The following is a 144,179-nucleotide window of genomic DNA, read 5'->3' as shown; positions in this document are numbered from 1 at the left end:
GGAGATTTACCAGATTGATTCCGGGGATAAAAGTGCTGATGTATGATGTTGATGTATTAAACAGTTTGGGCTTGTACTCACTGGACTTAAGAAGGATGAAAGGGGATCTGATCGAGGTACTAAAAGGGATTAATAAATAAACATAGGCCAAATGTTGGCCCTTGCCGAGCAATCAAGAACGAAAGGTCACGATACAGGATGAGAGGCGATAGATTTGGAACTGAGATGAGGGGGAATTACTTCTCGCAGAGGGTGGTGAATTTGTGGACCTCGCTGCCCCACAGTGCAGTGGAATCTTAGAACCATAGAATTTACAGTGCAGAAGGAGGCCATTCGGCCCATCGAGCCTGCACCGGCCCTTGGAAAGAGCACCCTATCCCCGCAACGCAGTAACCCCGCCTAACCTATTTGGACACAAAAGGCAATTTAACATGGCCAATCCACCTAACCTGCACATCTTTGGACTGTGGGAGGAAACCGGAGCACCCGGAGGAAACCCACGCAGACATGGGGAGAATATGCAGACTCCCAAGTCAGGAATCAAAATATTTACTAAAAATTCATGAAGATCTATTGCAGTGGAATCGATGCATTCTTGGCTGGAATCTGGTTGAGAGAGAGATTGAGAAGTTCCATTCATTTTACAAGTAACTTGGCAAGTATCCAAAATCTGAAAGTATTTTAGTGAAGAAATGCAGTGTAAACCTCTTGATAACATTTTTTTATGCGCTTTATCTGGTTTGTCCGTGTATTCTTCCTTTTCAGCTTCATCTTTTATGGTCTGCTCTTCTTTATCAAATGCTTGTGTTAACTGGAGCTGATTCCTAAGCCAGGAATCAAATCTGGGACCCTGGAGCTGTGAAGCCACTGTGCTAACCACTGTGCCACCGTGTCGCCCTGGATCATTAAATGGTTTCAAGTAGGAGATAGATATATTTCTGATAAAAAGTGGATGAAAGGGATATGGGCAAAAGCTGGTAGATGGATTTGAGACCAGGAAGAGATCAGCCATGATCTGATTGAATGGTGGAGCAGGCTTGAAGGGCTGTATTTCCCACTTCTACTCCTAATTCCTATGTTCCTATGTAAAGGAGACATTTAAAGGGATAATTTAAAGGCGCAGGCAAGTTTAAAGGTAGGTGGTACAAATAATTGTGGGGCGCGGGGTACGGAGACGGGGAGGGAGGTCAGGAAGAATCGGACGAGAGGGGGCCTGGTAACTCACCCAAGAGTTGAAATCCCTGGTTTATCCACCCACAGAATAACTGGACATCCCTAAGCCACTTGACGGTGGACATGAGAATATGAGCTAACTTGCTCCACAACTGGAACATAAGAAAAGCTCAAACTGTGACTGTGGCCATCCAAGAACACCCTCACCTGTACGCAGCACATCCAGCCCTGAGATATCCAGTCCTGTTGGCATCTCAACCATTCACGTTACAAGCGAAATTTAACCAAAATGTTTCCAAGTGTGGTACCAAGCGGCAACTGCCGCAAGCTTCCCGACGCTCGGCCCGACAAGGTCGTCACCATTGTAAACCATGAATTGGTCCATTTAATGGGGCCCCATGGGATTTAGGCGCAAATGATGGTCCCACAGGCTGATCCTCCAGGTCTGGGCTCGCCAGCCACCCATTAACAAGGATGGACAGCACTTAAACCGCTCCTGCACAGTCAACCCCACTCAGCACACAGCCAGCCGGCCGAGAAGACCCACGATTCGGGGATGCCGGCCTGGGCAGATTACTGGATGCAGTCGAGACCAGATGCCCTGTTCCCCCGCGTTTTGTGGCGGGTGAGCCACAGGGCAGTGCGTGCCGCCTGGGAAGAAGTGGCAGCGACCATCAGCTCGGGCAGTGTGTCCAGGCAGACCAGCACCCAGTGCTGTAGGAAGATCAACAACCTCCACCAGGACGCCTGGGTGAATTGGCACCAGACCCCCGACCCCCAAGCCCCCCCCCCCCACCACCCTCCCGCAAACAAGTATTCGCCTGGCACATACACCCAGTGCCGTTCTGTGCTCCAGCACCCCCATGTCCAGCAGTGTCACCCACGCTCTCCCCCATACTCCCCATTCCACCATCTCCCCAATCGCACCACCACCACCCCCACCAACACCTCCCCCCCAAGTGCCAACCCCCCCCCCCCCCCCCCCCCAGCCCCTATCCTCCGCGCAATGAACGCGTGTGCATCTAGTGATTCCCCTCTGCATCCCCTCAGCAGAAGTTGGCCCACAATTTATGAGAGAGGGCCCAGATGTGTGGCGGCATGACGGACATGACAACCCTCACCCTGGAGGCCGCAATGGTGGCTGATGTCAGATCTGTACCCAAAGTAGAGGTCAGCATACAGCACAGAAGTGAAGATCCACCGGCCCCCACCCAGATGACCTGTCACACGTGAGTTGTTAATGCCATCCAGGCCAACCCATCCCACTCACTGACCACATGTCCATTCTCCCACAGGATCTTCATCCGGCCGACCCGGCCCATCCGGGGTGGTTCCCCCCCACCTATCTCCCATGAGAACACCTCGGAGGAGAGCTCTGAGGATGCCACCATTGAAGAATCACAGCTGTCACCTCCACCCTCCACCACCGCAGAGACATACACAGCGGTGGCGAACGTCAGTAGCCGGGCTTCTGGGGCACATTCTGGTGAGCGTCGCACAGTTGCTGATGCACATCAGGTGGAGGCAGGAAAGCCCAGGGGAGACGGCAGTCAGAGGTTTGCTGGATCCCAGGACCAAGCAGGGTCCCAGTCAGATGTCGAGCCTCTGGATCAGGCCTACCCAGAGCTGACGCACATGCCAAGCTGCGGCCGTGAGATTCAGAGAGGGATGTCAGCAACCATCAACCAAGCAAGTCCATAGCCGATTGGAGGAGTCCCAGAGCCTACGGATGCAGGGGATGGCACCGGCAATATGTGGCACCGAGGCCAAACCAATGCAGTGAAGAGCCTCGTGCATGATGTCGATAGCATGAGTGGAGGTGTCCAAGGTGTGGCTCAGTCAGTGACGTTCATTTGTTGAGCGCCTCAACAGCATGTCCTAGTCATAGAATCTTAGAATCCCTACAGTGCAGAAGGAGGTCACTCAGCCCATTGAGTCTGCAGATTTTGGGCAACCACCAGGACAGGCAGAGCCAAATGATGCAGGGGCAGCCTGCCAGTGACATCGAACACCACGGGCTGCAGTTGCCTCCACCTCTGATGTGCATCCTGGGGACACACCGAGAAGCAGCGGTAGAGCACGGAAGGCCATGCAGATTGAGGATCACTGAGACGACACTCGGGAAGAGGGGAGTGGGTGGGGAGGGGGTAAAGACAGGTTGGATGAGTTGTATGGGAAGGAGGGGTGGGGGTGGGGGGGGGGGGTGGACTCCATTGGGGGATTGTGGGGGACATATATGTTACTGAATAGCTATTGTTGACCTCGACCAAAATGATGCCTCTGCCACTTTCTTCCACAATGTGGGCCGAGCATCAATTTTCTGCCCCACCGCCCTGAACACGGAGGTCCTGGACGACTCTTCCCAGACGCCGTCACCACCGTTTCCCCCCAACCCCACCTCCCGGCACACCACATGCAGGTGATGGGTGTGAACGAGCCCTGAGCAGCCAGGCAGGGGTCGTCACACTGTGGCTTGGAATGAGGTGCATTAGTGCTCAGCTGTTAATGGGTTATTATCACCCCCCCCCTGCCCTCGACGGTGACCCGCTGACAGTGCCACCAGAGTGCCATCACCCTGGAGTGATGTTACGCAGACTCTGGAAGCGTACGGAATGGTGAGGAGGAGGGGAAGGAGTGGGGATAGGTGAAGGAGGAGGGGGATTGGGGGGAGGGGGAAGGCTGAGGGATTGCAGGGGTTGGGGACATGGGGGAATGATGGACAAAGTCACGTCTTATGTGGAGCAGGTGAGTATCATGGCCTCCATGAGCCCTGCAGGCTTTCCGGACCCGAGCCGCTGCCACCTGTCCTCCAATCTGAATTGTGGGTCCTCCCCGGAGTCATCCTCCAGCCCCTCTTGGTCTGGTGCCTCCTCGTCCTGCTCCTTCAAGGTGGCCAAATGTTCCTCCTCCTTCACCTCCAGCACTGCCCCGTTGCTGTGCCAGGCCGTAGAGGACACAGCAGACCACCACAAAGCGGGTGACCCTCTGGGCAGTGTACTGCAGTGCAACACCAGAGCGGTCGAGGCATCGGCACCACATCTTGAGGTGTCCGATGCACTGCTCAATGACAGCCCGGGTAGCCACATGGGCCTCGTTGCAATGGATCTCCACATAAGTCACCAGCCTAAGTACTGGCGCCATTAGACAGGGCCTCAGCAAGTGCCTCTTATCCTCCAAGAGCCAACTGGCATCCTGGGGCAGTCCTCGAAGAGGCCAGGGATGACCGACTGCCCCAAGATGTAGCTGTCATGCAGACTCCCTGGGAAATAGGCAGAACAGTGGTTAGCACTGTTGCTTCACATCGCCAGGGACCCGGATTCAATTCCTGGCTTGGGTCACTGAGTGCGGAGTCTGCACGTTCTTTCTGTGTCTGGATGGGTTTTCTTCCGGTCCTCCGGTTTCCTCCCACAGGTCCCAAAAGACATGCTTGTCAGGTGAATTGGACATTCTGAATTCTCCCCCAGTGTACCCGGACAGGCGCTAGTGTGTGGCGACGAGGAGCTTTTCACAGTAATTTCATTGCAGTGTTAATGTAAGCCTACTTGTGACAATAAAGATTCTTATTATTAAATGATGCACACACGTGCATGATCTTCATGTAGAGGTAGCATAGGAGCTGGATGTTCAGGGAGTGGAACCCCTTCCGTTGTAAGGCACTCCCTGACAGCCCATTGAGCGCAAGGCGACATGCATGCCACCTATTAGCCCCTTGACTTGGGACATCCCGTCGATGGCGGAGAAACCAGCTATTGGGCATCCTGTTGGGCTTGGCCCTGACAAAGCTTATTTCATTCGCTGCCTGGGCAAACAGGACGTCCATGGCCTCACTTGTGGACTGTCGCTTGTGAGATGCCACACAAGTCCTCGATTGAGCCCTGGAATAATCCTGAGGCTTAGAGGTTCGGGACTGTGGTGACCTTGACAACCACCGCGAGCGGGTATCCTCATCCTCCACGTGATGCCAAGTCCGTAAGGACATAGCATAGGTGCTGCACTGTCCCTTGTTGAGGCGGAGCCTCCTGCAGCACGCACTGTCCGTCATCTGTTAGTAAGACCAGCGACGTTTGTGCACCTTGAGCCGTCATGGGACTCAACCTCTGGGTCCTTTCCTGGCCTGATGGGTGGCTGGGACCTCAGGGTGCGGGTCGGGGCCCTGCACATGGACCGCCACCTCAGCCTCTGTTGACGTTGCTGATGTTGCCTCCTCCGGCGTCTAGTTGCCTGGCCTGCCGGCAGCATCACTAGAGCAGGTTCCGCGGGGTCCAAGACATTGTCCACTCTGTGTTATATCTGTAAGCAATTGGTGGGGGTGTGAGACTGACAACCAGTGGTCCTCCATCCTGGGATCCTCCAGTCTCCCAATTGCCACACCCCTTCCCTCGATACGCTCTGCCCACCCACCCCCGGCTGCAGCAGGGCCCCTGACCATGTACGCCATACACCCGCACATGACCTGGATCACTGGTTCCCCTCCCTGGAGCACATGCCCACCCACGGAGATGTCCTCGCTGCTGCAGCCAAGCCCCTGGGTGTTCAGATATTGGCCACAGCATCCGTGGGTTTGCCTCCCGCAGTGACAGACACAGTGTTCAGGCCCCACGGTCCGATTGGGATGCTGGGAAATAACTCCCACATGCTATAGTGCATGCCTACCCACGGGGATGGCTAGGAATGACCCCGAAACAGGACCACATGATCCAGGGTTGACATAGGGTTGAGATACCCATCACTCCCACCCCCCCCCCCCCCTTCCAGACAAGTCCCGGCCATGGGTGGCCACCTCCTACCCCTGCCCCCCCCCCCCCCCCCCCCCCACCCCCTCCCCTCCCCTCCGCCAGTTCACCACAATCAAAGCTGGCCCCCGGGGATTCCTCCATCCCCCTCCGAGCACTGCGGCAGCAACCCTAGTGCTCCTAGTCTCGCTGTCTGGGAGTGAAGATGGCGACTCACCTCTTCAGGACCCCGCAGCAGCCATTCCACAAGCTTCACATTTTTAAAAAGGAGCACTAACCAGCGCCTGCGTGACCACCAATAAATCACAGGGGTCATTAGATAGGGGGTCGCTCCTGTTAATTGTATGGAGTTTGGGTTTAAGTGGTAATTATTGGTTTCTCGCCATGTTTAGGTGGGATCCTGATTTTGCCAATGGGTCTGGGGTGGTTAGCCTGGCGCGGTCCTCAAATTTGGCCTCTCCCATGATTTAATGGCTTAAGTGCAGCACGGCCATTAAATCGCCCCCTGCATCAGGTGAAGCTGCAGAACAGATTTTTAACCCCTGACATTAAATGAGAAATGCTTTCCACAGCCATTCAAATGAAAAATGGACAGAAAGCTCCGGTCTGCTGGAGAGATCAGTAAGCATCTGTGGGCTGATACCAGGGACTCGCCCACGTTGCAGCATGTGGAGCATTCTGCTTCCAAATTGCGAGCGGTTCTGGGACATTGCACTGACACTTTGCAGTTAGCAGTGGGGCATAGGGTCACCTCAGTGGGTGACGCATCATGACTCCTCTGACAATACACTGCAGGAGGTTGCAGTGTAACAAGCGGACAGTCAATGGTAGCATGGGCTTGGGAGAATCCTGTATTCCATGCAAAGCTTAGAGCCCTGTCTTGGTGTTTCCAGATTACCACAGGGAAATGGTAAAGTTGTTTGCTTTTGCACACGTTGCATCAACCATGTACTTGTGCAAGGGTCAACTGATGTTGTCCATTTCTTTAGTCATGTCAGTCTGGATGGAGCTGAATGTAAATAAATTGAAGACTGCAGTGTCTTTGCCCCTAGCATTTCAATGTCTGTAGGCAATGATACAAGGCAGTAGCAACCACCCTGGGAAGTGTAGCCACCTTATCTCTTGTTGCTCTGAGTTGCAGGCATGGAATGAGATGTATACAGTGGGAGAGTGAGATTTGTGAACTCTCCTCCTCCTTTGTCGTCCTCCTGCAGTGGCATTCTCATCCTATCCTTCCACAGTTGCTGTTGCTCCTTTGCCTTTTAGAATAGGCGAAAGGAATCCCATTTTCAGATTGCCTGCGTAATGCAAACTTCCTGAAAATTGTCAAAGACGAATAACAGAAAAGGCACACCTCCGCACCCAGAATAACTAATGAATACAAGCAAAAAGTGCTCCAAATGTTCACCGACACTTAAATGAGAGTAGGTGAATACCCTTTAAATGCTAATGAATTATTTCCCAAACCATATCAATAACCGGCAATAACAATGGTTCAATAATTAGCAATGCCATTGTAATGACACCTTGGGAAAGTGGACGGTCAATTCCAGCCCCAAGAACCCTGGAATCTTAACATAAGTGAATTAACCAATATTTGTGCATTTTCCTGAGATCTTTAATCTTTGACTGCTCCAATGTGTTAAGGTGCCAGATTTATAAGGAAAACATTTAAAAACTGTTTATTTGTAACACGAGTAAAAGATGAACATATAATGGATATAATGGAACAACAGTCTAATTATTCCCAAAACCTCGTCCCACCCTCCACCCTGACATACACAAGCAGACACACAGTGGTGGGGGTAGGAAAGGTTTAAAAAAATAACAGGGATTAAACGGAGATTTGAGGATGTTTTCTGATGAGGTCGAGATCTTTGGAGGTGGTGATTTCCTCAGAATGCGAGATGTTGAACCGTTGGTTGGTTTGGATCATCAAGGTGGGCCGCTCATGCTGGATTCTCAGGCTGTGGGATCCCCTCTGGGGACATGTTTCAACTGTGTTGGGCTGAGCCTTACCTTCGGAAGATGCACTTCAGGTTTGCTCAATCTCTGATATGTGGTCAGCTTCAGCAGACTCACCAACAGCTTGTCTCAGTTAAACAGAATATCAGAGCATTAGCTTTTGGGAGGCCTTCGAGTAATTTAGTAACTTTAATGGGAGTGGAATCCGGAAATATCGCCCTCCTCAGCTCCATCTTCAGGCTTTGAATACTCACTAATGGCCCTGTTTACCTGAAGGGAGTTCCAGCTCAGGTTTGAGAGATAATTCCCCTCTTCTGTGAGAGAGATTCAAAAGGATTCCTCTTAGCTCTGCAGTTCCAATCACAACTGAAGCAAAAAAACACACAGAGAATCACCCAGCGGGGCATTCCCAAAAAAGAAAAACACCAATCCGCATCGAGGATCTGCTTAGGCCAGCATTGAAATGGAGTTGATTGGTTGCTAGCCAAGTCCATCAAAATGGCATAACGGGCGATGCCACAGTGCATACTGAATCAAAGGGGTCTGCCAGATCAGTCCAACTAGCAGATTGCAGAGGGGGGCGGGGGGAGGGGGGGTTCCAAACCAAAACTTTGTAATGTTGCACGGTGAGAATTCTTCTTGAAAAAACACAGAACAGCAAAGATTTAACAAGATTCTTACACTGTGCTGACATGCACTAAATTGGTGATGGAAACCTAAAATGCCATAGGGCCCCTCATTTAAATACTTGCATCTAGCTCCTGGTTGTTTCTGCTGAGCACTGGCTGTCCAAATTGAAACCAGCTTCAAAATCCTGCAGTAAATCAGAGTTTTGATTTCTGATGCCATTTTTATCCCTCTCCCACCCTAGGGTGTTTGAGACGCAGAAATCAGATTTTGTTTGCCCTTTTGGTTCAATTTGATCCTAAAACACCGAATAAAATTTGAAACCATCTGCCTGTCTCACCTGGTTCTTTGACATCTTGGAAAATTAAATGCAGTAACTCACATTTGTGAGTCGGATTTCCAACAACTATGACAGAGAGAGACATAAGTAGAGAAAGGAGGTTTCGACTCTCATGACAAACTGAATTATTAAAATAAACCAGTTCTGTTTTGTTAGCAAGCAAAGGCTAAAGGGAAGAAATGGTAAGAGGGCGAGCAGCAAGAAAACGGGTCAAGTGAGCTGGGTCAAGGTAATGATGAAGACAGTGACAGCGCTACAGGGTGAAGCAGAGGATGTGAGGATGTGGACAGTGTGAAAGGAAGAGAGGGCTAGTGATGAGAGTGTGTCATGGGACTGTCCCTTTAAGAAATGTTTTTGTCTTATCACATGGCTTCAGTGATGTCATTGTGTGGGTGGAGCTGGGCTGTGGCGCTGGGAGTTGGTTTCACTTTCACGTTTGTTTGGGGCTCTGAGTTTTTTTTTTGCTTTCGTTTTTACATTTGGTAGCTGAACTCAGAAAGAGAAGTATCTTGGCTTGTCTCTCTCTCTCCAGTTTAAAAGCTGTTGCCAGATTACTTGACAACTTAAAAGAAAGAATTGCTTTCTGGAAGGAATTCAAACCGGCTGTTTTGGAAAGGAAACAAGAGCATCCATTCCAGGTCTTGAGTGCTGTGTGCTGGGTCACACCTTTGAAAAGGGGGTACTGGTTTATGGGATCTTGTTCTTAATTGGAACAGTTAAAGGGGGGGTACTTAGTCAGGGTTATACATAGATTACTGTAGCTGTGTGGGGTATTTATGTTTGTAGTTGATGAAAATGCTTACTGTGTGTGTTTATATAAATGTTAACTAAATTTGTAGAATAAAGGTTGTTTTTGATTAAAAGTGCTTGAGACCTCTGTTGCGTAATACCTGAAAGATAGGCCCTTGTGCTCATCGTAACGAAAATCAATAAACAATTGTAGGTCAGGTGTACACCATGATATACTTCGAGTTTTCTAAGCCCTGGCCCAGAACAAGTGACAGTGAGAAAATTAATGTGTCATGAAAGTGAGGAGGTAGGAGGAAGATTGAAAGGTTTTGGGAATCATTGGGAGAGGGAACTCGGTGGGGGGGCAAGTTTCTCACACCAGCATCATCCAAATGCAGCCATCAGCTGCTGTCGGCTGAATGGTCTGTCACAACACGTCTCCCAGCTTACCAGCTGCCAGCTGAAAGGACAGAAGGAAAGGTGAGAGTGAGAAAACAAGTTGTAAAGGAGTGGGAGGAGAGTGGAACTTGACTTCCGGAGATTGTGATCTGCTGAGAAGTCGCACATCAGGTGGCTCCCTTCCCGCGAACCTGAAAAATAGGCCCTTTTCACCCGAAAAAGTCCGCTAATACAAAGGAAAGACATCCCCACGTCTCTGCCAGCAACATTACGAGAGGAAAATGCCAAACAGCTGCCACTCCAGAGGCCACATGAAAACCAGATGCGGAAAAAGCCGAGAGAAACAAACGACCGAGCTGGCCGGCGCACGAGGCGGCGAAGCTCGGGCTTCGCCAGAGGGAGAAGGAACGGCCCACCGAGCAAGAAGCCCTCCCGTCACCAGGAAATGGGTGGAGGAAGTGTCTCTCAAGAGAATTGAGAGAACAGCGGGAAGAGACAAATACAGATATTCAAGCAGCGGTCAAGGTTGCGGAAGCTCTAGCGAGCATGCAGGTGACCCTAGACAAGGCAGAGGGGCGACTGGAAGCTCAAGAAAATACTGTTCAGGAGCAGGAAGGGGAGAAGTAAAGTGTGATACATATGTGGAAGAGGCAGGTACAGCGGCCGACCATATTCTCCATTAACATACGTACAATCTTGATGCAATGTTCACTAGTATATCACAATCATATTTCTTCATGCACTTCCTGTTAGCAAGACCTTACTCTCTGTTGTCACTGAGAAAAAAAAATGAAATTCGCTTATTGTCACGAGTAGGCTTCAATGAAGTTACTGTGAAAAGCCCCTAGTCGCCACATTCCGGCGCCTGTCCGGGGAGGCTGGTACGGGAATCGAACCGTGCTGCTGGCCTGCTTGGTCTGCTTTAAAAGCCAGCGATTTAGCTGAGTGAGCTAAACCAGCCCCAATTGTCACTGTTGTGTCACTTTCCACAAAGACCGAAGAACAAAGAAAAGTACAGCACAGGAACAGGCCCTTCAGCCCTCCAAGCCTGCGTCGCCCTTGCTGCCTGTCTAAACTAAAATCTTCTACACTTCCGAGGTCCGTATCCCTCTATTACCATCCTATTCATGTATTTGCCAAGATGTCTCTTAAACGTCACTATCGTCCCCGCTTCCACCACCTCCTCCGGCAGCGAGTTCCAGGCACCCACTACCCTCTGTGTAAAAAATTTACCTCGTACATCTCCTCTAAATCTTGCCCCTCACACCTTAAACCTATGCCCCCTAGTAATTAACCTCTCTACCCTGGGGAAAAGTCTCTGACTATCCACTCTGTCTATGCCCCTCATAATTTTGTAGACCTCGATCAGGTCGCCCCTCAACCTCCTTCGTTCCAGTGAGAACAAACCAAGTTTATTCAACCTCTCCTCATCGCTAATGCCCTCCAGGCAACACCCTGGTAAATCTCTTCTACACCCTCTCTAAAGCCTCCACATCCTTATGGTAGTGTAGCGACCAGAATTGAAAACTATACTCCAAGTGTGACCTAACTAAGGTTCTATACAGCTGCAACATGACTTGCTAATTTTTTATACTCAATGCCCCGAGCAATGAAGGCAATCATGCCTTATGCCTTCTTGACTACCTTCCACCTGTGTTGCCCCTTTCAGTGACCCGTGCAACTGTACACCAAGATCTCTCTGACTGTCAATACTCTTGAGGGTTCTGCCATTCACTGTATATTCCCTACCTGTATTAGACCTTCCAAAATGCTATACCTCACATTTGTCATGATTAAACTGCATCTGCCATCTTGCTGCCCAAGTCTCCAAACGATCTTAGTCCTGCCGTAGCCTCTGACAGTCCTCATCACTATCCGCAATTCCACCAACCTTTGTGTCGTCTGCAAACTTACTAATCAGACCAGTTACATTTTCCTCCAAATCATTTATGTCTACTATGAACAGCAAAGGTCCCAGCACGGTTCCCTTCAGAACACCACTAGTCACAGCCCTCCAATCAGAAAAGCACCCTTCAATTGCTACTCTCTGCCTTCTATGACTTAGCCAGTTCTGTATTCATCTTGCCAACTCACTTCTGATCCCATGTGAATTCACCTTTTGTACCACCTTTCTGGATCAACAGCATTGATAATGGCTCCAATACCATAGGTGGAAACGTCACATGTGACCAGTAAGGGTTTGGCGGGATCGTAATGGATCAGCAACCCGGAAGATGAAAACTGCTTCTTCACCTACCAAAAAGCTGCATCCTACCAAAAAGCTGCATCCTACGGCTGGCTCCAAGCCCGTACATGATTCTTCTTCAGAAGGAGAACAAAGGGGGGGCCAAAGTGGTTGCAAGGTTTGAGAAAAAAACTCTTGTAATAGTTAAAGGGCCCAAGAAAAGAGTGAAGGTCAAGGAGTCCGTTGGTGTGGGCCTGTTGGAAGGCACACACCTTCTCCACGATGAGGTGTAAACCTTTGCAGTCCACCTGGTAGACGAGATAGACCACCTTCCTCACATGAAAATGCACTTTGCTCGTTGTAAGTGGACAGCGGCATCAGAGAATCTCTTTAATACAGCCTCCAGGATGTCGAAATGTTCTTGCTCAGAGGCTGTTGTGACCAACACATCATCTAAATAAACCACCACACGTGGCAGCCATCCCAGGCTGTTCTCCATAATGTGGTGAAAAATTGCACAGGTGGAGGACACTCTGAAAGGCAGCCACGTATACCCGTAAAGGCCCATGTGCGTATTGATGGTAACTTACTAGCCGGGAGTGGGATCCAACCCGAGCTGTACATAGGCATGGGTCAATTGAGCTTCATGAATGAATGCCCGCCTGCCCACAAGCTTCATGTAGAGATCCATAATGTGGAGTACGATCCAACCGTGAATACGTCAATTTGTAATCCCTGCACAAATGAACCGTTTTGTCCAGCTTCACTGCTGGTACCACTGGGAATGCCCAATTGACATGATGATACTCAAGGACTCCAAATGACTGAGCTCCATTTATCCTTTTCCAGCAAGACAAAGGGAACCAGGCGTGGCCAGAAATAAATGGTGGGGCTTCTGGATCGACCTGTATGTGGGCTACGGCCCCCTTTTATCTTCCTCAGTCCGCGTTGAAACACTTTGGTTTTTTTTTCCCCAATGCCTCACCCAGTCACCGGACCCTAATTGATGGATGTGCTGCCAATACAGCTGCAGATGGCACAACCAACCACAGCCCAATGGGCTAAACCCATGGCCCTTTACAATGAGCGGAAGGTGCACAAACTGGTGCCCACCAACCATCGGGGTGATGGTAGCACGCGCAACATCCAACAGTTCTTCTCTGAAGGCCTGGGTGTCTGTCAAGTCGAGGGTCTGAATTCCCAGCTTAATCATTCTCTGTGGTATTTTGGCCTGGATAAAGCATCTCCTGAGCGCACTGATTCCAATGTCCAGTCCAGCATCAAGCATGTTCAAATGTCCGATTGGAGGCATGATAAAAGAAAATTTCCAACCTGAATCTGATAGTGATTGGGAGCAGGCTTAGGAGCATTGATAGGTACCCAGCTTTTATCTGCATTGTCTGTTTTGTAAGGGCCATGAAGAGTCCACACCAAGTGTGTTGAAACAAAACCTTACTTTATTTTAGAACTACCAGTAGTTCCCTATTAGGTCTTCTCTAGTTGGTGCCTTACAGGTCAACTCTATTTGTACAAAGCGAACATTGTTAAGGGTCCCCTGCTCCCTTGTCGGAGGACCTCATATTCTGCAAGATGCACAAGGTAGTGAATCATCCGTACCACGTAAGACCCCTGCCAGTTATAACAGGTTTATAGGCTGATAATCAACCTGTTTGGCCTCATTATGCGCACACCTTTCTTGGCCATCAAATCCTGAAGTGGGACTTAAACCCAGAGTTTCCGGTCCGGTGGCAAAGACACTACCTACTGCGCCATAAGACCTCCCCTATGATGGCTATATCAGGATAATCAAAATGCAGCACTGTTTGATGTTAGATAGGATGTAAATCGATTGCATTTGGTCAATTCAGTGAGCTGCTTCTTTAAGTTTACACACAAACAGCAAATATCATCTCAAAGATTGTACTGTCCGAATCGTGTGTGCTCTACCTCTTTTTCACTGACCAATTATGCAAGATACGTCAGGCAATGAACCCTTTACCCTTAAATGTGTCACTGACCTGACACACAAGGATATCAGCAATGTACTTTAAGGTCGTACGCACACTTTAATCTTTCATCTTTCTGCAAGATTTCAAACCATTGAGTTATGCTCAGCTGATTTCTAAACTGCTCACAGGGTGTGAATTTCAACCATACCTTTTAGAGGTCAATTCTTGTTTAATCATATTATTTAAATTCTTGGGAGAATACTGCGATCAGTGCACCAGCAACAGGGTAACAAGCTCTGAGAGGATTCTTGAAACCGGTTGACCTGCTCTTCTTGTCAATGATTGCCATGCTGGTCTCTGAGCAGCAGAGAATAGTGTCTTGGTTTGGCTTCCATCAATCAGTTCAGTTTATATTATTGTTCATCTTTGTTAATGTTCAGTTAAAATACAGGTGGGGTATCTGTGAAGTGCCTTGCAACAAGTTGATAATTACTAGGCAAGAAACGAAAGCACTGTCCGGGTGAAGCAGTGCTTTGGAAAGCAGTCTGCCAACGGGCCTGGTTTGAGCTGTTCAATTCCAATGCAAAGCCTTCCTGGCTTGTCAGTTACACTGAATAAACCTTTCCCACTTTGCCCTCGCCCTGTTGACCCTAAGTTACCCGAGATGAGAAATTCAGTTTTGAAGGTTAAAACTGGCTGCTTACCGATCTTAATTCCTTACCTGACTGACCCAAGAAGGGGTTCTCTGCTTGCCTTCAATCCCACTCTGCTGAAACCCAAAAGAGAGCGGGGTGATGGCTGGGTTGCAAACTGATCAGTTTCAGGGGATTTCATTCCCCACGCCCACAGAAACCCATATCCCATTGTCTGGGAAAATCTTATCCCCCCACCCTCTGGCACCATCCCAAACTATCACATTCTACGTGACTGATTTCCAAACTGGTTACAGGGGGCGAAATTCAGCGAAGACCTTCGTGACGCCCTTGACCGGCGGGCAAAAACGGCGCTGGTGACTCCGGCGTCGGGGCCCGCTTATAAGCCCTAAATCTCCCATCCCGAAAGGGCCAGCAGCGGAGTGAAGCTGTACGCGTCAGTTTCAAACGCTGCGGAAGTGGCGCGTCGGTTGACGTCGGGTGACATCATCAACGCCGCCCGGCGTTGGAGGGGGGTAGGGGTGGGGGGGAGGGGGGTGGGGAGGGAGGGAGGTAGGGGTGGGGGGGAGGGGGGTAGGGGTGGGGGGGCGGGGGTAGGGGTGGCAGAATTAATCCAATTCTGGGGTAAACACAGAACCTAAAACGCACTGTAAATCTGTGCCAGTGCACAGGGGGATCAAATAGCTCTGGAACAAAGGGAAGGATGAAGAGAATGTGTGAGAGAGAATGGAGAAAGAGGGAGGAGAAAAGGGGAAGGAGGAGAAAGAGGCCCAGGGGTGGGGAGGCAGAATTAATCCAAATTCCTGCTTATTTCCTCAGACTCTTCAAAAGGTTGTTTCTCCCCAGGATTAGAAAAGGTGCCTTTATAATTCACAGCGCAGAACCCTTTCTGCGCTGTGAATTATAAAGGCAGAACCCAGAAACTTTGCCAAAAGTTTTTCCCTCTCTCTCCGCGCGTTTTTCCTGTTGTTGTGAAACTGACCTGAAATCGCAGAGGCTGAAGCAGAAATAGACAAATCCAGACACATCTCCCACCCCGGGATCCCAGCATTTCCCTCTGCATTCTAACCAGGCAATATTCCTGGGTTTAGGCAGATTGCAATATACTCACCAAAGCCCTGCTCTCAGCCAGAGGATGGACGGGACTCCCTCTCTCTGTCTCTCTCTCTCTGTCTGTCCCCACAATCTCCCTCTCTCTCTCTCTGTCTCAAACAAAGACAAGGCAGCTGGGAGGAAGGGGAGCCTTGAGGAAGATCTGCTGATGCCCCCATCCAATGGGGCCAACGCACCGTCGCCTCCCCCTCTGCACGCCGCTGCCCCTACCCCCTATCTCTACCCCTACCCCTACCCCGACCCCCCTACCCCTACCCCCACCCCTACCCCCTACCCCTACCCCTACCCCTACACCCACACCCCTACCTCTACCCCCACCCCTACCCCCACCCCCCCACCCCTACCTGTACCCCTACCCCTACCCTCTACCCCTACCCCCCACCCCTACCCCCCCACCCCTACCCCCTACCCCCTACCCCCCCACCCCTACCCCCCTACCCCCCACCCCTACCCCCCTACCCCCCCACCCCCCCAACCCCCCCTACCCCACCCACCCCCCCACCCCACCCTCCCCCACCCACCCCACCCACCCCTCCCACCCCCCCTACCCCCCCACCACTCGATGTAGGTAACTGAACGGCGTCAACCATCATCAATGGTTGACGCCGTTATAAACCTACTTTGATTTTCGCCGACGTGACCCGTGGCCACGTCGGCAGGACTTCGGCCCATCCGGGCCGGTGAATAAAAAAGCTTAAAAAAACAATGGCATCCCGCCGGCGCCAGCCGTTATCCGAGGCGGGCGGCGGGATTTGAAGAACGCCGTTTTATGGCGGGTGGGTGAATCTTTAACATGGCGGGAGCGGCAATATCGGCGCCGCCGGCCGATTCTCCTACCCTGCGTGGGGTTGGAGAATTTCGCCCAGGGTGTGAGTTTCAAGTCCACTTTTAAGAAGTCAATCCCCAGGAATTGGAGGATGTTGCCCCCTCACTGACTGACCTTTGCTCCCCGGGATTAGGAGACTCTTGCTTCCTAACGTTGTCACTGTTGCTGCGTAGCCTCATCCACTGCCACAATCAATGGTGCTGAAGTGGGGAATTGGCAAAATCAGAATGGGAAATGCAACGATTAATTTAAGCCCCTACCTATTGCTTTTCTCAGCAATTGAGGGGAACTAAAATTCCTTACCATGAATTTCAGCCATTGTCTCAATTCATTCCATTCCTGCTTTAGAATTCCACAAATGTGAGTTTTTGAATTACACCACATGGTGATAATTGGACAAAATTGAGCTTTCAGGCCAAAGCTTGAAGTGTTGCGAGAGCCTAATGGGAATTTGGGCCGTTGCTCTCATAGGCAACTCCATGAGAAAGACTCACCCGAATTTTGGACATGTGTATCAGATTGACAAACCTCTGCACACAGTGAATTTCTGAACTTATCAAACGGCTCTTGTTAGAAACACAGTTTGTTCATTACAAACACAAAGTCAAGGGGGAATATTCTCATTTTTGCCACAGGGTATTGGCAGAGGCCGATTGCACAGCTGGCCTTTCTTGTCACATTGTGCCAGACTCTGTGCAAACAAAATGGAGATGTGGTCCACGCCATCATGCTGACAGAGCAAGCCGGCAACATCAGGAATCCTTAGATTATAACAAAATAAAAGGAATCGCCCGCCTCCCCCCATGCATACAAAGGCTGCATCTCCCACCACACACACACACACACACATATACCTCACACCTACAGCATCCCCCCTCCACGGCACAGAGAATGGATGAGGGGAAAACCCTTCATGGAGTTCCCCAGAGGTTCCCCCCTTGCCACCATCCCCTGGGGATAGGGGCAATGATGTGGCAGTGCCAGTGTTCCAAGCCCAATACTGGGGACGGTGCCAAGTGACAGTACCAGGGTGCGGTGCAGGGGGCAGTACCAGGCACTTCCCTCTCCCCCTGGGATGCTAGATTTTCCTGTGTGCTCCCGGCAGGTTCCCTTCACCTGGTTGCCATTTTTAATGAAACACTTGTAATCCTTCCAACGTGACGTCACCACGGTGAGGTGGTAATTTTCAATGTGGAGGGAAGCCCGCTAATTGAATTCAAATGAATTCAAATGACATTCCCAACCTTCCTGGGCGGGATTATCGGTACGCCACTGGGGGGGAACGGGAATATCGGAAAATGAGATCTCGCCCGTGAGATTCTTGTTTCCGTACTCTCGCGGGATTTTGTGCCCACATCGCCATTTGCACACGTGGTAAATATGGGTGCAAAATCCCCCCTGACTTTAAAATGATTAGGCCTGAAATTAGCAGGGATCAGTGCACACAAAGGCATTAAATAGAATGATATAGCAGAAGGTGGTCATTCGACTCATTGTAACTGTTGAATAACTCCCACACTCCTGCTCTTCCACATAGTCCCACAAATATTTAGCCTTTGCATACTTATCTGATACTGATAGTCCTTTGGGCAAATCTTCTACCAACACCCTTTTAGGCACTTAAGGGCCGGGATTCTCCCCTACCTAGCGGGGCAGGGGGTCCCGGCGTGTTGGAGAGGCGTGAACCACTCCAGCATCGGGCTTCCCCAAAGGTGCGGAAGTCTCCGCACCTTTAGGGGCCAAGCTCTCACATTGAGGGGCTAGGCCCACACCGGAGTGGTTCCTGCTCCACCAGTTGGCGTGAACGGCCTTTGGCGCCACGCCAGCCGGGGCCGAAAGGACTTCGCCGGCCAACTAAGTCTGCGCATGCGCCAGAGCGTCAGCGGCTGCTGACGGCATCCCGGCACATGCACAGGGGAGAGGAAAAAGAGTGCCCCCACGGCACAGGCCCGCCCGCCAATCGGTGGGCCCCGATCGCGGGCAAGGACACTGTGGCGGCACCCCCCCGGGGTCAGATCGGCCTGCGCCCCCCCCAGGACCCCAGCGCCCACACTGGCGGGAGAGGGTTGACATTGGCGAGACTTTGGCCCATCGCGGGCTGGAGAATCGCAGCGGGGGGCCCGCCGACCGGCACGGCGCGATTCCCGCCCCCGCCGAATCTCTGGTGGTGGAGAATTTGGGACACGGCAGGGGCAGGATTGACGCCGGACCCGGGCGATTCTCCGACCTGGCAGGGGGTCGGAGAATCCCGCCCCCGATCATAACAACTTTTGGCGTGTTTCTTTTCTTCCCCTTTCTTTGCCTCTTCCTCTTTTGCTAATTAGCTGAAAACTATGTGCCCTACGGTTAACGCCCCTTTTGCCACAGGAGACTGAGTAAATAATGAGAAACTATCAAAACCTTTCATTATATTATACAAGATCACATGGCACAGAAACAGGCCATTCAGCCCCATTAGTGAACGCTGATATTTATGCTCCATTACAAGCCTTCTCCACTCTTATCTATATCGATCACCGTAATCATTGATTCTCCTGTCCCTTTTGTGCAGTTTCTCCTTCAATGCAATAGGTCAGGATCAGTGTGAAACAGACTCGGACCACTGTGAAGCAGGTCATGATCATTGATCATCAGAGTTTGGATCTGAAGCAGTGAGAGAAGAGCAGAGATTTGAGATTTTCTGTGGGTCTGGAGTCACATGTAGGCCAGACTAAATAAGGACAGCAGATGTCCTGGCCCTGAAGGACATTAGTGATCCAGATGGGTTTGCACGACAATCGACAATGGCTTCATGGAATTTGAATTCAAATTTCACCATCTGCAGTGGCAGGATTTGAACCTGGGTCCTCAGAGCATTACCCTGGGTCTCTGGTTTACTAGTTCAGTGGCAATACCATGACACCACCGCCTACCCCAGGAAAAGATCAAAAAGTTATGTCAGTATGATCTCACAAATTAAGACGAGAGTGGAGTAACAGAAAGCAGCCATGGTGACAATGCCAATAGGCGTTTAAGTTAATCAACTATAAATTTAACCGAAGGCTTTTAGATGATATAAGTTAAATAAAAATATATCAGTTAACCACCCTATACAATAGTGATGTGAGCACAAGAGAGCTCATCGGTGAGTAGCTGTAAGTTGTAGTTTTATTATGAGTGGAATAACAGGACAGCTTAGACACATGGAATGCACATCCTGCCCCATGTGGGAACTCCAGGGCATTTTTTGCATTTTCGATAAAGACATGTACAGGAGACATCCATCAGAAGCCACAGTTAGAGTCCTGGGTCTCGGAGCTTGAACAGCAGCCTCACTGTCACACTGCGATGCCTGGTTTATAATGGTAGAGGCGGGTTGCCTCACATCCTTTAAAAAGTACCTGGGTGAGCACTTGGCTGTGACTTAATATTCGAGGCTATAGGCCTTTCATGTGGCCGAAGGGCCTTTTCTGCACTGTATTTGTCTGTGAATCTGTGAATGATATGGCAAACAGAAAGGTTCAATACAGTTTAGCATAACTAACCTACATTTTTAATTTTCTTGCTCTCGAAATAAAATCTAATGCTTGGTTTGCTTCTCTTTTGAGAACCTTGCTACCTGTGGCGCTCACGTTTAGCAAATTATGTAATTGTACTCTGAGATCCCTTCATTCCTCTACCCCAACTAAGCCTTCAACTTTCAAGCGGGAAGTAATTTTGTTATTCTTCCTGCAAAAAGATACTAAAATGTGCTTTATCCATGTTGGTCTGAATTGACCAATTATTAGCCCATTCTGTAAGTGCATTAGTGCCCTCCGATAATCTGTCGCAGTCCTCTTCAGGATTGATGTCACCCAACACTCATCTCCCAACTCTGTCCACAGCCCTTCCCCACTGGTCCCCTGAGGCCACATGGCGTGACCGTAATCGCTACTCTTATTATAGGGTATATTGTCACTGTCGGTGTGGAGTGGCCTCAGCCCCACAACTCAAAGATGTGCAGAGTAGGAAATTTGCCCCTTAGTTGGAAAAACATAATTGGTATTCTAAATTTACAATTAAAAAACATTACAGGGCATTTTATCAAAGGCCTTTGGAAAATCCAGATATATTGTATCTATTATCTATTACATTATGACTCTATACCCTCCTGGTTGACTTCTCAAAAAAATTCAAGTAGGATTTTCCACTTTGAAATTCATGCTGGCCATTCATTGTTATATTTCTAATTTCTGGATGTTCTTCTAGCCTCTCCTCTGGTAAGGATTCCAGTCAGTAAGTGGACATTGATGTTAACTGACTGGTCTATCATCCCCTATACATGTGCTGTCCCCATTCTTAAATATGATAATTGTCCTAAGGCGCTTCTCCTTTTCTATTGAAGTATTAGATATGGGTAGTGTTACAACACATTGGAATAGCGCACGGTCAATTACAGCCCCACATACCCCAAAGTCCAACACAAGTGAATTAACCAGTAATTCATCTAAAACTACCCAATAATCACAATCACCAGGTTTGTGAACTTAAAACACAATTACATTTTATTCAGAACAAGAACTATAATAAGATATGCAGTAAATGCAACTGGTTAACTGTCCTTTAACTCTTGACTCCATTTTAACTCCCCCCATCCTCTTACCCGCACACACAAGATAGACAAATGCAAAGGGGGGGAGGGGAGTCAAAAGATAAGTCTTTTTGTCAGATGGTAGTTTTATTTAGCTGCTTTGCTTCAATCCCGGCCTTCAATTCAAGGCGTGTCTGCTGGATTCATTCAGGTATCTCTGGTTTCAGCACTGCTGTACTCACACCTTCTTTCAGCTTTCTGGAGAGAGTTATATCGCTCACAGTATTTCCTGGTTCGGCACCTTATTTCACATCAAAACTTGCCTTGTCTGTCCAGGCCTCTGTAAGTCCAGGAGAGAGCACCCAGAGGCTTTCTAGGGAGTGAGTCAGCCCTCACAGTGAAGAGGGTTAGCTGGATCTTTCCGGAGAGAGACTTAGTTGGATCTCTTTAACCGGCTGCCAAAATCAAAACTGAAACCAAACAAGAACCATGGGACTCCGAAAAGCCTTCCGGTGGAATAATATCCAGTCACCACTTGTTACCTGGCAGAGCACAGCCCTCTGGGCTCATTCACAGGCCACCAGCCAAATCAATCAAACCGAGTCCCAACTAACTCTCTGTCACTGATGGCGGCCAGTCTGCAATCTCCAGTTCAGACCAGCACAGCACAGCACGGTAGCATGGTGATTAGCATAAATGCTTCACAGCTCCAGGGTCCCAGGTTCGGTTCCCGGCTGGGTCACTGTCTGTGTGGAGTCTGCACGTCCTCTCCGTGTGTGCGTGGGTTTCCTCCGGGTGCTCCGGTTTCCTCCCACAGTCCAAAGATGTGCGGGTTAGGTGGATTGGCCATGCTAAATTGCCCGTAGTGTGCTAAAAAGTAAGGTTGGGGTCGGGGGGGGGGGGGTTTGTTGGGTTACGGTTATAGGGTGGATACGTGGGTTTGAGTAGGGTGATCATTGCTCGGCACAACATCGAGGGCCGAAGGGCCTATTCTGTGCTGTACTGTTCTATGTTCTATGTTCTTCCGGATTCTTCCTGCTGGAATTAAAGTTACATGCTTCTTGTCTTAAAGTGGCAAGTCCATTAATCATCCATGGATCAAAAATGTAACAGCAAAAATAAAAGAAAGGGGAAACAAGGGAACAAACAGGGAACAAACAGGAAGGACTTTGTTACCTCCTCCTTAGATTCTTTTAAAATATGTGGATGCAATCCATTCAGACATTTATCCTCTTTGGATTTGTTTAGTTTATTCAATATAGCCTTTTTATCACATCACTCATCCCTTCATTCTGTATTCTGACTAACTGTTCTCGTTGGTAAATACCAAAATGAAATAATTATTTACTATTTCAGCCATCTCACCAACATTACCAGTGCTATTGTCCCGCCCATCGCTTAGTGGTCTTCTATCCACTGAGGTCTTTTTTTTTACTTATTGGCTAAATAATTGAATTTTAAATAATTGAATTTTTTGTTTTACGTTTCGTGAACATTTCTATCAAATGTCCTCTTAACCTTCTCTACTCTAAAGAGAAGAATCCCAGTTTCTCAAAAACCTTGTGCTATTTGAGTAAATGCACCCTGCACACTCTCAAAGGTCTTGGCAACCCCTTGAAAGTCTGATGCCCGGAATTAGGCACGATACTCCAACTGAGGGCGAAGCAGTGATTGATAAAGGTTCAGCGTAACCTCTTTGCTTTCCTAGTCTACATTTTGATGCTGTTTACCTTTTCTAAACATCTAAAGGTAGCCCGGCAAGACTTTGGCCGGAAATTTCCGGTATTTCGCAGGCGGTGGGATTCTTTGGTCCGGCCGGCGGCGTGGGTTGGCTTTGACAAGAATTCCCATTGACAGCGGCAGGAGCAGAGAATCCTGTCACCAGTGAATGGCACGTCACCTTCTGTTGCCGAGAAACACGCAGCTGGGAGACCATTATTATAGCACAGGGAGCACCAAATTCTATATCAATGAACTCTCCGACATGCATCTGAACATCACTGAGTGGAGTAAGGAGCAAGAACTTGGAAACAAATGCTAACAAGAACTGAAAGTGAACTCAGTCGTTATGACAAAGGAGTTCGGACAAAGTTAACAAGAGAATCTTCGTGCAAGACTGAAGAAAAGGAGAGCAGACTGCAAAGGCAGCACCCAAGCAGATTTAAGGTCACAATAAGAAATAGGGCAAAGGAATTCCAGATTGCCAGCAGAACATTCCTGGTCCTTCCCGTAGTGGGATCTTCTGGTCCGACCGATGGCACCCCCGGCGGCAGATGATGTGGGATGTGCAAGACTCCGTAGACATCGGTGGGACCAAATGATCCCGCTGCTGGGCAACGGTGGGCCGCCTCTACAGCTGGAAAATACATTGCGGAGGGTCGGGATAATCCCTGCCATCTGGGCCACAACTGGGTTGCTGGCTGTTCTGGAGAACTTGCACTGAACTTAGGATGAGAGTACGGCAGAACAGCAGCAGATTGTCAGTGTCATTGTTTCCAACGCAAAACAAATTTTTGTACATGTCCACAGGTCACTGGGAGGGGCAACACAGGTGGAGAAGGTAGTCAAGAAGGCATATGGCATGCTTGCCTTCATTGGCCGGGGCATTGAGTAGAAGAATTGGCAAGTCATGTTGCAGCTGTATAGAACCTTAGTTAGGCCACACTTGGAGTATAGTGTTCTATTCTGGTCGCCACACTACCAGAAGGATGTGGAGGCTTTAGAGAGGGTGCCGAAGAGATTTACCAGGATGTTGCCTGGCATGGGGGTTATTAGCCATGAGGAGCGGTTGAATAAACTCGGTTTGTTCTCACTGGAACGATGGAGGTTGAGGGGCGACCTGATAGAGGTCTACAATATTATGAGGGGCATAGACAGAGTGGATATTCAGAGGCTTTTCCCCAGGGTAGAGGGGTCAATTACTAGGGGGCATAGGTTTACGGTGCGAGGGGCAAGGTTTAGAGGAAATGTACGAGGCAAGTTTTTTACACAGAGGAGAGTGGGTGCCTGGTACTCGCTGCCGGAGGAGGTGGTGGAAACAGGGACGGTAGTGACATTTAAGGGGCATCTTGACAAATACATGAATAGGATGGGAATAGAGTGATATGGACCCAGGAAGTGTAGAGGATTTTTGTTTACACGGGCAGCATGGTCGGCACGGGCTTGGAGGGCCGAAGGACCTGTTCCTGTGCTGTATTTTTCTTTGTTCTTTGTTCTCTTTGCTCTTTCTTTTCAACTTTCACATCGCAGGAGTGGCCAGAAGTTGCACACAGTTGGGGGCTTCTTCAGAATCAGATCTTTTTCTGTATCTTTCCCCTCTGTGTTGTTTTAAGTATGGACCCCAATCAGGATCTGATTTGCAAGCAGCAGCGATTTTCTGTAAAAGGAAAAGTGAAAGGTTTAGTCATTGCTTCCTAGTTTATAACCCACTGTTAACTTCCAACTCAAACAAAACGCTGATCCTAAACAGATTACCCAGCAGCTCGATCTGACAAAAACAAAAGTTGGGGAGGGAAGTTCAGGTGATCCCATGGGAAAGTATTGATGCAGTATTTATTTTCATAAAAGGCCAGTGTTCTCCAGAACAATGTGGGGAGTATGGATTCCCTCCTATCGTTCAAGGTTTGCTGGAAGAAGATGCTGGGCCCGGTTCTCCCAAAATGGAACAAAGTAGCGAGCGCGTTTAGCCACATGTTCCCGGTGCTCGCAGTGCCGAGAAACACATGGCTATTCAACACGACTAATGTTGTAGAATCATAGAATTATCATAGAATTTACAGTGCAGAAGGAGGCCATTCAGCCCATCAAGTCTGCACCGCTCTTGGAAAGAGCACCCTACCCAAGGTTAACACCTCCACCCTATCCCTATAACCCAGCAACCCCACCCAACACTAAGGGCAATTTAGGACACTAAGGGCAATTTATCATGGCCAATCCATCTAACCCGCACATCTTTGGACTGTGGGAGGAAACCGGAGCACCCGGAGGAAACCCACGCACACACGGGGGGATGTGCAGACTCCGCACAGACAGTGACCCAAGCCGGAATCGAACCTGGGACCCTGGAGCTGTGAAGCCATTGTGCTATCCACAATGCTACCGTGCTGCGCCACGGAGGAGCCTGAATGGGGAATGCGCACCCAAGGCTTGTTCTGTACAGTGGAGAGCTCCACTCATTGGAACTCACCAGTGTAGCGGGAGATCTCCGAGGCCTCTTCAGCAATCGCCGACCTCCCCCCCCAGCCGAACACATTATGAGGGTGCCCCGCACCCCCCCATGTATCACCCCCCCCCCCCCCCCCCCCCGAATACCCATGCAGGGCACCTCCCACCTGATCGCATCACGCAAAAGATGCCATCTTGGAAGTGTCAGTGCCAGCTGGCAAAGCCACCTCGGTACCTTGGCAGTATCAGGCTGGCACCCAGATGTCAAGGCAGTGGCACCAGCAGGCATCTGGGGGCCTCCGATCCCCTGGTATACCCCCACGAGTGCCGTTCCATCTGGTCCCCGTTTGTGGGGACCAGTGCTGAACAGCGCTCACCGGAGGTCTCTGAGGCGGAGGGGATGAATCCCAAAGCCTCAGGTACCTTGGGAATCTGCACATTAGAGTCAAACTCTCTAATATACAGATGTGTCAAAAAGTGATCATCTCGCGCAGTCACATTGGATCGAGCGAGGCATTGAGAGTCAGGTAAGTCCGGGAGCAGGGTCTCCCGGCATTCATCGACCACGATCAGTCGCAGCAAATTGCTTTTCCGGCACAGCATGGCCATTAGATCATGCCCGTTTATTCTAGTTCAAGGTGGGAAGTACCTGGCTGGTTGAGAATTGTATTATAGAAGAATCATTGCAGTGTCTGAAAACCTTTCTTCATTTTGTTATTGGGTGCGCGAGGAATTTTGAAGATGTGTCTCAATTTGTTTTGGTGTGCAACTTTATGCACCTGTATACATGCCTGTCTCTTCAGGTGTCAAGGCAGTGGCACCAGCAGGGCCAGGCCGCCATCCTGCCCAAAGAGCAGGCATCTGGGGCCTGATACTGCCAAGGTACTGAGGTGTCTGTATGTCATAGTGTGGCACATATGTGTGAGAGAGCAGAAGGGAAGCTCATCCAAGATTGAATCTAAAACCATTGTTCAGAATGAAGTGTACAGAATGGGAGTGCTGGGCACAGATACTGGAATCCAGATATTCCAACTATTTAAATCATGCCTGGTATCGATTTAAAAAAAGAATAAAATGTGTTAAAAGGTTGATACAATCTCGAGAGATACAGCATAAATATCTATTATTTCTGCCATCTCTAGTTTTCCACTGAACCTCCAGTGAATATCTGCTCAAAACTGGGAGAGCTGTTCTCTTCACTTTTAAAGGTAACAAGGTATTTCTTTACCTGGAACAAAGTCAAACCTTCAGCTTGGACAACTCTCACAATAGCAATGATAGGGATCCACATTACACAGAAGGTCATCATACACCAGCCAAGTGCTGTTGCCCAGAATGGAAATTCAACAGATCCATATTTTGGTGGAGCGAATGTCACTAATGACCAGAAGAAAATGACCTGTTCAGAAGGATTTCAGAAATCAAGATCAGCTCAAGAATGAAAAACATCTGCTGCTTGTTCATTTTCAATTTAAGTCATTAAAAGATACATCTCCTTACTGCCAGCAAACACGGAGAGATAAAAACCCAACAGACTCTCCACCACAGCCAGAAGAGCCATGTCCTTTCCCCAATCATCATCTCAATGTCCTTGATGAATCGGTTTGCCCCTGTGAACAACAGGAAAGTGGAGAGACACAATCACTCGGTTTGTTTTACATTATAGGAGAATAAGCATACATAATGAGGCTTGACCGAGAGGCCACAAATCCATTAGAGTTCTGAAGCACCTGAGCCCCAGAGAAAACACTGCTCAATTGACAGCTCTGGTTCTCTTCTATCATGTTTATTTTCACAAGAATGAAAGATAAGAGGTTTCAATTGCCGATTGAAACTTTATTGGGCCCAGATGATCGACACTTTTATTGTCCTAGAGCAAAAATTAGTCTTTGTTTAATCAATTAATTGATTATTGTCATTACAGAGTTTGTTTCTTCTATAGAAAGCATAGAAGGTATAGAAGGCCTTCGCTTGGCATGGGTGCATGCGGGGTTCTTGGGCTTGACCTGGGGGATAAGGAACCATGTGAGGTGGGTAGGAGGGTATCTTGGCATGGGGGGGGAATGAAGAGAACAGTTTGAATTTATCTTTTAAAAAGTCGTACATGCAAACTATGGTTCACGATTCCTCCGAGGAGCCGTGAAACATGAATCTTTAAAACATGCCCCGAGTCCGTGATAAATGTGACAGACTAGGACATACCGAGCCCCAAGATGGAGCCAGCTAAACCAGGAGCGCAGAGTGCAGGATTTTAATCCAAAGCAACATTCACACTTCAAAGGCACTCCTGAAGATCAGACAACACAGGAATGTGGTCGGGGAGCCTGAAGTCAAACACATTCACCATTTCTAAAGGGTTCCCATCTCATCCGAGCATAGCGGGTCCAAACGTCGGCGCAAAATGTGCTTCCGCCCGTGATCGGCCCCAGAACGCAATTTCATGCTGACTGGCCAATTAATGGACAGCCAGTAGGAAATGTGCATTGGGAAAATAAGGTGCTGCTTGGGATAGGGGAAGGAGATGGGCACCGGGAAAAGGGTGCGCGCTGGGGTTTCCAACGTGCTTCTTCAGGGGACAGCCGCTGCAGTGTTGTCTGAGGGAAATGCAGACCTGTGTAAAATAAGCATCGATGGAAAAACTTTGCAAACAGTGGGTAGGATTCTTCGAAAACCGGCGGGGCGGGCAACTCCGGCATGAAGGAGTGGCGTGAACCACCCCAGCGTGTGCTGGCGTCATCCTAGCGCATGCGCAGGGGGGTACATCTCCACATAGGCCATCACGGACTATTACAGCGGCCGACGCACAGGAATAGAGTTCCCCCACGGCACAGGTCCACCCGCGGATCGGTGGACTCCGATCGCGGGCCAGGCCACCATGGGGCACCCCACTGGGCCAGATCCCCCCACGACCCCCCCCCTGAGGATCCCAGAGGCCGCCCGCCGAACCGGGTCCCGCTGGTAAGTACCTACCTTAATTTACGCCGACGGGACCGACATAAAACGGGTGCCGCTCGACACATCGCGGGCCCGAAATTTTGGGTGGCCCAGGGGCCCATTGCGTCTCGCCGGTCCTTGCCATTCTCCGAGGTGGGCAGCGTAATTCACGTCGGGGGGGGGGGGGGGGATTTTTTGGGGGCGCCGGAGAATTTGGCGGCCGGCATGGGAGGGGTTCACGCCGACCCCCGGCAATTCTCCGACCCGCCGGGGGGTCGAAGATGCCGCCCAGTGTCTCTGCAGCTCAATCAGACTCAAACCTACGTCGCCAGACACATTTGTTCATTTTATTCCAGCCCTGACCTTTCAGCCCACCCTGTGTCAAGGTTGCAGCTTAAATATGAAGGCTAATCAGCTCACCAGTCAACCAGAAAGGCAGAGGGGCCACGTAAACTTCTAGTCAATTGGCCCTTTAATAGGCTAAACTGACTGCTTGATTGGCTGCGGGCGTGCTTTTGACTCCCTCATGTGCCTATTGACCAAAATACTGAGTGGGTGGTGATGACGTCGGGATGTGCACCCACCGTCTTGTCTCGAAACTTCATCTCGTACTTCCGGGTCAGGTGCTTACATGCACTTTGGATGTAAATTCAGGCCCTGCTTATCTTATGGTGAAGAATAACATCATCCCTACGATTAGCAAGAAAATGGCTGTTTCAAAATTGGCCTCAACAACAACCAACTGTAACCCATCAAAAACAAGAGGGGTTTGCAGGTAAAGGATGCAGAAGGCACCGCCTGTCTCATATGGATCTTTGGAAACAAATGAATAAAAATTCCACGAACCGTAGATCCAGCTTAAGCTGATGAGTTCAAGAACAGCAGCTATAAGAATGCCCCATCCAGCACAGAAATGATCAATTAAACTGATCCAGTAAATTCCAGCCTGAAAATAAATGACATGTTTGAAAATGTGCTGCTTGAGGAAGCTATAAAATAAGCATTGCCTGAAACACTTAAATCATCCACTTTGGCTCAAAGTTAAATGAACAAGTTCTGCACTGTCACATTTCTATGTCAATAGACTACCATGAGTACAGCAGGAATAAAAACACTCGCTAATCAGATATTCCCGTGTAGTTCATGTTTGAGGTCTTTGCACAGCCAGTCATTCTGACATATCCCGTCCTTAAAACTGACCCAGATGAATTAAATTGTCTCATTATCATTGTCACGTGCGTAAACATGGCAGACAATTTAGAGGGCACAACATTGGAGAGAGTGCAGAAGAGGTTCACTCAAATGGTGCCAGGGATGAGAAACTTCAGTTATAAGGAGAGAACAAAGAACAAAGAAAAGTACAGCACAGGAACAGGCCCTTCAGCCCTCCAAGCCTCTGCCGACCATGCTGGCCATCTGAACTAAAATCTTCTGCACTTCCGGGGTCCGTATCCCACTATTCCTATCCTATTCATGTATTTGTCACGATGCCCCTTAAATGTCACTATTGTCCCTGCTTCCACCACCTCCTCCGACAGCGAGTTCCAGGTACCCACTACCCGCTGTGTAAAAAACTAGCCTCGTACATCTAGATAATTAGAGAGGTTGGGACTTGCAGAGGAATAGGCTAAGAGGAGATTTGATAGAGATGTTCAAAATCATGAGGGGGCTGGAGTAGATAGAGAGAAACTGTACCTGCTTGTAAAAGAGTCAAGAACCAGAGGGCACAGATTTTGAGTTATTTGCTAAAGAAGCAAATGTGATGTGAGAAAATACATTTTCATACAGCGAGTGGTTTGGGTCTGGAATGCACTGCCTAGGAATGTGGTGGAGGCAGGTTCAATGGAGGCATTCGATGATTATTTTAATAGAAATAACGTGCAGGGGTACTGGGGAAACGGCACTAAGTCATGATGCCTGTTTGGAGAGCTGGTACAGACACGATGGGCCAAATGGCCTCCTTATGTACCACGACAATTCTGTTATTTTGTGGACACAATTACAGATGAGGAAAGCCGTTAAGGGTTTGCTGACATCCCAACAAAACAAAATCCAATTGTTTCTCTATTGTTTTAAAGGTTTTTTAGTCCTCATATTTGATGTGGAATTTAATTCTGCATGTAGATTATGCTCTGTGTGGTGAGGTATTCCATCACATTTTTTGTCCAAAACCTGGATTTATAAGGTACAATTTTCTGAGCAAATGAGACTGTTATCGACTGAGTTAAACTGGTGCTGAGAAAAATTGGGCCAATTACCACCCCATCAGTCAGGTGATGGAAGGTGCCATCAACAGAGTAATAACCTACTCATCGGTGCTCAATGTCGGTTCTACTCAGATCTCATTATAGTCTTGTCCTGAGTAAGTGCCAAAAACGGAATTCCTTCATGAGATTAGAGTGAGTTCCCGCACTATGAAGGCAACATTTGACCAAATGTGATAATAAGGAGCCCAGGAACATGAATACCAATGGCAACAAAGTGGAAACTCTCCACGTGCTGGAATCATACCCAGCACAAAGACAGATGGCTGTGGGTAGTCAATCACCTGAACCCCGTGTTATTGCTACAGGAGCTCCTCAGATTGGTCAGTGTTTTAGGGTCAACCATTTTCAGCTACTTCATCAGTGACCTTCCCTACATCATAATGTCAGAAGCAGGGATGCTCGCTGAGCAGTTCACAATGTTCAGTACCATTCAAAGCTCCTCAGATAATGAAGTCGTCGATGGTTAAATGCAACAAGACATGGACAATATTCTGGCTTGGGCTGGTAAATGGCAAATAGCAATCGCCCACACAAGTACCAGCTAATCAACATCTCCAATATCCCTCCTTGATGTTACCATCGGCAAATTTCCCACCATTTACATCCTGAGGATGCCCCCATCAACCGGAAAGTTAACCGGATCAGCCACATAAAATACGGCGGCTGCAATACCAGATCAGAGGCTGTGTATTCTGCGATGAGTGACTCACCTCCTGACACCCCAAAGTCTTTTCACCATCAAAAGGCACCCATTAGGACTGTGGTGGAATAATCTCCACTTATCTGAAAGAATGCACCTCCACCAATGCCCAAACAGCTTAACACCATCCAGAACAAAGCAACTGATTTGATTAGCACCGCATCCACCACCTTAAACATTTACTCCCTTCACTATTGACCAGTGTTGATCACCTACAAGATGCACGACAACAATGTGTCAAGGTTTCTTCAACAGGACCTCCCAAACCAGCCATCTCGTCTACCAAGAAGGATGAGGGCAATAGGTGCACGGGGCACCACCAGCAGCAGGTTCCCCCTCCACCAATCAAGCCATTCGTTCGATTCTGGAAAGGTTCCAGCAGATTGTAAAAACTGCAAATGTGATGCCGTTATTCGAGAAAGGAGACAGACAGAAAGCAGGAAATGATAGACCAATTAACCTAACATCTGTCATTTGGTAAATCCTTTGAAAGAAATTCATAGCAGATTGTTCAGAAAACTGAAATACAATCAAACCAACAAAACAAACATGGCTTCATTAAAGGCAAATTATGGTGCAACTTTGGACCCGCTTCAGGAGGCTTGCAGGTACAGCAAGTACTTAGGGGGCAAATGGGATGTTGGCCTTTATTGCAAGGGGAATGGAATATAAAAGTAGGGAACATAGAACATACAGTGCAGAATGAGGCCATTCAGCCCATCGAGTCTGCACCGACCCATTAAGCCCTCACTTCCACCCTATCCCCGTAGCCCAACAACCCCTCCTAATCTTTTTTCTTTTGGTCACTAAGGGCAATTTACCATGGCCAATCCACCTAACCTGCACGTCTTTGGACTGTGGGAGGAAACCGGAACACCCGGAGGAAACCCACGTAGAGACGGGGAGAAGGTGCAGACTCCGCACAGGCAGTGACCCAGCGGGGAATTGAACCTGGGACCCTGGCGCTGTGAAGCCACAGTGCTATCCACTTGTGCTACCGTGCTGCCCTAAAGTCCTGCAAAACTGTACCAAACATTGGTGAGATCTGGCAGAGTGTACACTTCTGGTGACCAATTAGAGAGATACATTGAGGCAGTTAAGAGAAGATTCACTTGGTTAATTCCAAGGGATGAGGAAACATTGAGCAGGTTGGGTCCATACGCATTGGAGTTTTGGAAAATAAGAAGTGACCTGATTGAAACATATAAGATTCTGAGATGTTTTGGGGATAGATGCTGTGAGGATGCTTTCCATCGAACCATAGAATTCTTACAGTGCAGAAGGAGGTCATTTGAGTCTGCACCGATCCATTGAAGGAGTGCCCTAGGTCCACTCTCCCGCACTCTCCCTGTAACCCGATAACACCATCTAACCTGCACATCTTTGGATTCTAAATGGCAATTTTAGCATGGACAATTCACCTAAGCTGCACTTATTTGGACTGTGGGAGGAAACCCACATAGATGCGAGGAGAAAGTGCAGACTCCACACACAGTCACCCAATTGAACCCGGGTCCTTGACGCTGAGAGGCAGCAGTGCTAACCATTGTGCCACTGTGAGTTTCACCTCTCTAACCAGATTTTTACATCGCAATGTTAGTCAATCCGAAACATCACTATACAAAATTACACAGATGGGTCAAAAAAGGACCAACGCACAAGGTTCTGTTTTATTACTGTTACATTCATAACTTTATCGCAAGAACTATGTGGAAACATTGCAAAGTATTAGAAGACGACATACCTGTGTCACACATACAAGACTGAGGAAATAAAACAACAAGCAAACTCCACTTGTCAGGTAAAGGCGTTTTGATCGCAGCAATTTAGGGAACTGGTCCAGCAGTGTTGTTATAATTGCTTCTGATTAAATTAAAAGTCAAATGAGATCAGTAATTAATTGATCATTTACACAGTCCAGAGAAACCCACTGCCGAAAAGGCCACAAGCCTTGCAGACAGAGGAGCAGGTAGAACAGCTTCCCCTGTCTGAAACATTGCAGAGACATGAATTAGGCTATTAGCTCTTAACAAGGTTATCAAGCAGAATGTCCCACTTGTCTTAAGGTGTGTTTGCACCAGTGACAGGAATCTAATTATCTGTCCCTGATGGAGCACATTGGTAACTTTCTTGTGCTGTGTCTTGAAGGCATTTGCAGGGTGCTCCACAGAGGAGAGAAGACCATGAGTGACAGTATCCTAAGTACAGGACATTACAGCCTTCTCTACAGGACACCCAGTGTCAATGAGACCACTGGATAATTTGATTACCTTGACGGTTTTTACTGGGGGCTGGAATAAGGAGGATGAGGAGGGTAATGGGAGAGTCAAACTTACTTCCATCACCAGCGAAAGTTTCAAGGAAAGGCAATGTTCCAAGCATTGATGCACACTTTCCCACAGCAGTAACTGGGAGACTAAGCATGTCCCCCTTCTCTTTTGGACAGTTAGTAGGTTCATCCGTGACCTCTGTGCAGAGGAAGCTGAACGTGTGGCATCCATCTTGGAATGGGGTATTGAGATGGAATGAACAATATCATCCGGAGGAAATGGAGCAGAGCTCTCATGTTTACTATGTTTGCTGTCCTGGATCGAAGCATGAACATTTCGGACAATTTTAAATTCTTTACATTTGCTGAATAAAGTTTCAATCAAATGAGGACTCATCACTAAAACCACATTGAGCAAAATACTTTCAGACTTTCACCAAGGAGAGAAGATTGAGGAGACCTAATGGAAGTTTTCAAAATTATAACAGGCAAAACGTGGATGATTATTTCCAATGGTCATTAAAAGGTTAATGTGGGGATGTTGATGGGGAATTAGCAATAAAAGATGAATAAAAGTGGCCACCGGAAAGAGACTGGGGGTCAGTTCAAAGGAAATTGGATCAGTTTTTGAAAAGCATGAACGTGAAAGGATTCATGGAATATGTATGGAAATGGGATTAGATTAGTTAAGGACAAATTAAAGAGACACACTGCCATAGCTGTAATGGGCTAAACAGCCACCCTCTCTCTCTGTTAGAATTATTCCAACAAATAAAAGTTATGCTCCAATTGCCAAGTGTCAAGGTGCCTAAAGTCAACACTGAAAGAGTTGGATGGAAAATTGTGTCCTGACATGTTTCCAGGGAAAGATCAGCAAAAAATGTCAGGGAGAATTAAAAAAATATATAAATTTAGAGTACCCAATAATTCTTTTCCAATTAAGGGGCAATTTAGCGTGGCCAATCCATCTAGCCTGCAGATCTTTGGGATGTGGGGGAGAAACTCACACAAACACAACAAGAATGTGCAAACTCCACACGGACAGTGACCCAGAGCCGGGATCAAACCTGGGACCTCGGCGCCGTGAGGCAATACGGCTAACCCACTGAGCCACCGTGCTGTCCCCATCAGGGAGAAAAATTAATGAAACAAGGAGTGTTGTGGATGAGGTTTGCTTTGATTTGGTCAAAGTGGCCTTCACAAAGCTTCAGTGTCATCAAAAAGGGGTTTGCAGATTTACCATCTGGTTAAAAATCCCATCATTTTTAAAGGATTCGAAGGAATGGGACAGAAAGTCTCAATATTGCACTGAGCTGCACCAAGGTGCGTGTCTGAGGTGGGCAGCTACAGATCTATTGAAATCAGTTTTGGCCCTCAAAATGGCTCAGTCTCCTCCACTCCGAGCAAGGGTGGGCACAGGCACTCTCCACTGGTTGGCCATTTGAAAGGGATGATCTGATCTGATATGAGAGAACCTGTCAATGGATATCGTGGTGCTGGCAGATCAAGAATCAATACATGAGAATTGTCCAGCAATAGGTGAGTAGATTTCAATTGTGGTGCGCTGTAAGTGGGTGATAGCGGATCACTATCTGCCTTCCATATCATCCAAGTCAGGCAGGATGCATAACTAGTGGATGACCTGCTATTGGCCACTTCAGGCTCACATTAAAGATTAAGTTCATTTCAGAATCTTCATTGCTGAGATCTGGTTATGAGAAATGGTTGCGATTACATTAGTGGGTCTTGAACCTATAATCTTAAACCCCAATGGCAAGAGTACTCCCACAGAGTTTCAGCTGGCACAGCCATTTCCAGATGGTGCAATCACATACCATCAGGCGGTGGTGGTGCAATGGTATTGTCACAGAAAGGGCTAGGGACCCAGGGTAACGCTCTGGGGAAGCGGGTTCAAATCCCACCATGGCAGGTGGTGAATTTTGAATTGAATAACAATATGGAATTAAATCTGAAACCATTGTCAAGAAAACATATCTGGTTCACTAATGTCCTTCAGGGAAGGAGACCTGCCGTCCTCACCTGGTCTGACCTATAGGTAGCTCCAGACGCACAATAATGTGCTCTGATAGGGCCCAGCATGCCACACAGGTCAAAGGTGATTAGGGGCGGGCATTAAATGCTGGCCCAACCAGCAGCACTCACACCTCATGAACTAATTTTTAAAAATACACCCGGCTTTTAGATTAATGCAGTTCTTAACCCATTTTAAATAGATTGATGTTCCATTGAGACAGTGAAAGGGAAATCACCACACAGAAACATTACTCATTTATGTACTTATAATGACAAATAGCATTTCTCATCCGGGGCTTGGGCACAAAAATCATTTAAGTGCAGCAGTGAAGGAGTGCTGCACTGCCAGAGGTTCCATCCTTCAGATGAGATGTTAACAAGCGAGGCCACATATCTGCCTGCTCAGATGTATATATGTGATCCATTGAGACTATTTTGAAGAAAAGCAGGGGAGTTATCCCCAGTGCCTTGGCCAAAATGTATCCCTCAATCAACATGCAAAAAAAGCAGATGATCTGGGCATTGTCAAATCGCTGTGTGCTGGAGTTTTCTGCATACCATCATGTTTTCATACTTTGCAACAATGTTTAAAGTTCAAAAGCATTTAATTGGCTGTTACGTGCTTTGAGGCGCGCGATGGCCATGAAAAGTGCTATAGAAATGCAAGTCTTTTTTTCTTCGTCTTCGGCAATGACTGAGAAATCTGTTGACATTGCAGGCTTTTTACAGGCATGAAATGGATGCAGAAGAATCCAATATGGGGAGTGTTGTGAATTGGTGCATTTCAGGACAGAAGTAAACCACCCTATATCTTAGTAAGGGCCTGTGTCTGAATAGGCAAATCCCCTTTGTAAATGCAGGCAGAGTTGTTGAGCCGATTTCAGGACCCATTTACAGTGATAGTGGCAGCAAGGAAATGTGCCATTTTGCAGCAATCAGTATTCTTAGCTGGACCCATTGCCTAGGGCCCTGGACCGTTAAGATATGAGCAGCACTGGGCTCATCTGCAGACTCAGGGACAGCCCAAAGTCTGGGCTGCAATACCCCCCCCCCCCCCCCCCCCCCCCCACCTTTTAAAAATAAAAGTGGAAAGCGATTGATTAAAGTAATATCCTTACCTACAGCTACAAATTGACTGCCGAGTCCCAGAGTGATCAGCATAAAGAAAAACAAAATGGCCCATAAAGGTGACCACGGCAACTGTGCAATAGCCTCTGGATAGGCAATAAAGGCCAAACCGAAACCTGAATACAAGTCAGATAGTGCAATTAATTTTACTTAAAAGAGGAGTACTGTAAACACCTTTTAAAAAAATAAATTTAGAGTACCTAATTAATTTTTTCCAATTAAGGGGCAATTTAGCGTGGCCAATCCACCTAGCCTGCACATCTTTTGGGTTTTTTCATAGAATTTACAGTGCAGAAGGAGGCCATTCGGCCCATTGAGTCTGCACCGGCTCTTGGAAAGAGCACCCTACCCAAGGTCAACACCTCCACCCTATCCAACAACCCAGTAACCCCACCCAACACTAAGGGCAATTTTGGACACTAAGGGCAAATTATCATGGCCAATCCACCTGACCTGCACATCTTTGGACTGTGGGAGGAAACCGGAGCACCCGGAGGAAACCCACGCACACACGGGGAGGATGTGCAGACTCCGCACAGACAGTGACCCAAGCCGGAATCGAACCTGGGACCCTGGAGCTGTGAAGCCATTGTGCTATCCACAATGCCACCGTGCTGCCGTGTTGTGGGGACGAACCCCATGCAAACACAGGGAGAATGTGCAAACTCCAGACGGACAGTGACCCAGAGCCGGGATCGAACCTGGGACCTCGGCGCCATGAGGCAGCAGGGCTAACCCATTGTGCCACCGTGCTGCTCTACTGTAAACATCTTAACTTAATTTAGAATTTTGATCGCTGAAGTTTTACTTAGTACTTGTGCACTTGGCCTGAGATTTTGTGGCTTAATCAGAAACATTCAGCCCTTTGATATTGCAGTCCGTTTCATCATTCCCATGCTGAGAAACAAATTCAACCTGTTCCAGGTTTTGCTCCTTTTTTTCCATGTGTCTTCACTGACGTCTTTTCATCTACATCCTCTTCTTCTTATTCCTCTCTCTGCTCTTCCTCTCTGCTTCCCATGTTGTTCAACCTTCTACTCCTGATCTCAAATGCCTTCCTCATCATGTTCCTCGCATCTCCTCAGTCCCTTTCGTAATTGCTCATTTTAGGTCCACACATAGAATTTGCAGAAGGAGGCCATTTGGCCCATTGAGTCTTCACCGACCCTTGGAAAGACCACCACTTAAGCCCACATTTCCACCCTATCCCCTTAACCCAGTAACCCCTCCTAGCCTTTGTGGACACTAAGGGCAATTTAGCACGGCCAATGCACCGAACCTGTACATCATTGGACTGTGGGAGGAAACAGGAGCACCCGGAGGAAACCCACTCAGGCACGGGGACAACATGCAGACTCTGCACAGACAGTGACCCAAGTCGGTAATCGAACCTGGGACCCTGGACTGTGAAGCCACAGTGCTAATCACTGCGCTACCGTGCCGCCCACACCTTCTCCTTCTCTTCAAACGTTCCACATTTTTTTCTCTACCACCCCACCTCCCTTCCATCTTTGATTTCTTCATTCTTCCATCTCCTTTCCACCTGCCATCTCTCTCCGACTCCTCGCCTCCCTAATACAATTCAATGGATCCAGAATTTTCCAACAGAACTTCTTTGGTAATCACTCGCTGACGCATGTGATTGTCCACCTGTGTTACTGATCATGGGTCCTTGTATGGCTGATGATCCCGATCCTGGAGCTGCAAATTTGATGACGCACTTGGCAGGTGTTTTCAAGAGTTGGGATCGACCCTTGGACTCTAGATCACTGGTGTTCCTTTCTCAGGTTCCTTTTCCGGGTCTCCTCTTGCCGACGGGTGTCCTTGAAGAATTGTGTCCCTTCAATCAGGAGATATCTTCAAATAGGTCTCTTTTGAGCAAGTGTCCATGAGACCATAAGACCATAAGACATAGGAGCAGAATTAGGGCACTTGGCCCATCGAGTTTGCTCTGCCATTCAATCATGGCTGATATTTTTCTCATCCCCATTCTCCTGCCTTCTCCCCATAACCCCTGATCCCCTTATTAATCAAGAACCTATCTATCTCTGTCTCAAAGACACTCAGTGAATTGGCCTCCACAGCCTTCTGCGGCAAAGAATTCCACAGATTCACCACCCTCTGACTGAATAAATTCCTCGTCACCTCTGTTTTAGAGGATTGTCTTTTTAGTCTGAGATAGTGTCCTATGGTTCTAGTTTTTCCTACAAGTGGAAACATCCTCTCCTCATCCACTCTATCCAGGCCTCGCAGTATCTTATACGTTTCGATAAGATCCCCCCTCATCCTTCTAAACTCCAACGAGTACAGACCCAGAGTCCTCAAACGTTCCTCATACGACAAGTTCTTCATTCCAGGGATCATTCTTGTGAACCTCCTCTGCATCCTCTCCAAGGCCAGCACATCCTTCCTTAGATATGGGGCCCAAAACTGCTCACAATACTCGAAATGGAGTCTAACCAGAGCCTTATACAGCCTCAGAAGTACATCCCTGGTCTTGTATTTTAGCCCTCTTGACATAAATTCTAACATCGCATTTGCGTTCTGAACTGCCGACTGAACCTGCACATTAACCTTAAGAAAATTGTGAACAAGGACTCCCAAGTTCCTTTGTGCTTCTGCTTTCTGAAGCATTTCCCCATTTAGAAAATAATCTATGTCTAGATTCCTCCTTCCAAAGTGCATAACCTCACACTTTTCCACATTGTATTTAATTTGCCACTTCATTGCCCACTCTCCTGGCTTGTCCAAGTCCTTCTGCAGCCCCCTGCTTCCTCAATACTACCTGTCCCTCTACAGATCTTTGTATCATGTGCAAACTTAGCAACAGTGCCTTCAGTTCCTTCTTCCAGATCATTAATGTATATTGTAATAAGTTGTGGTCCCAGCACAGACCTGTGAGGCACACCGCGTCACCGGCTGCCATCCTGAAAAAGACCCCTTTATCCCCATTCTTTGCCTTCTGCCAGTCAGCCAATCATCTATCCATGCCACGATCTTACCCTTAACACCATGGACTTTTAACTTATTTAACAGTCTCCTATACTGCACCTTGTCAAAGGCCTGGAAATCTAAATAAATCACGTCCACTGGTTCTCCTTTGTCTAACTTGTTTGTTACCTCCTTAAAGATCTCTAACAGATTTGTCAGACACGACCTCCCTTTGACAAAGCCGTGCTGACTCTATCCTATTTTACCATGCACTTCCAAGTGCTTCGCGATCTCATCTTTAATAACAGACTCTAAAATCTTACCAATGAACGAAGTCAGGCTAACCAGCCTATAACCTCCCTTCTTAAACAGTGGTGTTACATTAGCCACCTTCCAGTCCTCTGGGACTCTTCCTGCCTCCAGTGATTCCTGAAAGATAATCATTAATGCCTCCACAATTTCGTCAGCTATCTCTTTCAGGACCCTGGGGTGTAGTTGATCCAGTCCAGGTGACTCATCCAACTTCAGACCTTTCAGTTTCCCTAGACCCTTCTCCTTAGTAATGGTCACTGCACTCACCTCTGCCTCCTGGTTCTCCTGGAGCTCTGGCATCCTACCGTGAAGACTAACACAAAGTAACTATTCAGTTCATCTGCCATTTCTTTGTTTCCTATTATTACTTCTCCAGCCACATTTTCTAGTGGTCCAATGTCTATTTTTGCCTCTCCCTTCCCTTTTATATATTGAAAAAATCTCTTCATATCTTCCTTTATATTACTAGCTAGCTTGCACTCATGCTCCATCTTCTCACCACTTATTGCTTTCTTAGTTGTCCTTTGCTCGCTTTTAAAGGCTTCCCAATCCTCCGGCTTCGCACTAATCCATGCCACTTTGTATGCTTTTTCCTTAGCCTTTATGCTGTCCTTGACATCCCTCGTCAGCCATGGATGCCTTGTCCTCCCCTTAGCATGTTTCATCCTCCTTGGGATGAATTTCTGTTGTGCCTCCCGAATAACCCCCAAAAACTCCTGCCATTGCTGTTTCACTGTCTTCCCTGCTAGGCTCCTTCTCCAATCAACTCTGGCCAGCTTCTCCCTCATGTCTTCTTAGTTACCCTTATTTAATTGTAATACTGTCACATCTGATTGCAGCTTCTCCCTCTCAAACTGCAGGGTAAATTCTATCATATTGTGGTCACTGCTCCCTCAGGGTTCCTTCACCTAAGTTCCCTGATCAAGTCTGCCTCACCAAATCCAGAATTGCCTGTTCCCTAGTAGGCTCTGTCACAAGCTTCTCCAAAAAACCATCTCTTAGACATTCCACAAATTCCATTTCTTGGGATCCACTACCAACCTGATTTTCCCAGTCCACCAGCATATTGAAGTCCCCCATTGATTATCGTAATATTGCCTTTTTTACATGCCTTTTCTATCTCCTGATTTATTTTCTGCCCCACACTCTGACTACTGCTAGGGGGACCTGTACATAACTCCCATCAGGGTCTTTTTACCTTTGCAATTCCTCAACTCTACCCACAGAGATTCTATGCCTTCTGATCCTATATCGCTCCTTGCTACCAATTTAACTTCATTCCTTACTTACAATGCAACCCCGCCCCCTTTTCCCATCTGCCTGTCCTTTCGATAGGACATATATCCTTGGATATTTAGATCCCAGCCCTGATCCCCTTGCAGCCACGTCTCTGTGATGCCCACAACACCATACTGGCCAATTTCAATGTGCACAAAAAGCTCATTTACCTTGTTCCATATACTTCGCACAACACCCTCAATCCTGTATTGGCCACCTCCCTTTTCACACTCTCCTCAGTCACTGTACCCTGTACTGTGGCACTTTATGATTTTTGACTATGGCTTCTCTGCCTTACACTTTCCCCCTTATTGCTTTTTGTTTCTGGCCCCGTTTTACTTCCCTCCGACCTCCTGCATTGGATCCTATCCCCTGCCACATTAAACCCTCCCCAACAGCTCTAGCAAACACCCTTCCCCCCCAGAACATTGGTTCCAGTCCGAGGTGCAGAACGTCCAATTTGTACTGATCCCACCTCCCCCAGAACCGGTTCCAATGCCCCAGGGATTTGAATCCATCCCTCTTGCACCATCTCTCGAGCCACGCATTCATCCTATCTATCCTATCCTGACTCTGACCAGCTCGTGGCACTGGTAGCAATCCTGAGATTACTACCATTGAGGTCCTACTTTTTAGTTTCACTCCTAACTCCCTCAATTTAGCTTGTAGGACCTTATCCCACTTTTCACCTATATTGTTGGTGCCTAGTGCACCACGACAGCTGGCTGTTCACCCTCCCTCCGGCCCCCCCAGAAGGTCCTGCAGCCGCTCCGAGACATCCTTGACCCTTGCATCAGGGAGGCAACACACCATCCTGGAGTCTCAATTGTGTCCGCAGAACCGCATGTCTATTCCCCTTATAATTGAGCGCCATATGACTATAGACCTGTCATTCTTCTTCCTGCCCTGCTGCACAGCAGAGCCAGCCATGGTGCCATGAACCTGGTTGCTGTTGCCTTCCCCTCGTGAGCCATCCCCCTCAGCAGTATCCAAAGCGGTATATCTGTTTTGCAGGGAGATGACCACAGGGGGCACCCGCACTGCCTTCCTACTCTTGCTCTGTCTTTGGGTCACCCATTTTCAATCTCCCTCAGTAACTTTCACCTGCGTGGTGACCAACTCGCTGAACGTGCTATCCACGACGTCCTCAGCATCACGGATGCTCCAAAGTGAGTCCATCCACAGCTCCAGAGCCGTCAAGCGGTCTAACAGGAGCTGCAACTGGACACATTTCTTGCACGTGAAGGAACCAGGGACAGTAGATGTATCCCTGAGCTCCCACATCACACACGAGGAGCATGCCACGGGTCTGGGATCTCCTGTCATGTCTTAATCCTCAGGTTAACTTATGCAACTACAATTCCAAACAAACGAAAGAATAAATAATAACTATACAAATGAAAAGACAGGGATACCAGGGATAAAAAGCACCTCCTCCCCATCCAACTTCGAAATCCCACCTCGCTTCAAATTCCCAAACTCACTGTTCGCTGTGCCTCACTCTGGCTGTGTCTTCTCTGGCTCACTGGGAGAATTCCCAGGCATTGTCATCTATGTTGTATTTGGACGTTTTTTCATAGAATCCATAAAATCCATACTGTGCAGAAAGAGGCCATTTGGCCCATCACGTCTGCACCAACCTTTTGAAAAAGCACCCTCCCCATGCCCAATCCCCCACTCTATCCCTGTAACACCACCTAGAGGCAATTTAGCATGGCCAGTCCACCTAACTTGCACATCTTTGGACTGTGGGAGGAAACCGGAGCACCCCGGGGGAAACCCACGCTGACACGGGGAGAACGTATAAACTCCATAAAGTCCTGAGGCTGGAATTGAACCTGGTTCTCTTGCAGTGTGATGCAGCAGTGCTACTCACTGTGCCATCGTGCCACCCCTTATGAAGTGCTTCCTTTGTCCCCCTCTGTTTCAGGGTGAAGACAATTTGCTCCCTAAACGCGAGGCTGGCCCAGAGGAGTTGGTTTTGGATGATTATGGCTTCAATGCTGAATAGATCATCTGAGATTGTAGAACCCAGACACTTCTGCCAAAAATTTGGGATTATTTTTACAGAAGGCAGTAAATTTAACTCTGCATTTACCTGACTGTGCAACCTCTGAAACGGGCTTGTCTTGTATGTGAGCCATGTGTCCCAGGATAGAGAAGATGACAAATCCGGCAAACACACTCGTAGCACAGTTAACAACACAGACGACGATGGCATCTATGTAACAGTTGTTGTGGAATTTGTTGTAGGATGACAGTGTGATTAAACTGCCCCAACCCACTGCAAGAGAATAGAAAATTTGCGTTGCAGCATCTTTCCAGACCTGGGGAATAGAATGGAGAATTCATCAGCATCGGGAGATTTCACTTGAACCCATTCAACAGATAAAACTACATTAACCATGAGGAACATGGAGTGGGTTAGTCCAACACATGAATAGCTAGCTGACTGAATGAAGTTCCCTCTGGTTAACAACATCTCCATTGAACAGTATTTTTTTCATGAATTTAGAGTACCCAATTTACTTCTTCCAATTAAGGGGCAATTTAGCATGGCCAATCCACCTAGCCTGCACATCTTTGGGTTGTGGGAGCGAAACCCACGCAAACACATCCTCCCCATGTGTGCGTGGGTTTCCTCCGGGTGCTCCAGTTTCCTCCCACAGTCCAAAGATGTGCAGGTTAGGTGGATTGGCCATGATAAATTGCCCTTAGTGTCCAAAATTGCCCTTAGTGTTGGGTGGGGTTACTGGGCTATGGGGATAAGGTGGAGGTGTTGATCTTGGGTAGGGTGCTCTTTCCAAGAGCCGGTGCAGACTCGATGGGCCGAATGGCCTCCTTCTGCACTGTAAATTCTATCATAAACACGGGGAGAATGTGCAAACCCTACACGGACCCAGAGTCGGGATCGAACCTGGGACCTCGGCGCCGTGAGGCAGCAGGGCTAGCCACTGCGCCACCGTGCTGCCCTACTAAACAGTATTCTAGCTCCCTGTCTACTCTTTTCCCACCAAATTCCTTCCAGGAGCTTTGATGCTTCCCACTGCCAGCCATATGTTTTCTAGTGAGTCATTTGATTTGCTATCTGCTGCATGTAAACTGAAACCCGGTAAACTCCCTGTTCTTTTTTAAATTGGCAACAGCAACAAAGGAAAGATTTGAATATTAGGCAAAGACCAACAAATCACACTCATGGATTTTTATCAACCACTCTGAATTAAGCAGTTCAAGAGGAGAAGGTGAAAGAGAAAGAGGTTTTAAGGTGCATACTAACTCCTTTCCATCTAATATTTAACAAGACCAGTGGAGTAAAGTATAACAAAAAAGTCTGGAGTGGAGTCCAAAGGTGAACTGATATCTAAACATTTTTGGAATTCCTGCAGACAAGTCAGTGCCAAACATAATACACCGATGCTTCGGCAGCCAAGGGCCTTGATGGGACACAGGTGATGGTGGGAGGGACCATTGTATCCCATTGGTTGTTCACCGCTCACCCCAAGCCCTGCAGCCCCAGACTAATAAAGTGCTGAGCCATCCAGGTCCATCTGCTTCAATGGGTGCTTGGAGTTTAGAGTCGCTGCTCAAAGAGACGATAGAATCATCGCATCAGGCAAAGAAGCGAAGCAAATAAAAGGAAGAAGATGAAGACTTGAGCAGAAACGAAGAGCTGAGAAGAGGGATAGGAGAAAACAGAGGATAACAAATCCTGAGGCTTTCTCACCCCACTGTTTCCCCCTGCGGAAAATATGACAGAGATGGCCATGCCAGAGTGGGGCTCCTCAGCCACATCAGGTGATCATTAAAACAGCGTTGACCATCCAGGCATAACTTACTATTTTACAAGATGAAAGGCAGCCACGACTAATAACATATCTAGCAAAGGAAGAAGCAGTATCAGATCTAGCCATGATAAATGAATCGGCAAATATAGGAAAAGTGAATGTGTAAGAAAGTATAAGGAGTCATGGTCACATCATGGGGGCGATTTTGAGCCTGTGTTAGCCTGTTAGTGAGAGCAGAACCGTGGGCACAAAGTCCAGAGATCATCGGAAAACACAATTCCCAACACGGTAACACAGTGGTTAGCATTGTGGCTTCACAGCGCCAGGGTCACAGGTTTGATTCCCGGCAGGGCCACTGTCTGTGCGGACTCTGCAGGTTTGCCCCGTGTGTGCGTGGGTTTCCTCCGGATGCTCCAGTTTCCTCCCACAGTCCAAAGACATGCAGGTTAGATGGTTTGGACATACTAAATTGCCCTTAGTGTCCAAAAAGGGGTTATTAGGTTACGAGGGTAGGGTGGAAGTGAGGGCTTAAAGCGGGTCGGTGCAGACTCGATGGGCCAAATGGTCTCCTTTTGCAGTGTATGTTCTATGCGGTGTGGCGACTAGGGGCTTTTCATAGTAATTTCATTGCAATGTAAGCCTACTTGTGACAATAAAGATTATTATTATTGAATTTATTATTATATTATATTATTATTATTAAGATCGTAATTTCAGATTTTCAATCCCATTCGCTGGGGGAGTAACACAAAAAACATGTTGGGATCCCGCGAAGCTCCTTTTAACAAATTAGGATGTCACTAACAAGCACTCACTCCAGGACATCCTCCCCCATTGAAAATTCAGAGGGTGCCGGTGTGATATCATGCCAGCGCCATTTACAACAGCTTTCCATAAATGTGAACCTGGCGTCCTCACCTCCGAGGGGGCTGGCGGATGGTGAGCTCTCAGTCAGCCATCATCCTGAAGGGTGTTCAATGCTCAGGGGGCACTGGACGAGCTGCAGGGGATACTGATAAGTTCAATGCGAGGCCAGAGCTGAGGTTCAGTCTCAATCTCCAGAGGAGGGGTTGCTAGCAGGCCTTACCTTCCCTTCATGTCAGGGCGCCTCTTGCTGTAAGAGGGTCTGAAAGCTGGCATGCAGGCATTGATTCATGTATGCTTCTTGCTGGGCCTAGGTCCAAATCGCCGCTGAAGGAGTGGCTTTCCACAGTGGGCACTGAAAGTGGGTGTATATAGAGGGTCAGCACTGGAGGCGACAGTGAGATACCTGGGGGTGGTTCCATGAGAGGTCAGACTGCAAGGGCAAAGTAGGGGACTCAGACATGGGTTGTATCCCTGCCTTATGAGTCATGAAGACCCTCTCACTTGGGGGGGGTGCAGGAGGATGACTGCAGTAAGAGTTGAACCCCACACTCAGGCAGCCATTTGAGGAGCCCGTTAAGCTGTATGGAATTTCAGATCCACTTGCCAGGTTAGTTTGATTCAGAAATTGATGTTGGGGTGGATGGCTGAGGCTGATTGAAGACTTGTCAACTCTGCAGTCCTTGTGACCTGGGAGAAATGGTGAAGAAGGATTTTTAAAAGGATGGTTCTTTTGAAAAAGTAAACAAGGATAATTCCACGTGCGTGACATTACTTTTTAAAATAAATTTAGAGTAGCCAATTACTTTTTGTTTCCTACTAAGGGACAATTTAGTGTGGCCAATCAACCTACCCTGCACATCTTTTTTGGGTTGTGGGGGGTGAGACCCAAGCAGACACGGGGAGAATGTGAAAACTCCATAGGACAGTGACCAGGGGCCGGGATCGAACCCAGGTCCTTGGTGCTGTGAGGCAGCAGTGCTAACCACTGCACCACCGTGCTGCCCCTCATGCATGACTTTAGACCATGACAATGGTCAGGCTATGCAGAGACAGGGATAGGCAACAGGGATTGTAAGATGACTACAAACATAAACCAGAAGAAGTTTCCAGATTGGACAGGCAATAAACATCTCTGAACAATTCCCAAGCTATGACTGGAATCTTGGCTCTCAGTGAACAACAATCCAAAAGCACTCAGGCCTTTAACTAGTTAATTTGAACACAAGAGATAAATAAACAGAAACCTGAAACAGTTTGACCAAAAATTACCCCTGGGATTCTCTGAATTGCTCAGGTGTGTTTACCTCAGCTTGAGTCAGTTTGGAGAAGTCCGACTGTCTTCCAATGTAGAATTCAATTCCTTTAGCGGCTCCCTCCAGGGTAAGACCTCGGATCAGGAGTATGATCAGAACCACATAAGGGAACGTCGCTGTGAAATAAACCACCTGACCATGGAGAGGAACTTGTTAGAGTTTCCTGTACAACATTTATAGCATTGAATCCAACTGAATGGTAAACTGACCAGATTGTGATCAAAGCAGAAAATCAGAAAACAATTGGAGTATTAATAGATATGTGGAAGGTATAATTAATACTGATCTACATGTAACTGCATTTAAATAGCACAGTATTTATATCTCATATTCAAGGGAGCAACATATTTAAATGGGAGGAGACAACAAAGATTGTGATGAACATATTTAACTCCTCACGGTTCCTTTCTTACCTTTCCCATTGTCCAGACAAATTTAATTTTACTCAAATAAACCCATGACCCTAATCTGCTAAATCACTGAGCCAGTCCTGTCCAGCCGTCGAGAGCAATGGTAAATTCACCCCAAATTCCTGAATCAGTGACTGCAACCCTTGGAATGAGGGGCACATTTTAGAGAGTTGGAGGAATTGCTGTTGTTCTTTCCCTCAGGAGAAAGATCTTCAGATCTCACCCAGGCCTGAAGTGCACATGAATTATGGATCTTCCAGTCCTCAAAGAGTCACTGTTAAAATCACCTCTGAGATAAATCACTTCATAAATGATTCAGAAATTCTAGTTTCAATGTTGCAGAAATCTGTACTTTGTCACTAGTTTTAACTCTATCATTTTGTCAAATTATTTTACCTTTCCTGAATATTTGATTCCTTTTGAAAACACTGCCCCAACTATCAGCCAAGCCAGAAGCAGGCAGGGGATTAAGTGCCAGACTAAACGTAAAGGCGCCACAGTCCCAGATAACCATAGGCTGTTTTCCCCTTTGATGGGAAGAGGTTTCTTTTTCTATAAATTTAGAGAACCCAATTATTTTTTTTTCCAATTTAGGGGCAATTTAGCGTGGCCAATCCACCTGACCTACACATCTTTGGGTTGTGGGGGTGAAACCCACGCAGACACGGGGATAATGTGCAAACTCTACATGGACAGTGACCCAGAGCCGGGATCCTTGAGGGGGAGATTTGACTGGTAGTGATTTCAGTTTTGTGTTCAGTTTTGGTCTCCTTACTTGAGAAAGGACGTACTGGCGCTGGAGGGTGTGCAGAGGAGATTCACTCGGTTAATCCCAGAGCTGAAGGAGTTGGATTATGAGGAGAGGTTGAGTAGACTGGGACTGTACTCATTGGAATTTAGAAGGATGAGGGGGGATCTTATAGAAACATTTAAAATTATGAAGGGAATAGATAGGATAGATGCAGGTTGTTTCCACTGGCGGGTGATAGCAGAACTAGGGGACATAGCCTCAAAATAAGGGGAAGTAGATTTAGGACTGAGTTTAGGAGGAACTTCTTCACCCAAAGGGTTGTGAATCTATGGAATTCCTTGCCCAGTGAAGCAGTTGAGGCTCCTTCATTACATGTTTTTAAGGTAAAGATAGATAGTTTTTTTGAAGAATAAAGGGATTAAGGGTTATGGTGTTTGGGCCGGAAAGTGGAGCTGAGTCCACAAAAGATCAGCCATGATCTAATTGAATGGCGGAGCAGGCTCGAGGGGCCAGATGGCCTACTCCTGCTCCTAGTTCTTATGTTCTTATGTTCTTATGTTCTTAACCTGAGGATCACCACACTTGCAAGGTTGAGAGAGCAGGCTTTCGCAAATAACCTCAGGCAGTACGGGGATTGAACCTCCGCTGTAGGGCTTGCTCTGGATCACGATCCAACCATCCAGCCAACTGAGTGAAACCAGCCCTATAGTTTCAACTCTTTCATTGTATCAAATTATTTTACCTTTCCTGAAGATTTGACTCCTTTTGATAATGCTGCCCCAACAATCAGCCAGGCCAGAAGCAGGCAGAGGGCTAAATACCAGACTATCTCCCCAGTCTCATCCACCGAACTGGAACGGCGTAAAACCACTTTACTGAATAAAATGACAACAGTAAATATGTTATTAGGGCAATTTACAATAATGCTCATTAAAATCTACCTAGTTTAGTAATATATTTTAGGGAAGGGAATCTGCCTTTACCCGATCTGACGTACATGTAACACACAGAAATAGGTTGATTCTTTACTGTACTCTGAAATGGGCTATCAAATTTCTCTGCAATATCGACTGTGACAAAAAGGCTGGGAAGAATGAGACTAAATGAACACTGCATAAGACTGGATATACCCAGCCAAGTCGACCCTCAACTCAAAGTTCTCCTCATTCATATCTGGTAACCTTTGCAAAATTGGGAGAGCTCTAAAAATACTGGGCGCAATTCTCCTGACTTACGAAAAATCGGAGAATAGCGGGCGGCGTAAATTTTTATGGACACGCTGGTCAGACGCCCTCCCGCTATTCTCCCCCCCCCCCCCCCCCCCCCCCCCACGCCCGCCTCCCGACACGAATCGCTGCCCGCCGTTTTTTTACGGCGAGCTGCGATTCTCTCCTGGCCGATGGGCCGATTTCCAAGGCCTTTATGGCCGTTTTTACAAGCGTAAAACACACCTGCTCTGACCGTTCATAAAAACGGCCGTAAAGTCCCGTTCTCGGGAACCATGGCACCGATTGCACGGCCGTACCGATCGCGGGCAGCGGGTACTTACCCCGCGCACTCTTTCTCCCTCCGCCGCCCCACTGGATCCATTCGCGGGGCGGCTGAGTGGCATACCGGCCCGCGCATGCATGGGTTTCACGCATATGCATGATGACGTCATCTGCGCATACGCGGGTTGGAGTCGTCCAATCCGCGCATGCGTGGCTGACGTCATCTGACGCATCAGCCGTCGCTAACTTTGGCTAGTGGGCTTAACGAAATTCGTTAAGCCCGCGATGCCAGAGTTCACGGCTGCGCGATGCTAGCCCCGACCGGGGAGATGAATCGGTTCCCGGTCGGGGGGGCGGAGGCTGGCGTCAAACGCGCCCGTTTTTGACGCCAGCTACCCGATTTTTCGTAACTCGGGAGAATCGCGCCCACTGTTCCGATACAAATGCCTCTTGCATTTGAGGCGGTCATCAATTCCCACAGGTACCAGGAGTCATGAACTGCAAACTTGCGGCAATCAAACACTCTCAAATCATCCAGGAGTATTTTCAATCAAAAGGATTTCCACTCTTTTAATGTTTAACTGGTATTCATTCACGAGATGATAACTGGCTAGGCCAACACTTAATACCCATGCCCTTGAGAATGTGATGGTGAGCTGCCTTCTTGAACCGTTCTAGTCCAGGTGGTGCAGGTTCAGCCAGTGCAGTTAGGGAGGAGGGTTCATGATTTTGATGCAGCGACAGTGAACAGACATTGATACATTTCCAAGTCAGGATGGTGAGTGACTTGGAGGGGAACTTCCAGGTGGCAGTTTTCCCATGTTTCTGCGGCCATTGTCCTTCTAGATGGTACTGGTCATGAACTTGTAAGGTGCTGTCAAAGGAACTGTGGTGAGTTCCTGCAGTGCATCTTGTAGATGGTACAAACTGCTGTGACTGTGCGTCGGTGGAGGAGAGAGTCAATGTTTGTGGATGGGGTGTTCATCAAGGAATCTGCTATGTCCTGGATGTTGTTGAGTATTGAGTGTTGTTGGAGCTGCACTCATCCAGGCAAATTTTGACACTTGACTTGTTGCTTGTCGATGATTGACAGGCTTTGGCGAGTCAGGAGGTGAGTTACTCACTGCAGGTTTCCTAACCTCTGGCCTGCTATGAGACCATCAGAAGGTTTTTATGGATGTGTCATGCAAGATATTCTGGAAGTTGCTTTCTTTGTGTACCAGTCACATTTGCTAACAGTGTTTGCCTCTCCAAGCAGAGCCAGTGGATGGCTCCTTGGAGACAAAGGCTACCCTCTGAGGATGTGGCCGATGACACCTGTCAGGAGCCTTGCCACTATTGCAAGGCAGAGGTATAGCTGGAGCCGCATGAGCACAGGAACAATCAGTAACCAAGTTCTTAGGTTGCTGAAGATTGGCTTCAGGTTCCTGGATAAATCTGGGCGGCCTTCAACGTGCAGGCACAAGAGTTACCAGAATAGTAGTGGTCTGTTTAGACATCATCACGCTGCAGATAGGACTGGAACTGCAGGAGGAGGAAGACGGCAGCTCCTCGACATCTTCAAAAGTGGAGGAATAGGATGAGGAAAAGCCTGATGGGCCAGCGTGCTTGCTGCCACTCACTTATTGCCAGAAATTGCTCACAACAGACTCATCCAGATGACATGCAGAGAACCTGAGTGTGTGAAGGTCTTGGCACAACAATGTTAAACCCACCACAACAAGCAGCCTATCTGAAAACACAAACCATTCTCCCAGTCAGGAACCTCTCCAGGAATCTCTCACAGCCTTTGCTTCCACCCTCGTCATAACATTGCTAATGGCAATCTGGAATATGGGAGACAGCAATGAAGGTAACGAGGCAATAGAAAGTTGAAATATAGTGAATGATTCATTCACATTTGCAATTCATTAATCCACTGAGGTGAATCACTCAAATGTATTCTCTTGTGCAACTAAAAAGACTCTTCTCTTCTTTTTCAGCTTACCTCGATGTGGTAAGAACTCCGTGGCTTCAGCCGGGTTAGAGGTAGGCTGCTCATTCCCCTATTGTCAACTGTTGTCTTGGTTTTTTGGGACTCTGAGCCCCTCACCAAAGACTGCCCTACACGCAACTGTGCAGGGAGCGGTTCTATCATCAGGGCTGATGGCATGGGGGCTCTGACTGAGGGTGAGAAATTACCAGCAGAGTCCTCACTTTCATGCTCCATTTTTCCATCTTCATTCTCTACTGTCATATTTGGTGGACTTGGGGCAGGTGAAGATACGAGCTGGGTTGTGGTCACAGAAAAAGTCATCGCCATAGCTGAGATGCTCCTAATCAAATTATTGGTGACAGTAAAATGACACTGCTAATGGTCAGGTGCAGTTTAACATTTAATTACAGCACCTGGAATCTCTCCCCTCTCTCCAACATAAATGAACACCCTGTGTCATGTGAGAGAACCTTTAAGAACTGGGTTTTTATTAAATAGCTGTAGTGGATATACCTTTAAGAAATGGGTGTTTATCGAATAGCTTCAGTGATGTCAGAGAGTGGGTGGAGCTGGGCTGCCTGTCTGCTTTTACTTTTGCTTTGGGCTGTTTGCTACAGGGTGTGTTTTAGTTTTGTTTTGCCGACTTGAAGCCAAATCCAGCAAGACAAGGTGTGATTCTGATTTCTTTCTGTATGAAAGTAATGTCTTCAGATCACTTGCAAATTTAACAGTGGTAACTATGCTCAATGGAGAATTTAAACCTGATCTCTGTGTTAAAAAGAGTCTTTTGTCTTGTGAATGTTGTAAGGAAAGATTAAGAGTTACTTATAGAGTACTGTATTCTTTGTGGGGATGATTGGTGTTGATCGTTGTTAAGATGTTTACTGTGGGTTTATAAAGGGTTAACTGGTTTCATAAATAAACATTCTTTTAATTTAAAAGTACTTTAACGCTCTGTTGTACCACATCTGTAAAGTAGGCCTGTGTGGGTCAGGTGAACTCCAGGATAAACTTTGGGGTTCTCTAAACCCTGGCTCATAACACCTGCCAATCTCCATGGGTTCTTCCTCTGCAGCAGGCAGAGAAACTCTCACTGGAGGGCCACTCCCAATTCTATGTCTCTCCCTGGATTCATGCACTCTCTTCTCCAGCAATGAGAGAAAGCAGGAAGTCCTGAGTGTGAGAAATAGAAGGGAGCATTGACAGCACTGTGGAGGGTTACTGTGAAGCATGGGTGAGAGAGGGCACAAACATGTGGGTGAGTGTAAACATTGGTTGTTCGGCTGGTGACTTGAGGAGGTTCTTTGAGAGAGAGGAATGCATGGAATGTTGTGGAGTAGAGTGCTGGAGAAATCAGAATGTAGGGGTGTCATCTGGGGGTTGGCACCTGAATACGGGATGCCTTTCACCTTTCTTACTGGCAATGAACCTCTTTATTTTATTTATTCATGTGATGTGAGCCATCCCTAATTAGCCTTGAACTGAGTGTTTTGCTGGGGAATTTCTGAGGATATTTAAGAGGCAACCACATTGCTGTAGATCTGGACTCAGATGTAGCAAGAAAGGGTAAAGACAGGAATGAACCAGATGGATTTTTTACGTCAATGGACAATGGCTTCATGGTCATCATTGGACTTTTGATTGCAGATATTTAATGAATTAAAATGTTATCATCTGCCTTGGTAGGGTCATTAGCAGGTCATTCCCCAGGGGCTCTGGATTACTAACTCAGTGACAATACAACTTCATCGTGGCCATCACGGGATGGCACAGTGGGACAGTGGTTAGCGCGGCTGCCTTACAGCACTAGGACCCGGGTTCTGTTCCAGCCTCGGGTGACTGTCTGCCTGAAGTCTGCACGTTCTCCCCGTATCTGCGTGGGTTTCCTCTGGCTGACCTGATTTCCTCCCACAGTCCAAAGGTATGCAGGTTGGATGAATTAGCCATGCTAAAATGGCCTTCAGTGTCCAAAGATGTGCAGGTTAGGTGGGGTTGCGGGGAAAGGGTGGGGGAGTGTGCCGAGGTGCGGTAGTCTTTCAGAGGGTCGATGCAGACTCAATGAGCTCAATGGCCTTCTCCTGCACTGTAGGGATTCTATGATCTCCCCTCTTCTGACGCTCAATCCAGAGTCAAGGCACCATACTCCCTCAGCTCACTTCCTCGACTACTTGCATCGGTACATGCTTTGCCTGAGAGGTGTTTGCCCTTTCCTGCCCTCTACAGCAAACAACATTTCTCTGCAGTCCCTCAGATCTCACAAACGGAACCCCCAGGCAAAGTCAATGATCTGGGGATGAGTATTACGGTGCGACACAGGGAGCAGCCTTTTCATGACTCCCTTCCTTTGTAATGGTGGGTAAAACTTCAAAAAGTCCTGCTGGGTTCCATTTAAAAGGAAAATGATTCATTTTCAGATCATCATTACACCCACACTCTGTGATAGGTCAGGAAACTCGGATGTGAGAAATCCCACAGCCGCACCAATCGGGTTCGCAGCCCACCGGTACCTTTCCCCTCCCCACCTGCAAAGAGCAGCAGAGTTCCAGTAAAATTCCACCCAGTATCTCCCGATACAAACATGCATGCAGAAATATAAAAATTTGGAGCATAAATAGACTTTTTGGATGCCATTCAATAAGATCATGGCTACTCTGGTTGTAACCTCATCCTTCCTTCCTTATAGGTCAAGGATCTATCTAAATGAGCCTAAAAATATTCAATGAATCCTACCTCCACTGGTCCCTGGAAAAGAGAATTCAACAGAACAATGACACCTGAGAGAAAGAAAATCCCCTCACATTCACCTTAATTGGAGGCCCTTTATGTTTAAACTGCATGCCCTCTCCCACGAGGGGAAACATCCTCCCACCATTCACCCTGTCAATTCCTCTCTGAGTCGTATGCATTTTAATAAGATTACCTCTCAATATTTGAAACTCTAATAGATAATAGGCACAATCTGTCCAAACGTCCCTCATAAAGTAATCCTCTCATCCCAGGAATCAATTGAGTGAACCGTCTCTGAACTCCCTTTTCAAGTAAGGAGTCTAAAATTTCCCACAATGCTCTCAATGTGGGATCAACAGTGCCCTGTGTGACTGTAGCAAAGCATCCCGACTTATTTATTCCCTGCAAGAAACAAGAACATTTTATTTGCCTTCCTTATCACTTGTTGTGCCTCCATGCAAACATTTTGTGATTCATGTACCAGGACATGCATATTCCCCTCAACTGCGGGTTTTACAATCTTTCTCAATTTAAATAACACAATGGGTGTGATTCTCCGTCGCGGGATCTTCCGGTTTGCCGACAGCGCACTCACGCCTGCGGATTTCCTGACAGTGTGCGGGTGGCCACAATGGGAAACCACGATGGCCCTCTGCCGGGACGGAGGATCCCGTTGCCGGTGGGGGCCCGCCGTGCCAGAAAGCACGTCTGGCCGGACGGAGAATCCTGCCAAAGTGGCCAGGTTCACATTTTCCCATTTTATACCCCGTTTTGTGCCCACTCACTTAATCTACCTAAATCCCTTTATGGACACCATAAGCCCATCTCAAACTTTGCTTTCCTGTCTATATTTGCATCATCAGCAAATTTAGCAAACTGATCTTAGCAACAATTCAATCCCTTTGTCCAAGTCATTTACTCACTGGTGAATATTTGAGACCCCAGTACTGACCTCTGTGGCACTCCACTGGCTGTCGCTTGCTAACCAGAAAATTACAGTTTTACCCCTACTCTCGAATCCCTGTCAGCTATCCATGATTATCGGTTACCTCCTGTACCATGAGCTCTTATTTTATATTAAAACCTTTGATGCAACAACTTATCAAACACCACTTAGAAGTCCAATTGCACCACATCTGCAGGATCCCCTTTATTCATGTTGTTTGTTATTTCCTCAAAGGACTGTAATAAATTAGTAAAAACCTAATTTTCCTTTCACAAAACCATGTTGACTCTGCCAATTCGTTATGATTTTCTAATTATTCCACTATAATCTCCTCAACAGATCTTAAAGTTTTCCCTGTGACAGATATTAGGCTAACCAGTGATATTTCCTGCTTTCTGTCTGCCACATTTCCTGAATAGCGGAGCCACATTTGTTATTTTCCAACCATAGAACAGTACAGCACAGAACAGGCCCTTCGGCCCTCGATGTTGTGCCGAGCAATGATCACCCTACTTAAACCCACGTAACCCGTATACCCGTAACCCAACAATCCCCCCATTAACCTTACACTACGGGCAATTTAGCATGGCCAATCCACCTAACCCGCACATCTTTGGACTGTGGGAGGAAACCGGAGCACCCGGAGGAAACCCACGCACACACGGGGAGGACGTGCAGACTCCACACAGACAGTGACCCAGCCGGGAATCGAACCTGGGACCCTGGAGCTGTGAAGCATTGATGCTAACCACCATGCTACCGTGAGGCCCTTATGCAATCTTTTGAGAATCAAGAGTGTTTTGAAAAATTAGAGCCAGTGCACTTATTGGGAGGGATTCTCCGACACCCTGCCGATTTGGAGAATCGTCGGGGGGCGTTGTGAATCCCGTCCCCGCCAGCTGCCGAATTCTCCGGCGCCGGAGATTTGGCGGGGGCGGGAATAGTGCCGCGCCGGTTGCCGCCCCCCCCCCTCAGCAATTCTCCGGCCCGCAATGGGCAGAAGTCCCATCCGTTCTATGCAGGTCCCGCCGACGTAAATTGGAGTTAGTCCCTTACCGGCGGTAAGGGACTGGCGGCGCGGGTGGGCTCCGGGGTCCTGGGGGGGGTGGAGCACAGGGCGATCCGGCCCAGGGTGGTGCCCCAACAGTGGCCTGGCCCGCGATCGGAGCTCACCAATCCACGGGCGGGCCTGTGCCGTGGGGGCACTCGATTCCTCCGTGCCAGCCGTGTAAACCTCCGCGATGGCTGACGCAAAGGTGAACCCCCCTGCAAATGCGCGGGGATTATGTCAGCAGCCGTTGACTCTCCCGCACATGCACGAACCCACGCCGGCTGGCGGAGTCCCTTCAGCTCGGCTGGCGCGGTGCTAAAGGCCTTCCATGCCGGCCGGCGGGGCGCAAACCACTCTGACACCGGCCTAGCCCCTGAAAGTGTCGAGGATTCCGCACCTTTGGGGCAGCCCGACGCCGGAGTAGTTCCCGCCACTCCAGTGTGCCGTTTTGGCACGCCCTGCCGATTTCCAGAGAACCCCGCCCATTATCTTTGCATCCACTTCTTTTAGGATCCTCAGATGAAGTCCATTGGGACCTGGTGACCTATTCACTACTAATTCTAATAGTTCCTTCAGTTTTTCTTTTCCTGGTGAATGTAATTGTTTTAAGTTCTTCCCTCCCTTTCACCTTTTGATTTAGAAGTATTGGAAATATGTATCGTCTATATTTGTATCGTCTATAGTGAAGTCAGGCATAAAATATATGTTCAACGCTTCTACCAATTCTTTATTTCCGGCTATTCATTCCACAAACTCATTCTTTGGACAATGAACACCCACTTTGGTTACCCTCTCCCTTTTTCCCTATTTAACCATGGGGCTGGTTTAGCTCACTCAGCTAAATCGCTGGCTTTTAAAGCAGGCCAGCAGCACGGTTCGATTCCCCTACCAGCCTCCCCGGACAGGCGCCGGAATGTGGCGACTAGGGGCTTTTCACAGTAACTTCATTGAAGCCTACTCCTGACAATAAGCGATTTTCATTTCATTTTCATTTAAATATTTGTTGAAAATCTTATTCTCCGGGCTGTATTCTTCGGCCGCATCCGCCACAAGTTCACCATGGGCGGGACACAGGTCTTGTAAAGGTCCACTGACCTCAGGCGGGAATTTCCAGTCGCCGAGAGGGTGCAGCCGGAGAATTCCGCCCTCTGTTTTTATATTTCTTTCTCCAATGCTCTAATTACTCCCTCCTCAGCACGTTTAAAGTCATTCTTTGCGGTTTGTTAAATTCTGTCCCATTTTCTGACCGACCACTATTCGCCACAGAATTACACGCTATTTCTATCACTTTGATTCTAACCTGCCTGCAAGCATTTTCCCAGTTCACTTTAACCAACTCTAACTTCATATCCTTGTAATTGTCTTTATTTAAGTTTAAAACTCCAGTCGTAGAGCCACTTCCTCTTTCTCGAATTGAATGTGAAATTCAATGATGGCATCGTCACTGCTACCTTGAGACTCCCTTACTTTGAGGTAATTAATTAACCCTGACTCATTACGTGCTACCGAGTCTAGAATCACCTGCTGCCAGATGGCTCGAGAACATGTTGCTACACGACATCGTCCTGAAAACACTCTGTGAGCTCATTTTCCAAGCTACTTTTGCCAATCTATTTTTGTCCAACCCAAATATAAATTTAAATCACCCATATTATTGCAGTACGTTTCTCACAAGCCCCATTATTTCTTTCTGCAAATCCCATTCTACAGCATTGTTAATGTTGGAGGACCCATAAACAGTCCAACAATTAATCTGTCGCTGAGCTATTTCTTATATCTTCCCTAACTGACTCTGCATATTGATATTTAGTGTCATGGGAGTGTCTCTTTAAGAAATGTTTTTGTCTTATCACATTGCTTCAGTGATGTCATTTATGGGTGGAGCTGGGCTGTGGCTCTGTGGGGTTTTACTTTCGCTTTGAGCTTTGGACAGGTTTTGAACTGCACAGGTTGAAAGAAATGTCTCTCTACCTTCATTTTAAAAGCTGTTTTCAGACTGCTTGACAACTTAAAAGAGATAATTGCTTTCTGGAAGGAATTCAAACCTGCTCTTTGGAAGGGGGAACAAGAATAGCACTAATAAGTCTGACACCAGTAAGAGTGCCGTGTGCTGGGCCACACCTTTGAAAAGAGGTTTCCGGTTTTACTTGGATTTTGTTATTGAATTGGAACAGTTAAGGGGGGATTCGTTAAGGGTTATGCATAGATTACTATAGCTGTGTGGGGTCTTTAAGTCTCTAGTTGATAAAAATTCTTACTGTGTGTGTTCATACAAATGTTACCTAAATTCTAAGAATGAAGCGCCTAAGAACTGTTGAATAACACCTGAAAGACAGGCTCTTGCGCTCATCATAACTAACATCAATGAACAGTTAATGGTCAGATGAACTCCATAATATACTTTGGTGTTTTTTCAAACTCTGGCCCATAATTGTACTAATGTGGGGCGCGATTCTCCGCCCCCCCCCACACCAGGTGGGAGAATAGTGGGAGGGCCTCCCGACATTTTTCACGCCCTCCCGCTATTCTGCCCCCCCCCCCCCACACCCGGCCCATACCACGAATCGCCGCTCGCCATTTTTTACGGTGAGCGGCGATTCTCCGATTCCGATGGGCCGAGCGGCCTGGCCTTCATGCCCGTTTCAACACAGCAGCAAACACACCTGCTCGCTGCCGTTGTGAAACGGGCACCAGATGCCCATTTGGGGCATCTGGGGGCCCGATTGGTACGGCAGTACCACGGCCGTGCCAAGGGAGGCATAGGCCCGCGATCGCTGGGCACTGATCGCGGGCTGTGCGTCGTAACGGACGCACTCTTTTCCCTCTGCCGCCCCGCAAGATCAAGCCGCCACATCTTGCAGGGCGGCTGAGGGAAAAGACGCCCAACTGCGCATGCATAGGTTGGCATTATCTAACCTGCGCATGCGCGGCCGATGACGTCAGCCAGCGTGACACTTGACGTGCGGCCTTGACGACCATCATCAAGGCTGCGCCACCATGACGCACGGAGCCGCGCACCTAGCCCCGCCCGTGGGGGAGAATTAGCCCCGGACTTGGCCGAGAAGGCTGCCGTGGGTCACGGCCTGTCCCACGGCAGCCTTTACGATTCTCCGCATTTGCGGAGAATCTCGCCCCATCTTTAATGAACAGAACACCCTCACTATCTTTCCTACCTTCCTCTCCTTTTGAATTATTGAGGACATTCAGCTCCGTAATTTTGCGAAATGTGCTCACTCCACCCAGTTTCACCCAGTTCAGTTACTAAGTCTTAAAGACAATACTGGGGCGGGACTCTCCCCGAACCGGCTGGGGCGGGCTGTACCGGTGCTGAGGAGTGGCGTGAACCACTCTGGCACGGGCTGCCCGGAAGGTGCAGAATCCTCCGCACCCCCGGCCGGGTTGGCGCCACGCCAACCAGGGCCAAAGGGCTTGGCGCCATGCCAACCGCCGCTGAAGGGCCTCTGCCGGCCGAGTTGGAGCATGCGCTGGAGCACCAGCATGTGCTGGCATCATCCCAGTGCATATGCAGGGGGGTTCTTCCCTGCGCCGGCCCTGGCGGATGGTTACACCGGCCTGCGCGGAGGGAAAGAGCGCCCCTATGACACAGGGCCGCCCGCGGATCGGTGGGCCCTAATCGTGGGCCAGGCCACCGTGGGGGCCCTCCCCGGTACCAGATCCCCCCTGCACCACTGCAAGGACTCCGTAGGCTGCCCGCAGTGCCAGGTTCCGCCGGTACGGGCCTGGTGTATTTTACGCTGGCGGGACCCGACGAACACAGGCGGCCACTCGCCCCATCGTGGGCCGGAGAATCGCCTGAGGGGCCGCTGCCAACAGCCCCCGACCGGCGCGGCACAATTCCCGCCCCCGCCAAAAAACCACCACCAGAGAATCCGGCAGCCGGAATCGGGGCGGCGGGGCGGGATTCACGCCACCCCCCACTCCACCCCCCCCCCTCCCCCACCCCCACCCCCCAGTGATTCTCCGGCCCGGCGGGGGGCGTCGGAGAATCCCACCCCAGGATTCAATTAAACATACAGAGAAAGGGATATCAGTCACTGATACTTGGAAATATTGATGTTCGAGAATTCTCGTAGTGAATCACTACTTTGAAGAGGTAAAATGAAAAGTTGAACAAAGTTTTCACTGTGTAAATAGTGTTAACGTGAACCTGCAGTGTTATAAACCAGGGAGCTATTAACTGAGGAAAGTGTCCCTGTTCTAATGTTATTTTGTGACAGGTGTATGATGTAAATAGTACCTCTATCTGAATCAAACAGCTTTTCACTCATCAAACAGGCCATTCACCCAACAAACCTTCCCAAGAGAAAGCTGCTGGTACAGCTGTGCAGGTTCTAGGTGCAGATATCTGTTGTCATTTACTTACTCCCAGTATTGCTCACTTGGGCTCTGGTGAGGAACGTAGATTTCTGATCCATTTGGACAAGTTGCATTGTTTACATGTAGCCATGTTGTATTCACCATTTCAAAATATCCATGATCCAGAGTGAGATTGCAGAGTGGATCTGGGAAATGGGGAATCTGTTTTAGAATTACATTTCACTGGGAATGATGAATTTCTCGGGATATAATCAGGATCACTGATACACTGTTACAGCCTGACTAAATCAGACTAATCCTATTTATTCCATGGGGGAGGTTACAGACAGGTTAGAATCTAAAGGTACAGTCTGTATACTCCGCACAGAGCATAGTCCACTGCTGGTCCTCACTCTAATTGTAAAAACAGATTTTATTTGAAATATTCTGAAACCATAAAACCAGTTTAAGATTTTAACCTATAAACCATTCCCTCGATGTGTCATGATTATCTAAAAACATTGTTGTCGTAGAATTTCCTCTGGCGGGGATCTCCCAGCCCTTTGTTATATTCTGAGTTAAGGATTGACAGGAAAAATCAAAAGATGTGGCATATCACCATTGTAATACATATCCCCATTTCAATGCATATATCTATTGTAACAAATATCCCCACTATTATAAATGTCCCCATTGTCACACATGTTAACATGAAAGATTTCAAAACGTGCTTATGTTTTAAACTGCCTCTTTTCATTTAAGGTCAAAAGCAGCATGTGATCCGCTAATACTTTTTCCCGCTGATGAGCTGATGTGACCTGGTTGCCTTGGAGATCTGGGGCCCAAGTTAAGTCCGATTGAAACCCATTATTTTTTAATTTGTTCTTGGGATGTGGGCATCACTAGCTGGGCTGGCATTTGTTGCCCATCACCAATTGCCCTTGAACTGAATGGCTTGCTCGGCCATTTCTTTGGGGGACAGTTAAAAGTCAACACATCGCTGTCACTCTGGAGTCACATGTAGGCCAGACCGGGTATGGACAGTAGCACAGTAGTTAGCACTGTTGCTTCACAGCGCGAGGCTTCCAGGTTCGATTCTGAACTTGGGTCACTGTCTGTGTGCTCCGGTTTGTATACAGACAGTGTGCTCTGGTTTCCTTCCACTGGATGCTCCCACAAGTCCCGAACGATGTGCTGTTAGGTAATTTGGACATTCTGAATTCGTCCTCTGTGAACTCGAACAGGCGCTGGAATGTGGAGACTAGGGGCTTTTCACAGTAACTTCATTGCAGTGTTAATGTAAACCGACTTGTGACAATAAAGATTATTATTATACCTCCATGTAACATCTACATAGAACATATATCTCCACACAACATATGTCCCCATTGTGACACAGGCTCTGGAAACTCATAAATCATGACCACATTGAACGATACAATTAATGGCTTTTCCGGTCTCACTTTTGCAGGCCAGAAAGCAACATCAACTGAGAAGGCTTAAAGTCGCTAAATGCGTCAATGTTCTCCAATTCCTGCCTGAGCATCATGCTGCACTGTTTTCTTTGAGCACAGTTTAATTATAGCAAATATGCTCGTGGCTGAGGGCCCTGGGCAGAGCTACATCATTGGTGAAAGGATTCCTCCCTTCTCCACTTACTAACATTTTTCATGTCTGAGGTGGAGGGCAAGTACAACCAGGTGAATGTGTCTACCAGAAAGGTATTTGAGAGTATTGAGAGCCATCCAATAGACGTTCAGACAGTACCTTTGGGAGTCCTGCTGCATGTTTCATCTGCGCCCCACCAGCTGAAGCAGTCTGCCCACGGCAGGGGGGATTGGAAGGAGGCGAACAAGTAGAACAGGCTGTAGGTGATGATGCAATTGTAGGTGATGTCAATAATCGTACTGGACAGGACCATAGTGATCCCCACACCTTAAAATAGAATGAGCAGCGGGAACTTTGATTAGAAATTATTAAACATTGTTTTTGATTTCAAGTATGTTCAGCTGTCCAGTTGAACCAGAGTTGACAATCAGTAATAGGGTTCTCCTTGGTCTAAAGACACAAAGCGCTGGAATTATTGCCCTGGAACTAGCTGCATTGTTCAGGTACACATCAGGTTTTGTTTATTAAAATTTTAAATAGCACATCCGCTCTCATTATTTCTCTCAAAACCTCCTTCACATGTTTACTTTTCTAATTATGCTTGTCATTGGAAAGCATATTGGTAATCACAAAGAGATTGTATACCCTGCGTCACTTCACATCAATGGACAACGTTTGCTCACATTTTTAAACCCCTTTCAGTGACCTATTTGCTCCATAGGATTGCTAACCCTCCAGGGTTGGCCTGAGGTGTCCATGAATCAAAGATCAATCTCCAGGGCACTGCTGTGTGGAGAAAAACCATAGGGACGTGAAAAAAGATTTTTAATGGGCGAGACCCTTCGGCAGTTCATGCCAGGAGGATTGCCCACTCCAGTCGATGGCACCCCACCCCCCCCCCCCCCCCCCCCCCCACCCTGCTCCCCGCCACGGGTTTCCTGATGGCGTGGGGTGGATTCACTGGAAAATTCCATTGACAGCAGCGGAACCAGAAAGATCCCGCCTCGTGCTGCCAAGAAAGACGCCATGGGAATCTTGCCCACTCTGCATTTATCTGAACATTTCCCTTCGCCAGCTATAAAAATATTGATAATCGGAAAAAGGTTGTTTCGCTGTCAGTCAATCATCATCCAATTGTGTCATAAGTCTCTGTGCTTTCCAATTGGTGTCGGAAGGCAGTGGGTCACAAGGATGGATGTGTTGGCCAACTAACGGCTGGAGCGTGGGGCAATTCATGTGATGAAACCGATTGGATTAATCACAGCTCGGAACCCTGACATCTAAATAAATAAATAACATTTCAATGAACTGTCAAGTCTTTTGGTTAAATGAAACATGAAACTAACATCAATGCGAATGACCCAGATATTGGGCCTAATATCTACACAGACGTAAACATAGAACATACAGTGCAGAAGGAGGCCATTCAGCCCATCGAGTCTGCACTGACCCACTTAAGCCCTCACCCACCCTATCCCGGTAACCCACTAACCCCTCCTAAACTTTTTTGGTCACTCAGGGCAATTTATCATGGCCAATCCACCTAACCTGCACATCTTTGGACTGTGGGAGGAAACCGGAGCACCCGGAGGAAACCCACGCAGACACGGGGAGAACGTGCAGATTCCGCACAGACAGTGACCCAGCGGGGAATCGAACCTGGGACCCTGGCGCTGTGAAGCCACAATGCTAATCACTTGTGCACCGTGCTGCCCACAACGTTGCCCCTAACTTCGTCTGTCCGATTTCCAGTCCAATATATTTAAATACACCGGAAGACTGACTTCCAACGCTGAATTCTTTACTCAAACCAGAGAGTACAATAGCATCAAAATCACTAGTCCCACCCCACAAGAAATGACTAAATTGAGAACGAAAGAGGAAAACATTACACTTGCTGCGCCTGTCTGTTCACTCGATTTGTTTTTCCAAAAGCAAATGGCAGATCAGGATACTAACAGGGCTGGCTTCAAGCTCTATATCCCAATGTGAATGAAACACGGTAATTCAGTTAAACTGTTGTCCTGTATCGCTAAATGAACATTAACCTTGTAACATTGGCACCGCTTTCCACACTGCAACAGGTCCGAGGCTGGCAAACTGCCCAAAGGAAGATTCCAAGAAAAACATTGGTATCGCAATGAGTGCCAGCATGAGTGTGTAGGGAATAAGGAACACACCTGAAAAAAATAGAAAAGGAGAGATGTATGGATGTTATTTTAGAAACATAGAAAATAAGATCAGGAGGAGGCCATTCGGCTCTGCCATTATGATCATGGCTGAGCATCCAACTCAATAACCTAATTCCACTTTCCCCCGTATCCTTTGATCCCTTTCACCTTAAGTGCATCTAACTGCATCTTGAAAACATACAGGGCGCGATTCTCCGCTGCCCACGACGGGTCGGAGAATAGCGGGAGGGCCTTCCCGACATTTTTCCCGCCCTCCCGCTATTCTCCCTCCCCCACGGCCACCCCACAACACGAATCGCTGCTCGTCGTCTTTTACGGCGAACAACGATTCTCCCCAGGCCGATGGGCCGAGTTCCCAGGCCTTTACGGCCGTTTTCACGAACGCAATCACACCTGCTCACACCGTTCGTGAAAACGGCCGCAAGGTGCCGTCCCGGACAACCATGGCCGTGCCAAGGGTGGCATGGGCCTGCAATCAGTGGGCACCGATCGCGGGCAGCGGGTCCGATACCCGCGCACTATTTGTTCCTCCGCCGCCCCGCAGGATCAGTCCGTGGGGCGGCTAAGGGGCATGACGACCCGCGCATGCGCGGGTTTGACGCATATGCATGATGACGTCATCGACGCATGCGCGGGTTGGAGCCGTCCAACGTCATGCGCGTCAGCCGCTGTGACACTTGGCGCGTGGGCTTAGCGACGGTCGCTAAGCCCGCGATGCCGTGCTTCACGGGGCCGCGTTGCTAGCCCCGCCCGGGGGGGAGAATCGGGTCCCGGGAGGGGCCGCGGAGGCTGCCGTGAAACACGGCCAGTTTCACGGCAGCCTTTACGACTCGCCGCATTTGCAGAGTATCGCGGCTACAATGTTTTGGATTCAACAACTTCCTGTGTTAATGAATTCCACAGGCTCACCATTCTCTGGATGAATACATTTCTCCTCATCCCTGTCCTAAATGGTCTGCCCCGTATCCTCAGACTGTGACCCCTGGTTCTCAACTCATCCGCCATCGGGAACATCATTTCCCCTGTCTAGTCCTGTTAGAATATTATAGGGTTCTATGAGATCCACCCTCATTCTTCTGAACTCTAGTGAATGCAATCCTAATTGATTCAATCTCTCCTCATACATCTGACCCGCTATCCCAGGGTTGAGTCTGGTAGACTTTCCCTGCAGTCTCTCGAGAGAAAGAACATCCTTCCTTAGATAAGGAGACCAAAGCTGCAGGTGTGACCTCACCGAAATCCTGAATAATTCAGGACAGACATTCCTGCTCCCGTTAGCAAATCCTCTCATAATGAAGGCTGGCATTTGCCTTCTTTACCGCCTTACCTGTATGCTTACCTCCTTACCTGCATTCTTACCTTCAGCGACTGGCATACGAAGACACCCAGATCTCGGTAGTGATATCATGGTTGTATTGTAATTCACCGACTGACCACTAGGAGACTTGTTAGTATATAAGTGAATGTTAGAGTCAATGGACCTCAGACTGACGAGGGAGAGGTTATTTCTGCAGGATCATACAGTTATTCATCTGTTGTTTTGTATATCTTTGACCCACAGTTAATGTTGATAAATCGTTTGTTTATAGCTTTAGCACATTCCCCTCTCCTAATTTATGGCCATTCAGATAATAGTCTGCCTTCTCATTTTTTGTCCCAAAGTGGATAACCTATTGCAATATTCCCAACTCGCCAGTTCATTTCATTTGAGATATTCAGATTTACTGACACAAAGTAAATGCTCGGTTTCAGCACAAATAGATTGCAGATCATTTATCACATGTTTTTTTTTCAAGAGCTGAAAAAACAATCTGTGTTTCCCACAAAAACAGATTGCTTTGAGTTTTCGGCAGGAATAGAGGATCAATCATTATCGTTGAGTCATCAGAAGATCAAAATGCATTACTCTATTATTATGACTGGGACGGGAGTGCGCAGTCTCTCTGGCAATTTTCCAAGGCTGGGGGAAGCAGTTTGAATGAGTGTGAAATGTGAGTGTTAAATCCCTCTCAAAGTGACATTATGGGTGGAATTCTCCGCTCCCGTGAAAAATCGGGAAGGCCGTCGTGAATTCGGCCGAGTTTCACGACGGCCTCGGAGGCCACTCCTCTCACCTTATTCACCCCCACCCGGGGGGCTAGGAGCGGTCTTCCGTAACTCTCGGCCGCCGGGCACCGTCAAGGCGGTGCGCCGAGAATGACGCAGCTGGCGCGCCTAAGTGACATCAGCCGCGCATGCGCAGGATGGCCGGCTCCAACCCGCGCATGCACGGCTGACGTCACGACGGCTGACGGCTCAAACCTGCGCATGCGCGGTTCCCGTTTTCCCCTCTGCTGCCCCGCAAGACGTGGCGGCTCGATCTTGCGGGGCGGCGGAGGGGAAAGAGTGCGTCCTTTTGAGACGCCGGCCCAATGATCGGTGGGCACCGATCAAGGGCCAGTCCACTCCCGACCACGGCCGTGGTGCTCACACCCCTCTCCGCCCCCCCACACGCTTCAAACCAGCTTTTGGCGCCATGTTCACGACAGCAGCGACCAGGTGTGTTTGCCGCAGTCGTGAACCGGTCGGGAACGGCAGCCCATCCGAGCTGGAGAATCGGCAGTCGCCGTGAAAAACGGCGAGTGGCGATTCTTCCGAGCGGGGGTGGGAGAATCGCGGAGGGAATGTCGTGAGTCGCTCGGCCCTCCCGCGATTCTCCCACCCGGCATGGGGAGCGGAGAGTCGCACCCTATCCCCTTCTCTATCGGCTTTCACCTGGGCAGATGTAAAGACAAATGAGGAACACATATGCAGTTATTGGGTAAGGTATTTAAAAATCCAAATAAGTAATTAACTGCTGCTTTACCCAATGATTTTTCACCTAACACACAGTCAGCCTATTGCCTTGAGCTGTGCAGACATATTCGTGAAACTGACAAGCTGGGGAAGCTTTGGTGAGTTACGCCAGACAGCACCAAGGCAGGAACATAAGAGACTGCTGTTCAAAAGCATTTCTTCTCAGGCAGTGATATCACCTCCTGACAGCTGATTGTCAACTGCTTTGAAGTCATTTAGCCCTTTTCGCCCTTCACTTACCGCCTGCTGCACTTTCCTGCTGCCAACATTTACCACGGCAGGGGAGCCGCTTATGCAGCTCCACCTTTCACCTCTGACAAAGTAAAAGCGGGAACACTCATACCATGAACAGCTCCTACATCATGAGCAAGGCCAGCATGAACACTAGCTGCCTTTACAACATGTCACTCCACAGGGCGAAGAGGGTGTCCAGCTCCAAGGAGGAAAGGCTGCTCAACACATCATCTTCAGGCAGTGGGTCAGCTCCATTGACATGTCTGAGGATCAGTGCTGAGGATCAGGCGATTCAGGCTTTCCTGACATCCCCAGCCTTGTGGAATAAGACATGTCCCAGTGGAGAAGGTGGGTATTTATTGTCCATGGCTGTGAATGGTACTGGAGAGGGCAAACTTGGGTCTCTGAAATTGTGGGGGGCAGAACAATGTGAGTGTCTGTGCTGTCCTGTGTGGAGAGGAGCGAAGGACATGGTGATTAGGGGCTAAAGGGCAGAATGATACCGGGGGTGCCTCTGGTTGGGCTATGGGACCTACCCCCACTTGCCTGACATTAGGCCATGCACCAAAAGCTGCTGGGATTCCTGCCTGGTGTGAGTCATCTCACACCACCAGTGGCAGTTGTAATGATGTGTATATAGACAAGCCATTGAAGAGTTGATTATTACATCTCAGTGAAATTCAAACACTAGAGGGCAGCACCAGTTCTCAGTATAGATATCACACCTCAGGGAATGCTAGGTAGTTAGCAAAGGAGAAAGCCCGGGAACAGCACAAGGAGCAGATTAGATTAGAGAGAGTTAACACGACAATATTATTAGTGACTACTAGATTATTGTTTACTACTAGACAGATTCAATATTATTTTATTATTAACTATAGGGCAGCATGGTAGCACAAGTGGATTAGCACTGTGGCTTCACAGCGCCAGGGTCCCAGGTTCAATTCCCCACTGGTCACTATCTGTGCAGAGTCTACACGTTCTCCCTGTATCTGCGTGGGTCCTCCGGGTGCTCCGGTTTCCTCCCACAGTCCAAAGACGTGCAGGTTAGGTCGATTGGCCATGCTAAATTGCCCCATAGTGTCCAAAAAGGTTAGAAGGAGTTATTGGGTTCTGGGGATAGGGTGGAAGTGAGCGCTAAAGTGGGTTGGTGCAGATTTTATGGGCTGAATGGGCTCCTCCTGCACTGTATGTTCTATGTTCTTTGTTCTGTAGCTCTGTAGCACATGCGAACTTCATTTAATTTACTCTTATCCAATAAATTAGTTTTGTTTCAATCTAATGATTGGTAGTTTCTTTGTCATCAACTCAACGGACCATTCTGGATCAAAAGGCAAAGAACAATAACATATGAAATGAAATGAAAATCGCTTATTGTCACGAGTAGGCTTCAAATGAAGTTACTGTGAAAAGCCCCTAGTCGCCACATTCCGGCGCCTGTTCGGGGAGGCTGTTACGGGAATCGAACCGTGCTGCTGGCTTGCTTTGGTCTGCTTTCAAAGCCAGCGATTAGCCCTGTGAGCTAAACAGCCCCTGTATTACCACCAAGGGCAATATAACAGCAGTGAGAAGAGGCCCTTTAGAGGCAATTGAAAGGGCCTCAACAGGCCTAAATTAGGAAAGCTTCCCAAAACCTTCCCTGCACCCTCGTAACATTTCAGACAGATCAGGGCTGGCAGATAGGCGGCAGGAAGGCCAGATGTTGGATTTTACAAGCCCCACCCCGCTCCCCCGACCTCTAAACCTGCTGGCAACTGAGCATTAAACCCAGTCCATGGCACCCAGAACTGAGTTCAGCACTGCAGATGGGGCCTCCTTAGAACTGTTGTATTATTTTCTCGTCCTCTTGAGAGAAGGGCCTAGAACTGTCTCTGAATAGCTCACAAGTTCAAATCCCATCAAGCCAAATTCAATAAAAGCTGGTCGCCTGAGAATTGGAATAAATATTAACACAGTGTGGCAAAACGCAACCGGTTCACAGAGGTCACCAGCTAAACAGCTCAAACCTCACTTCTCTGGTTGACACCATGTCTTCAGTTTCACACCATGTAATCATCTCACACTGGCCTCACTGCAACTAGTGATGGACAATAAATACAACAGGTCACATCACTTGCATTCCAAGAAAAATATTTTAAAAATAGACCGCAGTTTAAAGCTTTGACATTCAATCAATCGTTTCTTATATTAGAAATTTTAATCCTGTTATGAATCACTCACAGCACATTGAATTTGATATTCTTTATAAATTAATGAATGCAAGTCTGCCTTTCCCTCTCGGGTATTTTCGACTCACGACATTACCTCCTCCATTTTTGTAAGCCAGGTAAGGGAATCTCCAGACGTTGCTCAAACCCACAGCACAGCCGATCACAGAGAGAAAGTAGTCAGTCTTCGAGGACCAGTTGCCTCGCTCCACATTCTCGTCACTTTTACCCACATCTTCATTGGCGGTAGCCTGGGGGGGAAAGAGAGGAAATGGCCGACTTGGCAATTAGATTTTCTCAGGCAGAATAGGCATTACATTGAGCCACTACAGAAACACCGGGATGAGGTTTATCGGGCAGGGGTGGGTTGTTTCTTGCAGGCAGCAGGTTAAAATAGCTGAAACTCCTGGCTTCTTCGAAAGATGGAGGAAATCTGGTGACTTTGCCTTGAACAAAATAACATTTTACAGCACACATGGAATTGGCAGGTTGGCCATTTTAATGTGAATGTTAATTACTCGTTAACTGCTGCTTCAATCCAGGATTCTGACTTCAACGCTGCAAATGAACACCAAGTAAAACAAGGCCAGAGGACAATGGTCGCAAAGAGCAATTGGCATAAAGGAAGTTCTTTCAATATTGAGATGTGAGAGTGACTTCCTTGCCGAAGAGGAAGACTTTGCTCACCTGACTTGCCCTGAGGGTGATTAGAAATACTCGGAGCCAGTTCCACTACCTTTGGTGTTTTGCTTTTGCCTTTGCCCCCTGTCCTTTGCAGTTGTCTGCTTTCACAGGGGTAAGGCAGCAGCTTATACGTCTTGAGCTTGAACCATAGGGGAGACACAAACCTCTGTTGCTTCACAAGGGAGAGATCAACACAGAGCTCCAGCTGGTAACATCCAAAAGCCCCGTCCAAGGATTAGAGAGACAGAGCGCCATTGATTTAGGAGGCTTATAACATATTTCACCCCCTGGAAGAAGACTTCCTCTCAGTGGACCAGATGGGAACGCCAGATCGGAAGCACTGCCAGTGGTTATCAAGGTGATTAGAGCCTGAATATCTTGTCTCCTTCCAGATACCTGATGGTCACCTTTATCAAATCTCTCCATCTGCAGCACACAGGTGTACCTTCCAGATGAAAGATGCCACCAAGGGGCAACACAGTGCGCAGTGGTTAGCACTTCTGCCTCATGGCGCCAAGGTCCCAGGTTCAATCCTGGTCCCGGATCACTGTCCATGTGGAGTTTGCACATTCTCCCCGTGTTTGTGTGGGTTTCGCCCCCACAACCCAAAGATGTGCAGGGTAGGTGGATTGGCCACGCTAAATTGCCGCTTAATTAGAAAAAAACTGAATTGGGTCCTCTAAATCTATAAAACAAAAAGAAAGATGCCATCCGAGGACTCTCGGGTTTGCCGCAAAGGTTCGATGCCCATTGATCCAGGGGGTCATAGATTGCACACATGTGATAATCAAGGGGTTCTCAAACAAAACTAATTCCCCCCTCCACTTTGACCCCCCCCTCACCCCGCCTCCCTCCCAGCAAGGGACGCGGAAATGTTCAACTGATCTTTGGTCACCAACAGATCATCATCTATACCTATGTGAGATTTCCAGTGAGTTGCTTGTACCAATTACATTTCTCACAGATATAGAGCGAGATTCTTTGGCCAACCCCGCGGACTGTTTCTATCCGGTGGAAGGCAGCCCTACATTGGCCCGGCAATAAGATATTCTGGTCTGGCAGCTATCAATGGGATTCACCATTGAATCTACCCCATGCCTCGGGGAAACCGACTGCAGGATTGCAGTGGAGACAGAATAGCCCACTAGCATCAACAGCCAAAGACCTCGGAGGTTATGTTGCAATTGTATAAGGTGTTAGTGAGGCCACACCTGGAGTATTGTCTTCAGTTTTGGTCTCCTTACCCGAGAAAGAACGTACTGGCGCTGGAGGGTATGCAGAGGAGATTCACTAGGTTAAAGCCAGTGATGAAGGGGTTGGATTACGAGGAGAGGTTGTGTAGACTGGGACTGTACCCATTGGAATTTAAAAGGATGCGGGGGGATCTTATAGAAACATATAAAATTCTGAAGGGAATAGATAAGATGGATGCGGGCAGGTTGTTTCCATTGGCGGGTGAAAGCAGAACTAGGGGGCATAGCCTCAGAATATCCCACGTATCCACCCTATACCCGTAACCCAACAACCCCCCCCCCCCCCCCCCCTTAACCATACTTATTAGGACACTACGGGCAATTTAGCATGGCCAATCCACCTAACCCGCATATCTTTGGACTGTGGGAGGAAACCGGAGCACCCGGAGGAAACCCACGCAGACACAGGGAGGACGTGCAGACTCCGCACAGACAGTGACCCAGCCGGGAACCAAACCTGGGACCCTGGAGCTGGGAAGCATTTATGCTAACCACCATGCTACCGTGCTGCCCACTCTTTCCAGCGAGTTGGACTTGGGGCTTGCTGCAAAATCAGAGTTGCCATTACTATCTCCAGAGACGCTTCCGCTGGAGCACTCATCATCACTCATGTACTTTGTCTCAGACACCAGCATGGCACTCCCACTGAAGGCCTTGGGCCCACCTTCCCGCCGGAAGTCTTCCATCGAGTTCTTCAGGTGTGCAATATTGTCGGCGCTGCCGAACTTGTTGCCGATCAGGTTGGCGATTTCCCGCGGCTTGTTGAAGACGAAGGACGGGGGCGTGAGGGTCACTCCAGGGAGGCCTTTCCCGCCTTCCATGCTCGGGCCTCCCACAGTCTCGTGCGCAGGCCTCGTACAGCTGCCGCTCTCCTCACGTAACCTCTCCTTCGAGTTCTGCGACCCGTTTTGCTCCACGTCCTTCAGTTTCCGGTGGTAGTGGTCGAACTTCTTCCGCAGCCCCGCAATGTTCTGTGCAGATTTCTGGTTCTTCTGCTCAAAGACCTGCTTGATGCGCCGTGACTGCTGCTTGTCTGCGTTGTTTACCAGCTTGAGGTATTCGGCCACATTCTCATCCTTGCTCGATCCGCAACTGCTCAGTGATCTTCAGAATCTTCTGTTTCAGCTGGTCTACCGTCAGTCGATCGAAAATCCAGCAGCCCATCTGTCACGCTGAGATTCAGGTTGGTGTCCGAACCCCCTCGACGCATGTTTCCTGGCAAACTGAGCCTACTCATCTCTGTCTCATCAGCCTGAAAGATCAATGAAGTAGATGAGTAATTACCACAACCTCTGTTCATCCTCAAAGCCGTTAAACCTGGAGATAGGATAGATGCGGGCAGGTTGTTTCCACTGGCGGGTGAAAGCAGAACTAGGGGGCATAGCCTCAAAATAAGGGGAAGTAGATTTAGGACTGAGTTTAGGAGGAACTTCTTCACCCAAAGGGTTGTGAATCTATGGAATTCCTTGCCCAGTGAAGCAGTTCAGACTCCTTCATTAAATGTTTTTAAGGTAAAGATAGATAGTTTTTTGAAGAATAAAGGGATTAAGGGTTATGGTGTTCGGGCCGGAAAGTGGAGCTGAGTCCACAAAAGATCAGCCATGATCTCATTGAATGGCGGAGCAGGCACGAGGGGCCAGATGGCCTACTCCTGCTCCTAGTTCTTATGTTCTTATTCCGTGGTCAGTACTCTCTCTGATCAAGTTTCACTCCTTTTTTAAAATAAATTTAGAGTACCCAATTCTTTTTTTCCAATTGAGGGACAATTTGTCCTGGGCGATTCACCTACCCTGCACATATTTTTGGGCTGTGGGGGTGAGACCCACTCAGATATGGGGACTCCAATTCAGACTGATAATGCCAGTGAGACACTGATGGTGACAAAGTTAGAACTACCAAGCCTCATGGTGCTGAGCTTAGAACTGGGGGGGGGGGGGGGGGGAGGCGGGGCAAGAGAGAGTCGAGGTTGGGGGTTGTAGAAGAGGCTGGGGGCACAGCTAAAAGAAGGGAAGGGTCTGGGGAGGTGCTTGACGTGTTGAGAGTGTCGGGGTGGGACTGTGAGGGTCTGGTAGAGGAGCTGTGAGAGGCTGGGTAAGGCTGGAAGTGCTGGGACAGTCTTGGGGATGGGCTGGGGGTGAGACTGTTAGGGGCTGGGGGAAGGGCTGTGTGGGTTTGGTCTTGGCCCAGTCTGTCCCACTCCAAGTGAATTTCCTCTTTGTCATTGTGCACCAATCAGCTCACTCGGTGCAGATCAGGAATTCCCTCTTGCTCTCTTCTCCTCTAAGACCACCTAAGGCCCACTTTAACCAAGTTTTGGATCACCCCTCCTCAGATCAATATCTTAGTCTCGGTTGTTGTAATATGCCTTTAAGGGATAGCAGCATGACATCACTACAAGGGAAGTGTGTCATGTAATCCAGTCTCAGGTTCACTTTGGCCTGTGACCAGAGAACACAGCACACAGCTCTGCTTCCGATGTCTTCAAACTTTCTACTTTTGTGTAACTGTTCCCACGTGCCTACTCTACATAAACGTGTTTATACAATGCCTTCTGAGTGATTGGAGTCATTATCATTAAAAACACAGGGCAGCACAGTGGTTAGCACTGGTGCCTCACAGTGCCGAGGTCCCAGGTTCGATCCCTGCTCTGGGTCACTGTCCGTGGGGAATTTGCGCATTCTCCCCGTGTTTGCGTGGGTTTCGCCCCCACACCCAAAGATGTGCAGGCTAGGTGGATTGGTCACACTAAAATAGCTCCTTAATTGGAAAAAATGAATTAGGTACTCCAAATTTATAAAAAAGAAAAAAAAAAGTTACCAAAAAAAAGTTGTATTTTCCACCATGTTTTGAAAATACAAATAATGTTGACAGAAATCGTATGAATAATCAGCTCGATATCTCTGACTGACTCCACGAATTGAACATTTCATAGACACAGACCGGTCGCACGATACTTACTGTTAATGGTATTGGTATTGAGGTAACGGTGTTCGTAATGAGGTAATGGTGTTGGTATTGAGGTAAAGGTGTTGGTATTGAGGTAATATTGTTGGTAATGAGGTAACGGTGTTGGTATTGAGGTAATATTGTTGGTAATGAGGTAACGGTGTTGGTATTGAGGTAATATTGTTGGTAATGAGGTAACGGTGTTGGTATTGAGGTAATATTGTTGGTAATGAGGTAACGGTATTCAGTTACACCATTACATAGAAACATACATAGAAAATAGAAGTAGGAAAAGGCCATACGGCCATTCGAGCCTGCTCCACCATTCATTATTATCATGGCTGATCAGAGAGTTCAATACCCTGATCCTGCCCTCCCCCATATCCCATGATCCCTTTATCCCCAAGAGCTGTATTTAATTCCTTCTTGAAATTACACAGTGTTTTCACCTTAACTACTTTCTGTGGGAGTGAATTAAACAGATTCACCACTCCTCACTTCTGTCCTAAAAGGTTTACCCCTTATTCTCAAACTATGACCCTTGGTTCTGGACTCCCCCACCATTGGGAACACTTTCTAAATCTACCCTGTCTAATCCTGTTAGAATTTTATAAGTTTCGATCCCCCCTCACCGATTTAGTCTCTCCTCATATGACAGTATTGCCATTCCAGTAATCAGCCTGGTAACTCCCTCCATGGCAAGAACGTCATTCCTCAATGGGGAGAAGTCCAGTAGAATGCTTGCGCAGCAACTGAGGAAGAGGGAAGCGGCTAGGGAAATAGGGAGGGTAGTGGATGGGGAGGGTAATCTAGTGGGTGATCCAGCAGGGCTAAATAAGGTCTTTAGGGACTTTTATAGGAAGCTGAGGAGGGGGGGGGCGGGGGGGGGGGTGAGTGGAACATAGAGTCTCGTTATACGCGGATGTTCTGCTGTTATATGCATCGGACCCAATGGTGGGGATGGACGGTATTATGGCAACCCTGAGGGAATTTGGCCGGTTCTCCGGATACAAACTGAACATGGCTAAGAACGAGTTGTTTGTAATTCAGGCGAGGGGACAGGAGAGTAGGCTGAAGGGATTGCCGTTCAGGCTAGTGGGGGAGAGTTTCCGATATTTGGGGATTCAGGTGGCACGGGACTGGGGCAAGTTGCACAAACTCAACCTGTCCCGACTGGTGGAACGAGTGAGGGAGGAGGTCCGGAGGTGGGATGTGCTCCCGCTGTCATTGGCAGGGAGGGTGTAGACTGTTAAGATGACGATTCTCCCGCGATTCTTGTTTGTTTTTCAGTGTCTCCCCATCTTTGTCCCGCGGTCCTGCTTTAAGAGGCTGAATAAAATTATACTGGGATTTTTCTGGGCAGGGGAGTCCACGCGGGTGAAGAGGGTGATGCTTGAAAGGAACAGAGGAGAAGGGGGGCTGGCGTTGCCAAACTTCAGCAACTATTACTGGGCGTCCAACATAGCGATGATAAGGAAATGGATGGTGGGTGCGGGGTCGGTTTGGGAGCGGATGGAGGCTGCTTCGTGCAGGGGCACCAGCTTAGCAGCCTTGGTCACGGCGCCTCTGCCGCTTTCGCCGGCACGGTACTCCATTAGCACGATAGTGGTGGCAGCTCTTCGGATCTGGGGCCAGTGGAGGAGGCATGTAGGGGAGGTAAGAGCATCGGTGTGGACTCCAATCTGCGGCAACCACCGATTTGCCCCAGGGAACATGGACGGGGGGTATCGACCGTGGAGGAGGGCGGGGATTGTGAGGATGGGGGATCTGTTCTTGGAAGGGAGCTTTCCGAGCATGAGGGCGCTGGAGGAGAAGTTTGGGCTGGCGAGAGGGAACGACTTTAGATACTTGCAGGTGAGGGAGTTTGTACGCAGACTGGTGCCGTCCTTCCACCGAAGGGAAGGCAGGACAGGGTGGTTTCTAGGGAAGAGGTGGGAGAGCGTAGAGTTTCAGACGTCTACAAGGAGCTAATGAGAGCTGAGGATACGCACTCCGAGGACCTGAAGCTTAAGTGGGAGGAGGAGCTCGGGGGGGGGGGACCTGGAGGACGGTATTTGGGCAGAAGCCCTGAGCAGAGTAAACACGACCGCAACATGCGCCAGGCTCAGCCTAATCCAGTTTAAGGTCGTGCACCGGGCCCACATGATGGTGACCTGGTTGAGCAGATTCTTCGGGCTGGCGGACAAGTATGCAAGATGCGCCGGAGGGCCGGCTAACCATGTACACATGTTCTGGTCGTGCCCTCAACTCGGGGGGTATTGGCAGGGATTCGCAGATGTCATGTCCCGGGTGTTGAAAACTGGAGTGGTAATGAGCCCGGAGGTGGCAATCTTTGGAGTTTCGGGGGACCTGGAAGCGGGGGGGGGGAGGGGGGGGGGGGATAGGGTAGAGTAGAGTACAGGGATATTGAGGCAGGTCCGTGCGTGAACAGAGCCGTGGTTTGCATCATGTTTAATGTGGAATTTGTGTCCTGACTCCTTTTTTTGTTTGTGCTGTACAATGTCATTTTTTCTATATGCCTAATATACCTCAATAACATTGTTTGTGAAAAAAATACATCCTTTCTCAAATAAGGACACCAAAACTGCACAAAATACTCCAGGTGTGGCCTCACCAATGCTCTATACAATTGCAGTAAAACATCTCTATTCCAATGCTCAAACCCTTTCGCTATGAAGGCCAACATAGGATTTGCCTTGTTTACTGCTTGCTGTATACTGTCTGCTGTACCTGCGTGCTTACTTTCGGTGACTGATGCATGAGGATACCAAGGTCCCCCTGAGTATCCATGTCCCTCAATTTATTAATCTCACAAGTAGCCTTACATTAACACTGCAATGAAGTTACTGTGAAAATCACACCCATTCAAATAATAATCTGCCTTCCTATTTTTGCTACCAAAGTGCTACCTCTCATTTATCCATGTTATACTGCATCTGCCATGCATACGCCCACTCACTCAGCCTGTCCAAATCCTGTTGAAGAATCTCCTGCATCCTCCTCACAGTTCACCCTCCCACCCAACTTTATATCACCTGCAAATTTGGAAATACTACATTTAATTCTCTTGTCCAAATCATTAATATGTAATGTGAAGAACAGTTGGGGTCCTAGCACAGATCCCTGTGGTACCCGACTAGTCACTGTCTGCCAATCGGAAAATGACCCATTTATTTCAACTTTTTGCTTTGTGTTTGCTAATCAGCTTTCTACCCATCTCAAGACACTTCCCGCAATCCCATGCACTTTAATTGTACATAGTAATCTGCTATGTGAGACCTTGTCGCAAGCCTTCTGAAAGTCTAAATAAACCACATCCACCAGGTCTCCCTGGTCAACTCTCTTAGTTACATCTTCAAAGAATTCCAATAGATTTGTCAAGCATGATTTCCCCTTCATAAATCCATGCTAACTTTGTCTAATTATAACACTGTTTTCCAAATATTGTGTTATGAAATCCTTGATAATTATTATTTTGAATTGACCAGGCCGATTGTTCCTGAATGAGTGTCCCAGGTTTTGAAAGGGGCCAGCATCATATCATAGGTCCGGTGGTGCAGTGGTTTCACTATTGAGTAACGCAGATAATCCAGAGAGCCTGAATTTTAATCCCTCCAAAAGGTGGAAACAGCTGGGAATAAAATGCTTCAGCACGGTGGTGCAGTGGTTAGCACTGCTGCCTCACAGCATCGAGGTCCCGGGTTCGATCCCGGCTCTGGGTCACTATACGTGTGGAGTTTGCATATTCTCCCCGTGTTTGCGTGGGTTTCACCCCCACAACCCAAAGATGAGCAGTGCAGGTGGATTGGCCATGATAAATTGCCCCTTAATTGGACAAAGTAAATTGGGTGCTTAAAAAAGGAATAAAATAGTTGTTTCAGCAAAAAGTAACAACCAAGCTGCAAAATTCTGATTAAAAGCCCAACTGATTAATTCAAGATTAACCCAAGCGGGAATTCAAAAGAGAGTAGCGAGAATGTAGAAACATTGCCACAAGAAGTGGTCTGGCTGAATTGTGTGGATGGATAGTAAGGAAAATGATACAAACACAAGGGAAGCAGATATTGAAGATTATATTGGTTGGGGAAAGGTGAAGTAGGATGGTAGGATGTTAGTGTGGAGAGTAAACACAGCACAATTATGTTGGGCTGAATGGCCTGATTCTGTGGTGCATATACTATGTTATGCCCTTTAGTGAAGAAAACTTGACATCCTTACCCAGTCTGACCGAGATGTGACTCTTAACTCACGCCAACATGGTTCACTCTGAGCTCCTCTCTGAAGTGGCCCAGCTCAGTGAGTGTGCAATCCATCTCTTCCCCCGACATCCACCAACACTTACTTTCCTGCTGGGACCTGGAAGGTGACCCGACTGATTCCTCACTCTTCTCTGACTCAGGGATGTGTGAGCACGTTGCTGCTCAGAATGTAGCCCTCATCCTGAACTTCCACACTGAGACAGCAGAGGGAGTATGTGCGCAGCATTTGCCACACAATGTATCAGTCCTCCCACAACAGAGGACCATGTAGAGTAACTTAGAATCATCGGATGGTTACAATACGGAAGGAGACTATTCAGCCTGACATTCAGCCTGTCATGTCTGCTGGTTCTCTGAAAGAATGATTCACCTGGTGTCAATCCCCTGTCTTTTCCCTGTGGCCCTCCAATTTTATTTACTTTTTGGATAACAGTAAAATGTCCTTTTAAATGACGAGTCAATCTGCCTCCACCCCACTCTCAAACAGTACATTCCAGATCCTAATCACTTGCTATGTGAATCTGTCTCTCCTCCACACTCACACACAGTATATTCCAGATCCTAACCACTCGTGTGAATCTGTCTCCTCCACACTCAGACTGTGCTTTCTAGATCTAGTGAAAAAGTGTTACTACAGAAATCCGGCAGCTTTCAGCCCTCGAGGTAACAGATTTGCAAGTGAGAATTGGAGGATTTCAAATATTACAACCCCATTCAAAAAAAAGACAAGGATAAACTCAACAGCTACCGACCAGTCAACCTAATGTCAGTGGTGGGAAAACCTTTCATGACAATAGTCTAGGGGGAAAAAATTCTGCTTGGAAAATCATGGGTTAATAAATGATAGACAGATTGGATTTGTTAAAGGAAAATTGTGTTTGACTAACTTGATGGCAGAGACGGATACCTTGATGAGAGAAGTGCAGTTGATGTTCAAAAGGCATTCGATAAAATAACACGTAATAGACTTGTCAGCAAAATCAAAGCCCAAAGGATCAAAGGGTCAGCGACAGCATGGACACAAAATTGGCCAAGTGACAGGAAGCAGAGGGTAGTGTTGAATGATTGCCTTTCAGACTGGAAGGAGGTGTAAAGTGGAGTTTGCCAGGAGCACAGCTCCTTTTGATTCATATTAACGATCTTGACTTGGGTTCATGGGGAACAATCTCATAGTCTGGACCTAGCACAGAACTCAGAAATGTAGCAAACAATATGCAGGGAAGTAAAAGATTTCAGGAGGGCATGGGTAGACAGGTGAAATGGACAGATCCATGGCAGATGAAATTTAATGCTGGGGTGTGTGAAGTGCTACATTTTGGCAGGAAGAATGGGGAGAGACAATGCAAAATAAATGGTGCAATTTTAAAAAGGGTGCAGGAACAGAGAAACCTGGAGGCCGCATGTTCACAAATTATTGAGGACATGTCAAGAAGGCTATTAAACACGCGGATGGGATTTAATAGTAGAGGCATGGAGTACAAAAACAAGAACACTATGCTAAATTGTTATAAACCTCTGTTTAGGCTTAGCTGGAGTACATAAAACATTACAGCGCAGTACAGGCCCTTCGGCCCTCGATGTTGCGCCGTCCTGTGAAACCCCTCTAAAGTCCCTCTACACTATTCCCTTAATAGAACATAGAACATTACAGTAGGGGGCGCCATTCTCCCAACGGGAGTCTAAATGCTGACGCCGGAGTGAAAACCGGAGTGTTTTACTCCGGCGTCGGAGCCCGCTCCCAGCTCCCTATTCTCCCGCCCCTGGGGGGGGGGCTAGGAGTGGGGGGGCTGGGCCTTGGCACCGGATAAAAAGCGGCGCCGCGTAAATGACGCGGCCGGCGTCACATAAATGACGTCACTCGCGCATGTGCGGTTGCCGTCCTCCCCGAGGCCGCCCCACAAGAAGATGGCGGATGGATATTGCGGGGCGGCGGAGGAAAGGAGGTCTTCCTTTAGAGAGGCCAGTGCTTAAAAGCTTCTTAAAAGAGCAGCAGATGAAGATTCAGCAGTAACTTTCCAAGAGAGAATTAAACAAATACGCAAAGTGAAAAACAATGGGCGAAATTGAGGGTGCCCCCTAGTCACAACCATCCCTCCCCCTTAACTGCCCGGGGGGGCGGGGGGGGGGGGGGGGGGGGGAGAGGGATTGGGGCAGAGTTATTTGAGGGTGGTTCACAGTCGTAAAAATCGGGACCGTATTACGACGGTTGCGAAGGCTTCATTTCCCGACGGATTCAATTCCTGGAAATGGGCTAGTAGCGCGGCCGCGTCAATTACGTGCGTGATGACGACGGAACGCGACGACGACACGAACCCGCCCATGTGACGCCGCCCGACGCCGTAAAAAGGCGCGGGCGACCACAGAATCTGTCGAGCAGGATGTCGGAGCCGAGGAGAGCTGCTCCTCGCTTTGTAGATGCTGACGTCGAGGCGCTGCTCGATGCCGTGGAGCAGAGGAGGGGCATCATCCGCCCGCGGAGAGGGCATCGCCAACCTGCCAGCACGGTACGCCAGGCCTGGCATGACGTGGCTGCTGCCGTCAGTGCTGTGGGGCAGACCCCTCGCTCAGCAGAGCAATGTCGGAAGAAGCTACACGACCTCACCAGGTCTGCCAGGGTAAGTGCCATGAGGGTGCCCCCTAGTCACAACCATCCCTCCCCCTTAACTGCCCGGGGGGGCGGGGGGGGGGGGGGGGGGGGGGGAGAGGGATTGGGGCAGAGTTATTTGAGGGTGGTTCACAAAGTTGTCACAGACCCAGCGCTCTGGCCCCGAGGAGAGATGCAATCGTCTGATGATAACTTGCCCCCCCCAAACTGTGCCAGTATCTGAACGGACTGCTGATACCTACCGTTTTGTAATGATCTACCTATGTTCCCTCCCCCAACAGGCCAAGGCCGGTCATAACCACCGTGAGCGGCACAAGACTGGAGGGGGTTCGCCCAACATGCACCCCCTCAGCACCTTTGAACAGAGGGCACTGGACCTTGTTGGGGGGTCTGCCACCCGCGATATCGCGCAATGCGAGGTTGGCGGAACTGCAGCAAGTGAGACAACCCTCCCTGACAAACACCCCCCCCCTCCCCCATCCTCTGTCCCTTCACAAACCCTGCCCACTGGGACACCTCCCCCATCCTCTGTCCCTTCACACACCCTGCCCACTGGGACCGTCCAGCGGCCTGCCGAGCAAATCGAAATAACCCGTCTCATTCTCTTCCCTAGGACGTGATGCCGAACGACCAGGGCCGTCTGCCTCCAAACGGAGACAGGAATCTGCCGCCACCTCACCCGGGGCCTCACAACAGAGGGTGCCCGATCAGCGGGCAGCCCTATCCGCCCCAACCCAATCTGCGGACCAGGACGCACAGAGGGTTCGAAGTCCACCACCACCACCAGAAATGGCCAGGGACAACCCTCCTGTCGCTGAGCAGCCCCACACCATGGACGAGGACCTAAGCATTGAGAGCGTCGGGCTTGCGGCACTGCTTTCTCCCACCACATCCATCATCCCAGAGACACACACCCCGGCGGGCCTATTTAGTGATGAGTCTCCTGGGGCACAGTCTGGTTGGCACATCACAGCTGAGCAGGTACAGCAGGTGGAGGTCGGAGCAACAGAGGGCCCGGACTCGCGGAGGCCAGACCAGGCCCAGGATGCAGCTGGCTCCCAGACGTTTTCTGAGTTCCTGGAGTTTATCAACCCACCCGCACAGCCGATGCCTCAGGAAACCCAGGGAAACAATGACGGGATGAGGGCTTCCTTCCAGACTCTGCAGGCGCTGTTAGAGGAGTCGAACCGCGTCCAAGAGCAGGGAGTGGTGCCGCTCATGGCAGAGACCCAGTCCGACACCGCACGGGTGGCATCCGCGGTGGAGGCAATGGGTCAGGTTATGCAAGACGTTGGGGTTAATGTGCACGCGTCATCCTCGGCCCTGGACAGGGTGGCCCTCTCACAGGCAGCAATGTGCCAGAGCCAAAACGACATTGCCGGCGCCCTGCGGGCCATGGCCGAGTCTCAGCAGGTCATTGGTCAGTCGCAGCACGCCATGGCAGTCGATAGCACAGTCCCAGCAGTCGGTCGCGGAGACCATCAACCGCCTGACACATGTGCTGGATGGCGTCGTGCACACACAGGTTGAGATCGCACAGTCCCTGGCGGGAATGTCTAACTCCCTGGACTCCGTCTCTGCAAACCTTCGGATCCTGGTGGATACCGTTGCAGGCCTCCAGGACCGGCAGCGCCAGGTGTCGGTGGTGCGACGGGGAACCTCCCCGCTCGCACCTCTGTCCCAAAGTGAGGCCCGGGGGCCACCGGGCTCCCCAAGGGAGGAGGAGGTTTCGGGGCCCGTCCCATTAACTCCATCACGGGACATCCCGGAATTCTCGGCCTCCCCCCGTCCCATCCCTGGTGCATCGGGTGGGCAGCAGGCAGAGCAGGGTGGCACAATGTCACCCGAGACGCCCGCAGAGCAGCCTGGCCCATCCAGGTCGGGTCGCCCCAGGAAACGCATAGCCAAGGAGAAACGAGTCGAGGGGGGCGATTCGCAGCAATCCTCCTCCACCCCTGCTGTATCATCTGGGGATTCACTTAGACGTAGTGGTAGGGCCCATAAGGCAACTAAGATAGACACTGAGTAAGTTGGCACGGGTGAAGGGCACAGTTTAGTTGCAGGGGCTAGGGCACCTGTAAATAATTGTTAATATTAAACGCACTGTTCCACCTTACTTGTAATACCGTGTGATTGTTCCACAGGCACAGGAATCGTGATGGTGACCGAGTGTCGCTGGGGGTGACGGGTGGTGAAACCTTGGTGCCGGGTGTGCAGTCCCTGCCCCTACCCCCCTCCCATAGCTAGCCCACGCGGGCACGTGATGGAGTGTCAGTGACGAACTCAGCGGCCACCAAGGTGGATGGTTCAGCTATTGCCATGGGTCAAACTCTCTCTAACGATTCTGAGCTCACAGCTCTTCGCAGAGCGGGCTGTCATCATTCCACATGGCACTGATCACACCCGCTGACACAGCCATCAATGTTGTGCCATTCCGTCTGTACCCAGTGATAAGCGTCATGTCGAAGTGGAGCAGTGTACACTGAGGGGGGGGGGGGGGGGGGGGGGGGGGGGGTTGTGGTGGTGGCAGTTGTGTGGTGACCCTCTGCATGACTAGCGATGCAGGTGGTGGTTTGGTGTTCATCGGGGACGTCACATGCGATGCGTGAACCGTGCTGCCACCAGGGCGTCGCGTGCCCGCCGTCCTTGCCGGGTCCGTCGTGCCGCCTCCTGGACATCACCAGCACCTGGGTCGTGTCTGCGTGCTGCGCCCGCCACTCCGCCAGCGTCCTCCTCCTCCTCCTCCTCCTCCTCCTCCTCCTCCTCCTCCTCCTCCTCCTCTGTGCTGGCACCACTGCCACTAGCTTCTCCCTCCGCCTCCTGCAACAGGTCATCTCCCCTCTGCATCGCGATGTTGTGCAGCGCACAGCAGACCACTACAATGCGAGCGACCCTGTCGGCCTGGTACTGCAGGGCCCCTCCGGAGCGGTCCAGGCACCTGAATCTCATCTTCAGGAGGCCAAGGCAGCGCTCCACCACACCCCTGGTTGCTGCATGGGCCTCGTTGTATCGTGTTTCCGCATTGGTCTGAGGCCTCCGTATAGGCGTCATCAGCCAAGACCTCAGCGGATAACCCCTGTCGCCGAGCAACCAGCCCCTCAGCCGGGGGGGACGTCCCTCAAACATCGCAGGGATGAACGACTGCGCTGGTATGTAGGAGTCATGCACACTCCCTGGGAACCTTGCACAGACGTTCATGAACCTCATGTGGGGGTCGCATACCACCTGGACATTAATGGAGTATGTCCCCCTCCTGTTTGTGAACACTTCCTTGTCCACAGCAGGCGGGCGCATGGGGACGTGAACACAGTCGATTGACCCCTGAACCCTCGGTATCCCGGCCACACTGGCAAATCCACGGGCTCGTGAGTCTTGACTTGCTTGGTCCTCGGGAAAGGTGATGTAGCGATCGGCGATGGCATAGAGGGCGTCGGTCACATCCCGGATGCACCTGTGCACCGATGACTGGGAGATCTCAGAGACGTCCCCGCTCGGAGACTGGAAGGAGCCGGTAGCATAGAAGTTCAGAGCAACCGTCACCTTGATGGCTACCGGGATCGCGTGTCCTCCCCCCGTTCCACGTGGGGCGAGGTGCGACAGGAGTTCGCAGATATGTATCACCGTCTGCCTACTCAGCCGGAGTCTTCTCCTGCAGGTGATGTCTGGCATTGTTAGGAAAGAGACCCGGACACGGTACACCCTCGGCTTTGGTCGTCGCCTCTGACGCCGTGGCTGCACCCTCACTCTCTCCTCTTCCTCTTCCTCCTCCTCCTCCTCCTCCTCCTCCCCCCCCCCCCATGCTGCTCGACGACTGGCAACTCCTCGGCCCTTCCCTCTGCTGCTGCAGCTGGCCCTGCAGCCACTGCGGGTTGTGGGTGTGGATGCTGCTGCATCTCCAAATCCAGTAGAGCGGCCCCAACCACTGCGCAGAACATAGGCGTTCTGTTCACAGACATTGTGCTAACCTACAGAAGGGTGGTGGGAGGCAGAGAAACGGAACATGTTAGACGGACGTTAGTCGACACCTCGGCAGCCGCCAGCCATGGGATACCAGTGTGTCCCGGTGGCCTGGTCGCGCTGCTGACACGCGGTCAGCCTAACCCCTGGTCACTTTCTGCATCCAACGGCCAGTAAACTATGGCCTCCTCACGGGTGCGTCAGTGGCCTGTGGCCGGAAGCCACAGGGGAACCAGCGGCCGTGTCCTCGTCACCTGCACACCATGGCATGCTGGCAGACATTTTGTTACGGGGTTGGACGGCTCACTCTCTACCTAACCCCCCCCCCCTCCGTCGCCCCCCACTGCCCCCTCCGTCTCCCCCACTGCCCCCTCCGTCCCCCCCACTGCCCCCTCCGTCCCCCCCACTGCCCCCTCCGTCCCCCCCACTGCCCCCGTTCTGGACCCCCTCCCGTTCCCAGGGATGCCTTCCCCGTTGTGGCCAGACTCGAGCGGTGCGCTGAGCGGTGCGCTGAGCGGTGCGCTGAGCGGTGCGCAGAGTGGTGCCCTGACCTCCTCCAAGCAGTCGTCAGCCAGGCCTTGATAATCTTTGTCAAGTTAATCATTCGAGTTAAGCCAGATAACACATTGTTTCAACAAATCAATAGTTCCTCGTCGCTAAATACTGAAAACCTTCGCCAAGTCTCCTTACCTGTCTTCCAACCCGATGTGCGTGCAGATTTCACCTCCTCATTGTCACCGAATCTGCTCCCTCCCTGCCCGGGGAAAGTTGTCCAACCTGTACCTGCTCCACAATTTTTTTTTTAAAATTTAGATTACCCAATTATTTTTTCCAATTAAGGGGGCAATTTAGTGTGGCCAATCCACCTACTCTGCACATTTTTGGGTTGTGGGGGCAAAACCCACGCAGACACGGGGAGAATGTGCAAACTCCACACGGACAGTGACCCAGAGCCGGGATCGAACCTGGGACCTCAGCGCCGTGAGGCAGCTGTGCTAACCACTAGGCCACCGTGCTGCCCTATACCTGCTCCACAATAACATGCAACACCTTGGCTGCCTGATCGTTGTGAAGTGGAGCACGGTTCCAGTGGCCCTGGATCATCCCTGCAAGAAAAACTCGACTCGACTCCTGAGCCACTGGATCCTACTCCAGGTTTTCACACTGCCTCTGCCCTATTTAGTTTACATGCCAGAGGGCATATGGCACAGAATCAGGCCACCCGGCCCAGCGAGTCCACGCTGGGGTTTATACTCCAGTCCAACTTCTTCCCACTTTTTGTTTATCTAAATAAGAACATAAGAACATGAGGACTAGGAGCAGGAGTAGGCCATCTGGCCCCTCGAGCCTGCTCCGCCATTCAATGAGATCATGGGCAGCACGGTAGCATGGTGGTTAGCATAAATGCTTCACAGCTCCAGGGTCCCAGGTTCAATTCCCGGCTGGGTCACTGTCTGTGCGGAGTCTGCACGTCCTCCCCGTGTGTGCATGGGTTTCCTCCGGGTGCTCCGGTTTCCTCCCACAGTCCAAAGATGTGCGGGTTAGGTGGATTGGCCATGCTAAATTGCCCGTAGTGTCCTAAAAAAGTAAGGTTACGGGGGGGGTTGTTGGGTTACGGGTATAGGGTGGATACGTGGGTTTGAGTAGGGTGATCATGGCTCGGCACAACATCGAGGGCCGAAGGGCCTGTTCTGTGCTGTACTGTTCTATGTTCTATGGCTGATCTTTTGTGGACTCAGCTCCACTTTCCGGACCGAACACCATAACCCTTAAACCCTTTATTCTTCAAAAAACTATCTATCTTTACCTTAAAAACATGTAATGAAGGAGCCTCAACTGCTTCACTGGGCAAGGAGTTCCATAGATTCACAACCCTTTGGGTGAAGACGTTCCTCCTCAATCTATTAGTGTAACTCTTTATTCACTTCTCACATATATATTTGTCTAGCTCTCTCTTAAATGCTATTCACTAAAATCCCTGTGGTAATGAGATCCACATTCTCACCACTCTCTGGGTGTAATGACCCCCACAAGGCCGGCGAGGATACCCTATGGGTCTAGCGGAATATGAGCTGCCCCGCTGCTCGTGAGGACAGACCCGCCCAGCTGGGGCTCATAGGAACTCGGTATAAAGGCCGGCCCAGACAGGGACCAGCATGTTGGTTGTCCCAATGGAACTGTACTCTGCAAATATATTCGCTGCCATAAGCAGACATTTTGTGACTGTAATAAATCATTGCCCACCTCACCATTCGGCTTCCTGGGTCCTAATACAGGGAAAAGGAATTTTCTTCTGAATTCCCTGTTGGGAGTTCTTGGTGATGATCTTATATTGCTGGTCTCTCTTTTTTTCCCCATTTGTTCATGGGATGTGGGCGACGCTCACTGGGCCAACATTTGTTGCCCATCCCTGAGGGCATTTAAGAGTAGGTTTTAGGCGTAGACCGGAGCCAAGAGAGACCGCACACATGGCAGCGCTCTTTTTATCCCTCTGGGATTTTGCCCTCTTTAGGGCGGTCCTTAGCTTTGGACCCAATAATTCAACAGGCTTCTATCGCTGTCTTCGATTTGAGCCAATAAAGGGCCTTGATGGCTGGGCGTGCCCTGAGCGGTCATTGACCTTGGCTGTTTGGGCTTTCTTAGCAAAGCGAGTGGCGCCGGTTACTCTGCATCTGTATCGTTACCCGAGTACAGTCCTTTTGTTCTGAGGAAATGGGCCATTAGAATGCAAACGAGCGGGGGTTTCGATCGCGTCTGGCTATCTGGGTTGCAAATACACACACAAGCTCCGAGTGTGTCTGAGTCCTGGGTTGGCCATAATTCCCAAGATCCTTTGCAGATGGCCATCTGAGATGGCTACAGGACGGCGGATTTCCTTCCTTAGAGGACATTAGTGAACCAGATGGATTTTTTTTATCGCCAATCGACATTGGTTTCATTAGACGTTTAATTCCTGATTTTAATTGAATTAAATTTTTTTTTCAACAAACAATTATATTGAGGTATTTTAGGCATATAGAAAAAGTGACATTGTACAGTACAAAAAAAGAAGTCAAGACACAAATTAAACATAGTGCAAGCCACTGCTCTGTTCATGCAAGGACCTGCCTCAATATCCCCCTACTCTACTCTACCCTAGGCCCCCCCCCGCCCCCTGCTGACGCTTACTCCTCTGCGAAGAAGTCAATAAGTGGCTGCCACCTTCGGGTGAACCCTAGTAGCGAACATCTCAAGGCGAACTTGACTTTCTCTAGGCCAAGAAAGCTCGCCATGTCCGATAGCCATAACTCAGCCCTCGGGGGCTTTGAGTCCCTCCATGCTTATAGTATTCATCGCCGGGCTACCAGGGAAGCAAAGGCCGGAACGTTGGCTGCTCTCTCTCCCTGGACTCCCGGGTCCTCCAAAACCCCAAAGATTGCCACCTCAGGGCTCATTACCACACCCGTTTTTAACACCCAGGACATGACATCTGCGAATCCCTGCCAATACCCCCTGAGTTTAGGGCACGACCAGAACATGTGTACATGGTTAGCCGGCCCTCCGGCGCATCTAGCACACTTGTCCTCCAGCCCGAAGAATTTGCTCATCCGGACCACCGTCATGTGGGCCCGGTGCACAAACTTAAGCTGAATCAGGCTGAGCCTGGCGCATGTTGCGGTCGTGTTTACTCTGCTCAGGGCTTCTGTCCAGACACTGTCCTCCATCTCCCCGCCGAGCTCCTCTTCCCACTTAAGCTTCAGGTCCTCGGTCTGCGTATCCTCAGCTCTCATTAGCTCCTTGTAGACGTCTGAAACTCTACGCTCTCCCACCTCTCCCCTAGAAACCACCCTGTCCTGCCTCCCCTTCAGTGGAAGGACGGCACCAGTCTGCGTACAAACTCCCTCACCTGCAAGTATCTAAAGTCGTTCCCTCTCGCCAGCCCAAACTTCTCCTCCAGCGCCCTCATGCTCGGAAAGCTCCCTTCCAGGAACAGATCCCCCATCCTCACAATCCCCGCCCTCCTCCACAGTCGATACCCCCCGTCCATGTTCCCTGGGGCAAATCGGTGGTTGCCGCAGATTGGAGTCCACACCGATGCTCTTACCTCCCCTACATGCCTCCTCCACTGGCCCCAGATCCGAAGAGCTGCCACCACTATCGTGCTAATGGAGTACCGTGCCGGCGAAAGCAGCAGAGGCACCGTGACCAGGGCTGCTAAGCTGGTGCCCCTGCACGAAGCAGCCTCCATCCGCTCCCAAACCGACCCCGCACCCACCATCCATTTCCTTATCATCGCTATGTTGGCCGCCCAGTAATAGTTGCTGACGTTCAGAAACGCCAGCCCCCCTTCCCCTCTGTTCCTTTCAAGCATCACCCTCTTCACCCGCGGGGACTTCCCTGCCCATACAAATCCCAGAATAATTTTATTCACCCTCTTAAAGAAGGACCACGGGACAAAGGTGGTGAGACACTGAAAAACAGGACAAGAATCGCGGGAGAATCGTCATCTTAACAGTCTGCACCCTCCCTGCCAATGACAGCGGGAGCACATCCCACCTCCGGACCTCCTCCCTCACTCGTTCCACCAGTCGGGACAGGTTGAGTTTGTGCAACTTGCCCCAGTCCCGTGCCACCTGAATCCCCAAATATCGGAAACTCTCCCCCACTAGCCTGAACGGCAACCCCTTCAGCCTACTCTCCTGTCCCCTCGCCTGAATTACAAACAACTCGCTCTTAGCCATGTTCAGTTTGTATCCGGAGAACCGGCCAAATTCCCTCAGGGTTGCCATAATACCGTCCATCCCCACCACTGGATCTGATACATATAACAGCAGATCATCCACGTATAACGAGACTTCCACTCCCCCCTGGACGAGCCCTTTCCAGCCCCTAGAAGCTCTCAGTGCAATTGCCAGCGGTTCTATGGCCAGCGCAAACAGCAGTGTGGAGAGAGGGTAGCCCTGTCTAAACGTAGAACGTAGAACAGTACAGCACAGAACAGGCCCTTCGGCCCTCGATGTTGTGCCGAGCAATGATCACCCTACTCAAACCCACGTATCCACCCTATACCCGTTACCCAACAACCCCCCCCCCCCCCCCACTCTCCCCCCCCCCTCTCCCCCCCCCGCCCTTAACCTTACTTGTAGGACACTACGGGCAATTTAGCATTGCCAATCCACCTAACCCGCACATCTTTGGACTGTGGGAGGAAACCGGAGTACCCGGAGGAAACTCACGCACACACGGGGAGGACGTGCAGACTCCGCACAGACAGTGACCCAGCCGGGAACTGAACCTGGGACCCTGGAGCTGTGAAGCACTTATGCTAACCACCATGCTACCGTGCTACTAAAGTAGTCCGATGTTGTCCTGTTCGTCCTTACACTCGCCTCCGGGGCCTGATACAATAGCCTAACCCAGTCGATGAACCCCGTCCCAAACCCAAACCGTCCTAGTACCTCCCACAAATAGTCCCACTCGACCCGGTCAAAGGCCTTTTCAGCATCCATTGCTACCCCTATCTCTACCTCCCTACTCTCCGGGGGCATCATAATCACGTTGAGCAGCCTTCTTATGTTGACCACCAGCTGTCTCCCCTTTACAAACCCAGTTTGGTCCTCCACAATTACATCCGGTACACAGTCCTCAATTCTAGTCGCCAAAACCTTGGCCAATAACGTGGCGTCTACGTTAGAACATAGAACATAGAACAGTACAGCACAGAACAGGCCCTTCGGCCCTCAATGTTGTGCCGAGCCATGATCACCCTACTCAAACCTACATATCCACCCTATACCCGTAACCCAACAACCCCCCCCCTTAACCTTACTTTTTTTTATTAGGACACTACGGGCAATTTAGCATGGCCAATCCACCTAACCCGCACATCTTTGGACTGTGGGAGGAAACCGGAGCACCCGGAGGAAACCCACGCACACAGGGGGAGGACGTGCAGACTCCACACAGACAGTGACCCAGCCGGGAATCGAACCTGGGACCCTGGAGCTGTGAAGCATTTATGCTAACCACCATGCTACCCTGTTGATCAAAGGGATCAGCCTGTATGACCCACAAGCCTCCGGGTCCTTATCCCATTTCAGTATGAGCAAGATGGTGGCCTGCGTCATCGTCAGGGGTAAACTCCCTCTGTCTCTTGCCTCGTTAAAGACCCTGACCAGCACCTGCCCCACTATCCCGGCAAATTTTTTGTAAAACTCCACCGGATACCCGTTCCGCCCCGGGGTTTTACCCAACTGCATGACCTTCAGGCCCCCCTGTGTATTACCCTGGCTCCCTGGATTACTAGCCCACTGACAATATACATGAGGAAACATTCTCTCTGTAAATGCCCTATCAAAACCTTTCATCGTTTTAAAGATCTCGAGTCAATCACCCCTCAGCCTTTTCTCAAGAGATAAGTGACCCAGCCAGCCAATCCTTTCTTGATATGTATGCCTGCTTTTCCAGTACCGTTCTTGTAAATAATCTATGCACCCTCTCCAGTACCTCATTATCCATTTGATAATATGGTGACCGGAACCACATTTAACCAGTTTTAACCATTCACATTTCCTTAGGTTTTGGAGCTATAATTTATGTCTCTACTTTTTCTCATGATGCCTCATTTTATCTGCCTAGAATGTCAGCGCTGTCTCAGTGGCTATTCTCTTCCATCTCTTTGGATTCATGTCCCACCCGAAGACTCATATGCATAATCTAGGCTGGCATTCCAATGCAGCACTGAGGCTGCTGCTGTTATTTGGATCAGTGGTTAAATCTACTCTCTCAGATTAACGTTGAAGATCCTTTGGAACAATTTTGAAGAGGGGAAGGAGAGTTCCCCCCAGGGTATCCTGGTCAAAATCTATCCCTTGCCAACAGGTTCTCTGGTTCGTTTATGACTGGGATCTTGTTGTGTACAAATTGACTGACGCATTTCCAACAGTGATTTCAAAGAGTACCCCATTGGCTGTGAAACGCTTTGGGATAGCCTGAGATTGGGTTGTGGGCGTTACTGGCTGGGCCAGCATTTGTTGCCCAGGGCAGCATGGTAGCATAGAGGTTAGCACAATTACTTCACAGCTCCAGGGTCCCAGGTTCGATTCCCGGCTTGGGTCACTGTCTGTGCGGAGTCTGCACGTTCTCCCCGTGTCTGCGTGGGTTTCCTCCGGGTGCTTCGGTTTCCTCCCACAGTCCAAAGATACGCATGTTAGGTGGATTGGCCATGCTAAAATTGTCCTGAGTGTCCAAAGTTGCCCTTAGTGTTGGGTGGGGTTACTAGGTTATGGGGATAGGGTGGAGGTGTGGACCTTGGGTGGATGCTCTTTCCAAGAGCCGGTGTAGACTCGATGGGCCGAGTGGTCTCCTTCTGCACTGTAAATTCTATGATCTAACCCTAATTGCCCTTGAATTGAGTGGCTTGGTAGGCTATTTCCGAGGGTATTGCTGTGGGTCTGGAAACACGTGTAGTCCAGATCAGGTGAGGATGGCAGATTTCCTTCCCTAAAGGGCATTAGTGAACTGCATAAGTTTTGAAGACAATGGTTTCATGGTCATCATTAGATTCATTGAATTCAAACTCCACCACCTGGTGTGGTGGGATTCAACCCCAGATTCTCAGAGCATGATCCTGGGTCATTCGCCCAGCAACAATACCGCTACTCCATCACTTCCCCCATACCAATGCAAGCCTTTTTTAGACAGGAACTGCTAATTGAGAAAAGACCAAAGACTTTCTGGTTCACCCATCGGCAACCCAACTGGTTGCCACATGATTCAATGATAATGAAGTATTTACCAGATTATTGTTATTTCTATAGTGAACTATTTCCTGGTTCCTAACCATAGTCGCTTTACAGCTCATTATGTTTCTTTTCTTTTTTTTTTAATTTAGAGTACCCAATTCATTTTTTCCCAATTAAAGGACAATTTAGCATAGTCAATTCACCTACCCTGCACATCTTTGGGTTGTGAGGGTGAGATCTCTGCGTAGGGCATGATAGTGAAGAGGCTCCTGAGGTACTATCTGGCGCGCACCACACACTTGCTGCAGTACATCAGGTAGAGGTAGGAGCACCGGAGGGGGGAGGATGGTCAGAGCACAGCCCAACCCCAGAGACTAGCAGCCTTCCAGGGTCTTGGGCTTCCGGAAAGTGTGGACCCATCAATGTTGGTGATGCATAGGGCAGCATGGTGGTGCAGTGGTTAACACTGCTGCCTCACGGCGCCAAGGTCCCAGGTTCGATCCTGTCTCTGGGTCACTGTCCTTGTGGAGTTTGTACATTCTACCCATGTTTCCATGGGTTTCACCTCCACAACCCAAAGATGTGCAGGGTAAGTGGATTGGCCACGCTAAATTGCCCCTTAATTGGAAAAAATGAATTGGGTATTCTAAAAATTTTTTTTAAATGTTGGAGGTACAGGTGCAGAGTGGGGACTACATGAGGGGGAGTCAGCAGCATGCAGGTGTAGTTGGAGGAGTCCAACCGCCTGCAGGGGCAGGAAGCGGTGCCGACACTGCATGCCACCCAGGCCAACACTGCATGGGCAGCGTCTGCAGTGGAAACCTTGGGTGCGACGGTATCAGCCATGGATCAAGATGTCCAAGGCCTGGGGCACTCTGTGCAGGCTTATGCACAGGACAGGGCGGCCATGTCACAGGCAGCCATGTGCCACAGCAACATGGACATCGCTGCAGCGCTCCAAAGCTTGTCCCAGTCACAACAGGCCACGGCTGAGGGCGTCAATGGCATTGGCCTGGCGCTGGCTGACCTCAACCAGGTACAGAGGGACCTAGCACAGTCACTGAGTGACATGGCACATTCCCAGTGGGATGTGGCACAGTCCCTGAGTGACATGGCACATTCCCAGTGGGACGTGGCACAGTCCCTGAGTGACATGGCACATTCCCAGTGGGACGTGGCACAGTCCCTGAGTGACATGGCACATTCCCAGTGGGACGTGGCACAGTCCCTGAGTGACATGGCAAATTCCCAGTGGGACGTGGCACAGTCCCTGAGTGACATGGCACATTCCCAGTGGGATGTGGCACAGTCCCTGTGCTCCATGGTCGCGAGCATGAAGAAACTGGTTGATACGACAGCGGGCCTCCAGGCTTGGCAGTGCAAGATGATGGTGGAGCACCCCCATCCCAAGGAGTAGCCTGGGGGCCATCGGGAACCCCGAGAGAGGAGGAGGTAATGGGGCCCGTGCCGGTGACTCCCGCGGGAGAGGTGTTGGATCACCGCAGTGCCCCAGAATCCCTGAATCCTCCCAGGGAATGTCCTGTCCCTGGCTCATCTGATGGCCAGTGGGAAGAACAGGGTGGCACCATGCCATCTGTGACTCCAGGAAGGCAGCCGGGCCCATCAAAGCCTGATCCCCCCAGAGGACGGCCACCAAAAGAGACCGAGGTCACGGGCGGGATTCGCAGCAGGCCAGCTCCACTCTTAATTTTTTCATTTCTAAAATAAATTTAGACTACCCAATTCTTTTTTTCCAATTAAGGGCAATTTAGTATGGCTAATCCACCTACTCTGAATATCTTTGGGTTGTGGGAGTGAGTCCCACGCAGGCACTGGGAGAATGTGCAAACTCCACACGGGCAGTGACCCTGGCCGGGATCGAACCCATGTTCTCTGCTAACCACTGCACCACCGTACGGCCCCCAGCTGGGGAACCACCTTGAGGGAGCATTAAGGCCCGTACAGCCAGAAAGGTAGAAACCAGTTAAGTTGGTTTGGGTGAACCACAAAAGTTAGTGATAGGAGCCAGGGCACAATACCTGCAAACAGCACAATAAACACTTGTTCACCAACGTTCTGAACTACCTTGGTACTCTGAGGGATGGGCTGTGCAGAAGGTGTGTCGGGTGGGGAGGGGGTGGGAGGAGCGTACGGGTGTGGGAGGTGGGCACAGGCCCCCAGGGCAGCCACCGTACTCTGTCCCAAGCAGGTTGTCATCATCCTCCATTCCATTGACCAGACCCATTGATACTGCCAACCCAGGATCCACACCCTTTAGTGCAGCAGGTAGAAGCACAGAGGGGAGTGCAGGTGCCCAGGGGGTGTGGGGTGGGGGTGGTTGTGGGTTGGGGATAGAGGGAGATTGGTCAGGGGGGCGAGAGGGTGGGATGGAACGGTCAAGCTACCGGGGGCCAGGCCTCCCAGTCAGTGAACCTGGCGGTGATTCGAGCGTCCTGTGCACGGCGGCCCTGGCGCACATGTTGTGGGGTCTCCTATTCCCTGCCTATCCTGGCCCTCCTCTGCATACGCACCATCAGACGAGGCCTGGAGTTCCTCCTCCTCCTCCAATACGTCACCCCTCTGCTGCGCGATGTTGTGGAGGACACAGCAGGCCACCATGGTGTGGGAGACTCTCCTAGCGCGATACTGGACGGCTCCTCTAGAGCAGGCCAGGCACCTGAACCGCATTTTCAGGACATCGATGCACCACTCTGTCATGCCCCTGGTCGCAGCATGGACCTCATTGTAGCAGTTCTCAGGGCAGCACGGTGGCCTAGTGGTTAGCCCTGCAGCCTCACGGCGCTGAGGTCCCAGGTTCGATCCCGGCTCTGGGTGACTGTCCGTGTGGAGTTTGCACATTATCCCCGTGTCTGCGTGGGTTTCGCCCCCACAACCCAAAAATGTGCAGAGTAGGTGGATTGGCCACGCTAAATTGCCCCTTAATTGGGAAAAATAATTGGGTAATCTAAATTTATTTAAAAAAAAAAAAAAAATTGTAGCAGTTCTCCACGTTGGTCTGTGGCCATATGTCATGTCATGAGCCACGACTGCAGCGGATAACCCCTGTCACCCAGCACCCAATCCCTCACCCGGAGGTGCGCCTCGAATGTGTCTGGAACCGTCGAGTGTGCCAGGATGAAGGCGTTGTGCATCCTGCCTGGGTATCAGGAGCAGACGTGCATGTGGAGTAGCTGGTGGTCATACACTAGCTGCACGTTCATCGAAGGTACTGCTTTCAGTTTGTGAAGGCAGCGCTCGTAAGGAAACATGTGTCCCTTCAATCACCCCCTGAACCTGGGACATTCCAGCGATGGCGGCGTATCCCGCTGCCCGGACAATCTGGTGGGTTCAGTCCAGATTCAGCTTGATGTATTGCGCCACCCTGGCAAACAGAGCCTCCATAACGGCATGGATGCACCTGTGCACGGAGGTCTGTGAGATCCCAGACAAGTCCACACTCAGCGCCTGGAAGGATCCTGTTGCGTAGAAGTTCAAGGTAACTATCACCTTGACGGCCACTGGGAGTGGATGTCCTCCTCCAAACCCCTGCGGTTCCAGGAGCGCCATGATGTGGCAGTGATGTCACTCAGTTCCCCCTGCTCAGAGAGACAGCCATTTTGAAAGTTTTAGAAGTTTAGTGCTTTAGGAGAAAACACTTTTCAGTCAGCCAGTTTTCTTTCCAGAGAGATAGCCTAAGAACTGATCGTAGCTGAAAACAGAGCAGCCTTGTCTAGAGACAAGGAAAAGGCTGAAACAACTCATGTGAGGCAGCCATTTGAAGTCATTCAGAGGGAGTCTGAACAGGTGCTCACAACAGCGGGTATAAATCAGGTGGTATAACTCAGGCAGGTGTAAAGCAGATTGGTGTAAATGAGGCGGGAGTAAATGAGGTGAGTGTAAATGAGGCAGGCGTAAATAAGGTGGAGTGTAAATGAGGCGGGGTGCAAATGAGGTGGGTGAAAATGAGGCAGGTGTAAATGAGGCTGGTGTGAATGAGGTGGGTTCAAATGAGGCGGGTGTAAATGAGGCAGGTGTGAATGAGGTGGGTTCAATTGAGGCGGGTGTAAATCAGGCGGGTGAATATGAGTTGGGGTGTAAATCAGGCCGTTATAACTCAGGCAGGTTTAAATCTGATGTACGTAAATAAGGCAGGATGTAAATGAGGTGGGTGTAAATGAGGCGGGTATAAATGAGGCAGGCGTAAATTAGGTGGGTGTAAATGAGGGGGTGTAAATGAGATGGGTGTAAATGAGGCGGGATGTAAATGAGGCAGGATGTAAATGAGGCTGGTGTAAACGAGGCGGGTGTAATGAGGTGGGTGTAAATGAGGTGAGTGTAAATGAGGTAGGATGTTGATGAGGTGGGGTGTAAATGAGGTGATGTAAATGAGGCGGGTATAAATGAGGCGGGTATAAATGAGGGGGTGTAAATGAGGGGGTGTAAATGAGGGGGTGTAAATGAGGTGAGTGCAAATGAGGCGGGATGTAAATGAGGGGGTGTAAATGAGGTGGGTGTAAATAAGGTAGGATGTTGATGAGGTGGGGTGTAAATGAGGTGATGTAAATGAGGCGGGTATAAATGAGGGGGTGTAAATGAGGGGTGTAAATGAGGTGGGTGTAAATGAAGCGGATGTAAACGAGGCAGGTGTAATGAGGTGGGTATAAATGAGGGGGTGTAAATTAGGTGGGTGTAAATGAGGGGGTGTAAATGAGGTGGGTATAAATGAGGGGGTGTAAATGAGGTGGGTGTAAATGAGGTGGGTGTAAATGAGGTGGGTGTAAATGAGGTAGGATGTTGATGTGGTGGGGTGTAAATGAGGTGATGTAAATGAGGCGGGTATAAATGAGGTGGTCTAAATGAGGGGGTGTAAATGAGGTGGGTGTAAATGAGGCGGGATGTAAATGAGGTGGGGTGTAAATGAGGCGGGATGTAAATGAGGTGGGGTGTAAATGAGGCGGGTGTAAATGAGGTGGGTGTAAATGAGGCGGGTATAAATGAGGCAGGATGTAAATGAGGCGGGTGTAATGAGGTGGGTATAAATGAGGCGGGTGTAATGAGACAGGTGTAAATGAGGCAGGGTGTAAATGAGGCGGGTGTAATGAGGCAGGGTGTAAATGAGGCAGGTGTAATGAGGTGGGTATAAATGAGGCGGGTGTAATGAGACAGGTGTAAATGAGGCAGATGTAGATCTGAAAGCACTATATCAACCTTATTTTTGATTTAATTTTTTCCATGGGATGTGGGTGTTGCTGACACAGTCACCATTAGTTGCCCACACCTAATTGCCCTTGAGAATCTGATGGTAAGCTCCCTTCTTGACGTGCTGCAGTCTTTTCTATCGTGGCTTGCCCCAATAAGGAGAGATTGAAAGAGCACATGTACTAAGCAAAGAATTGTATTACAGCCAAACACCAGTACTTAAATAGCCCTTATCAAAGACACAAATGATAACTGTGGTAACCAATCCCTCCTCATCCTTCTTGACCTGTCTACAGTCTTCAATAATTTTAACTTGATTATTTTCCCATACGTTTCGACGGGTGGAACTGGCCTTGCTTGGTTCAATTATGATCTGTCGAATCATATCCCCCCAAAACATTGCCTATAAAAGCATACAAAGTGTCAAGGATTAGTGGGAAGCCAGAGGATTGGGAATCATTTAAAAGCGAGCAGAGGACAATTAAAAAAGCAATAAGGGGAGAGAAGATGAAATATGAGTGTAAATATGAGTGTAATATAAAAAAAGGCAGAAAAAGTTTCTTTCAATATATAAAAGGTAAGAGAGAGGCAAAAATAGACACTGGACCACTGGAAAATGTGGCTGGAGAAGTAATAATGGTAAACAAAGAAATGGCAGACAAACTGAATAGTTACTTTGCATCGGTCTTCACGGTGGAAGACACCGGTGGGAAGCCAGAGCTCCAGGAGATCAGGGGGTAGAGGTGAGTGCAGTGGCCATCACTAAGGAGAAGGTTCTGGGGAAACTGAAAGGTCTGAAGATGGATAAGTCACCTGGACCGGATGGACTACACCCCAGGTTCTAAAAGAGATAGCTCAGGAGATTGTGGAGGCATTGGTGGTGATCTTTCAGGAATCACTGGAGGCAGGAAGGGTCCAAGAGGACTCGAAAGTGGCTAATGTAACACCACTGTTTAGGAAGGGAGGGAGAGGGCAGCACGGTGGCGCAGTGGATAGCACTGCTGCCTCATGGCACCGAGGTCCCAGGTTCGGTTCCAGCTCTGGGTCACTGTCCGTGTGGAGTTTGCACATTCTCCCCGTGTTTGCGTGGGTTTGACCCCCACAACCCAAAGATGTGCAGGGTAGGTGGACTGGCCACATTAAATTGCCCCTTAATTGGAAAAATGAATTGGGTACTCTAAATTTATTTTTAAAAAGGAAGGGAGGGATTCTGAAGACAGGAAATTATAGGCCGGTTAGCCTGACTTTGGTCATTGGTAAGATTTTAGAGTCTGTTATTGAAGGTGAGATCGCGGAATACTTGGAAGTGCATGGTAAGATAGGACTGAGTCAGGACGGCTTTCTCAAAGGGAGGTCATGTCTGACAAATCTGTTCTTTCGGGAGGTAACAAGGAAGTTAGACAAAGGAGAACCAGTTGACGTGATTTATTTAGATTTCCAGAAGGCCTTTACACGGTGCCATATAGGAGATTGTTAAATAAGTTAAGAGCCCATGGTGTTAAGGATAAGATTCTGGCATGGATAGAGGATTGGCTGACTGGCAGAAGGCAGAGAGTGTGGATATAAGGATTTTTTCTGGATGACAGCCGGTGACTAGTGGTGTGCCTCAGGGGTCTATGCTGGGACCACAACTTTTCACAATATACATTGATGATCTGGAAGAAGGAACTGAAGGCACTGTTGCTAAGTTTGCAGATGATACATAGATCTATAGAGGGACAGGTAGTATTGAGGAAGCAAGGGGGCTGCAGAAGGACTTGGACAAGCTAGGAGAGTAGGCAATGAAGTGGCAAATGAAATACAATGTGGAAAAGTGTGAGGTTATACACTTTGGAAAAAGAATTTAGGCATAGACTATTTTCTAAACGGGAAGATGCTTAGGAAATCTGAAGCACAAAGGGACTTGGGAGGCCTTGTTCATGATTCTCTTAAGGTTCAGTCGGCAGTTAAAAAGGCAAATGCAATGTTGGCATTCATGTCAAGATGGCTAGAATACAAGACCAGGGATATACTTCTGAGGCTGTATAATGCTCTGGTCAGACCTCATTTGGAGTATTGTGAGCAGTTTTGGGCCCCATATCTAAGGAAAGGGTCCAGAGGAAATTCACAAGAATGATCCCTGGAATGAAGACCTTGTCGTATGAGGAACAGTTGAGGACTCTGGTTCTGTACTCATTGGCGTTTAGAAGGATGAGGGGGGAATCTTATTGAAACTTACAGGATACTGCAAGTCCTGGATAGAACGGACGTGGAGAGGATGTTTCCACTTGTACGAAAAACTAGAACCAGAGGACACCATCTCAGACTAAAGGGACGATCCTTTAAAACAGAAATGAGGAGGAATTTCTTCAGCCAGAGGGTGGTGAATCTATGGAACTCTTTGCCGCAGAAGGCTGTGGAGGCCAAATCACTGAGTGTCTTAATGACAGAGATAGAAGGGCAGCACGGTGGCCTAGTGGTTAGCACAGCTGCCTCACGGCGCTGAGGCCCCAGGTTCGATCCCGGCTCTGGGTCACTGTCCGTGTGGAGTTTGCACATTCTCCCCGTGTCTGCGTGGGTTTCGCCCCCACAACCCAAAAATGTGCAGAGTAGGTGGATTGGCCACACTAAATTGCCCCTTAATTGGAAAAAATAATTGGGTAATCTAAATTTAACAAAAAAAAAGGACAGAGATAGATAGGTTGTTGATTAATAAGGGGATCAGGTGTTATTAGGGAGAAGGTAGGAGAATGAGGATGAGAAAAATATCAGCCATGATTGAATGGTACAGCAGACTCGATGGGCCGAGTGGCTTAATTCTACTCCTATGTCTCATGGTCCTTTAATGGTAAGAAGTCTTACACCACCAGGTTAAAGTCCACCAGGTTTGTTTCGAATCGCTACCTTTCGGAGCACAGCTTCTTCCTCAGGTGAATGATCCATTCACTTGAGGAAGGAGCAGTGCTCCAAAAGCCAGTGATTGTATTGTGAAGACCGAAACTCTGTTGCTAGACATTGGGCTGGCTTTTCCGCACCTCAACACCAAAATCGCAGCCAGCACTGGGGCGGAGAATCCATTTCCCTGCGCTGAATTGGGACCAGCACCGGTTCCCCGATTCCGCAGGCCCCGAAAAGCGGCGTATTCTCCAAGTAGACCGTGCCGCACAGCTCCTACCTGGGGCCATTGCTGGAGGTCCACTCCGCCATTGTCCGCCCCCGACCAGCCCAAGTCCCGGCGGCATGAATCTAATGTGGCCCTGCCAGTCGGGATAGTCGTGTGACGGCTGGGGACTCAGTCCGTGGCCGGATTGGGGCGGGCTGATCGGAGGACACGGGGAGGCCTTATACTCCACCGGGCAATGTTTAGGCGGGCGGTCCGGGTCAGGTGCGCGGACGATCGGGGGTCTATTTGGATTTGGATTTTTTGTTTATTGTCACGCGTGCCAAGGTACAGTGAAAAGCATTTTTTTTGCGAGCAGTTCAACAGATCATTGAGTACATGAAAAGAAAAGGAAATTTAAAAAAAACATAATAGGACAACACAAGGTGCACAATGTAACTACAGAACACCGGCATTGGATGAAGCATACAGGAGTGTAGTGTTAAGCAGGTCAGTCTATAAGATGGTCATTTAGGAATCTGGTAACAGCCGGGAAGAAGCTGTTTTTGAGTCTGATCGTATGTTTTCTTAGCGTTTTTCAGTGTCCAGCTCCGCGGTCTGAGTCTGCCACGGAGCACGGCGCAGCCGCTGGAGGCCACCGTCGTGCGCATGCGCGCAATCCGACCCGGAAATGCAGAGTCGTATCTGCGGCAAAAGCTCCAAGTTTTACGCCGGGTCCCTGCTAGCCCCCTGCAGGGCTAGGAATCTGTGGCCCTTCACGCCAGTTTTTCTGGCGTGGATGTCCACATTCTTTACGACAGTGTGGGGACAAAGTCTGAAAAACAGAGAATCCAGCCTGTAATTTCCATTCATGGCATCCTCCTGATGTTCAGCCAGTCCGTTTGCAACCCTAGTGTTGTGTTTGACCCTGAGGTTGAGCTCTGACCACAAAGCTACCCCACTACCTATTGTATTATGTAATTTGGAATAACACAAGCTGCCACTTGATGCAGTTTTGAGTAAAAGATGCTCCAGGCTTTGAAGTGAGTTCAATGTGTTTTATTGAACTATTAGCACAATTCTCAATGAGTTTGACTTTCTGCTAATCTAAATGTAGTAACTCAGTCTAACTGAACCAGCCTTGCTCTAAGCCACGCGCTGGGGTGTGATGCTGAGGATACACCCTGTCTCACTCTGTAGATGTTGGTCTGTGGAAAGAGGTGGGGCGTGAGTGCCTCATCCCTTTTATAGTGAGATACCACCCCTGAGTGTCCTGACTGCTCATTGGTCGTGTCCTATTCTATGTGTTCATTAGCTGCATGTTTGCATATCATGACACCACCAAGATTGCTACCCCCACCACCTTAACATTGTTTGACTACCCACACCCTGCTTCCTGCACCCCCACCCCTCCCCCTATTCTCCCTAGCCACCTCTGCTCGTGAGCTCTTGAAAGTCTCATTCATGCCTTTTTTTTAAATCTCCAGAGTTGGCTATGCCAGCACCCCCCCCTGGACACCTTCCTATCCTCCACTCTACATAAACTCTTGCTTATTCAAAACTCTGATGCCCACAACTGAACTCACTCTACGTTTTGTTCCTCATCGTCGCCGTGCTTGCTGATCTACATTGCTCCCTCAATGGCCTGTCCGCCTCCCCCCATCTCTCTAACCTTCTCCAGCCCTGAACAGCTTTGAGATCTCTGCACTCCTCTAATTCCACCCTGTTGTACAATCCCAATTTCAATCACTTCACAAAGCTTTCCGCTACCTCAGCAGCTCTCTCGTTCTTTAAGACCTCTTTGGCCTCTGTGGCTGCATGTGAAAACTGTTTTTATCGATATCGTTCTTGTTAAACACCTGAGGGAACTTTACTAAAGTTGTTATTGTTACTCTGAAGTACAATTGCATAATAACACTCTGTTCAACTTGCATCAAAATCAGACACGGGACTGAAGTGATACAGTGCCTGTCTGGACTGGTTCTGAAATATTTCAGTCTTTCAGTCACTGGCAGGGACTGGAACAGGATGTGTTTTTAGTCTCAAGGAAATCTCTGCTCCAACAGTGAAAATAAATCAGCAGTCATAGAACATAGAACATTACAGCGCAGTACAGGCCCTTCGGCCCTCGATGTTGCGCCGGCCTGTGAAGCCACTCTAAAGCCCATCTACACTATTCCCTTATCATCCATATGTTTATACAATGACCATTTGAGTGCCCTTAGTGTTGGCGAGTATTGGTTATTAACAAGAGTCAAACTAGTCTCACAGCCCAGGCCAAAACAATCAGGCCCCTAATTGGGGGGACCATCAAATGATAAATTTACCGCTTTCTTCACCAATGCTGACACACATAATATGTTGTTGTATCAGCAGAGGTTGTTTGGCTCATTGTGTGTGTGCTGGCTCTTTGATTTAAAAAAAAATAAATTTAGATTACCCAATTATTTTTTCCAATTAAGAGGCAATTTAGCGTGGCCAATCCACCTACTCTGCACATTTTTGGGTTGTGGGGGCGAAACCCACGCAGACATGGGGAGAATGTGCAAACTCCACACGGACAGTGACCCAGAGCCGGGATCGAACCTGGGACCTCAGCGCCGTGAGGCAGTTGTGCTAACCACTAGGCCACCGTGCTGCCTACTGCTGGCTCTTTGATTGATGTGCGGCGGAATTCTCTGTTCCTGAGATTAAGTGTTGACGCCGGAGCAGGCTTTGTGGGCTTCTATAGCAGTAAAAGTGGTGCCACACCTGGACCGATTCAAACACTGTTAAGGGGCTAGCACAGCGCCGTATGGAACACAATCGATTCCAATGAGAAACGGTGCCAGACTCGCCGGATTCGCGATTGACATTCAGGAGGCTGACAACTTGCAGCAGCATGTACACATTTCACTCCCCACACAAACCATCCCAGCCAACAAGATGGCAACGAGGAAAGTGGCACCCCGTTTGACAGACGCCGAGCTTGAGACCCTGCTGGAAGCTGTGGAGGCGGGCTATCCTGTACTCTGCCAGCCGCCGCCGTTCGCCGTGCCTGGGTGCTGATGTGTTAGGCAGGTTGGTTCAATGTGGACTGCAACTCGATGCAGGGAAGTTAAAAACAGACGTCTAACACAGGAGAAGATCCAACACTGTTTCATTCAACTAGAGAACTGCTGTACATATTCAGCTGTGGGTTGACACACTACTGATCTGACTAATGACCTCGGAGTAGCCTGACCAGACTTACTGGCTACCGCATGGTGTTGGCCCTGGCTAGCTCGTGGACTCTGACTGTCTCAGTAGCTGGGTCCCGAGAGAGCGGGAAATCTAATGCCCTCTGGCCCAATAGTGGTAGTGTCCTGCCTGGTGATTGGCTGTTCTGTGTTATATGCTTACTGGTCATCCTATGTGTCAATCACTGCCTGTCTGCATCTCATTATATACATGAGTGGATGTTATGACAGGTGCAGGTGGCAGCGTTGGTCAGCGTCGTCAGCAACACAGTCCGGACCGGCCAGCAGTGCAGGAGAAAATTGCACAACCTTCTCAGGGCGGCCAGGGTGAGTAGGCAGCACTGTGCCCCTGGCACTAATCCCTGTCTCACACACCCGGCACCCTACCCCCCTCCCACCAAGAGGGCAGCCGAAACCCCACCCTGCACCACATGGCCGGGTGCCCACATGGCTGGGTGCCCACATGGCTGGGTGCCCTGGCCACTGAAGCCGCCGGCAGCGGGAAAAGGCTGGAGTGTGTCTGCCAAACCTGTGGCCCCTCACATCAGCAGAGCAGAGGGCCCTGGATGTGGTCGGCAGGCCCGAGAAAAGGGCAGTTGCCTGGGTGAACATCGGCGGCAGGTGAGGAAGTGAAACCCCGTTGAATTGCAGTTCCCCGTGAAACGTGTGTCACCCACCCCCCCCAACACCACCCTCACCCCACCCCCCCAACACCACCCTCACCCCACCCCCCCAACACCACCCTCACCCCACCCCCCCAACACCACCCTCACCCCCAACACCACCCTCACGCCCAACCCCCCAACACCACCCTCACCCCCAACACCACCCTCACCCACAGACCACCCTCACCCCAACACCACCCTCACGCCCACCCCCCCAACAACACCCTCACCCCCAACACCACCCTCACCCACAGACCACCCTCACCCCAACACCACCCTCACGCCCACCCCCCCAACACCACCCTCACCCACAGACCACCCTCACCCCAACACCACCCTCACGCCCACCCCCCCCAACACCACCCTCACCCCCAACACCACCCTCACCACACCCCCCAACACCACCCTCACCCCCAACACCACCCTCACGCCCACCCCCCCAACACCACCCTCACCCCCAACACCACCCTCACCCACAGACCACCCTCACCCCAACACCACCCTCACCCCAACACCACCCTCACCCCCACACCACCCTCACCCCGACATCACCCTCAATCCCCACACCACCTGATGTGTTGGGTGCTCTGGATACGTGGAGCACATACAGGCCACCAACACTTAAAATAGTACAACACTATTTTATTAAGCTAGAAACTGTTGAACATACTTTTACTGTGGGTTAACACGATGTTAGATTAAACTCAAGACCTATGCCTATCCTAACCAGTCTACGCACTCAGCATATGGCGAAGATCTGTGCTGTAAGCTGTAAACTCTGCCTTTCTGAGAGGCTGCGTCCCGAATGAGCGGGAAAACTGATGCCCTCTGTCTTTATAGTGAGTAACTTTATAGTGAGTGTGCCCTAACTGGTGATTGGCTGCGGTGTTGTGCGTGTTGATTGGTCCTACTGTGTGTCCATCAGTGCGTGTGTGTCTGCACCATGATACACTGGTGTATATTATGACACCACCCTCATCCCAACACCACCCATATCCCAACACCACCCTCACCCCCACACCACTCTCACTCTCACCCTCACGTCACTCTTATCCCCACACTACTCTCACAGCAGTAAGCCTCGATTCCTGCTGCATCCCCCCATCTCGGGATCCAGCTAGACGTAGCATTAGCCGTAAGGCCAGAAAATTAGACACTAGTTAAGTTGGCATGGATGCAGGGCGCAGTTTAGTGATAGGGACTTGGGCATAAATCTGTATATATGTTTTCACGTTAAACACCTGTGCACAATGTTACTCAGTGCTCTGTCAGATGGGTGTGAGGGGTGGGCTGGCCGTGGCGGGGGCCCGGCAGGGGGAGGGAATGGGTAGATGTTGGGGGTGGGTTTGGCTCAGAGACCGCAGTTCAGAATGCTCCGGTGTCCCACCCCAATCCCACCGACCCCCCCCCCCTTCCCCATCCCAGGGGATTTGATGGGACTATGATGGATTGGCCACTGTACATGCAGGGATCACCAAGGTGGATGGTGGAAAGTGCTACCGTGGGCAGGAGTCAGACGTTGTCAAATGATGCGAAGCACCAGAGTTCATCGCAGGGCAGGATATCATCATGCTCCATCCCATGGACCAGACCCGCCGTTACTGACAACGCAAGGCCCTCCTCATCCTTTAGTGCGGCAGGTAGTGAGGGGGTTGCAGGCATGGGGGGGCAGCTGGGGAGGGGGGGTGCAGGTGGGATGCGGTGTCCTTGCCCCTGGCCAGTAGCCACACCGCCCGGTCGGTGAACCTGGAGGTGATCAGAGCGTCCCATGCCCTGTGGGTGTTGTCGTTCGGTGGGCCAAATTATGTCTCGCCAGCGGGTGGTGGCCGGTTGGGGGCGTGGTATGGCAGAGGGTGGGGTGCGGGGGTGGCGGGGTGGGAGAGTGGGGGCGCTGGGGTGGGAGCACCCATACTGCCGGGGTCACTCTGCAGAACCAGGGGCTAAGGTGGGTAGTAAGACAAACAATAATTTGCAGTGAAACACCGTGGGCGCGATTTAGCAGATTTGAGTTAGAGTCTGCTGAACGACGCATTTAAAGGGGTATTTCTCGGCAGCAGCAGGGCAGAGAAACATTCCGCCATCCAACGGCACTTTGCTGCTTTTTTTAACTTGGGGAAATTCCCTCTGCTGAGCCCACACTTCGATGGATTTCTTTGCAGGGCGGGGCACCATTTTGTCTGGCTGCCCTGATTTTTTTCCCCCCTCCCCCTTTCAGGCCGGCCCCCCTGTTTTTGACCCCCCTCACCCTCCCCAACCTTGGGGAGGACCCTGGGGCCATCTTCACCATCTTCACCCCTCCCCAACCTGGCAAGGCCCTCCACAGGCACAATCCCTGGCATTCCCTGCCCGGCAACCTGGCAGTGCCAGGATGGCACTGACGGGTGCCTGGGTGGCACTGCCCGGATGCCATGCTGGCAGTGCCAAGGTGTCCAAGTGTCGGGGAGAGCCACGGTGACATCCTGCCCTGTCTCCGATCACTCGCAGGTCTCCAATGGCCTGGGAGACCCCCACATGCCATTCGTATGGTTCATGTTTGTGTGGACCAGTACTAAGCGGCGCAGCCGGTGAATGCCCTGCACCAGGTGAATCTGGAAAATGTATTTCAATGAACCGTATGGCTGATTTAAATTTTCTGACCTGGATCGCGCCCATCGAGGGCAAGATCCAGCTCACAAAGATGTTTTGAGCATCACGAAGCTCACGAGAGGCCTCTCACGAGATCCAACGCCATGTCCCGACACAAAGTCGGGCGCGATGAGGCCGCTGAATTGCGGCCTGTGAGTCACAATCCTTCGTAAATCACTGGATCATTAGCCTCATCAAGGTTGACAAAACTTTGTTGCCTCTGTTTGCATTTCTATTCAGAGATGAACAAGCTCGGTGTTATGCAAGTTACGTGTAAAATCTAAGGTTGCATTGCGTACAATTTTGAACATCCCATTTTAGGGGCTGGTTTAGCACACTGGGCTAAATCGCTGGCTTTGAAAGCAGATCAAGGCAGGCCAGCAGCGCGGTTCAATTCCCGTACCAGCCTCCCTGAACAGGGGCTGGAATGTGGCGACTAGGGGCTTTTCACAGTAACTTCATTTGAAGCCTACTTGTGACAATAAGCGATTTTCATTTTTCATTTCAGGAGGAATACCTTTCTCGGTACTGCAAAAGATGGGTGTTGCCAGAGATGAGGGTTGTTTTTGAGAGACTCGGGGCAGAATTTTCCCGAATGTCAGCAAAGGCCGATAGTGGGCAGGAAAAGTTGCGTTGTCGCTGTCGGCATCAACAGCAGGTTTCTCTGCCATATCATCCTCACACCTAGTAAAAAAAAAGTGGCTCATGCTGCGGGAGTCCGTTCCGCCAGCAACGTAATTTTTTGAAGCTGGGGGTCACCATTTTTAAACGCCACCGCAGTGCACAAAGGTTCACACGGACCCCTTCCCCTCTCCCACCCAACCTCCTTGACACTGCCCCGGAACTGCCCCCTCTCCCCCCTGAGCGAAGTACTCACCTGAGATCCTTTAGGATATCTGCTTGCCAGGGGCAGGCTGTGGGAGAGCAGTCGTGATTCAGGTTGTCTTCCCTCACGCCAACGTGAATGGAAGTACAGGGTGAGGGCTGATGATTCGGCGCTCAATGTCAGCAATCCCATTACATCACTGGTGGTGGGGAAAGTCGTGTTGCACCTTTACAAAGTGCGATTTGGGCCCCTCGCGAGATTTTCCCCTCCCGCCACAAAACCCACCTGAAAAGAATGGGAGCGGAAAATTCGGGCCAACATCTCAGTGGGACCAGAAGCAATCACCACTAGCCATCGGGCAGGGCACAGACATTTGAACCAATTCATTGGCAACCATCCACGTCAATCAAATCTGAATCATCACTGATGTCAGTCTAACATGGACAGCCTTCTGGAATCTGCTTGTTTGAAATGAAGGCTATGCATAGACTGTTTCTTTGCCTTAAAGACACAGGCTGCATTAAAGTCACAGGTTCATTACTCATTCGTGGATTGAAATGGTAATAGTTAAATAAAAGAATGGGAAAATAAGGGAATAAACAGGAATCAAACAGGAGAGACCCTTACAGGAGTGAGTAGGAGAGTGGAATTAGAGAGGGTGGGGGTATTATCGAGTATTGGGAGTGAGTAGGAGACTGGGTCGAGCCATTACAGTCTTGGAGAGTGAGTAGCAGAGTGGTATTAGACTGGGTTGGGGTATTATAGAATATTGGAGAGTGAGTAGGAGACTGGGTTTAGACTGGGTGGGGGTATTATTGAGTATTGGCGAGTGAGTAGGAGAGTGGGATTAGACAAGGGGAGTATTATAAAGGGTTGGAGAGTGAGTAGGAGAGTGGGATTAGACTGGATGGGTTATTATAGAGTATTGGGGAGTGAGCAGGAGAATGGGATTAGACTGGGTGGGGTTATTATAGAGTATTGGGGAGTGAGTAGGAGAGTGGGATTAGACCGGGTGGATTATTATAGAGTATTGGGGAGTGAGTAGAAGAGTGGGATAAGACTGGGTGGGTTATTATAGAGTATTGGGGAGTGAGTAGGAGAGTGGGAGGGTTATTATAGAGAATTGGAAAATCAGTAGGAGAGTGGGATTAGACTGGATGGGTTATTATAGAGTATTGGGAAGTGAGTAGGAGAGTGGGATTAGACTGGATGGAGGTATTATGAAGTATTGGGGAGTGATTAGGAGAGTGGGATTAGAGTGGGTGGGTTATTATAGAGTATTGGGGAGTGAGTAGGAGTGGAATTAGATTGGGTGGGTTATTATAGAACATGTCGCGTCTTTTCGTCCGATGTCACTTCGTCCAACGACACTTCGTCCACGTCTTTTGGTCCAATGTCTTTTGTCCGCACGTCTTTTGGTCCTACGTCTTTTTGTCCGATTATTTTTTTTTTGTCAAAGACTTTTTGTAACTTGTCCAATTGTAACAATTGTCCAATTGTTGTCCAATTGCAAATAGAAATCAAGGTATAATATCTTCACTAATGCACAAAGCAAGGTATAATATGTAATAAAGGATTTTTATTACCGGTCTCTTTCCTTTAACGAGCCTCATTAAAGGATAGTTATTATCGTTCTCTTTCTTAATCCAGCGGCTAGACACGGTTTTGAAATACCTGACGAATATTGTAAATTTGAAAATGGTGAACAGTTTCTGAGATACGATTCGGGCGCCGAGGATCAACAGCGCTTACTCGTATTCGCATCAGAAAGTGCTCTTCAGGATTTAGCATCATATCGTCATTGGGCATGTGATGGAACATTCAAGATTGTGCCACAACAGTGGTTTCAACTGTTCTGCATTCATGTACAAGTTAAAGGTAGCAGTTTTCCACGGGTCTTTGCATTACTGCCGAATAAAGGAAAGCAGACATACGAATTATTTTTTGACCAATTGAAAATTATGCAACCTAATGCAGATCCGCTTGATATCATGGCAGATTTTGAAGTTGCAGTTCACAAGGCAATTCATTCATCATTCCTTAATTCATCTGTCGTGGCATGTTTGTTTCATTTGAGCCAATCAGTGTTTCGAAAAATTACAGATTTAGGCCTCAAAGAAAAATACAACACAGACTCTGAATTCTGTCTTAAAATTCGATGTTTTTCAGCATTAGCTTTCCTCCCCGTTGAAGATGTCGAAGAGGCTTATGAAGATTTGATAGACGATGAAGAAATACCTGCTGAATTCATTGTTTACTTCGACTTGACTTACATAGGCATTGTGAGAGGATGTGGTGCTAGACGAAGGAGAGAACCACCTACATTCCCGACAGCTGTATGGAATGTTAATCAGCGTGTTCTACAAGATCTACCGAGAACAAATAATGCTGCTGAGGGGTTTCATTCTGCGATAAAGCTTTCGGCGGGTGGAGCTCATTTGAATATTTGGAGGTTAATCAAAACTCTGAAGGAAGAGGAAGGGTTCATAATAGGCAAAAAGACTCAAATTCTTCGGGGAGATCAGTCGACTTCATGTACGCGATATAAAAAAATAACTGAACGCCTCAAAAGATTGGTCACTGAATATGATTCAACAACAAAAATTGATTTTTTGAGGAATGTTGCATATAATTTGCATCAATTTTAAGTGATATCTTATCACTTTCGGGAATTTTAAGTAATTAGTAAACTTTTAGATTTTTTAAATACATTTTTCAACTGTATTTTACTTGCATTTTATCAATAAAATTCTCATAATAAATTATTAGTTCTGTGAATCTATCATTGAAGATATTATACCTGGTTTTCTACGGAGTTTATTTGTAATTGGACAAAAAGACGTTGGACCAAAAGACGTGCGGACAAAAAGACATAGGACCAAAAGACGTGGACGAAGTGACGTTGGACGAAGTGACGTCGGATGAAAAGACATAGCACCCATGATATGGGGAGTGAGTAGGAGAGTGGGATTAGACTGGGTGGGGGTATCATGAAGTATTGGGGAGTGAGTAGGAGAGTGGGATTAGATGGGTGGGTTATTATGGAGTATTGAGGAGTGAGTAGGAGAGTGGGATTAGAGTGGGTGGGAGTATTATAGAGTATTGGGGAGTGAGTAGGAGAGTGGGATTAGACTGAGTGGGGGTATTATGAAGTATTGGGGAGTGAGTAGGAGAGTGGGATTAGACTGGGTGGGTTATTATAGAGTATTGGGGAGTGAGTAGGAGAGTGGGATTAGACTGGGTGGGTTATTATAGAGTATTGGGGAGTGAGTAGGAGAGTGGAATTAGAGTGGGTGGGTTATTATAGAGTATTGGGGAGTGAGTAGGAGAGTGGGATTAGACTGGATGGGTTATGATAGATTATTGGGGAGTGAGTAGGAGAGTGGGATTAGAGTGGGTGGGTTATTATATAGTATTGGGGAGTGAGTAGGAGAGTGGGATTAGAGTGGGTGGGTTATTATATAGTATTGGGGAGTGAGTAGGAGAGTGGGATTAGACTGGATGGGTTATTATAGAGTACTGGGGAGTGAGTAGGAGAGTGGGACTAGACTGGGTGGGTTATTATAGAGTATGGGGAGTGAGTAGGAGAGTGGGATTAGACTGGGTGGGTTATTATAGAGTATTGGGGAGTGAGTAGGAGAGTGGGATTAGATTGGGTGGGTATTGGGAAGTTACAGAATGCAGAAAGGGATATTATACCCCACGGGATAGTAGAACGCATGTGAATTGAGGAGTGTAGAATTCATCTACATGGGCATAAAAACACAGATTTGACAGGACGAGTGGCCTGTATTTGTGCTGGAACATTCTCTAGTTCTGTCATGAGTCAAATCTTCAATTTGAAACCAGTGCTATTCTCTCAATGTCCAAGAGGTGACAGAATGTAAAAAGTACTCAGTCAGGAGGATGGCCTGATGCCATATCAATTTGGAATTCCCTGATAGATGTCAAGCCACTTTGCAAGCTCCCTGTCTTTGTCCTGCTTTCAATCTCATTGCTTCACCACTGGTAAATAATATGTAAGGTAAAATATATCAACCAGGCAAAAAATTGGACACCTTGCAGTAGCTTATTCCAGAGGAATGTTGAGTGCAGATCATTGTCAGGCCGTTTATTTGGGTCATCTTGTACGGGGACCTTAAAGAGGTGGAGGAAATATTTTTCCCTAAGAATATAATGTACAAGTGTGAGAGCTCAGTGTGTACCAGACACCAGATTTAATGGAAACCTCCTTCATTGGAAACATGGCATGGGGAATTCCTGCATCTTATTATCACTCTCCCCTCTGAATCTGAAGATTGCACGGTCAAGTCCCACTCCACAACCATGCTGCAAATTCTTGGCTGATAAATCAGCATAGTACTTGATTCACAGCCCCTCAGAGGAGTCATGAACTACAGTCTGCACGAGGGGACCTTTTAAAAGGTGAGTTCAAAGGCAGCACGGTGGCCTAGTGGTTAGCACAACCGCCTCACGGCGCTGAGGTCCCAGGTTCGATCCCGGCTCTGGGTCACTGTCCGTGTGGAGTTTGAACATTCTCCCCGTGTCTGCGTGGGTTTCGCCCCCACAACCCAAAAATGTGCAGAGTAGGTGGATTGGACACGCTAAATTGCCCCTTAATTGGAAAAAATAATTGGGTAATTTAAATTTATAAAAAAAAAAGGTGAGTTCAAAAGGTCCACCTCATAGGGCAGCACGGTAACGCAGTAGGTTAGCACTGCCGCCTCACAGCGCTGAGGTCCAAGGTTCAATCCCGACTCTGGGTCACTGTCCGTGTGGAATTTGCTCATTCTCCCCGTGTTTGTGTGGGTTTCGCCCCCACAACCCAAAAGATGTGTAAACTAGGTGGATTGGCCACGCTAAATTGCCCCTTAATTGAAAAAAAAATGAATTGGGCACTCTAAATTTTTTTTAAAAGGTCCACCTCTTGCTCCCCATGCCAAAGTAAGGTATTCCATCCACCTTGATGGTCCCTCATGCCCCCATGCCAATCTATGCATCAGGCTGCCACCCCAGGCTGCCTCATGCCCCCATGCCAAGTTCTCATACTCCACCCAACCCCCATGGTCCTTCATGCACCCTATGCCAAGCTAAGACACCACTAACCAGACGTAGGCTTGACTGAGAGCACAGACACCCATTACTCTTGAAACACCAGAGACCCAGATAAAATGTTGTTTGATTGATAGCTTGCTAGTTTCTGCTGTCAATTTCACAATGCTTATTTAGACAAGTTTAAGAATGTTAAGGTACTTGCAGTTTCTGTTATTGATACTTTAAATGGCCTGGATGATTGGCACTTTTCTTGTTCTGCGTGAAATTACTTTTTATTAATGCATTGGAAAATAATGAGCAAATGTCTTTTTAAAACTTTTTTTTAAGCAATTCCGACTGTCACTCTCGGGTTCATTGGCTTTATGTAGTGTATAGTGGACCAATGGGTATGGAAGTATCATAGCTTGACCTGTGTCATGAAATATCATTGGGGGTGTGTAGAAAGCCAAAACGTTGCATTGGAGGCAGGATAGGCCATGTAGGTTGGGTGAAGTGCCTTGGTTTGGCATGCGGCATGAGGTGACATGGATGGCGCATGGGGGGAGTGTGGAGAGTGGTAGAACGTGAAGGTGAGAGCTAGAGGGCCTTATGTTTTTATTATTGATTTTTTGAAGAATATTTTTATTCTCCTCATTTTTATCAAATATACACCCAACAAAAGATAACTAACAATAACAAATACAACAGCAATCTCGCAACCAACAACTTCATCATACAAACCCAAACCTCCCCCGACATCCCAAATACAAAACAAGAAAAAAAAGAATCCACGGTCATCCCATACATGGTAAACAATAAACCATACACTCAACACCACCCCTCTCTAAACCCCGTCTAATGTTCGATGGCATCCAAATCTTGAAAGTGCAGGATAAACAATGCCCATGCATTGTAGAACCCTTACACCCTCCCACTCAGCTCAAACTTCATCTTCTCGAGTGTTAGAAATTCCAGTAGGTCCCTGCGTCAAGCCGAGGTGCAGGGTGGAGAAGCTGATCTCTACCCCAACTGGACCCGCCTTCGTGTGGCAAAGTGGGGCGAAGGCTAAGACATCTGCCTCCGCACCTGCCTCCAGCCCAAGCTGGTCTGACACCCTGAATATGGCTTCAAGGGCCCTGGTTCAAACCTTACATGCACAACCCCCGAGGTGACCTTAAAGACCTCCCTCCAATACCCCTCCAGTTTCGGACAGGACCAAAACATGTGAACATGGTTTGCAGGGCTCCTCCAACAGCGCTCACACACATCCTCCACCCCCTCAAAGAGTTGTCTCATCCTAGCCCTCGTGGGGTGCCCCTTATATACGACTGTATCAGCCCAACTTTGCGCTCGAGGTTGAGGCATTCCCCCTCCGGAGCACCTCACACCACAACCCTTCCTCCATACCCTCCCCCAACTCTTCCTTCCACTTCGCTTTAATCTCCTCCAATGATACCTTGTCCTCCCCCAAAATTTTCCCATAGATCGCCGACACCACCCCCCTCTCCATTCACCCTGCCGTCAATACCCCCTCCAGCAATGTGGAGGCTGGCGCTATTGGGAAGCTCTGAACCTCCTTCCTGGCAAAATTTTGACCTGCAGATATCTAAATACCTCCTCCTGCCACAGGCCATATTTCTTCCCCAACACCTCCAGCCTCGCAAAACAGTCCCCCAGAAACAAATTATTTAATACCCTGACTCTCCTGTCCTCCCATCTCCGAAAACTCCCATCCAACTTCCCTGGCTCAAACCTATGGTTCCCCCTAAATGGCATCTCTCTTGACCATGCCCACAAAGTGCTGCCTCAACTGCCTCCAGATCTTCAACATCGCCACCACCACCGGACTCCCCAAATATTTACCTGGGGCCATCGGGAGTGGCGCTGTTGCCAACGCCCTCAGCCCTGACACCCTGCACAGACTCTCCTCCATTCTAACCCACTGGGAGTCGCCCCCTTTGATACAGCTCCTCACCTTTCCAGCATTCGCCGCCCAGTAATAATATAATAGATTCGGGAGGCCCAACCCGCCTGCCTGCTGTCCTCTCTACTGTCCTTATTGTAACTGGGCCAAAACAGTTCCCCTCCAAACCACACCATCCTGACCTGGAATTATATCACCGTTCCTTCACTGTCACTGGGTCAAAACCCTGTAACTCCCTGCCTAACAGCACATTGGGTGTATCTACACCGCATGGGCTGCAGTGGTTCAAGAAGGCAGTTCACCACCACCTTCTCAAGGGGCGATTAGGGATGGGCAATAAATGCTGGCCTAGCCAGCGACACCCACAGCACATGAATGAATGAAAAAAAGTCCCTGTTCCTGCCTCTGACAACGTTTCCGGGTCGTGCACCAAATTCAGCCCACTCCAACCCCCACCCATCTACTTCCCGGCAATGAAATCTGCCTTTGCCAGCACTTCCTCCTGAGACGGCTGGGCCAAGCTGGGAATTTTCCCAACTCCTGCTACCTGCCTCGAGGATGAAAATCCCCAATGTCCCTGACACGTGATGATCAGAGGTAATCTTTCCCTTGGGTAATTAACTGCACCTTTGCTGTGCATTGAAAGGTCCAGTGAATTCAATTGCATTGTGTTGTGAGGTTGGTTAACCTATGTTAAATTTTAATAGGATACAAAACAAATCTGGTTTATGTAAGGCGCCTGACACAGATTCGAAGCTTAGATCTCCTGATGTGAAGTTCAAGTCCTTTAATGACTGCGGCTTCTGTTCTGAGCTGTGGCATGTTAAGAGGATATCTGACTAGGTGATTTTAATTTCATTCTTTGTTAATTCTACTAATTAACATTGCTACTAATTCCCGCTTCCTTTCATTTCTATCACTCCTGTAAATTGTGGAGTTGACCAACACTGCTTAATACCTACTTATATCATGATTTGAATGTTGATTGTGGAGCAAGGGAGATAGTATCTGCCATGGACCAGTTGCGGTGATAGGCAAACTGCAGTGGATCGAGTCAGCCTGGGAGGCTGGCAGTGATCCGTCTCATGACGAGCCGCTTAAAGCATTTCATGATAACAGACGTTAGGGCCACTGGTCGGTAGTCGTTGAGACAGGCTACCTTGTTCTTCTTTGGTATTGGCATTATGGTGGCCTTCTTGAAGGTGGGGACCTCAGAGCGGAGGAGTGAGATGGTGAAGATATCTGCGAATACACTCGCCAGCTGGTCAGCGCAGGCTCAGAGTGCTCGTCCAGGGACTCCGTAGGGGCCCGTCGCTTTGCGCGGATTCACTTTCAAGAAGGCAGCTCTCACCTCTGAGGGTGTAATAGTGGGTATGGGTGTGTCATGAAGAACACAAAGCTTTGTTAACGAGCAAAACTATAAATTTATTACACTGTGAATTAAGATTTGTTCACATTCCTAAAGTAGAAGGTTATTGCATTAAATTATGCTATCTCTAACTTTCAGAACTCTCAAGTATACAGCTGCTCTCTGTGCCTGAACCTCTTCCAGCTCTCTCCTAACTCTTAACCCCTAATCATCTAATCCCAGAATCCCCAAAGTCACACGAAATATATGACTGTTCTGTGGAGGTAAAAAGCATTATCATTAACTCATTAACTCTTTACATCCCAGTCAATATACATATCATTACATCCCCCTTTTTTCTCAAATATGCTTGGAGATTTCTACAAACATATGTAAAGTCAGCAGCATTGTATGTACTTTACATGTAATTGAGTACTGAAATTGTACAGTAGTTAACAATTTAAAAAATAAACTTTTCACAGTCCATTGAGTCTGTACTCAGTCTTCACTCGTGGTGTTTTGAAGCACCAACACGTCATGAGCTCAAATCAATCAGATGTTCGACTGGTTGAACCACTTTTGTTGTGTGACCTGGTCTTTTTTCTGTGCTTGTGGTGTCGATTTTGTCTGTCCTTTCCCTTAAAAACGGATTTGTTTAATGGTCATTGAGCAAATACGAACTCATCTCGACTGGTAGAATAACAGCTTTTCTGTCCCATCAATGTTCTTTTCTTCCTGACATTTGTGCCACTATGCGTGAATTTTGTATTGTCTACACATGCATTTGTCTGTTTCACCTCGACCTGTAGCTGTGTTTCACACACTGGCCTGCAGTACCTTGCTGTGTTGCCAGCTGGATTGCTTGCTATAGGGGCTGGTTTAGCACAGTGGGCTACACAGCTGGCTTGTAATGCGGAACAATGCCAGCCGCACGGGTTCAATTCTCCTATCGACCTCCCCGAACAGGTGCCGGACTGTGGCGACTAGGGGCTTTTCACAGTAACTTCATTGAAGCCTCCTTGTGACAATAAGTGATTATTATTATTATTATACCGTATGTTCTGTCAAGTGTGACAGCGAGTTCAAACACTTCCTTGTCATTGCATTGGACTGTGCTGTTCAGTTGTTTCAGAGTGATACCTTTATGTACAGCTGTTCCGTAGTTTCTCTTTGGGCGCCCAAGATCCATTCCTTCTGGAATGTTTGATTCATTTTCAAACCTTTCAGTATCAGTGTCCTTTGTATTATCTGATGTTTCGCTGCACTTTATGATCGCAGGTTCATGTGGATGATCTGATGCATCGTTGAGCTTTGTGGCATCAGTCCCTTCTGGATGGCCTGATGTATCGTTAAGCTCTTGGTGCTTCTCATCTGGAGTCAACTTCTCCAAGGTGCCATTTTCTTGTAGGTTGTTCACAATTGATGTGTTCTCAATTGATTCATTCATTGTTTCACTCTGATAGTCATGTTCTTTTGTACAGTCCAGCTGAGATCTGTCAGTCTCACTTTTGTCCTGCACAGCTTGTATGCTACTTGTGATCATGATTCACAAATAAAGTGGATAGACCTTCACAGGTTCTGCCTTGCGAGATATAAAAAACCTCTGTTTGTGCCTTTAAAACTCATTTTTTCAATTTCCGGACAGTTTTTCTTTAAGTAGGCATGTCCACAACATTCTGACATCGTCATGTCAGTGACGTCATGCGCAAACGTGCATTGCGCATGCACAAATCGAACCTCGTCCAAAAAGGTTGTGAATGTAACCCAATCCATCACGCAAACCAGCCACCCATCCATTGACTCTGTCAACATTTCCCGCTGCCTCAGAAAGGCAGCCAACCTTAATCAAGGATCCCATGCACCCCGGACAAACTCTCTTCCACTTTCTTCCATCAGGAAAAAGATACAAAAGTTTAAGGTCACGAACCAACCGACTCAAGAACAACTTCTTCCCTTTTGAATGGACCTACCTCGTATTAAATTGATCTATTCTCTGCACCCTAGCTATGGCTGTAACATTACATTCTGCAGTCTCTCATTCCTTTCTTATGTATGGTATGCGGTGTCGTGTAGCACGCAAGAAATCATTCTTTTCTCTGTGTACTAATACACGTGACAATAATAAATCAAATCAAACCCATCGCCAATGGTCAGGCAAGCAGAGACCTGACTTATCTCCCTCACCTCACAGCTTTTAAGGTGGTGAGGACTGGAGGGAGGATCCTGTCCAGTTTTCTGCCTCTACCTGGTGTTCTGTGCTCTTTCCTACAGCAAGGACAGAAATGTGCAACCTCTGGCAGAGTGTTGGCCGGGGCAGGAAGACTGGTCTTCAGCTGCCCAGCTGCACAGCGTGCTTTCTCTCCACTCTGTGAACAAGAAAACTGGAGCCGTGGATTTTGCGGTCATGTTTTAAAGGGTGCCCCAATCTGTCCAGAAATAAATACTGCCACCCCCCCCCCCCCCCCCCCAATCCCCCCCACCCCTTGGATTGCAGGCAACACTGCCACCCCAATATAGATAAGGAGAAACAAGCCCCCCTCCCCAAAGGCACCGGGGCAACCACTTCCCCAAGCACTGGGGCAAACCGCTGAACCCCCACACAAACACCAGGGCAAATCCCGCTGCCTACACACGTTTAAACTCTTCCACATTGATTGCCCCAGAGGGCCCATCCCAGCACTGGCCCCTGTCAGTGCCCTCTGGCATTGTCGGTGGCAGGGGGCAGTGCCAGGGTGTGAGGGGGCAATGGGCATGTCCCGCTTCCCTGGCAGGTTCCCCTAGACTGCTACACATTTTTAAATACCAATTTTAAATCTCGCTGATGTGAGGTGACTTCGGTGAGCAGTGTAATAACTTTGGCTCACCAGCTAAGAATGAAACACCTCACGTTAATGGACGGTCTTCCCGAGTTTTGCCGCTTCATGGCTGCCAATCAGCGTCCGGAATCGATCTTGGACCCTGATTGTTTTTTCCGGCTCATGTGGTCCTTCCAGGGACCAGCCGCCACAAGCAGGGAATTCAAGGGGCCAGACACCACAACCAGGGAATCCTTAATGTGGGGTGGGGCATGTGGCGAGGAAGTCCTCTAAATACATGTAAAGTTATTCAAGTAGATTTAAATGAGGCTCACACCCGTTCTGGGTGTAAACGTTGTTCAGTCACCGGTGAGGAAAATCACAGAACAAGATCAGGCCATCAGCTTTCTCGTTTGTAGTAGTCACCACTGTTGTATTGTATATATCGTAAATGAGGTGTATTACGGTAAGGCTCCTGTACTACAGGTACGGGGGTAGATCCCTGCCTGCTGGCTCTGCCCAGTAGGCGGAGTATAAACGTGTGAGCTCTCCGAGCTGCAGCCATTTTGGCAGCAGCTGCGGGAGGCTACACATCTCTGCGTAATAAAGCCTCGATTACACTCTCGTATCGTCGTAATTGATAGTGCATCATCGTTTAACCGGTCTGCCGAGATTTTCCACCGGTGTCACCACTTTCGCCCTCAGCGAAAGCTGGCAGAAAATCATCCCCCCCCCCCACCACCCCCCTTTTGAGTGTGAAAGATGCAATGAGTGAGTGGATGGAAGAATATGTGGAGGATGATAGTCTCATGTTTATATTCGGTATGCCACTCACCTTTGATCAGACCACTGGACCCCTTGTGGCTCTTTATCCAGGAGAGATAAACAACACACTCCTGCTGCTGCTGCTACCCACCTCGGCCGCTTCTAGTCGTGCCTGCTTGTTCACTGCAGCCGCTTTCTTCCTCCTGGCATCTATCTCTTAGCGTTCCAGCTCAAGCCCTTACAACGCAATGCCCAGGGACGCCTCGGGGAATTGTGGTGCTACCCTGCCACAGCGAGCCTCTCTATCTGTGCAGCTCCTAACTCCTGTCGTGATGCTTCAGCTGCATTTCAATTCTGACCCTGGCAGTGTTCCATTAAACTGTGACACCGAAACTGACGGCTCTGCGTCATTATCCCCCCTCCCCACCGCTCGAATTGGTCAAGAAACCTGGATGTCAGGTGCAAATTCAGTGATTCACTTTTTTAAAAAAAGACCACCGACAGATATGCTGCTGAAATCTCTGGATTCCAAACATGCTGCGGCGGCCTCCCCCATTGAACCCGCCCAGCCCTAACACCAAAGAGCTTCTCCAATTAACAACTACCCAAATCATCGACACCACTTCCAGTTTTACCTGAGTTTACAGTTATGTTTTGCTAAAATACTCACCGCGTCTTCTTGGGGGGGTGTTTGACGGTCATGCTGTGAGAACTCCGATAAAGCCAATTCCTTCTTGTCCATTTGTGGAAAATTGGTTGAATAATTCTTCTGTTTATTAAGGCCTTTAGAGTCGAGCTTGTGGAGGATTTTTTTTGCACAAACCTGTCTAGCTCTGCATTGCTCCCACCATTTGATGAGTGATTCAGCTCTGAGACCAAGGCCCAGAGAAACACAGAGTACAGTGACCCTTGCAGATTGTGACCAGTTTGTCCAAACGAATATAGGTCTGTTTGCACAGGTCAGGGTTAGTTAAAGTTTCTGCATATTTTTGATGTCTATTATTGAATTTGCTGGCCCAAACACTCCTATTTGCATTTTGTGCATCAGTTTCAGAACACTCGGTATCAAAGTGCAGTTATTCTGCATCATATTTGACAGCAATGTCAATTTTAAGGAGACAGCAATGATTTTGCCCAGTCAGGAATTCAGGAAAAGCAGAGCTGTGCGTATCCCTGCTGAAACATTACACTTGTTTTGCCAATGACAGCAACCTAAAACAATGTATTGGACTATGTGAGTTAATTTTGCACATTTTAAGAATTATTTTCTTCCAATTATACATTTTTAAAAATAAATTTAGAGTGCCCAATTATTTTTTTTTCCAGTTAAGGGGCAATTTAGCGTGGCCAATCCACCTAGACTATACATCTACACAGACACGGGGATAATGTACAAACTCCACACGGACAGTGTCCCGTGACTGGGATGGAACCCGGGTCCTCGGCGCCGTGAGGCAGCAGAGCTAACCACTGTGCCATTGACTTTTGTCATTGAGACGATCTGTTCCAGTTATTTTTTTAAAATATTTTTATTCAAACAAAATTTTCATTGTAACAAAAAAAAAACAATACAACAAATCCCAACCCCTTACGGCAGCAAAAGTACACCCTCCCAATCCCCCAGTCCCCCTCTCGCCTCCCTCCTCACCCCATGGAGAAAACAGAAACAATAAGATATGAAAAGATAAATCCCCCACCCAGAACAAACAGCGGGCAGTAGTCAGTTCCCTGAAAGAGGAGATGTAGGGCTGCCACCTCGGGTCAAACTCTTCCACCAAACCCCTCATGGTATATTTGATCGTCTCAAGGTGCAAAAATTCCATCAGGTCCCTCAACCGAGTTGAGACCATAGGCGGCAGCATGAGGGACTCCAGCCAAGCTGAATTCCAGGCTATTAGCGAGATGAAGACAAGGTCATTTGCCCTCACTCCCGCATGCAGCACTGGTAGGTTCGGTATTTCACAAATGGCCACCAATGGGTATGGCTCAAACTGAATGCCCAAAATGCCTGATATTGTATCAACAAAGGAGACCCAGAAACTATCAAGCTTGGGGCAAGACCAAAACATGTTTTGTATGGTCCATCAGCCTCCTAGAGCACAGCTCACACCTATCCTCCACCCCCGTGGAGAACCCACTCATGTGTGCCCTAGTCAGGTGAGCTCTGTGCACCATCTTGAACTGGGTCAGGCTTAACCTCGCACATGAGGAGGTCAAGGGTCTCACTCCACACTCCCCCTCAAGTACCAAACCCAGCTCACCCTCCCACTCCCTCTTTACTTCCACCAACATCTGCCCATAGGCGTCCGATATCTTCCCCTCCCCTAACTCGACCAATGACAGAGCTGCATCGAAAAGTGCATGCAATGGTACCAGGGGAAATTAAGGAAGCTCCTTGTGTAAAAAATCATGCAAAGTACCTGAATTCATTCCCGCTCGTGAGCTGGAACTTCTCGAGCAACTCGTCTCAGTCAGTTAATCTTTAGAACTCCTCAACCATCAATTTTCCACTTTTATTTGTGTGTCCACTGAAGATTCGTTTTCTTGTACAGAATTTTAAGACGTTTCCAACTTAGCCCTGCAGGATGCTCAGTCGAAATGATTGTCTCGCGCAATTACAGATTGGTTGAATTCAAGATACATTAGCAGTTCAAATCAAATGTGCATAGTACATAGACAACTGCGCAGTTTAAATTAGAATACCAAGTTCACAGCTGAAGCAGTTGGCATAGCACAGGGGTGGGCAAACTTTTCCGTGCAAGGGCCACATTCAGAAATTCACAATTCACAAAGGGCCGCATAGTATATTAAGTAAAATAATTACTTCACCCGGTTATGATTCTGGGCGCCTCACATAGAACATAGAACAGTACAGCACAGAACAGGCCCTTCGGCCCTCGACGTTGTGCCAAGCAATGATCACCCTACTCAAGTCAACGTATCCACCCTATACCAGTAAGTAACCCAACAGCCCCCCACCCCATTAACCTTAAAAAAAAAAAATTTTTTTTTTAAATAATTTTTTTTTTAAATAATTTTTTTTTTTTAATGACTTGGTGGGCCGCAGAAATACCTTTTGCCGTAGTTTGCCCACCCCTGGCATAGCATGATAGCATAGCAAAAAGCACTGTTCTTTCATCCCGATACCTAACTTTTTAAGGGAATTATTATCTGCTATTATCTATTAAGTCTCAGCCCATTCAAAGCTTTGATTGGTCTGAAATCATCTATAATCTTTCTAATTTGATCACACGATTTGCCTGTCAATTAATCAAACCATTATTTTGGTAATCTAAGAAATTGCTTCAGCAAATTCCTTTCGTGGGGTGACTTCTGTAGTTATCATAGAATAATATGCAGTTATCCTGGACATGCAGCTGGATGACATCCAATTCTTTCTAAGACAAAGAACTACTCGGGCGAAATTCTCCGCGGACCGACGTGACGCCCATTTCCGGCGGGAAAAAGCGGTGCGGATGACTCCGGAGTCCGGGCCTTCTTTTAAGCCGGCAATCTCCGATCCCGAAAGGGCCAGCAGCGGACTGACGCGATCCGCGTCAGTTTCACCCGCTGCGGAAGTGGCGAGTCCCGGCGTTTGTGTGGTGGGGAGAGAGAGACCCGGCGTTTGGGGGGGGGAGAAAGAGAGACCCGGGCGTTTGGGGGGGGGGGAGAAAGAGAGACCCGGCGTTTGGGGGGGGGGGGGGGAGAAAGAGAGACCCGGCGTTGGGGGGGGGGGGGTGGAGAAGAGAGAGACCGGCGTTTGTGGGCGGGGGGGGGGGGTTGCGGAGTTGAGAGGAGAGGAGAGAGGGGGAGAGGAAGGGAGAGAGGGAGAGAGGGAGGGAGGGGGTGTTGCGGCGTTGAGTTGAGAGGAGAGGAGAGGGGTGGGATTGCGGCGTTGAGTTGAGAGGAGAGGGGAGGGGGGGTTGCGGCGTTGCGTTGAGAGGAGAGGAGGGACGGGGATTACCTGCGTTGAGAGGAGGGGGGAGGGGGTTGCGGCGTTGAGTTGAGAGGAGAGGGGAGAGGGGGGTTACCTGCGTTGAGAGGAGAGGGGGGGCGGCGTTGGAGGGGGTAGGGGTGGTGAGGGGGGTAGGAGCGTTGGAGGGGTGTAGGGGTGGTGAGGGGGGGTTGGGGTAGGGGGCAGCGGCGTGCAGAGTGGGGGGCGACGGATGGCCGGGGCCAACGCACCGTTGCCCCCCCCTGCACGCCGCTGCCCCCTACCCCAACCCCCCCCTCACCACCCCTAACCCCTCCAACGCCCCTACCCCCTCCCCACCCCTACCCCCTCCAACACCACTACCCCCCTCACCACCCCTACCCCCTCACCACCCCTACCCCCTCCAACGCCCCTACACCCCTCACCACCCCTGCCCCTTCACCACCCCACCTCCTCACCACCCCTACCCCCTCTAACGCCCCTACCCCCCTCCCCACCACCCCTACCCCCTCCCCCTCCCCACCACCCCTACCCCCCTCCCCCTTCCCACCACCCCTACCCCCCTCCCCCCTCCCCACCACCCCTACCCCCCTCCAACGCCGCCCCCTCTCTCTCAACACCGGTACCCCCCACTCTCAACGCCGCAACCCCCCCCCTCAACGCCGCAACCCCCCCCCCTCAACGGCGGTACCCCCCCTCTCTCAACGCCGGTAACCCCCCCTCTCTCAACGCCGCAACCCCCCCCCCCTCAATGCCGGTACCCCCCTCTCTCAACGCCGCAACCCCCCCCCTCAACGCCGGTAACCCCCCCTATCTCTCAACGCCGATACCCCCCCTCAATGTCGCACCACCCCCCAAACGCCGCACCCCCCCAACGCCGCACCCCCCCAAACGCCGCACCCCCACAAACGCCGCACCCCCCCAAACGCCGCACCCCCCCAAACGCCTCACCCCCCTCAAACGCCGCACCCCCCACAAACGCCGCAACCCCCCCAAACGCTGCAACCCCCCCCAAACGCCGCAACCCCCCCAAACGCCGCAACCCCCCCCCCCCCCCCCGCACTCGCCCTAGGTCACTGAACGGTGTCAACCATCATCAATGGTTGACGCCGTTTTAAAGCTACTCTGTTTTTTGCCGACGTGACCCATGGCCACGTCGGCGGGACTTCGGCCCATCCGGGCCGGAGATTTGTTGAAAGTAAAAAATCAATGACATCCCGCCGGCGCCAGCTGTTTTCAGAGACTGCCGGCGGGATTTGCACAACGCCGGTTTTTGGCCGCTCGGAGAATAAAAAACCCGGCGGGAGCGGGATTAACGCCGCTGCCGGCCGATTCTCCAACCCTGCGTGGGGTCGGAGAATTTCGCCCCTCATGTCAGTTTCATTGTCAACCTGACCTTGCCAGCTATTGCATTCTTGTATCTGATTCCATTTCAAACAGTCAGCAGTCAGCCATTTTGTGCATGTCAAATATGAAATGCAGTGGCTGTAAGTCAACCATTATGATCTCTTTAAATCATTTCTTTAAATTGAACCCTTTGTACCTTTACAAAAAGGTTAGTTTCTATCACTATCCCTTTCCAAAAATGTCCTACAAATCTAAGGATTCTTACCAGCCCAAACAAATGCAGATATCAATTTATTAACTCTGGAAAAAAAGCCATCGGGAGAAAGACTGAGAGACACTGGAACAGAAACAAAAACCACGGGAGATCATTCACCTTCACCATCTCTACCTTTAAGTTCAGAGGGAGGACATCCCGAATAGAAGCCAAAAGTCTTGAGTAACTTTATTATCTCCCCACATTGGAGAGTCCGTGATATAGTAACAAATCGTCTGCATATAACGACCCCTCCTCCCATGATCTATCACTGTCCATCTGGTCGATGACTTCAGTGCAGTAGCCAGCAACTCGATTGCTAAGGCAAACAAAAGCAGAGACAATGGACACCCCTGCCTTGTACCCTGTTCAGTTTCTCAATAACCCAAGCTCAGAGCATGAGTACTTGTGGTGGGGGCCTTGTACAAAGCCCAAATCCATTAAATAAGTTTTCGCCCAAAGCCAAACCAATCCATAAGAATTACCCCCAAGAATTACCCCCAACTAACACCTTATACAATTGCAACATAACCTCCCTAGTTTTAAACTCCATCCCTCTAGCAATGAAGGACAAAATTCCATTTGTCTTCTTAATCACCTGTTGCATCTGTAAACCAACTTTTTGCGACTCATGCACTAGCACACCCAGGTCTCTGCACAGCAGCATGTTTTAATATTTTATCATTTAAATAATAATCCCTTTTGCTGTTATTCCTACCAAAATGGATAATCTCACATTTGTCAACATTGTATTCCATCTGCCAGACCCTAGCCCATTCACTTAACCTATCCAAATCCCTCTGCAGACTTCCAGTATCCTCTGCACTTTTTGCTTTACCACTCATCTTAGTGTCATCTGCAAACTTGGACACATTGCCCTTGGTCCCCAACTCCAAAACATTTATGTGAATTGTGAACAATTGTGGGCCCAACACTGATCCCTGAGGGACACAATTAGCTACTGATTGCCAACCAGAGAAACACCCATTAATCCCCACTCTTTGCTTTCTATTAATTAACCAATCCTCTCTCCATGCTACTACTTTACCCTTAATGCCATGCATCTTTATCTGATGCAGCAACCTTTTGAGTGGCACCTTGTCAAAGGCTTTCTGGAAATCCAGATACACCACATCCATTGGCTTCCCATTATCTACCGCACTGGTAATGTCCTCAAAAAATTCCACTAAATTAGTTAGGCACGACCTGCTCTTTATGAACCCATGCTGTGTCTGCCCAATGGGACAATTTCCATCCAGATGCCTCACTATCTCTTCCTTGATGATAGATTCCAGCATCTTCCCTACTTCCGAAGTTAAGCTCACTGGCCTCTAATTTCCTGCTTTCTGCCTACCTCCTTTTTTAAACAGTGGTGTCACGTTTGCTAATTTCCAATCCGCCAGGACCACCCCAGAGTCTAGTGAATTTAGGTAAATTATCACTAGTGCATTTGCAATTTCCCTAGCCATCTCTTTTAAGACTCTGGGATGCATTCCATCAGGGCCAGGAGACTTGCCTACCTTTAGCCCCATTAGCTTGCCCATCACTAGCTCCTTAGTGATAACAATCCTTTCAAGGTCCTCACCTGTCATAGCCTCATTTCTATCAATCACTGGCATATTATTTGTGTCTTCCACTGTGAAGACCGACCCAAAAAACCTGTTCAGTTCCTCAGCCATTTCCTCATCTCCCATTATTAAATCTCCCTACTCATCCTCTGAAGGATCAATATTTACCTCAGCCACCAAAAGAAACCAAAGGACCAGGAAGAAACGATGGTGGCACGGAGGTGATCTTTCAGGAATAACTGGAGGCAGGAAGGGCCCCAGAGGACTGGAAGGTGGCTAATGTAACACCACTGTTTAAGAAGGGAGGGAGACAGCAGACGGGAAACTATAGGCCGGTTAGCCTGACTTCAGTCATTGGTAATATTTTAGAGTCCATTATTAAAGATGAAATTGCGGAGAACTTGGAAGGGCATGATAAAATAGTACTGAGCCAGCATGGCTTTGTCAAGGGGAGGTCTTGTCTTACAAATCTGTGAGTGTTCTTTGAGGAAGTAACAAGGAAGTTAGGCAAAGGAGAACCAGTGGACATGATTTATTTAGATTTCCAGAAGGCATTTGACAAGGTGCCGCATAGGAGACTGTTAAATACATTCCGAGCCCATGGTGTTAAGGGTAAGATCCTGGATAGAGGATTGGCTGACTGGCAGAAGGCAGAGAGTGGGGATAAAAGGGTCTTTTACAGGATGGCAGCCAGTGACAATGGTGTGTTTCAGGGGTCGGTGCTGGGACCACAACTTTTCACAAAGTACATTAATGACCTGGAAGAAGGAACTGAAGAAGCTTTTGCTAAGTTTGCAGATGATAAAAAGATCCGTAGAGGGACAGGTAGTATTGAGGAACCAGAAAAACTAGAAGCAGAGGACACAATCTAAGACTAAAGGGACGACCTTTTAAAAAAGAGATGAGGAGGAATTTCTTCAGCCAGAGAGTGGTGAATCTGTGGAACTCTTTGCCGCAGAATGCCGTGGATGCCAGACTGAGTGTCTGTAAGACAGGTTGAATAGGTTCTTGATTAATAAGAGGATCAGGGGTTATGAGGAGAAGGCAGGAGAATGGGGATAAGAAAATATCAGCCTTGATTGAATGGCAGAGCAGGCTCGATGGGCCGAGTAGCCTAATTCTGCTCCTATGTCTTATGGTCTTATGGTTCGCACTGCTGCCTCATAGCATAAGGGAACTGGGTTCAATTCTGGCCTTGGGTCTGTGTGGAGTTAGAGTTTGGTGTGTTTTTCCTGTGTCCGCATGAGTTTCCTCCGTCCTCCAGTTTCCTCCCACAGTCCAAAGATGTGCAGGTTAGGTGAACTGGCTATGCTAAGTTGCCCCTTAGTGTCCAGGATTTACAGATTAGACTCCGGGGATGAGGGGGGGGGGGGGGGATTGGTGGTTGCTTCAGAGGGTTGGTGCAGACTCCATGGGCCGAATGGCACTGTCCGTATTCAGTGGTTCCATTCTGCGGTTCCAGGAAACCCATGCAGATCCACTGAGAATGTGAATATGCCACACAGTCACCCAAGGTCCGTAATGAATATTGGTCTGTGGTGTTGTGAGACATCAGTGCTAACTAGCGTGCCACCATGTTACCCAAGCATCATGTTTCTGCCTTGTTTACTTCAATTATCTTACTGATTTATAATGATCTCATTATTAAATGTTGTGTTTTGATGTTTCAGTAAGACATTTGTAGAAGCTTGTAAAGTTTAATAGAAAACATTTATTAACAAAACTGTATTATGAATACAAAACTTTTAAACCAATTAACATCCAATTAATTTTTAACATCAACAACATAAGAGTACCTCAACTTTTACAAATTTTTTGCAATAAATTATATTTTCTCACTTCAACAAAATGGACAATAAAATATATTTCTCCCCAGAAACACAATGGTTCTGTCTATTTGTAAAGAGGAATTCTTCATAATGGGGTTGTGTCCCCACACCCGCAAGAAACCAGGCGCAAATAACTCTGGACTTTCCTGGAGAAAGTCCAGAGTGATTCTACGTTCTGAAGGGGGCCCAGCAGGGCCCCGGAGTGCTCCATGCAGCTCCGGCTGCCAATACGGGGCCCTGCACTTCTGGCCACAAATCCGCGCGTGGCGGACCCACACAGTGGGCTGGCCCCAACAATATAGGCCCACCCCCAGATCGCGAGCACCCGCCGATCAGTGGCCCCCGATTGGAACTCTGGCCATCCTGGAGGCGCCCCCCCCCCCCCCCCCCCCCCCCCCCCGGGTGACGGCTCCCCCGCCCTCCCCCGACCATGGCGGCCGCGGACTGGGTCCGCCGGGTGAACCAATGAATGAACCACACCGGCGGGAACTCGGCCAGTTATCAGCAGAGAATCACCGCGGAGTCCTCTTTCAATGGCCCCCGACCGGCGCCGCGTCGACTGCGCGCGCAGTTGGTAGCGATTCTTCGGTTCCTGGAGAATCGTGAGAAGGCACCGGACCCTATCCAAGGCTCTCAGAATCCCAGCGAGGGGAGGGCAGAGGGGGAAATGGGAGGGAAGGGATGGTAGCGAAGAGGGGAAGGATGGTTTTAACATATCAATTGTTAATTTTACAAGTTCAGTGCCTGAAAGCAGCAGCTGCCAGGTGATCTCCAATGGCCCTTGCGTCACCTGGTAGAAATGATGCGTAACCTTTCTCTCATGATCCCTATGTATACATCAACGCCTCAAAAGACGTTCAAGGAATTTAAGAAGTAAACTTATAAGTGTGAGGCCCCAGTAGAGGTGAGGCATGTCTAAAAATGTTGTATCTCCACTGAATTCTGCAATACATGTCAGAGTGATGGTGCACATTCACTTACAGGAGGCTTGCATATGTCAATTAAGGCATTAAACTTTGTCAAAACATTTGAAGTCATCACTGAGGCTTTCAAGGATTAATGTTACATCAGGGAGATTCTTAAACAACATAGCTTGATAGACATTGCAAAATCCAAATGTACCAGCTCTGAATCAGCTGCGACGACCGGCGTGCTAACATTAGTGTCCTTGAAGGAGTCAATGGCACCAGTATCGAGGTCATGATCATTTGAAAACAACTCCGCTGGACCGCTCATCTGATTAGGATGTCAGAGCCTCGAATACCAAAGCGGAGAATGGACGTTCGCACGGAAATTGTGCCCGGTGGCGCTGAAGCGATTCTCTATCAGCAACGTGCGCGCGCTATTTACGCGGTGCTGATAGGAGGTAATTGACAGGGCCCCCCCCCGCAATTCTCCCCACGCAACTGGCCGAGTTCCCGACGGCGTGGTTCTAACCACGTATCGGCCGTTGGGAGCTGCAAGCGGCTGCTGCGGACTCAGTCCGCAGACGCCCTGGTGAGGGGGCGGGGGGGATCAGGTACTGGGAGCCGGGGGCCTTATGGGCGGCCGAGGGGGCGATCGGGCGGTTAATATGGAGCGGCGCGGGCCCGATCATTGGGACCTTCTTTCCTGGTCCAGGTCCGCCAGCTGAGTTTGCCATGTTACACGAGACGGCTGCCACAAGCCACCAGCGTGCACATGCGCAGATTCCCGACCAGAAGTGCGGGGCCCCATATCTGCAGCCAGAGATGCGAGAAGCACTCTAGGGCCCTGCTAGCCCCCTGCAGATAGGAGAATCACTCAGGACTTTAAAATCCAGAGTGAAACACCAGCGTTTTGGCGCTGGCGTGAGGACATAGCCCCATTTATGGAGAATCCAGCCCATGGTTTCTTTTTGCTGGGGTGGAGGTTCCTCATCGATGACATTTTGAGACATTTATGTTCAAACATGAACCTCTTACAGGTAGGTTTTAACTACTTACGGTTCCTTCGTATGGTCAGGCAAGCTGCTGCTCCACCATGGAGGCTGGCTGTTTGCTTTCACAATTCGGTTTCTATTCTGTTTCCAAAGCGTTTGTTACCAGATGACTGTGCTAATCGGCAGTCCCACCTTAACGCTTGCTCTGATGAACACCTTCAACTTATAATGGTGATGTGACCATCAATTCACTAGAGACACGATTGGAAGTAAACTGTGGTTTTAATAGTCTTACAACTGAGCCTGCCTGCGACCAGAAGAACTGAGGGCAGGCGCACGGCTGCAGCACTTTATACTTCCGGTAGTGGGAGGGGCCATGGGTGGAGCCATGGGCGGAGCCAAGGGTGGAGCCCTGTACAAGCTCCTCATCTCCCCCTTTGGGCAGAGCCGCACAACAGCTCATATACAGAGCCCACAAGGACATAATACAATGCAATGCAATACAGTGTGAATTACAATACAGTATGAATTCACCACAAATGGATACAGCCACACAACACATCAGCCCTCTTTCTTCTCCCCTTCTAATGGAGTCTTCCAATACAACCTTTACTTTCTACCTGCTCTCCCAGCTCAAAATTTAAAAATTCAGACAGTCTTGAGAATTGACAGTTCATTCACATCTCTGTGTGTCACATTTCAAGGAATGGTAGCAGTATTCTGGGTTTCTGCCACGTGCCACCTCCATTTGATTCAATTGTTTTGGGCTCCTCCGAGTTGCATTTCTCTTTGTTTTATTTTCTTGGACACTGTGGGTTTTCCATTTCCTTCCAAGGGGAACGTGCACTCCATTCGCTCTGAGAGTGAGCTCGATTTTCCTTCCTCCGTGATGTCCATCGCGTTCTTGCTGGACATATTTGCTTTGCAAATGGCACCTTCATGTCCACTTGCTTCACAATTTCAGCCTAACATTTGTCTGCTGTTGTATTTTCAATTTGTTCTACAAGCTTATGAATTTCTCATTCAGCTCGATGGTTTTCAGCACAGCTGTGACATCCAATGCTTGTCCTTTTTATTGGTGCCTTGCACCTCAATATTGGAGTTATAATTTCTGGTCACATTCCCAGTTTTCCGTGCTCTGTCTGAAACAGCCCTTGTCCTTCTTTTCGGATTCACTGTTGGCCAGTTCTGCCTCAGGCCAGGTCTTAACTGATTTCAGTTCTGTAATTGTTCTACTCATGGTCGCGCTATTTGCTTTGCAGCTTGGAAAGTTCTGCATCTTTTCCTTTCAGTCCTCTTTGCCACCCAGCTGGTTCTTCAGCTCTTCGGTCTGTTTCTTCTAGATATTTGCTTCCTCCTGGATTAAGGAACATTGCTGAGTCTTCTCTGCCACCTGATTTGGCAGTTCGTGAAACTCATTTTGCTTCTCTTCGTAATCTTCCAGAGGAATAAACCTTGACTTGAGGAATTCTTGACGCACGTGAAGCTCTTTCGACAGCTTTTCCATTTGTTTGTGAACCTTGCTTGCTTCATCGAAAGTTTTTTTGTAATTCAGTAGAATCTCCTTCAGATCCTTCTGTTGTGCTTCCAATCTGCCATTTAAGACTGTCTTCGTTACTTCATGTTGCTGAATGGTCAAGCATTCCTTTTGCATTCGCTCTTGAAGAATAATCAACTGTTCTTTCTCTTTTAAAAGTTTTTCCAATTCAGGAGCATTTTAGCTTGGCCGATCCATCTACCCTGCCTAACTTTGTGTTGTGGGGAATGAGACGCTCGCAGACAAAGGGCGAATATGCAAATTCCACATGGACAGTGGCCCGGGACTGGGATCAAACCTCCTCAGCACAGTAAGGCAGCAGTGCTAACCACTCATATCAACTATTCTTTCAACTATTTATTCTCTTGTTGCCCTTCTACAGTCATTTGGTGGCCTCCCTCTGGGGTCTCTTGTTGCCCTCTCTCTGGAGTCTTTTGTTCTTATTTTTCTCACTGCATACTGTAGTTATTGTTTCAGAACCTTGTCACCGCCAGCCAATTTTTCCCTTGGTTTCTTCAAATCTTTGTTTTTTTACTTGTAGCTCTCTGTTACGACAATCTGCTGAGCCTCTTGGGGCTGCCACTTATTCTCAAATGCAAGTACAGCTTGTGGTGAATGTGATTCACACTATATATAGTTGCCAATATCACTCCATGTATATATGTTCGTTATCTACCCGTTGTAAGATCAATGCAGTATATAGTTGCCAATATAACTCCGTGTATATATGTTCACTATCCACCATTGTAAGTGCAGTTGCACTATCCGACCACCGGGGGAGTCGCTCTGGTAGTACGCGAGAGTTTGTACTGGGCTTATCCCTTGGCTCCGCCCAGGACTCCTCCCCCTGGGACCGATGTATAAAGGTCAGTACCTTAGAGCCAGCCTGCAGTTCATCTGGAGTCAACGACGAATAGGCTGGCTCTGTTGTAAGTGTATTAAAACCTCTGTTCAGATCCAACTACACGTGTTCGCTAAATTGATGGTTCCATCACAGCTTCTTTATGCAAATTATTGCTCACCACCTGATCAACTCAGTCATTCGTGTTTTGCCAAATGTTTGTATGTTTTGGTCATCCATTTTGTAGCCTGGTTAGTTCTTAGAACACAGGGCATAGGAGCACTAGGCCATTCACCCTTTAAGCCTGCACCACCATAAAATAAGATTGTGGCAAATCTGGTTGTGGCCAAAACTGCTCTTTCCTGTCTGCTCCCAGAACGCCAGACTCCTTTGTCGATAAAAAAACCTAATGAGGTCAGAGATCAAATTCAAAGACCCAGCATTCACGGTTTCTTTGAAAGAGAATTGAACAGAATAATGACCCCTGAGAGATCTCTTAGTAACAAGTGTTTATTGGGTACCACCTAGAGAAGGGGAAGGGGCAGTGAGCATGGAGAATCCTGACATTCCCATCACTGCCCATCACCCACATTCTTATGAGCCATAAGCAACAAGAGACTGGTCAGTACATTTGAGAACATCATTGTAACGTCAGTAAACTCTGTGGGATTTTGAGGCTCACTGTTGGCTCAAGGTGAGGCCTCTTGAACTGGGCGGGTCAAACCGTGACATCACATAGCAAGTCTGACCCAGACCCTGTACATCACAGTGAGGTCAGACATCACAATAGGTTTGTAACCCGGGTTAATTTGAGGCAGGAGAGGCTGTATGAGCAAGGTAACTGCACTGACAGTCTAATTGGCTGATCTGTCTAGGATTGAATGTGGTTGGAGAGACGATCTGTCCAGCCTCACTTTGTGATGGGTTAATGGAGAATGGAGACATCATCAAATAGCTGACACAGGGTAAAATGACAGCGTGGAAGGTTTGTTTGTAGCTTGTATCAGTCTCTTTGAAGCTGGGGGTGGTAGTATTCCTGGGAGGGGGAGGCGGGGGGAGTCAGCAAGGCAGTGCCTCCTTCAAACAGATCATGGGTTTTCTTTCTGAAATGTTTTGGAGTTTCCATGAAACTGTAAAATGGTCTGGAACTTGCTCATGTCCTGAGACAGTAAGAAATTGGTCAGACGATCGTGTGCTAAGTTACACATTCTGCAGAATGAGCAAGTAATTAGCAAATGAAGTTCAACACATATGAGACAATACATTTGGGGAAGAAGATTATTCAGGAGGTCACTTATTACTTTGGTGCAACTCTGGGGAAGAGCCCAGGCACAAAGGGTTCTCTGAGTATAAATTGATAAATCACTAAAAGTTGCACCACAGGCTAGTGAGGCCTTGAAAAAAGAAAAACTAAACACTATACTTACTGACCACCCCACCGTGTGATTTTTGACAGGGAGGGGGACCGCTGTTGTCAAGCTTCGTCGCCGGGAAACCCGTGTGCCAGTATGGGATTGGAATTTCTTGCTGATGTGAACAGCCGGTAAATCCCGGGAATAGAATTAAAAAGGAGTTGAGTTTTGCTGAACTTGTATTGAACCTTGATTAGACCACACTTACACAATTGTGTGCGGTTCTGTTCGTTACATTAGATTCTGAATTTTGAAGCACCCAGGCAAGGCTGTGCTTCCTGTCTCAATACAGGATGTGAGGGTGATTTAATAGAGATGTAAAAATTCGGAAAGTTTTATTCGGGTCGATACAGAGAGGATGTTTCTTCTGGACATTGATCAACTCGAGAATCTTCATTATTCAGCCAGTTGCAGAATCTTTGACAGTAATATAACCAGAAAATATTGGCTTAATTCTCACATCCAGAACCTGTGTGAAACAATTGCTGGAAGTCTCTGGCCGTTGCAAGTCACTTTCTCCACCTGCAGCATATCCCTGCCCCAAAGTTTCTCAGCAGTGTGAGGTGGCTTCAATGCGAAATCCCATTGACAAGTGGCAGGAGGATAGAATCCTGCTGCCAGTGAATGCCCCGCGCCAGCAAATGGCCCGTCTCCAGCGCATGGCCGGCCTTGGGTTAATGGCCCGCCTTCAGCAAATGGCCCATCTCCAGGGCATGGCCGGCTTCGGGTTCATGGCCCACCTTCAGCAAATGGCCCGTCTCCAGCGCATGGCCGGCCTCGGGTTAATGGCCCACCTTCAGCAAATGGCCCACCTCCAGCGCATGGCCGGCCTCGGGTTAATGGCCCGCCTTCAGCAAATGGCCCGTCTCCAGCGCATGGCCGGCCTCGGGTTAATGGCCCGCCTTCAGCAAATGGCCCGTCTCCAGCGCATGGCCGGCCTCGGGTTAATGGCCCACCTTCAGCAAATGGCCCGTCTCCAGCGCATGGCCGGCCTCGGGTTAATGGCCCACCTTCAGCAAATGGCCCGTCTCCAGCGCATGGCCGGCCTCGGGTTAATGGCCCACCTTCAGCAAATGGCCCGTCTCCAGCGCATGGCCGGCCTTGGGTTAATGGCCCACCTTCAGCAAATGGCCCATCTCCAGATAATGGCACACCTCCAGCGATTGGCCTGCCTCCAGAGAATAGCCTTCCTCCAGTGAATGGCCCACCTGCAGCGATTGGCCCACCTCCAGTGAATGGCCCACCTGCAGCGATTGGCCCGCCTCCGGTGAATGGCCCACCTCCAGTGAATGGCGCGCCTCCAGCGATTGGCCCACCTCCAGTGAATGGCCCACCTGCAGCGATTGGCCCGCCTCCAGTGAATGGCCCACCTCCAGTGAATGGCGCGCCTCCAGCGATTGGCCCGCCTCCAGTGAATGGCCCACCTGCAGCGATTGGCCCACCTCCAGCGATTGGCCCGCCTCCAGTGAATGGCCCACCTGCAGCGATTGGCCCACCTCCAGCGATTGGCCCACCTCCAGTGAATGGCCTGCTTCCAGATAATGGCCCGCCTCCAGATAATGCCTCGCCAGCAGCGAATGGCCCGCCTCCAGTGAATGGCCCACCTCCAGTGAATGGCCCACCTCCAGATAATGCCCCACCTCCAGCGATAGGCCCGCCCCCAGTGAATGGCCCACCTCCAGATAATGCCCCACCTCCAGCGATAGGCCCGCCCCCAGTGAATGGCCCACCTCCAGATAATGCCCCACCTCCAGCGATAGGCCCGCCCCCAGTGAATGGCCCACCTCCAGATAATGCCCCACCTCCAGCGATAGGCCCGCCCCCAGTGAATGGCCCACCTCCAGATAATGCCCCGCCTCCAGCGATTGGCCCGCCTCCAGCGATTGGCCCGCCTCCAGCGATAGGCGCGCCTCCAGTGAATGGCGCGCCGCCGAGGAACACACGTCTAGGGGACCAGAAAATCCACCCCAATTGCAAGTTAAATAGTTTAACTACCAGGGAAGCTAGATAGAGTCTCGTTACCTTGTGATAATCCAATGATTCTGAACTGTTTCTCCTGTTCGAGGCACATGTTTGCTGTCAGGACGAGCGAGAGGAGCAAGAGGAAACTATCGACAAACTAAACCTGTGAGTAACAACTGCACAAAGGACAAGTGGATCGCACGTAAGTAAGAGCACATCCTTACTAAAATCATCCCAATATTAACAGATATCCCACAAAGAGAGGGCAATGGAACTGAAATTCTCTTCTAACTGCCAACCCAACGCCTTTTCATTTCCTTTGTTTAATTAATGGCCAACAACAAACTTACCAATCCGGTTGTTTTCTCAATGGCACTGACTGTGATCAGCTGGTTCAGGCCACTCTCCAAACAGCCCCTATTGTGCCACCCACACCATCGGGTGAAACCCCAGTAAACCAACCAACACTGAGGATGTGTTCCAACCCAGGCACCAGCTGACTCGGGTGTCTGTGCTGACTGGTACCAGTGCCAGGCTGGTTTCCCCAGGTGCACCAGCTAGTGTTGGTGGTCCTTCACCTCAAACACACGTTGCTCCCGATGTTGAGACCGATCCAGCCCTGGGACATTAGCCTCCATTTGGCCCCAGCACATTTGGGGTCACCACCCTCAGGGGACTTGAGCCCACTCAGAGTGACCTTTGCTGGGATTGATTCCCAATTTGATGAGAGCATTCCCAGGTTAAGAGATCTGTCTCCTCCCTACTGTGCAATCACCTTCAACTGCTCCCTCCAATTCCTAAGGGACATCTCGGATCCGAAGAGTCTCAATCCCAGGGAGAGTAAGTGTGCCTCAGTGCCACCTCCTCAGAGAGGCAGGGGAGGGGAGTTTATCTCCTTCGAGAGTTTATCTCCTTCGGCCCTTGTGTTCACGAATTCTGAGCTGAAACAGCCGCCCTCATGTCTGTTCCCATAGTCTCATTATTATCAACCTTCCCTGTTGGATGAGCTCAAGGAAGCTTTCCAGAGGCCTCCTGCCTTTGGAAGTCCAGTTGGGAGCTTGAATTAATCACGATCTCCAATCGTTTCGGATTTCTGGTATCCAACACAACCCAGAATCTGGAACTGTGGGATGCCCCTCAGTTGAGGGGTTGAGTCCACGTTTGATGTCTTATTAAGGGAACAAACGGCAACTACCGTTGGTTCCTCTTCCCAATTTCCAGATTTGCTTGGGCTAAGATTTGATAAGCTGCCCCCCCCCCCACCCCACTCTGTGAAGTCCAAGGTAGACAGTATCCAGAGCGCCTTCACCTGTTCAAGTTACTGGCATTTAGTCAACTGGGGTGGTGAAGGCATCTGAAGGATATTTAGTGCCAGCCCGCACCCTCTTGTGGGATTTGGCTGAGTTTCCTGTAGGGCTTGAGATCTATCCCAATTTTCCTGCCATCAAATCCACTGGTGTTGGTTTTCCACTTTAGCTTGACCACATACCAGGGATTTTTCAGGTACCCGTTGGTGCTGAGGTGTCTTTGGAGAGCAAGAGGAGGAATCGCTGGAGCAGAAACTTCAGGTATTATACAATTGGTAATTGGGATGGGCCACTGTCCATTGTCTAACTTAGTCTAAAGGCCCCTTTTACTCAACCCATTAATCCACTCCCACTCTCCAATTCACTTCCTCATTCCCAATCCAGTCGCCCATTCCCAATGCACTCCCCCAGCCATAATCCATTCTCCCATTCCCAATCCACTCTCCTATTCCCAATCCACTCTCCCATTCACAATCCATTCTCCCATTCCCAATCCACTCCCCATTCCCAATCCACTCTCCCATTCCCAATCCACTCTCCTATTCCCAATCCACTCCCCATTCCCAATCCACTCCCCAACCCCAATTCATTCTCCCATCCCTAATCCACTCCATCCCCAATCCAATGCCCAACACCAGTCCACTCTCCCATTCCCAATCCACTCTCGCATCCCCAATCCACTCTCCCATTCCCAATCCACTCTCCCATCCCCAATCCACTCTCCCATCCCCAATCCACTCCCAATTCACAATCCACCCTCCCAGCCCCAAGCCACTATCCCATCCCCAATTGACTCTCGCATCCACAATCCGCTATCCCATCCCCAATCCACTCTCCTATTCCCAATCCACTCTCCCATCCCCATACCACTTTCCCATTCCCAATTCTCTTTCCCAACCCCAATCCATTCCCCCTTTCCCAATCCACTCTCCCAACCGCAATCCACTCTCCCTTTCCCAATCGACTCTCCCAATCGCAATCCACTCCCCCATTCCCAATCCACTCACCTGTCCCCAATCCACTCCCGATGCACAATCCACCCTCGCATTCACAATCTACTCTCCCAACCCCAATCCACTCCCCCATCCCAATCCACGCTGCCATCCCCAAGCCTCTCGCCCATCCCAAATCCACTCTCACATCCCCAATCCACACCTCCAGCCACAATCCACAATGCCATTCTCAATATGGTTTAGCACAGTGGGCTAAACAGCTGGCTTGTAAAGCAGAACAAGGCCAGCAGCGGGGGTTCAATTCCCGTGCCAGCCTCCCCGAACAGGCGCCGGAAAATGGCGACGAGGGGCTTTTCACAGTAACTTCATTGGAAGCCTATTTGTGACAATTAGCGATTTTCAATCCATTCCCAATCCACTTCCCCATCCCGAATCCACTCTCGCATTCCCAATCAACTCCCCCATTCCCAATCCACTCCCCATCCTCAATCCACTCTCCCATTCCCAATACACTTCCCCCATCCCCAATTCACTCTCCCATCCTCAATCCACTCTCCCATTCCCAATCCACTCCTCCACCCCCAATCCACCCTCCCATCCCCAATCCACTCTCCCATTTGCAATCAACTTCCGGATCCCCAATCCACTCCCCATCCCCAATCCTGTCTCCCAACCTCAATCCACTCTCCCATCCTGAATCCACTCCCACATTCCCAATCAACTCCCCCATTCCCAATTCACTCTCCCATCCACAATCCACTCTCCTATTCCCTAAGCAGTCCCCCACCCGCAATCCATTTCCCCATTCCCAATGCATTTCCCCATTCCTGCTGCCATTAGCAATTCACACACCCATTCCCAATTCACGATCCCATTCACAATCCACTCACCCGTTCCCATTCCGCTCCCCATCCCCAATCCACTCACCCATCCCCAATCCAATTTCACAACCCCAATCCACTCCCCACCCCCAATCCACTCTACCATTGCCACTCCATTCTCCCATCCTCAATCCATTCTCCCATTCCCAATACACTTCCCCATCCCCAATTCACTCTCCCATCCTCAATCCACTCTCCCATTCCCAATCCACTCCCCCATCCCCAATCCACCCTCCCATCCCCAATCCACTCTCCCATTTGCAATCAACTTCCGGATCCCCAATCCACTCCCCATCCCCAATCCTGTCTCCCAACCTCAATCCACTCTCCCATCCTGAATCCACTCCCACATTCCCAATCCCCTCCCGTCCTGAACCCACTTCCCCATCCCAAACCTCTCCCATTCCCAATCCACTCTCCCATTCCCAATCCACTCCCCCACCCCCAATCCACTCTCCTATCGCTGACCCATCCTCCCATCCCCAATCCACAAACCATTCCCAATCCGCTCCATCGCCAATCCACTCTCCCATACCCAATCCACTTCCCCATCCCCAATCCACTCTCCCATCCCCATACCACTTTCCCATTCCCAATCCACTCTCCCATCCCCAATCCACTTTCCCTTTCCCAATTGACTATCCCAATCGCAATCCACTCTCCCTTTCCCAATTGACTCTCCCAATCGCAATCCACTCCCCCATTCCCAATCCACTCACCTGTCCCCAATCCACTCCCGATCCACAATCCACCCTTGCATTCACAATCCACTCTCCCAACCCCAATCCACTCCCCCATCCCAATCCACGCTGCCATCCCCAAGCCTCTCGCCCATCCCAAATCCACTCTCACATCCCCAATCCACACCTCCAGCCACAATCCACACCCCCATTCTCAATATGGTTTAGCACAGTGGGCTAAACAGCTGGCTTGTAAAGCAGAACAAGGCCAGCAGCGGGGGTTCAATTCCCGTGCCAGCCTCCCCGAACAGGCGCCGGAAAATGGCGACGAGGGGCTTTTCACAGTAACTTCATTGGAAGCCTATTTGTGACAATTAGCGATTTTCAATCCACTCCCCCATTCCCAATCCACTTCCCCATCCCGAATCCACTCTCGCATTCCCAATCAACTCCCCCATTCCAAATTCACTCTCCCATCCACAATCCACTCTCCTATTCCCTAAGCAGTCCCCCACCCGCAATCCATTTCCAATGCATTTCCCCATTCCCAATCCACTCCCCCACCCCAATCCACTCTCCTATCGCTGACTCATTCTCCCATCCCCAATCCACAAACCATTCCCAATCCGCTCCATCGCCAATCCACTCTCCCATACCTAATCCACTTCCCCATCCCCAATCCACTCTCGCATTCCCAATCAACTCCCCCATTCCAAATTCACTCTCCCATCCACAATCCACTCTCCTATTCCCTAAGCAGTCCCCCACCCGCAATCCATTTCCAATGCATTTCCCCATTCCCAATCCACTCCCCCACCCCAATCCACTCTCCTATCGCTGACTCATTCTCCCATCCCCAATCCACAAACCATTCCCAATCCGCTCCATCGCCAATCCACTCTCCCATACCTAATCCACTTCCCCATCCCCAATCCACTCTCGCATTCCCAATCCACTCCCCCATTCCCAATCCATTCCCATCCCCAATCCACTGTCCTATTCCCAAACCAGTCCCCCACCCCAAATCCATTTCCCCATTCCCAATAATTTTCCCCATTCCCAATTCACGCGACCATTCCCAATACGTGCTCCAATTCCCAATTCACGATCCTATTCCCAATCCACCTTCCGATCCCTAATCCACTCCCCCATCCCCAATCCATTCTCCCATCCCCGATCCATTCTCCCATCCCCAATACACACACCATTCCCAATCCGCTCCATCACCAATCCACTCTCCCATCCCTAATCCACTCCCCCATTCCCAAACCACTCCACCTTCTCAATCCACTGCCCCATACCTAATCCACTCTCCTATCCCCAAACCAGTCCCCCACCCCAAATCCCTTTCCCCATTCCCAATGCATTTTTCCTTTTCCAATTAACGCGACCATTTCCAATTCATGCTCCCATTCTCAATTCACGATCTTATTCCCAAACCACTCTCCCATTCAAAATCCACTCCCCATTCCTAATCCACTCCCCCATTCCCAATCCACTCCCATCCCCAATCCACTCTCCTATTCCCAAACCAGTCCCCCACCCCAAATCCATTTCCCAATTCCCAATTCCCAATGCATTTCCCCATTCCCAATTCACGCGACCATTCCTAATGTGAGCTCCAATTTCCAATTCACGATTCTATTCCCAATCCACTCTCCCATCCCCAATCCACTCTCCCAACCCCAATCCACTCCAACCACAACCCACTACCCCATCCCCAATCTACTTTCCCATCCCCAATCCACTCCCATTCCCAATCCAGTCTCTCATTCCTAATACACTCCCCCATCCCTAATCCACTCTCCCATCCCCAATCCACTCAATTACCAATCCCCTCTCCCATTCCCAATCCAGTCTCTCATCTCCAATCCATTCTCCCATCTCCAATCCACTCCCATCCACAATGCACTCTCCTATTCCCAATCCAGTCCCCCACCTCCAATCCATTTCCCCATTCCCAATGCATTTCTCCATTCCAAATTCACGCAACCATTCCCAATTCAGGATCACATTGCCAATCCAGTTCCCGATCCCCAATCCGCTCCCCATCACCGTCCAGCCGCCATCCTCAATCCACTCTCCCATCCCCGTCCACAATCCCATCCCCAATCCACTCCCCATCCTCAATCCACTCTCCCATTCCCAATCCACTCTCCCATCCCGCATCCACAATCCCATCCCCAATCCACTCCCTATCCCCAATCCACTTTCCCATCCCCCATCCACAATCCCATCCCCAATCCACTCCCCATCCTCAATCCACTCTCCCATTCCCAATCCACTCTCCCATCCCGCATCCACAGTCCCATCCCCAATCCACTCTCTATCCACAATCCACTTTCCCATCCCCCATCCACAATCCCATCCCCAATCCACTCCCCCATCCTCAATCCACTCTCCCATTCCCAATCCACTCCATTCCCAATCCACTCCCCCATCCTCAATCCACTCTCCCAACCCCAATCCACTCCAACGACAATCCACCCCATCCCCAATCCACTCAATTCCCAATCCTCTCTCCCGTTCCCAATCCAGTCTCTCATCTCCAATCCATTCTCCCATCTCCAATCCACTCTCCCATCCACAATCCACTCTCCTATTCCCAATCCAGTCCCCCACCCTCAAATCCATTTCCCCATTCCCAATGCATTTCCCCATTCCAAATTCACGCAACATTCCCAATTCACGCTCCCATTCCCAATTCATGATCACATTGGCCAATCCAGTTCCCGATCCCCAATCCGATCCCCATCACCGTCCAGTCGCCATCCTCAATCCACTCTCCCATCCCCATCCACAATCCCATCCCCAATCCACTCCCCATCCTCAATCCACTCTCCCATTCCCAATCCACTCTCCCATCCCGCATCCACAATCCCATCCCCAATCCACTCCCTATC

General features: G+C 49.2%; 2 protein-coding genes and 1 long non-coding RNA gene across 4 annotated transcripts; 1 reads left to right on the top strand and 2 right to left on the bottom strand.

The window, feature by feature from the left end:
- Positions 1–24,380: 24,380 nt before the first annotated feature.
- LOC119951662 (sodium- and chloride-dependent neutral and basic amino acid transporter B(0+)-like) lies at positions 24,381–121,727 on the bottom strand. Of its 2 annotated transcripts, none has more exons than XM_038774852.1 (14): positions 121,543–121,727; positions 70,064–70,217; positions 64,547–64,678; positions 62,658–62,825; positions 60,958–61,096; positions 49,127–49,259; positions 47,215–47,355; positions 43,357–43,585; positions 36,728–36,853; positions 33,051–33,169; positions 29,186–29,285; positions 26,906–27,015; positions 26,634–26,804; positions 24,381–24,617 (listed from the first exon to the last, which is right to left on the bottom strand). In XM_038774852.1, exons 1-14 carry the CDS (start codon positions 121,612–121,614, stop codon positions 24,480–24,482), a joined length of 1,932 nt encoding a protein of 643 aa, XP_038630780.1. In that variant the 5' UTR covers positions 121,615–121,727; the 3' UTR covers positions 24,381–24,479. The 2 variants fall into 2 exon arrangements, with proteins under 2 accessions (XP_038630780.1, XP_038630781.1); XM_038774853.1 differs by lacking the exon at positions 121,543–121,727 and adding an exon at positions 120,943–121,017 and having other exon boundaries at positions 24,382–24,617.
- Positions 70,481–73,152, bottom strand: LOC119951883 (transmembrane and coiled-coil domain protein 3-like). Its single transcript, XM_038775241.1, is given in 5 exon segments — positions 70,481–70,524; positions 70,654–70,822; positions 72,419–72,980; positions 72,982–73,047; positions 73,049–73,152. Coding segments are annotated over 5 exon segments (933 nt in total). The 5' UTR covers positions 73,141–73,152.
- A 13,196-nt stretch (positions 121,728–134,923) lies between the features above and the next one.
- Positions 134,924–135,663, top strand: LOC119951668. The gene is made up of 2 exons (XR_005457651.1): positions 134,924–135,066; positions 135,538–135,663. It is a non-coding gene; the product is annotated as an uncharacterized LOC119951668 (long non-coding RNA).
- The last annotated feature ends 8,516 nt before the right edge of the window (positions 135,664–144,179 follow it).

The sequence above is a fragment of the Scyliorhinus canicula genome, chromosome 17 (assembly GCF_902713615.1).
Source record: "Scyliorhinus canicula chromosome 17, sScyCan1.1, whole genome shotgun sequence".
Classification (NCBI taxonomy): Eukaryota; Metazoa; Chordata; class Chondrichthyes; order Carcharhiniformes; family Scyliorhinidae; genus Scyliorhinus; species Scyliorhinus canicula.
Note: the sequence above shows the minus strand (reverse complement) of the source record. Positions and strands in the feature narration are given on the sequence as shown.

Coding starts and splice junctions, on each gene's coding strand:
- LOC119951662 (XM_038774852.1), bottom strand. CDS start 121,614: ATGGACAAGAAGGAATTGGCTTTATCGGAGTTCTCACAGCATGACCGT. Junction 64,679..70,063: donor GGCTTACAAAAATGGAGGAG/GTAATGTCGTGA, acceptor TATTTTTTTCAG/GTGTGTTCCTTATTCCCTAC. Junction 33,170..36,727: donor CAGTCAATTTGTAGCTGTAG/GTAAGGATATTA, acceptor TAATTTAATCAG/AAGCAATTATAACAACACTG.